Source organism: Hibiscus syriacus, unplaced genomic scaffold (assembly GCF_006381635.1).
Source record: "Hibiscus syriacus cultivar Baekdansim isolate YM2019G1 unplaced genomic scaffold, ASM638163v2 tig00014213_pilon, whole genome shotgun sequence".
Taxonomy (NCBI): Eukaryota; Viridiplantae; Streptophyta; class Magnoliopsida; order Malvales; family Malvaceae; genus Hibiscus; species Hibiscus syriacus.
In genome coordinates this window covers 394,847-539,025 of record NW_024062320.1, presented here as the reverse complement: position 1 = coordinate 539,025, position 144,179 = coordinate 394,847, and the positions used below count along the sequence as shown (strand labels likewise).

At 34.7% G+C, this 144,179-nt stretch overlaps 5 protein-coding genes, 2 long non-coding RNA genes and 1 pseudogene across 7 annotated transcripts in view; 5 read left to right on the top strand and 3 right to left on the bottom strand.

The window, feature by feature from the left end:
* LOC120206983 (vesicle-associated protein 2-2-like) overlaps positions 1-3,256 on the bottom strand; it is a 10,829-nt gene extending 7,573 nt beyond the window's left edge. Inside the window, exon 1 of the mRNA XM_039206523.1 lies at positions 3,246-3,256. The gene's annotated coding sequence lies outside the window, so the exon portion shown is untranslated. The remainder of the gene's footprint in view (positions 1-3,245) is intronic.
* Positions 3,257-55,126: 51,870 nt separating this feature from the next.
* On the top strand, positions 55,127-89,088 carry LOC120206982 (acyl carrier protein 1, chloroplastic-like). The gene is made up of 4 exons (XM_039206520.1): positions 55,127-55,260; positions 55,616-55,726; positions 58,895-59,017; positions 88,855-89,088. Exons 1-4 carry the CDS (start codon positions 55,210-55,212, stop codon positions 88,981-88,983), a joined length of 414 nt encoding a protein of 137 aa, XP_039062451.1. The 5' UTR covers positions 55,127-55,209; the 3' UTR covers positions 88,984-89,088.
* A 766-nt stretch (positions 89,089-89,854) lies between these two features.
* On the bottom strand, positions 89,855-92,810 carry LOC120206981 (protein CANDIDATE G-PROTEIN COUPLED RECEPTOR 2-like). Its single transcript, XM_039206519.1, is given in 7 exon segments — positions 89,855-90,193; positions 90,304-90,385; positions 90,475-90,577; positions 90,663-90,825; positions 91,214-91,405; positions 92,486-92,613; positions 92,616-92,810. Coding segments are annotated over 7 exon segments (891 nt in total). The 5' UTR covers positions 92,761-92,810; the 3' UTR covers positions 89,855-90,115.
* An 11,764-nt stretch (positions 92,811-104,574) lies between these two features.
* On the bottom strand, positions 104,575-106,806 carry LOC120206980 (beta-hexosaminidase 2-like). Its single transcript, XM_039206518.1, has 2 exons — positions 105,948-106,806; positions 104,575-105,589 (listed from the first exon to the last, which is right to left on the bottom strand). Exons 1-2 carry the CDS (start codon positions 106,768-106,770, stop codon positions 104,649-104,651), a joined length of 1,764 nt encoding a protein of 587 aa, XP_039062449.1. The 5' UTR covers positions 106,771-106,806; the 3' UTR covers positions 104,575-104,648.
* A 2,438-nt stretch (positions 106,807-109,244) lies between these two features.
* LOC120206977 lies at positions 109,245-112,780 on the top strand (annotated as a pseudogene).
* Positions 111,462-134,690, top strand: LOC120206948 (coiled-coil domain-containing protein SCD2-like). Its single transcript, XM_039206501.1, has 13 exons — positions 111,462-111,467; positions 130,460-130,609; positions 130,720-130,971; positions 131,247-131,288; positions 131,613-131,675; positions 131,778-131,846; positions 132,204-132,233; positions 132,340-132,450; positions 132,672-132,681; positions 132,817-132,957; positions 133,130-133,389; positions 134,019-134,145; positions 134,406-134,690. The coding sequence occupies exons 2-13, from the start codon at positions 130,469-130,471 to the stop codon at positions 134,522-134,524; spliced, it is 1,365 nt and encodes a 454-aa protein (XP_039062432.1). The 5' UTR covers positions 111,462-111,467; positions 130,460-130,468; the 3' UTR covers positions 134,525-134,690.
* LOC120206979 lies at positions 132,191-132,951 on the top strand. Its single transcript, XR_005524164.1, has 3 exons — positions 132,191-132,233; positions 132,340-132,450; positions 132,538-132,951. It is a non-coding gene; the product is annotated as an uncharacterized LOC120206979 (long non-coding RNA).
* A 3,624-nt stretch (positions 134,691-138,314) lies between the features above and the next one.
* LOC120206996 lies at positions 138,315-139,131 on the top strand. The gene is made up of 3 exons (XR_005524165.1): positions 138,315-138,339; positions 138,415-138,484; positions 139,102-139,131. It is a non-coding gene; the product is annotated as an uncharacterized LOC120206996 (long non-coding RNA).
* Positions 139,132-144,179: the final 5,048 nt, after the last annotated feature.

Here is a 144,179-nt window from a genome sequence, read left to right as displayed (position 1 = left end):
TTTATTTGTTAACCGACAATGAAGTTGTTGAACAATTCATTGCTTACATTAGTGTTTCGCAAGATGATGTTACATTGTATGTTGTTGAACCTAGAAGTAGGGAAGTTGGGTTAGTAGCAGGTAGTAATCAACTAAGTTTTTCAACCCCAGTTTATGGTGCTCAAAATTTAATGGTTCCACCACAATTTCATCACCAAGAAAATGTTGTTTCACCACATTTCCAATACCAAACACAATCTCAAAACCCACAACCTTTCCCTAATCCAAATCCCAATCAACTTTCAGCACCAAATTCCGGTTTTCGTATTGACCAGTTAAACGATGATGAGCCAACAGAAAAATTATGAGTACTAGTCAGTATTCAAAATTTGATCTTGGTCAATACCCGGACTTTAATCTTGGCCAATACTCGGATTTTGATGATGTTTCAGAAGAAGAAACAGACCCTGAGTGTAATGATTTTGATATTGGTCAATACCCGAATTTTGATGATGAAACAGCCGCTGCCGAGGAAGATATTGTTGATGATAATGAGGAGGAAGTTACGACTGTGAATGAACATGTTGAACATCCATTCTGTAATTCATATAACCTTGAAGAAGAAAAAGAAGAAGAAGAAATCCCCGAAGAAAAGTCCCCAAAGAAAATGCCACTGGAGTATAACTGGAATATGCCATAATTACTTCAGATACCGGAAGAAGAGTTGGTAAAGATAGCAGTTGATTGTTACACAAAAATTATTCGTATCAAGAAAGATGATTGTTTTGATACAAAGGAAGACTTGAAGATAGCTTTGTATACGAAATGTGTGGAAGATGGCTATCAACTAAAAGTTAACAAATCAAGCAAAGATCGTTTCGAAACAAGGTGTATGATTGACAAAAACTGTACGTGGCGTATGATTGCAAAGAGGATAAAAGATTTCGAAATGTTTCAAGTTAGGACTTTTATTGATAAACATACATGTTCAAGAACCCAAGTTTTTCCTCACCATAGACAAGCAAACAAAAAGGTGTTGGGTGGTTTTCTGGCTGAGTTAATGTTTTTGAATGGCAGGGTATATCGGGGACATGAAATTATGACTAACATGAATGCTCGATTCAAGATTAGTATCTTATATTCTCAAGCTTGGAGAGCCAAATGTTATGTCTTGGAATTGTTGAGGGGGTCGCCAAAAGCATCGTTTGCCCAACTGCCGGCTTATTGTCACAATTTAAAACTGAAAAATCATGGGTCAGTAACTCATATCAAAACAGATAGAGATTGACGCTTTGAGTTGATGTTTATCGCCATTGGTGTTGCGGTTAGTAAATCAATATAATTTTGTTGACTCATTTTTGTTAGTTACATGCATTTCACATTTAAATGATTATATTTCTTGTGTATATTATTTTGTAGATTCGTTCATTTATTACTTGCATGCGCCCAGTTATTATAGTTGACGGAGCACATTTGAAAGGTCGATACCTTGGAGTAAGCTTATTAGCAGTAGTCATGGATGCTAACAATGGGATATTGCCAATAGCTTACGGGGTTGGCAAATCTAAAACCTCTGATTCATGGACATGGTTTATGGGGCATCTTAGGGATTGCATAGGTCCTATTAGCAATCTGACAATCATATCCGATAGGGCAAACTCAATTGACAACGCTGTTACAAGGTGTTTCCCAGATGCTTTTCATGGACTTTGTGGTGTTCATTTGTATAGAAATCTAAAATCAAGGTCTGCTGGTATAAAAAATCACAAATGGACATACTTGAAGGCTGTAAAAGCTTATCGGGGAAGTGGATTTTAATAAGCATATAAATTGTTTAAGAGTACATCAACTTGGAGCAAGATATGGTTTCATGACGTCTAATAGTACAGAATCAATCAACGCTCTAAGTCGTTATTCCTAGAAATTACCCATTACTATGTTAATGGAGTTTTTTCGAGCCTCTATTCAACAGTGGTACTACAAGAAAAGAAACCATGCATGTATTATTTCTTTAAATTCGTAACTTATCATATATTTTACTAAGTATTATTTATTTAAATTTACAGGAACATTGGAACATCGTGTTACACCATGGACTGAAAAAAAGATAACGAAACGTGTTGTGAAGTCAACGTCATGGAGAGTTGAACCATGTTCAAACACTTTGTTTGAAGTACTGGATAATAACTTAAATGGGCTTGTCGATCTAAATACAAAGACATGTAGTTGTATGAAATGGAAAACATCTGGTTATTCGTGTGGCCATGTTATAAAAGTTGCTCTTCATCTAAACCAAGATGATTCAAGTGCATACGCTATGGATTTCTACACTACAGAAGTATATCTACAGACTTATGCCGAGATTATCTACCCTATTCCACATCTTTGTGAGTGGGACATACCAGATGACTTACAAACAGTTTTGCCACCAGCCATGGACAGAATGCTACCTGGCCGACCAAAAAGTCACGATCGTATACCGTCTAAGGGTGAAGAGAAAAAGAGATCGACATGTAGTCGGTGCAAGGAAAGTGGTCATACAAGATTGACATGTGGATCACCAGTGCCATCACAATCATCTTTTCCTATACCAAAATATAGATCCTCATCAAAATTCAAAGCTCATATGGTGTCAAGCAAAAGGCAATCAAAATCGTAATCAAAATCAAAATCCCAATCACAACCGGCTTCACCTTTTGGGACTATTAACTTAGGTGATTTTTAAATGCAAACGTTGTATTATGTGTATTTTATGTGTAAACTTTTAACATTTTCAGTTAGGCATGTATTAGTAACTTGAGTTTGAACATTTCTATGATTTGTTCAGTTGTTATCACTTATTACACATTCATTTGAATATCACAACGCGAATATGACTATCGCAACGCAAATATGACTATCGCAACGTGAATTTAACTATCGCAACGAAAAAATCCCAACGCGAATTTGACTATCGTAACGCGAATATGACTATCGCAACGCGAATTTAACTATCGCAACGTGAATTTGACTATCGCAAAGCAAAAATCGCAACGCGAATTTGATTATCGCAACGCGAATTTGATTATCGCCACGGGAATTTGACTATCGCAACGAGAAAATCGCAAAGTGTATTAGACTATCGCAACGCGAATATGATGCAGATTGAAATCAACAAATCAACTTTTACATTTCAATCAATAAAATAAGCACAAATAAGAATTATTTACACATCAATTAAACAAATCAACTTTTAATCAATTAAACAAGCCAAAAAATAATAATAATTCTTATTTTTCTCTTCAATTAAACAAGTCAGAATTTTAAGAATCAATTAATTACAATAAAAAAAGTGTACCCCATACAGTTGTTTATGCACCCATACATCAATTTCACGCAGCTCACTTCAGGATTAATCTGCAGAAACCAAACATTTGCTCAAACAACACTTTCTACACATCTAAAACCAACAAACAACAAATTATATTGAATTCTAGGTACTTAACAACACTTGCATTTGACTTACCAATTGTTTATGGACACTTTCATAATGCGGATGCAGGTAGGAAGCGTCTCGCATATATCGTTCTAGCCATAAAATGCCGAAACCACAAGCCTACTGCACCTCTATCTCTATTGGTGGGAGCTAGAAACTATGTACTTCCTGTCATCAAACGCTCCAAGCACATGCATACGAGAGGACCACAATCCCCTCTGGCTTCCTGCGTTTGTTGTGGCGCGGTCTCATCTCTGATAACTGTAATATTGAACTTCTTTGGCTTCTTGTTTTTAGAATAAGTCCAATAATTAATCGCATCCAAGAATTTAGCCAAATGAGAGCTCCATCCCTTAATAATATCTCTTAAATCAAACAATGATATGCAATTTATCATGCTGTCATATACTATTGTCTTCAGGGATGGGAGCTGAAGCTCGACGAGAAGCCAATGATTACGTTCCAAAATAGGGATAAACACCTACAATCATAAGTAATAATTCAATTGCGCACTTATTTGTAAACACCTTTAAAATATTTAAAAAACAAATACTAACCTTATCGACCTCCCACCATGCAGGATAAAGTTTAGCTTGTCCATTAGCCAACACATATGATTCATGTCGTTGATTCTTCAAGTGAACTACGTGAAAAGACGTCGGCATAATTGTATATCGCGTATTTTTTTTTATTTTTCCTGATTTTCCTTATTATTAGAAGATGTGATACCCATGCATCAATATACTGTTTACAAAAAAAGACATATATTAGTGAATTACATAAATTTTAAAAAAAAAATTAATCAAAATGAAATATAAGAAGAAAAATATAAGACTTACCCCCCATCGAAATAGCCTTTGTCTTCAACCCCTAATAATACACCCCACCAAGACCGTTCAATCAACAAATGCATATCATCGTTGAGTTTGTATATGTCAGCGTAACACCCCTGGCTCCGCTCAAGTAGATAAAAATCAACTGCGGTCTTAGCCTAAAGGGTATTATCCATAATTGTTTCCGGTAGTTTTTTCCTCTCCACTTCATCTGCCAGAATGGTACTGGCCGGTAATTTATACGAAAGCCAACAGTCATCCATCATGTCTGGCACGGGAGGGGATTTCTTAATAATTCGATATATTATGCCGTGTGAATCGGGCTCTAGAATGTTGGGAGGGACCTCTTCAACGATGACAGGGGCCTCTTGAACGGTGAGAGGGGACTCTTGAGGAATGATAGGGGCCTCTTGAACGATAAGAGAGGCCTCTTGAACGATGACAGGTGAGTCGGGATTCTTCTTACGGAGTCTTCGCACTATTGGGGTGAACAGAGACTTAATGGCACGTGCACGCCGTCTGATGCATTAACCCCGTCGTGCAAGAAAAACTCGACGTAAAGCATCCACCTTATCGGGCCGCTAAAAATAAATTAATACATAAAATCAGTAAATAAACAGACATGATATTAAACAGTGAAAACAAAGACAAATATGTTTCAAACTTGCACGGTATTCACCCAAGTCATTATTCTATCATAGTTCACAAAATGCATCAGATAACATTCCGGAAGTAAGCACTTATATAAACATTTAAAAGGACAACATATAGGTTTAGTGCATGTTCAAGGACAACATAAAGTGTATTAGTTTATTCTTCAAACTTAAGTTTGCAACACTGTGAAGTTAGTATTTGTCTTTGTCTTTTGGTTGAAGTAATGCAATCCATTCAAGTTTCAATTTGCAGAAGAAGAATAGTTTCTGAAACTTAAAATCGCAACACGAAAATGACTATCGCAACGCGAAAATGACTATCACAACGCGAAAATGACTATCGCAACGGGGTAATCACAATACGAAAATCAAATCGCAACGGGGTAATCACAATGCGAAAATCAAATCGCAACGCGAAACTAAATTCGCATTGCGATTTTCACGTTGCGATTTTTATTTTCGCATTGCGATTACCCAGTTGCAATAATCAAATTCGCGTTGCGATAGTCATTTTCGCGTTGCGATAGTCATTTTCACATTGCGATAGTCATTTTCGTGTTGCAACTATTTTTCTTCTGCAAATTGAAACTTGAATGGATTGCATTACTTCAACCAAAAGACAAAACAAAGACAAATACTAAGTTATTTTAGAACTGTTTAGCAGTATTGGCAGCAACCGAATGAATTTACTAAGCAATCCAAGTGAAATGGTTAATCTAAGTGAAATTACGAGTAAATCAAGTTAAATATGAAAAATCTTAAACTTACCTCGTTGGGTAGAGTATGAACCTCATTCTGCAACGATGCTACCATCTCACGTAGAGCCGCTACCTCACCACGTAAAGTAGATACCTCATCACATCATTCACCATTGTCATCGCGTAAAGTACTGACCTCCTCACGCAAGGCATTGACCTCATCACGTAACTCCCCTAACTCATCCTGTGGAGGTGGAGGTAGAGAATAGGGAGATAAATGTCGTGGCATCTTTTCCAGTCGCCTATCACGAGGTGATGGTGGAAAAGAGGCTCGATGATGTGACGGAATAGGTGATGGCTCTCGTTGTAGAGGTGTATAGTGTGGTCGATCAGGTGATGGCTCTGGGTGAGGTGATGGCTCTCGAAGTGGAGGCTGCTCATCATCCGTGCCATCAAAAAAACGCTTACTAGCTTGCCACCAATCAGTGGCAAGCTCAGCCTCCATGGGTGTCAGCCTCTGTAATGAAGTGTTGGTCTCCTAACAATATAAAAGCTCAAACAAAGTTAAACGTGTACTAATAATAACTTGTTTATATATGGTAGTATTTATGTTAACTTACATCATTTATTGTCGTATACCGTAGTAACTCTTCCCAAATCAACAGCCGCCATTTCCTCTTCCAGGAAATAGCCCTAGGAATATCATTTGAAGATTTGAATGCATATGTCTGCATGTCGAGAAAAGCCTCAAATATCTAAATCTACAAACAATATAATACACAAACATTAATAATTGTTAAAATAATTATTTATAATTTTGGAAACATTATATAGAAATTCTTACTTTAAAGGCCCAAATAAAACCTGACAAAGTGTATTTGGAACCATCGCCACGCAAACTTTTGCGGTCATCAAAGGCAGACGACAACTTATTACAGGTAGCTTTCCATAGATACGAACCCTACGGAAATAGGTTCCATGCATTTAGGTCCTCTACTAATAATATTAGGTCCTTAGGAATAGGTTGTCTGGCCTCTCTGCCTAAAAAGCCGGTATGCAAAAGTACTAAAAGGCATACTCGGACAACATCGACGTCATCCATCCAAGTAAAACCATCTTTCTTATTAAATAATATCGTCAAGTCGTCGACGTGTAAATTTGGCTTCTCCATTGACAGCTCAAGAAAAACCCAGGATAACCATGATGGGTGGGTAATATGACTAGTGTATCGACTTACATCATCGTGTCCGAAGCGTAGACTAGTGATTAAGCAAAACTCCTCCCGCCCAAAACACGTATACGCCGGTGGAAAATGAAACCATATCTCTTCATTACCACGTTCTATACTCTCAGGTAGATCGCGTGTCATGGTCTGAAGACACAAATGAGTCAACATAGCATCTCCACCCGGATGTTGTACTTTCAGTCATGGCCCGAAGCAAGTATCCTCAAATAATTGTCTTTGTACTGGTGAAAGCTTCGACATAATTGTAGTGACTAGGCTTATTTTATTCCTTAAGGTCAATTGAGCCGAAAAAAAGTTATACAAAAACAATAAACATACCAAGTTAGATATACCAAAAAATACACTGTGAAGATATACCAAAAACAATAATAAACATAAAGCGTAGTAGTTTATTCTTCAAACTTAATTTTGCAACACTGTGAATTTCGTATTTATCTTTGTTTTTTGGTTGAAGTAATGCAATTCATTCAAGTTTCAATTTGCAGAAGAAGAATAGTTTCTGAGACTTAAAATCGCAACAAAAAAATGAAAATCGCAACACGAAAATGATTATCGCAACGCGAATTTGACTAACGAAAATGATTATCCCAACGCGATTTTGTCGTTGCGATTTTCATTTCGCGTTGCGATTCTCGGTTTCAAATAGTCATTGTCTAAAATTGAAACTTGAATGAATTGCATTACTTCAACCAAAAGACAAAACAAAGACAGATACTAACTTCACAGGGTTAAAGACTAAAACAGTAGCAGTATTGGCAACAATCAAATGAATTTAATAAGCAATCTAAGTGAAATGGTTAATCTATTATTGAAATTACCAGTAAACTTATCATTAATTTCAATATGAAAAATCTAATAATAATGAAAATTTTCAAAATAAAAATAATTAAAAAAACTAACCCTCGGTGGTTGATTTGGTTGATTTTCCATTTCTGATCGTGAATGATTGTGAGGGTGGCTCTGAGAGATGGAGATAGACGGATTTCACTAGAGATGGGGACGGATTTCGCCAGAAATGGGGACGGATTTCGTCGGAGATGGGGACGGATGTCGCCATAGAGAGTGAGAGATGGAGATGAGACTGAGTTGTGATTTAGGGTTTTAGGTTAAGAGTTGCGATTACGGGTAATATTCGTGTTTGGAATTTGAAAATAAAATACGCGTTGCGATACTAATGGCGATTTGAAAATCGCATTGCGATTTTATATTATCGCGTTGCGATAGTCAGAATCGCGTTGCGATTTACATATTCGCATTTTCTAAAATCGCAATGCGAATTTCGAAAATCGCAATGCGATGGTCAAAATCGCGTTGCGAATCTGGAAACTGATTTGCGATAATGGAGATCGCGTTGCGATTTAGAGATCGCATTACGATTTTGTTGGTCATTTTGGCAAATCAAAAAAAAGTTGTTCAAAATCATATATTATAGGTTATTTTCTCAAAATTTAATCATGGCAGTGTTGAACCTTTTTTGTATGACAATATCTAATAAGTTAAAATTTATTGTTTTTTGTTAGGGTAATGACGAATAATTGATTGTGAAAATATAAGATGAAAATAAATAAATATAAATTTTTCGTTAAAAAATAAAAAATTTAGTATGTAGAAATAAAATAAAATATAAGAGAGATTACAAGAGGCGGATAACAAACTCTAAACATACCACAATACATACAAAACTTTATCTTAAATTTAGGGATGTACACAAGATTTGAACTCGATGGATTCCGATCTGACACGATCCGATTAGGTCTGATTTTTTTATAAAAAAAATTGGATCCGGGTCGAGTTAGACCGGGTTTTTAGAGATTATGTTCGGGTCAGGTTCAGATTTAGGATGAAAAATATCCGACTCAATACGAAAAAATATAATTTCACCTTATATATTTAGGGATAATTATAATAATACATCTCTATATATTATTTTTTCAATTAAATCTCTATTTTTATTAAATAAAAATATTTTTAATAAATAAAAATATTTTTAATAAATATATTATTTTAAATCGGATCTGATTTGATTTGAATTTTATCTCAAAATATCATGTCAAATTTAAGTCAAATGAATGGTATATAATTTTTGGATCAGATAACATTAACCGAAACCTAACCCATGTCTATCCCCACCTAAACCTAGAAACTTTAGATATATATTTATATTTGTACGAACATAAGAACATTAAAAATTTAAAATTTAATTTAAATATCTAAAAATTTTGAAGGAACCAAGTGAATTTAAAAAAATTAAAGATCAAAGTTACAATTTTTTAAATTTTGGGGGCCATGGCCCCCTTCTAACTTGTGTTCCGCGTCTATATCTATATATATATATATATATATATATATATATATATATATATATTAACTCTTATAATTTTGGCGAGCGTTGTAAATATTTTATTTATAATATTAAAATATATTGATTATATTTTATTTTTAAATATAAATTTAACGAGCGTCATTAGATGTATTGATTTTCTTATGTTAATAAATTTTAAGAAAAGTATTAAAATATATTCATCTATTACTATTAAAAAATAATTCAACAATTAGAATTTCACAACTAATTATATAAATTATCACAAATTTACTTTTAATGAAGTTAATGTTAGACATCGGTTTTATTTTTCTTTAGTTTATAGAATATTATTCTACTTACAAATCTTAGATACTTACTAGGGTAAATTAAACAGAATACCACTAAATTTTTCTCTCTGACTCGTTTATATCACTGAACTTTTAATTTTGTTAATTATAATACGAAATTTTAATTTTACATTCAATTATGTCAATCCATCGTTAAGTCAATAACGGGATAATGGCATGACAAATAGTAGCTGATGTGGCATGACCTGAAACGAAGTCATTTTGGAACGGTTGTTCTGATGCCTAAAACAATGTCGTTTTAGACGTTTACCTGTGTGAGGCTTACGTGTGTAGACGTCGTAGATATACCTCTTACTAGAGGCCAAGTGACTATTGTTGATGAAGAACTTAGTTGTTTGTATATTTCAATAAATCTATCTTTCTCATTTGAGATCCATTATGTATCTGATTGAATTATTTCTAAAGATGCCGGCATTGATATCGCACTTGTACGTATCACCTACCGCAAGCTCGAAGACGACATTAACAATTTTTTAAACATGTGACAAGTTGTGAATTACAGGGGATATTTGAGTAGGAAATGATAGATTTCATCTTAACTGATTCTTTTCTGTTGGGAGGTGTTCAATGCTCAACTTACCAATTGTTGATGAGAATAAATTGATCCCGTTAACTGTTAGCGGTTCACCTCTTTTTGTTTGGGTGGAGAGTCATGGCCGGTGAGAAGACAATTGTTAGTCGGTGTTTCTTTTTAATGTCAAAAATAAGTCTATTATGATTATTTGTAGGTCAACAAATTAGATAAGTCTGGTAGTAAGATATTGGATTTTGCTTTAATAGTCACGTGAATATGTCATAGACTCAGAGGTCTTGCATATGCGTAGTAAGCCCTATCCAGAAGTTAATGATAGTCTCATTCTCCATATGTACAATAAATTAAAAGTTTACTTAAATTTTATCGTTTAAGACCTTTACATATAGCTGGACAAACTCTAAACACATGCATACAACAAACTGAAGCTATTTACTTAAATAAGTAATTATTGTAGATGCATTTTGAACTGAAAAAATATATGTATCATTTGATATTATTTTTCTAGTATTTAATCTAATTTAAATAATTATATAATCTAATTCTTTTTAATTCTCATTTCATTATTTTGAATTTATTTTTAGTTTAAATTTTGAACATATTTTATGGCTACTTTTAAATTGTATGCTTTTTCTATTTTATTTAAAAAAATATAGAAAACCAAAGAGGGCATGGTTGAAAAGGAATATTAAAATTCTAATTTGATATGAAGAATTGTATTTGAATCAATTCTCAAAAGCTAAGAATGTTGAGAGATTCCAAAACTCCGTGTGAAATGAACAAAAAGTCGTCACTAATAGATACAAGTTGCCTATATATTTTTTAGGATAAGTTACATAAATTATTCGATGACTATAAAATATTGTTTTGTTGAGTCTCATGGCTATTAAAAGTTATAAAATGGTATTTCGACTACATGATGATGTTTGTCGAAACGATTTTTTTCAGCGTGGGGGGCGAAATTTGAAAAATCGCGTCAATTTTTAATTGTTCTCTTTACGATTGAATTTTTAATTAAAAACAATGCGATTTTAGAAAACCTCTCGTTTCGAAAAATTTGGGATTTCTAAAAAAATGTAGGTTCGAGGAGTCATCACCAATCTTTAATTAGGATGTGATTGGACACCCAAAAGCGTTGTCATTTTAAATAAAATTAATTTTAATTAAAGCAACAATTTGAGGTCTACGTTATCAAAATATGAGTCCGAGAGTCGGTTACGTATGAGGAAGGATTAGCACCCCCACAGCGCCCTAAATCAGTACCTAGTCGATTAATTAATGTCTTTGCAACGAATTTTACAAGTTCGAATTTAATTTAATTTTTGATCCCTTAAAACCACAAAAGTGCATTTTAACATTCAAAAGCAACGAAATAGGTTAAATTAAAATTACCAAGCCATTAGAAAGATAAAGAATATTCGATTATTTAAAAATTTTGAGACCAGATCTTTAGGTCAGTTCTAACGACATTTTCTCAACAGATTTAAATAGCTGAACATTTCTTTTTCTTTCACTCTCAAATTTTAAGGTGAAGAATCAATTTTTTAGCGACAATGACGGGATACACTTGTAATTTAAAATCGTCAAGAAAAACTTTCCTGTAAGTTGAGAAAAGTCATTCTGACAGTTTTAAATTAAAAGGGTATTATCCTTAATCCGATTATGTGACTTGGTGGAGTCGTACATATGAGGCTAACATTCAAATCATACAAAGTGATGTTAATGCAAAAATTAATTAAATATGCGATTAAAGTAAATGAATTCAACATGCTCATAAAAATAAATTACTCCTACATCTATGCGAATTACAGGCTCAAAATAATATGCATGCATACACTTAAAATAAATCTAAATTAACCTAAAATATTTAAACAATGGACTAAAATAAAAAAGTTAAACAACAGGTTCATTTTCATAAAAATTCCATTTTCATGTACTGCAATCATAATATAACCCAAAATATTGCATGGGACTAAATTGAAGGTTTTCCAAATTACATATCCAATGTATAAATAACATTAAAATAGCCCTAACAGGATTCTGGACCAAAATAAAACATGCCGAAAATTAAGTGACAATATCAGAAAATGGTAAAGCTCGGATTAGGGACCAAATCAGGATGAACAAAGTTAGAAAGGCCTCACCAGACATTAACCCTTTTCCTAAAACGCGCAGTTTTCCCCCCAGCTATCAAAACACTGCCGTTTTGGACCTAAACGAAACGACGCCGTTCTGGCGTTCGGTTATATAGGTTATTAGGGTAAAATCTAAAACCCTAAATCACTTCAACCTCTCATCCTCAAAACACACCCGCCGCTCTTCTCGGATTTCCTCTCAATCTCTCTTTCTTCAACCTTCAAACCCCAGATAAAACATAGACAACGCCGTGGCCACTGCCGTCTAAGGGCTCCGATAAGGAGCCAAGACGTCCTCTAAACCCACTCCGACGACAACCCCTTCAAATACCAACCTAAACCGATGACCTAAACCCAAACTAAACTTGAAAACCCAACCAGCTTCACCCTCCAGTAACCTCACAACACTACGGCCACCGTGACCTCTTACCTCCCTGGAGGACTCCGATGAACAACCTTGACCAGAAACCTACCTAGAACCTAAACCAAATGGTCGAACCCCGATCTACCCCTTCAGCTTCCAACTCCAGACCCAAAATGCACATGCACACCTAAAACCAACCAGAAACCAACGAAGGGTGAAGGGTTTACCTTCGATTCGACGAGGCACTGGCTCCTAATGAGGGCGACGAGGGTCTTTACAGACGAGAAAGGTACGAGTCATTCTAACTTTTGGGTTTTCTTCTTGGATGGTTGCTTGGTCTCTATTCGGGTTTTTCTTCGTTGTTGATGGCTGGTAGTTTTCTTTTTAGTTAGTTTTTTTTCTCTCGTTCTTGGTTCTGTTGATGGCCCCCCTGTTCTCTCTTCTAGTTATTTCTAGTAGATCTCCTCTTCTCTAGTTTTGTTTTCGTCTGTTTTTGCTCTCGTTTGGTGTGTTTGCTCTCGTTTGGTTTGTTTGCAGGGCTCTGGAGCGATCAGGTCACGGGCACGAGCTGGTCACGGGGCTTCAGCAACCTGGGTACGAGTGATGGGGAACAGCCCCGAGGGACTTCAAGTGGGTAACACCGGTTGGTTCGTGCTGTCCCGAGGAATGCATGGTGGGTGCTATGTGCACTGTCTCAGTATTCTGTGATCATTGAGAGTTGTTGGATCTCATCAGATCCAACAGTGCAGGCTTCGGCGGCGCTGGGCATAGGGCAAAAACCATAATGGTCCTTTAATCTGGACCATTGGATTAGAAGCAGATCCAACGATCTAGGGTGAGCGGTGGATGTAACCTTGGATAGAAGTTGGAAACCTTAATGGGTTTTAGGGTTTTCTTACATTTGGGCTGCTATGCGATTGGGCCTGCTTAGGTTCCACTGTTGTAATCATTTTGTAATTTGGGCCTGTAAAAATCAATTACTTAGTAAATCCATTTATCATAACATACTTATATGCATATATATATATATATATATATATATATAATTTCATATACCCATAAATACTTATATATATATATATATATATATATATACATGACTACAAGCCTAACAACTCATATAATTAAATGAACGGTCAATACGTAATTAAACATACATGCCAATAATAAACTAATAATAATAGATATGCAAGACTTGGCAATAATAACTAAATGGTAATATATATAAAATGGAGTAAAAATTCGAAAGAGAGCCCCGGACAAAACGAGCATCTACAGCTGCCCCTCTTTGCTCATTATCGTGCAACGAGAATAGGTCAAAGACCAAGAGATGATCAAGTTTGTCCGACCATAAGAACTTTGATAGACTCATCCGCTCCACTCTTCCTTTAGGGTGAGTGAGAGTTGAAAAAATCTTCTGAAAATGGGTTCGCTCCCTCTTTCTCCAGTAGAATAGAACTCGAGCATCTTCATAAACCGCGTCAGCTCCCTAGTCCTTAAGAGAGTATAAGACTCAAACAATCTTTAACAATCGTGTCTGCCCCCTATCTCTTTAGAGAGTATAAGACTCGAACAATCTTTAACAATCGTGTCTGCCCCCTATCTCTTCAGAGAGTATAAGACTCGAACAATCTTCAACAATCACACGTCTTCCCCCTATTTCTTTAGAGAGTATAAGACTCGAGCAATCTTCACCAGTCACGTCTGCCCCCTTTTTCTTCAGAGAGTATAAGACTCTAACAATCTTCAACAATCATGTCTTCTCTCTATTTCTTTAGAGAGTATGAGACCCGAACATCTTCTTCAAACGGGTTCTCTCCCTCTTTCTCTATGGAGTATAGAACTCGGACATCTTCTTCAAACGGGTTCGCTCCCTCTTTCTTCAGAAAGTATAGAACTCGAATAATCCTCTGCAAACGGGTTCGCTCCCTCTTTCTTTCAGGAAGTATAGAACTCGAATAATCTTCAACAATCATGTCTGCTCTCTATTTCTTCAGAGAGTATGAGACTCGAACAATCTTCAACAATCGTATCTGCTCCATATTTGTTCAGAGAGTATAAGACTCGAACAATATTCAACAATCGTGTCTGCTCCCTATTTCTTCAGAGAGTATGAGACCCGAACATCTTCTTCAAACGGGTTCGCTCCCTCTTTCTCTAGGGAGTATAGAACTCGGATATCTTCTTCAAACGGGTTTGCTCCCTCTTCCTCTAGGGAGTATAGAACTCAGACATCTTCTTTAAACGGGTTCGTTCCCTCTTTCTTCAGGAAGTATAGAACTCGAATAATCCTCTGCAAATGGTTTCGCTCCCTCTTTCTTTCAGGAAGTATAGAACTCGAATAATCTTTGACGATCGTGTCTGCTCCCTATTTCTTCAGAGAGTATAAGACTCGAACAATCTTCAATGATCGTTGGGGTACCTGTAGACATTTTAGATCATCATGTGATGTTATGATCCTATTCATGCCTACGATGTATGCAATTATGCAATTTAATGCACTTTCTTTTTTCAAGGGAACACCATCTCTCGATGGATCTCGGTTTTGTCTTGGGCACAGAACATTTGACCAGTTCACCCCAGTTGATAATCTCAACATCATAACTTTCGGCTTGACAGGACTTTAACTTCTTCTTTTCTTGAAACCCGCCAGTACACATGACCAACTTCTTGATAAATGACAATTTCTTTGGGTCATCTATTAATGGCTGAAATTGTCTATGAATTCCAAAGTTTTAGCTTTTCGCAACCATACAAGCTTTTGGGTAAAACCATTGTTAGCTTCAGAATACCTGCATTTCCAAAACCTTTTGCATAATAATACAAAATGATCTCATGCACCACAAGTTAAGCTATGCGTTTTAACTTTTTCAAAATTAGATGCTTGTAAAAGGGAAAATGAAAAGGGAAAATGTCTCTTTATTTATATAAATACATAGAATTTTTAGGCAACTACATGGCAAACTTTTAATTGGAAAAAGAACAAAAGGATAGGCGTCTTCAAATATCAATAACACAAATGCTTTTGAACTGGTACGCCGTCAGAATGACTCGAGTGTAGCTTCTGTCAAAAGGATCTCCAAAATCGTGATGACACCTAAGAGTGCGAAGCTCTTTCTGAACCCTAAAATCTCCCATTACTGGATGTCGTAAACCAGTATTGAATCTCATGTGCATTCAATTTCTCCTCTGGTTATCTCCATCGAGACTCAATAATATTTGGTCTCAACCCCAACTGCCATTGTCGTTACCCATGTCAGGAGCCCTTCCTACTTCCAAAAATAATTCAGATCCTCCACCATGCACGAACTCTGAATTTAAAACTCAAGTCGCCCTTTGCGGGTTTTCGACTCGACCTCCTTTGGTTTCAAGACGCCCTTTTCGAGTTTTTATCTTGAACCCTCCTTTTTGTTTATTTGTTTCTTTTTTTTCATTTTTTCATTCATTTTTTATTTTATTATCTTTCCATTTTTTTCATTCATTTTTTTCATTCATTTTTTCATTCATTTTTTTCTTCTTTTTTTTTTCTTCAAGAAAAATACCTCTTAATTGCGTCAGAATTCACTGGATAAGGTAATTCAGACCTATCCATCTTAGTTAAGACTAGAGCTCCCCCAGAGAAGGCTTTCTTGACAACATAGGGTCCTTCCCACTTGGGCATACATTTCCCTCGGAAATCTTTTTGAATGGTCAATATCCTCCTGAGCACCAGATCGCCTTCGTGGATTTCTCGAGGGCAAACTTTCTTATCGTGTGCTCGTATCATCCGCTTCTGGTACATCTGACCGTGACAAATAGTTTTCAATCTCTTTTCTTCAATCAGATTCAATTGGTCATATCTGGCCTGTACCCATTCTGCCTCATTTAGCTTCACATCCGATAAAATCCGGAGCGAGGGAATTTCCACTTCAACAGGGAGGACAACTTCCATCCCATACACTAGAGAAAATGGAGTTGCCCCAGTTGACGTCCGTACAGAAGTCCGATAGGCTAACAGAGAAAATGACAACTTCTCATGCCAATCTTTATAAGTTTCCGTCATCTTCTCTATAAGCCTCTTAATGTTCTTATTAGCCGCCTCCACTACCCCATTCATCTTTGGGCGATAAATAGTGTAATTATGGTGCTTTATTTTGAATTGCTCACATACAGATTTCATCACCTTGTTGTTTAAGTTCAATGCATTGTCAGAGATAATTCTCTCAGGTAAGCCATATCTGCAGATGATTTCCTTCTTCAAGAACCTACATATCGTTGACTGGGTAACACTTGCATAAGAAGCTGCTTCTACCCACTTGGTGAAGTAATCTATTGCTACCAGAATGAAGCGATGGCCATTTGACGCTTTCGACAAAATTTGCCCAATAACATCCATGCCCCACATAGAAAACGGCCACGGAGCTGTCACCACATGCAACGGATGAGGAGGGGTGTGCATTTTATCCCCACAAATCTGATACTTGTGACACTTTCGGGCATAATTGACGCAATCAGTTTCCATAGTTGACCAATAATACCCAAATCTCATAATCTGTCTGGCTATTACATGCCCATTAGCATGGGTGCCACATATTCCTTCATATACTTCTTCAAGAATCATTTTCACTTCTTTAGTGTCCACACACCTTAATAAGACATGATCCATGCTTTTCTTATATAAGGTCTCACCATTAAGCACATACCCTGCTGCCATTCTTCTAATGGTCCTTTTGTCATTCTCAGTTGCATGTTCGGGGTAACTTTGATATCTTATATATTGGAAGATATCGTAGTACCAAGGTCTTCCATCATCTGCTTCTTCAATGTTAAAGCAGTGGGCTGGATACTCATAAGCCTTAATCTCAATAGGCATCATATTTGAATGTTCGTTCATCTTAAAGGCCGCTGCCAAAGTAGCCAAGGCGTCCGCCATTTGATTTTCTTCTCTGGGGAGGTAATTGAAAGTCACTTCTTCAAATTCTTCAATAAGTCCCAGAACTAATTTACGATATTCCACAAGTTTGGGATCTTTCATTTCCCCTTCTCCCCTGAGCTGGTAAATTACCAAAGATGAATCCCCATATACCCTTTGCATTTTTGCTTTGAGTTCAATAGCTGCTCTAAGACCCATAACACAAGCCTCATATTCAACCATATTGTTTGTACAATCAAAATTGAGCCGACTGGTAAAAGGATAATGCTCTTCACTTGGTGAGACCAAGATTGCCTCAATCCCATGCCCCAAGGCGTTTGAAGCACCATCAAAGTTCATCTTCCAGTATTTACCGGCGAGTGCAACTGTTTCTTCCTCCGAGATAGCTATTAAATCCTCATCTGAAAAATCAAAGTTCAACGGCTCATATTCTTCTAAAGCCCTACTTGCAATGAATTCTGCTATGGCGCTCCCTTTAACTGTCTTCTGGCTTACATACTGGATATCAAATTTGGACAACAGGATTTGCCAACGAGCTAATCTTCCAGAAAATGCAGGTACACCCATTAGATACTTTAAAGAGTCCTGCTTGGATATGAGCCAGGTAGTATGATACAACATATACTGCCTAATCCTTCTGGTAGCCCACACTAAAACGCAACACAGTTTTTCAATTGGTGAGTATCTGGCCTCACACTCAGTGAACTTCTTACTGAGATAATAGATAGCCTTCTCCCTCTTCTCGGTTTGATCATGTTGCCCCAATACACATCCCATTGAATTGTCATAAACGGATAAGTAAAGAATTAAAGGCTTGCCTGGGATAGGTGGCGCTAGGATTGGAGTATTCAAAAGATATATCTTTACCACCCAAAAGCCTCTTGAAAATCCTCATTCCATTCTCCTGAATCATTCTTACAAAGAAGGCGGAATATGGGATCACATTTTTCGGTCAGCTGCGAGATAAACCGAGCGATGTAATTTAATCTCCCCAAAACTCCTCGAACCTCTTTCTGTGTTCTTGGGGCTGGCAAATCTTGAATGACTTTTACTTTATCGGGATCTATTTTAATTCCCTTTCGGCTCACTACGAACCCCAACAGCATTCCCGATATCACCCCAAAAGTACACTTATTTGGGTTAAGTTTTCGTTGACACTTCCTTAACCTTTGAAAGAGCCTCCTCAAATTCTCAATATATTCTTCCTCCGTCTTGGCCTTGGCAATCATATCATCAACATAGACTTCTATTTCTTTATGCATCATGTCATGAAATAACGTCACCATGGCCCTCTAATACGTTGCCCCTGCATTCTTCAGTCTAAACGGCATGACTTTATAACAGAACGCCCCCCACATAGTGACAAACGTCGTTTTCTCCATATCTTCCAGGTGCATTTTAATTTGATTATAGCCAGAGAAACCATCCATAAATGAGAATAAGGAATTTCTAGCAGTATTGTCCACCAACGTATCTATATGGGGTAAAGGGAAATTATCCTTTGAGCTAGCTCTATTCAAATCTCTATAGTCGACACACATTCGTACTTTCCCATCCTTCTTTGGTACCGGGACAATATTCGCTACCCACTCAGGATATTTAGCCACTGTGAGAAACCCGACATCAAGTTGTTTCCTCAATTCTTCTTTAAATTTGAGCAGTATCTCTGGTCTCATTCTTCTCAGCTTCTGTTGTACAGGCTTGCAATCAGGGTTTATTGGCAGTTTATGGACCACCAATTCCATATCCAGACCCGACATATCTTCGTACGACCAAGCGAATACATCCTCGAATTCTTGAAGTAGTTCTATCAAATTATGTATTCTCTCAACAGTCAGGGTAATACCAATCTTCACTTCTTTTCTATCTTCATCCGTACCCAAATTCAAGATCTCTGTAAGCTCTTCATGAGGCAGAATCTGCTTATCTTCTTGTTCCACCATCTTTAGTAATTCTGAAGGTAGTTCACATCCCTCATCATCATCACAACCTTCGACTTCCCCTTGACATATGGGCATCTCAAAATCAATCTCCGGGTCAGAGTCATTAGCATTCGTATCATTGATATCTGAGTTCATGAAAGGATAACGAAAAAGAAGATATATATACATATATACATATGGGAGAATCTTTTCCCATATAAACAAATAGAAAGAAATAATATATGCATATATTCAAACAAAAATGCATGATAAAATGTTTGCCATTTGGGAATTAACAGAACACATCTTTTATTGAAAGCAAGTAAAAACACACAGCTTAGCCCTTTACATCAAATCACCTATTGTCTCAGGGTATAAACAATAGGGAAAAGTTCTAGCGTATTACTCTGCAAAAGACTTGTAAACTACAGGCAGTTCCTCCGCAGTCCAATTGGTCAACACAAATCCCGGTGGCGAAGGGTAAATGCCCGTAGCTCTCACTTCTTTAAGTTCCTCATTGGTTATGACATTAACGCTCAAATCCCCCAAGGCATTCTCAACTATCACTTGACTACTTCCCAAAGTCACTTGAAATATATACCCTCATGACACAAAAGTGTTGCTTAATGGCGGGAATGTCATGGGCTCCCAGCTTAAGTCCTCACCAGTCAATCTTGCTTTTCTTAACTCTTGACTCTTCTTGATGCTTCTAATTTTCTCCTTTAAAGTTGGCTGATACCCTAAACCAAACTTGTCTCTTTTAGTTATAGGGTAGATTGGGGCCCCCAGTCCTTGCAATCGACGTCCAAGCCCTTTACCAGTTTTCGCTTCTCTTCCAAGAGTTAGTTTAAGCCCCATTTTGGTACAGTTTGACAATCTAGGCTTCGAGATCTTCTTTCCTTCTGCCACAAACGTAGAATTGACATACTCCAACGATCTGAAAGAACATTCAACAGATTGTTCTTCCACTTCAACGTATGGAGCCGTAGTAGAAACTGAAGCGATAATGTCTTCTTCAGCATGAATGCATATAAGCCTCCCATCAATTGCAAATTTTATCCTTTGGTGCAAAGTTGACGGAACTGCACCGGCCTGATGAATCCAGAGCCTTCCCAATAAATAGTTGTATGTAGGCATGATGTGCATCATAAGAAACTCCACTTCATATATCACTAGACCAATAGTCAGAGGAATATCAATCTTACCTAGAACTTCTCTTTTCGTTCCATCAAAAGCTCGAACCACACTTTGACAGTTTCTCATCAGGGTATTGTCAAGTGGCAGTTTTTTCAGGGTCACCAAGGGCATCATATTTAACGCCGAACAGTTATCTATCACTACTCTAGATAAAACATGACCTTTGCATCTAACTGTAATGTGCAGAGCCTTATGATTGCCAATCATCCCTGAAGGGATCTCATCCTTAGAAAAAGATAAAAAGTTATCGGCTTGTATGTTGGCAACTAGTCGGTCTAGTTTTTCTGCGGGTATCTCCTTCGGGACAAAGGTTTGGTTTAAAACTTTTAACAAATCGTTGCGATGAGCCTCTGAACTCAGAAGAAGTGATAGGACAGAAATACGGGCAGGCAGCTTGTGTAGCTATTCAATAATACTGTATTCACTATGCTTCAAAAATTTTAAAAATTCCACCACTTCATTCTCTGTCACCAGCTCATTGACGACGAGCTCATCTTCTTTTATCTGAACGTCAATACTTTTTCCTTTCTCGACAGCAACTTCTTCTCAGGCTCTTTGTGATAACATCTACCACTCCTGGTCATGTGTCCCACTTCGTCTATTTCTTCTTGTTGCTTTGCCACCTCTCCTATTTGACAATTATATCTCCAGGGCACCTGTTTATTATCTTTGTATGGGAACGGAGATGGAGGTGTAATAATCACCTTTGGAGCTACCTTCTCAGCCACTCAATTCTTGGGAGTAATGACGAGGGGACAACTAGTACTGTAGACCCCTTTGGATGACCCCTCAGAAGCGTAAACTTCTGCTTCTTCTTTCTCAGCCACTTCTTTGAAGAACTCAATTTCCCTACTATCCATCATCTCTTGCACCAGCCCTAAGAAATCAAGACACTGTTGTATACTATGTCCTGTGCAGTTATGGTAGTGGCACATCTCTTCATTGGTGAACTATTCACATGGTAGATTGGTCTTTAAGAGTCATACTTTGACCATTTGGCACCATACCCAAGACATGGGTGATATCACCCCACTAACATTCTTTATAGTCATCATTCCTTTCTCTTCAGCGACTGTGTTGATCCCGGCTCCTGCATGGTTTGGCAATGGATTTTGGGCTACGTTTGGCTGTTCACTGTCACCAAAATTGATGACGTTTCTTCTTCTCAGAGCTTGGATGACCTTTTTGAATGCGGAACAATTCTCAATGGAATGTCCAGAAACCCCTGCATGGTATTCACATTTAGCACTAGCATCATACTATTTGGGATAAGGGGGTTGTATAGGGTCCACATGATAAGGTGAGACTACATGTCGATCGTATAGCTCGTGGAATAATTCCTTATAGGTCATAGGAATTGGATCAAATTGAGGCCTCTCTCTCCTCGGATCCCTTGCCCTTTGTCTATTGTCAATTTGGGGTGGTGCTGTCGTTCCCTGAGGTCGGGACACCGTGATGTTATGGGAATCATACTGCCTTACGTTGCTGACTTCGTTTTCCTTTTTCTTCATCGGCGGTCTCTTACTGGGCTCTCCTCCTTCGATTTTTCCACTTTTAATAGCCATTTCAATCATTTCTCCTTCCGTAACTATATTGGAAAAACTTCGAGAAGGATTGCCAATGAAGTGCGAGAAAAAAAGGAGCCTTCAAGGTATTAACAAAAATTTGGTTCGTTTCCTCCTCTACCAACGGTGGGTGGACTTGTACTGCTACCTCCCTCCACCTCTGAGCATATTGTCTAAAACTTTCATTATGCTTCTTCTCCATCGCTTGCAGCAGCATTCTGTTAGGCCTGACGTCCTTCACATGTTTATACTGGTCAAGAAATAATTTGGCTAAATCTTTCCATGACTTAACATCAGCCCTTCTTAGTTGATTATACCATCGCAATGTTGAGCCTGTCAAACTTTCTTGGAAATAGTGGATCAATAGCTGGTCGTCCCCTATGTAACCAGTCATTTTCCTGCAGAACATTGTGATATGGGCAGAAGGGCATTGAGTGCCGTCGTATTTCTCGAAGTCAGGAGTTTTGAACTTGGGAGGTAGGACCAGATCAGGAACTAAACTCAGTTCCTTAGCGTCGAGACCATACAAGCTGGTGTCATCTTTCATAGCTTGTACTTCGTTTGCTAGCTGTTTATATTTCTCCTGCAACAACTTGCTTTCGTTCTTCTTTGATTCTTCATCAAGGTCCGGGACCTGGTGATATGGGCTTTCTTCGGGATGCGAACAAGATCCAGGTTGCGGATTAACAGCAATGCCAACAGGATCTGTGTGTACTTTAATAGGGACAGACGTTCCTTGGATATTCGGAGACTGCGTCGGGGTAAACCCCGGAGGGTAAAGTGGTTATTCACTTGTTTGCTCGTGGGCCTTTCCGTGCTCTGGATTTCTCTCTCCCAGCATTCTTGCCAACTTAGACAGTATATCTTCTTGCATTTTCCTTAGATCATCTTGCAACTGCAGTTGAGTTCTTTCAATTTGAGCAATCTTATCATCCATGGCTCTCTTCCTTGTGTTGTATGGATGCTTAGAAGGTCCCAGTATTCTGTAATGTATCCCTCATTGTTAATTTTAATGTTTCAAGGATGAATGTAAATTATGCGAGAAAAATGATGAAATGTAAATAAAATGCAGAACATAATACTTAAAATAAAATGAAAATGCATGCAGAAAGGCATTGATTCATAAGACGTGATCAGTCTTAGAACAACTTTCATTTAGGACAAAAGCATCACCCTTACAAAAAAAATCCATTACAGAAAAGGCCTAGCTCTAATTTTCAGCTCCACTATCTCATTAACAAGCCAATCGACCCTCTTTCCCATATCTGATGTTAGATTTGTGTAGCTCTGGATAACTTTTGCTTGGAGGTTCATCTCTCCCAACTGCCTCACAATGTCGCTTAACTGATTCATGGTTTCTCGAATCACATGATTCACGTTTGTCTTCCAGTCTCTAAAGTGATCGTTTGAGTTTTGCCATTGCAGCATGGTGCCTTGGATGGTGCGCTCGAGACCAGCGATTTGTGTCTGGTAGCTTCGTAAGGCAGCCTCTAAATCATGAATCTTCTTTTTCCGAGCAGCGCTCTCCTCGAGGCTAACACTTTGATCCATTGGGCAAAGCTGAATGCTTTCTTCAAATAAGGAACTTTCAAGCTGCATAACGTAGGCACTGTACTCTTCATTCTTTGCCTTGGCTCGAGCTAACTCTTCCTATGCCTTGATTTCATTTCATGCATCTCTTGATTGAGTACCTCTATCCGCTCGTTCTTTGCTCCGCACCTTTGTATCCAGATGAATACTTCATCTTGTTTGCCTTGGAGCACACTCTCCCGATGTTGTCTTTCAAATTTTAACTCATTTTGGCTTTGCCTCTTCACAGTTTCGAGCTCGTCGATTCTTTGCTTTCTAATCTCAAGTTCATGTTGCATGCTACTTGCCTTCATCCCGAGTTCTTCAATATTAGCTCGCAACTCTTCTTCTCGCTTCTTGCTCAAGGTGTACCTTTGTCTTAACTCTTTAGCCTCTGTCCTTTCGCTCTTCAGTGCCCTAACCCAGGACCTTCTCTCGGACTCAAGTTCTTGATTTCTTTTCTTATTCTCTGTTTCTATTTCTCTGACTCGACGCTCTCTTTCAGCTCAGACGTCTCTAACTCGACGATCCCTCTCAGCCCGGAGCTCGAACCGCCACTGGTCTGAAGTTCTCCCGAGGCCAGCAATACCCCTTGCTCGACTCATCTTTTGGTAATCGCTCTGTAAACTAGTGAGATTGGCCTTGAGTTCATCCTTTCTCTTGCGCATAAGCTCAAACTGTGTATTATAGAACCCCTTATCGATGTCCAACATAAAATTCTTTTGTCTAAGGGCCTCACACTCTGCTTCCTTCCTGGCGATTTCTGCTTCGAATTAACTCTTCAGTATCTACAACTTAGACGGTACGTATTTAAACTGTGCTTCCAAAGGAATTGCTTGATCACGGTCCACCAAAGGAAGGATATCAATCTTTCGCGCTGCTCTCCATGCCACGTAATCTGGTGTCAGCATGACCTCAGCTGCTACGAAATCAGTTCTAAAGGTTGACTTCCATGCCTCTGACATTACACGAGCAGTTTTTTTGTAGTGATCTCCATAGTACTCAAATTCAGATGTCTTCAGATCGGATGTAGCTGGGACGAATTGGCGTGCCCCAAATTGCCTTAGTACCATCAGTGGTGCATAGCCTACTCTACCCTATAACCCTAATAGGGTTACCCAATCAGAATCCCCGCATTTGTACAACACATCCACAAAAGCTAACCAGGGGACACGCCATACTATATCATGCTCCTGTAGATTTCTGAAGAGTGAAACCCAATCCTTCCTTGTGAGATGCTTTGGCCACTCTTTAGTGAGGAAATCTTTTAAGGGTGAATATGCCGTAGAAAACCGTCGACTATACTCTCGGTCAATCTTCCAGAAGTGACTGCGTATCCAAACAGTAAGCAACTGGACACACCCGGTGAAGCGGCTACTCTCAGCTCTTCTGCAAGTGCTAAGTGCTCTGAATGTCTCGGCCAAAACTGCAGGGACAGGATTCACCTTCCTTTCCGAACGCTCGAATAAATCGACCACTGCGGCTTCCACATGATAAAGAACTTTCGGGAAAATCATCAAACCATAAATTCCCAAGGCGAACATCTCCATGCTCTTCTCGATATCGCTATGCTTGACAATAAGCTCTTTGAGGCATGACCAAGGGAAGCAATCAGACTCTCCTTTCTTTTGGATTCGATCAGCAACCCACTTCTCTCCCATTCCAGTAATCCTTGCGAGTTTGCTCTTGAAGGATTGTGTCCTTGAGGCCTTTGAGTAGATTCGGTCCAAGTGTACTGTCACGAAATGAAACAAAGAGGTGTATTCTTCTAACGTGGGAGTCATATCTTCCTTGTTGAAAGTGAAGCAACTATATATGGGATTCCAAAATTGGATGAGAACTTTAATTAGGGTTTTATTTACTTTCACTTACAACAGAAGGGCGATGTCACCATACTTTTGCCAGAAAGAGTACTTCACATCAGAATTCCAACTTTCCCAAATTTCACGTAACTCTTGCAAATCGTTTTGCTTTAGACTGACCGGAGCAACCTCTGGTAGTATTGATATGTAATCTGTAGTCAAACTGTCGCCTTTCTTCCTCTGAGTTTCCTCGGACCACATCTGTACTTCTGCGTTATCCACTTCCTTGTTATGAAAGCTCGTCCATTTTATGATCGCTTTCTACTTTTATGACCACCTCGTGAACCAACACCTTTCTTCATGAATGATGATGCAATGCAACAATAATAAATAAAATACAAAAAAACAAAAACAAAACTGTGTTAGTATATACAATGAATAATCAAAGAATAAATAAACAACATGAAGATAGAAAATATATACATCCTAAACCTTATTCACATGGTATCTAACCAATCATGCTTTGGTAGATCCTACCCAACATGATATCTACCCACATGCTCTGTTATTCACAAAAAACCTAACCGCATTGTATCTAATTCACATGCTTATTCGAAAAATAAACCTAACCACATGATCTCTAGTTCGCATACTTTGTGCAAAAATAAATAAATTCGAAGGAGAGGTTAGAATGAGTTTCCCCTCCATATCTGCGGACAGAGATTCAGCATAAAATGGGCAAAGTTTTAGTATCACTAAAAAAAAGGGTCCTCGAATTATCCTTTGCTGGTGCCCCCTTGGGCTTGCCAGACCCTCGATTCTCACCCATTATAGGCTTAAAATGAATCAAGTTCAATTTGAGAGGATACATTTCCCTATATCCATGCTAGGAAACTCAATATTTTCTCGTAGACATAAGACATGTACCCCAGAGGTTACTAGCTAAAGCCCATGCGGAGAAAAATAATTTTTCTCACGTAAGTGTAGCTTTCACCCCTACCTAACGGGACAGAGCGCAGTTAGAAGGCTCCAAATATTGAAGGCTTATAGCAACAGTGAGGGGAAACTCATAATCCTTTGCTTCGATCCAAGAAAAACAATAGACTAAAGTGAAGGTCAGAAAACTGAAACATGTAGATCAAACAATAGTACAACTATTTATTCATTAACCCAAATTACAAATTAAGATGCAAACAAAACAATTCAAACAAACAAGGGATCAAAAAGAAAATCAAAGAGAACTTATAACTTTCGTTTGCAAAGACAATTAATTAATCGACTATAGGTCTGACTCTCTAAAAAGTCCCCAGTAGAGTCGCCAAGCTGTCGAAATGATTTTTTTCAGCGTGGGGGCGAGATTTGGAAAACCGCATCAATTTTTAATTGTTCTCTTTACGATTGAATTTTTAATTAAAAACAATGCGATTTTAGAAAACCTCTCATTTCGAAAAATTTGGGATTTCTAAAAAAATATAGGTTCAAGGAGTCGCCACTAATATTTGATTAGGATGTGATTGGACACCCAAAAGCGTTGTCATTTTAAATAAAATTAATTTTAATTAAAACAACAATTTGAGGTATGCGTTATCAAAATATGAGTCTGGGAGTCGGTTACGTGTGGGGAAGGATTAGCACCCCCACAGCGCCCTAAATCAGTACCTAGTCGATTAATTAATGTCTTTGCAACGAATTTTACAAGTTCGAATTTAATTTAATTTTTGATCCCTTAAAACCACAAAAGTGCATTTTAACATTCAAAAGCAACGAAATAGGTTAAATTAAAATTACCAAGCCATTAGAAAGATAAAGAATATTCGATTATTTAAAAATATTGAGACCAGATCTTTAGGTCAGTTCTAACGACCTTTTCTCAATAGATTTAAATAGCCAAATATTTCTTTTTCTTTCACTCTCAAAATTTAAGGTGAAGAATCAATTTTTTAGCGACAATGATGGGATACACTTGTAATTTAAAATTGTCAAGAACAACTTTCCTGTAAGTTGAGAAAAGCCATTCTGACAGTTTTAAATTAAAAGGGTATTATCCTTAATCCGATTATGTATCTTGGTGGAGTCGTACATATGAGGCTAACATGCAAATCATACAAAGTGATGTTAATGCAAAAATTAATTAAATATGCGATTAAAGTAAATGAATTCAACATGCTCATAAAAATAAATTACACCTACATCTATGCGAATTACAGGCTCAAAATAATATGCATGCATACACTTAAAATAAATCTAAATTAACCTAAAATATTTAAACAATAGACTAAAATAAAAAAGTTAAACAGCATGTTCATTTTCATAAAAATTCCATTTTCATGTACTGCAATCATAATATAACCCAAAATATTGCATAGGTCTAAATTGAAGGTTTTCCAAATTACATATCCAATGTATAAATAACATTAAAATAGCCCTAACAGGATTCTGGACCAAAATAAAACACGCCGAAAATTAAGTGACAATATCAAAAAATAGTAAAGCTCGGATTAGTGACAAAATCAGGATGAACAAATTTAGAAAGGCCTCACCAGACATTAACCCTTTTTCCTAAAATGTGCAGTTTTCCCCCAGCTATCAAAACGCTACCGTTTTGGACCTAAATGAAACGACGCCGTTCTGGCGTTCGGTTATATAGGTTATTAGGGTAAAATCTAAAACCCTAAATCACTTTAACCCCTCATCCTCAAAACACACCCGTCGCTCTTCTCTGATTTCCTCTCAATCTCTCCTTCTTCAACCTTCAAACCCCAGACGAAGCATAGCCAACGCCGTGGCCACCGCCGTCTAATGGCTCCGATGAGGAGCCAAGACGTCCTCTAAACCCACTCTGACAACAACCCCTTCAAATATCAACCTAAACCGGTGACCTAAACCCAAACTAAACTTGAAAACCCAACCGGCTTCTCCCTCCAGTAACCTCACAACACTACGGCCACCGTGACCTCTTACCTCCCCGGAGGACTCCGATGAGCAACCTTGACCAGAAACCTACCTAGAACCTAACCCAAAAATGATGACCTAACCCCAATCTACCTCTTCAGCTTCCAACTCCATACCCAAAACGCACATGCACACCTAAAACCAACCAGAAACCAACGAAGGGTGAAGGGTTTACCTTCGATTCGACGAGGCACTGGCTCCTAATGAGGGCGACGAGGGTCTTTACAAACGAGAAAGGTACGGGTTGTTCTAACTTTTGGGTTTTCTTCCTGGATGGTTGCTTGGTCTCTATTCGGGTTTTTTCTTCGTTGTTGATGGCTGGTAGTTTGCTTTTTAGTTAGTTTTTTTTCTCTCGTTCTTGGTTCTGTTGATGGCCCCCCCGTTCTCTCTTCTGGTTATTTCTAGTAGATCCCCTCTTCTCTAGTTTTGTTTTCGTCTATTTCTTCTCTCGTTTGGTGTGTTTGCAGGGCTTTGGAGCGAGTAGGTCACGGGCGCGAGCTGGTCACGGGGCTTCAGCAGCCTGGGCACGGGCGATGGGGAACAGCCCTGAGGGACTTCACGTGGGTAGCACCCGGTTGGTTCGTGTTATCCCGAGGAATGCATAGTGGGTGCTGTGTGCACTGTCTCAGTATTCTGTGATCATTGAGAGCCGTTGGATCCCATCAGATCCAACGGCGCAGGCTTCGACGACGTTGGGCATAGGGTAAAAACCCTAATGGTCCTTTAATCTGGACCGTTGGATTAGAAGCATATCCAACGGTCCAGGGTGAGCGGCGACTGTAACCTTGGATAGAAGATGAAAACCCTAATGGGTTTTAGGATTTTCTTACATTTGGGCTGCTATGCGACTGGGCCTGCTTAGGTTCCACTGTTGTAATCATTTTATAATTTGGGCCTGTAAAAATCAATTACTTAGTAAATCCATTTATCGTAACATACTTATATGCATATATATATATATATATATATATATATATATATATATATATATATAATTTCATATACCCATAAATACTTATATATATATATATATATACATGACTACAAGCCTAACAACTCATATAATTAAATGAACGGTCAATACGTAATTAAACACACATTCCAATAATAAACTAATAATAATAGATATGCAAGACTTGGCAATAATAACTAAATAGTAATATATATAAAATGGAGTAAAAATTTGAAAGAGAGCCCCGGACAAAATGAGCATCTACAATGTTTTTTAAGTTCCTCAATCATTAAAAGTTACAAAATGTTCAGTCGACTATTCATATATTTTAAATTTGTCATTTTTCTGTTAAAATTTGACGGTTGTCTGAGTTGGATGTTAATTTTCTAAATAAGAAATAATAAAATCATATCTTAATGATGTCTACTAGCACCGTCGTTACTTTCAAGCATTGACTCGATGACATATATTTTAAGCACTGGCTCGACATCATAATATAAACAAAGAGTTTATCCACAAACTACAACTCAAACGGTTATGAGATTATATTTTATTATATCTCAATTAACAAGTTAACATCTAACTGAGACGACCACTGATTATTTTAACAGAAATTGACGAGTTTGGAACATATGAATAGTCAAGTGATAATTTTGTGACTTTTAATAGTTGAGGGACTCAAAAAAGTAGCACCCTATAATTGGAGGACCATTTTGTAACTTTTAATAGTTAGGGAACTTAAAAAGCAGCACCTTATAGTCACAGGCTCATTCGTGTACTTTACCCATTTTTAATAATTAATAAAAATATACAATTTATTAGAAAAATGATTAAACAATATCTCATTGATTTCTTTTGCATGTTTCAATGAAGGCTTAATACCTAAATAAGTGCTCAAATTATACTATTTTTCTCGAATAGGTGCATAAAGTATTTTTTGGCCCAACCAGGTGCCGACCATTACAAACGTTACCATTGTAGGTGCCCAAGCCGTCAACAATGTTAATTTCCTCCATTAAGTGACACGTGACTTTATATGATATTTAAAATTTTTATATAAAATTAAAAAAATTATTATGCATTTAAAAAACATATAAATTTTGAAATAACCTCAAAACTTTGAAAACCTTCATTTCAACCCATAAACCCACGTCGAGGTAGGCCAAAAGCCTCCGGAGCACTTCGTTGCTACCCACGACAGTCGTAGTTCAAAAAAATAACCCTAAATCAAGCCTCTCTCATTCCTAAAGCCATATCTAAACCCCTTTTTACTTAAAAATGAGCAGATCGCTCTATATCTAGGGATGTACCTTCGATAAAACACCACCTCTCAGCAACGTTTGGTCTTTCCGATGATAAGAGAGACTTCGGCGAACGAGGGTATGGCTCCTCCTTTTCTTCTTTATGTTTATCTCGTCAAAAAATGGATCTTTCCTCTTCTCATTTTCTCCAAACCAAAAGCCCCTTTCTTCTATTTTTTTGTATTCTCTCCCTCTTCCCTTTTGTGTTGATGGTTCTCTTTCTTTATATTCCGAGAGCCTTCTCTCATCCGATTTTTCTTTTCATGTGAAGGGAAACAACCTCTATTGTTTTTTCTTGTCTTATTTCTATTTTTTGTTTCAGGAACAATGACCGAGGAGCGAACAACATAGAAGGATATGTGAAAATGTTGTGGTGACGTGGATAGAAAGATAAGGTAAAAATGTTTTACCCTGAGGCCCTTTCCGTCATTTTCTGTGGTGACCGACAGATTTCTCGGTAGTGGCTGCAATCTTTGGAAGTCACAGAATCACGGGTGAGCACTTTGGTCAGACGTGTGGTGGCGATTGGCACGTAGAGGCGGCAGGCTTGGCACTTGGTTGCAGATGGCCTTAGGTCAAAACCCTAATATTGGGTTAATCCAGACCATTGGATCAGATCTAATCCAACGGTTGAGATGGGGTGGCGGCTAGAAGCTATACTTGGAAACCCTAGTTTAGTTGGGTCTTGGGCTTTTGTGTTGTAATAGTTTGCGCCTGGTTTTGGGCTTCTAACAAAAATCTGTAATAATAAAAAATAATAATAATAATGGTAAATATTAATAATAACCCAGACAAAACGGGTATCTACAATAATATATTTATTAAAAATTGTTATTATTATTTAATAAAAAAAGGATTTAATTGAAAAAATAATATATAGAGGAGCATTATTGTAATTATCCCTAAATATAAAGGTAAAAATCTATGTTTTTCTCGGGTCGGGTCAGATATTTTTCACCCTAAATCTGAACCCGACTAGACTCGAACACAACCTCCTAAAAACTCAATCCAACCTGAACCCAATTTTTTAAAAAAAATCTGACCTGATCAAATCAGGTCGAATCGAGTCGAAATCCGTCTGATTCGGGTCTATACCCATCCCTAATCACGAAGTCATACTTTTCACACAAATTATTTAGTTGTGATATTTTGTCGGTGAAGCGAAACAAATAATAAATATAAAATTCTTTTTATTAGACTTATGAGGTGTGTTCAATTAATTTTAAGGTAAATTATAAATTTGGTAACTTAACTTTACTCTCTCTCCTATTTCACTTAATAAACTTTAAATGTTTTCAATTTACTCACTAAACTTAATACATTGAGTTTTTTTGTTACTTAACCATTTTTCACTAACAATTTATAAATGGGTTGTTATATAGATGTAAAACGACGTCGTTTTTGTGATTTTTTTTAAATGATATTGTTTCAACGTCGTTAATTATTTAACGATAGAGTGACAAAAAAACAATATATTAAGTTCAGTGAGGAAATTAAAAACTTTTAAAGTTCATTGAGAAAAATAGGAGAAAGAGCAAAGTTCAGTAGTGAAATTTATAATTTACCCTTAATTTTTTATTGAATGGTTTTAATAATTAAAAAAATATTGTTTTTTTAAAGAATTTGGATTTGAATAAAATATCTACAAGGCACGTATATTATTAATAAATTATATTATATTAAAAAAAATATTATCTTATAATCGTTTTAATTATTAAAAAGTTAAATAAATATAGACATTCCCAATTACCTCGTTTAGTTACACATGGCATACCGCATAGTCGAAATGTTTGCAAAATGGCCAAATTCCCTAAGCTTTGAATTTGCAAATAGTGGAGTACAATTAAGACAAAAGAAAATTTATGAGTGTTCAAAGTTTGGTTAAAATCGATTTAACAGATTGGATCAAAGTTTTCTTCGGTTAATTTTAGATTTGATGATTAACGGTTAATAATTTTTTTAAACTTCGGTTTTTGGTTAACCCGGTTTGAAATCGATCGGTTATCTGAATTAACCGAAATTATTAAAATTTTAATATATTATATATTATCAATACATTATAATGTTTAAACTTCATTTTTAACCGCAATAACTGGAAATATAAAATACTTAATATATAATATATATTATTTATAAATTTCGGTTAATTCGGTTAATCGTCTGATTAACCGAACTTTGTTCGATTTAATTAATTATTTTTAAAAGAAAACTAGGTTTGGTTAACGATTAAAAAAATGGGTCAATAAAATTTTGGAAGTTCGATACAATCAATAAACCGAACATACCGATTAAACACACCTAAACAATGTTACATAATGACAAACAAAATTCCTTTTCCATTTCTAAAAAAGAAGATACTTTTGAACTAATATGACATACAACAAATCAAACTTTGACCGAACAATATATTAATATCTTATGGTTATAACAAAGTGCATTGCATTGCCATATGGTGCATTCTTTTTATTAAAAAAATGAAAATGTTGCAATTTGACGAGGAAAAAATGATGCATTCTGATTGCGGATTGTTAATGATGATCTTGTTATTGTAATTTATTTCTTTTATTCTTGAAACTTTATTTTTTATTAAATTATTTTAGACATAACAAAATAATAATGGTTTGTTAGACAAATTTGTTGTAGTGTTAATTTAATTATAGAATATATATTAATATAAACATATTCTTAGAATTTGATCATAATATTAATAGTAAAATAAACCATAAGATAAAACAAAAATTTTTGATTAGTTAGATAATACATGTTAATTTTTTTAGTAATTTGTGGTGATTATAAAACAGATTAAATTTAAATTTGGAGTTAGAAGAATTTAAAATCAAACTGTAATTTAACCAATAAATAAATTACTTTAAAACACATCATAAAATTAATTTCGACCATCAATATATGAACATATTAGATGATAATTTTTCGAAATCTAGAACTGAAGAGTACATATTTTGGTGCTTAATATACACAAATTGAGAGTCATTGTGATAAGATTTTGCATGAAAAGAAGAAGTGTGAATCCATAAAAAAAAAGCAATGATGTAAAGGCGGGGAGGACAATAAGTGAATCGAGTTTGAGTATTGTTGAGCTTTACTCAACTTGAATCAAAACATTTTCAGACTTGTTTGTTGCTCAAACTCAAGTTTGATTTGAGCTCGAACTCGAGGTTAAATCTAAAACTTAAGTACGTGAAAGCCTTGTATTGTATTTAAAAACAAATAACATATACAAGTTAAAAGTATTAAAAGTTTAATATATTAATTTTTTAAATTGCTCACGAGTTTTTTGTCGGATATCAAGTAATTTGCTTCGACTCGTTAAAAACTCGAATCGAATTCAAGCTTAAGCCGAGTTTATTCAATTCGAGTATTAATTAAATTTTCACCAAATTAAATTTAAATAATTCACAATATATCCCGTCTTATTTACTGTACGTGTGAATGGGTAAAGTAAGGGTTAAAATTGATATGATGCCTAAATTGGGAAAGAATGAAAACTAGAGGGAAGCAACTAGTTAGTTGACATGAGAACCAGGAAGGGACAATTAAACAGCTAGGTGTACTTTTCAACCTTCCAAAGTTCAACTGTCATTTAATGCTTGGTTTTGAATCCTTCACAAATTCAACACCTATAACAATTGCTTTTTAGTCAAGACTTCTGGAATTTTTTTTTGTTGCTGTTTCGGTTTTAAAGTTTTAGTTTGATCAATTTAGATCGATTCGTGTCGTACATTTAATTTTGGTGGATGAGTTTTCAAACACAAATTTTCTGCATACATAATGACTCAAACTTGAGACCTTAATTAAGCGATATTATGCATACACTAAAATACTAAAATACTAAAATACTAAAATACAAATACTAAAATTTAGAAATATGAGGTTTTAATTATTACCGTTTCAGCTAAAAAAATACTAAAATTATATTTTAATGTCTTAGAAATTAATAGAATGGTAAACTATACAAATATTCATTAATATTTGAGTAATTTTTTGTTTTTTCCACTGAAGTTTTAAAAGTAAAAAATTAATCACTAATATTATCAATTTGTAACAAAACGGTCACCTCATCGTCATCTTCATTAAATTGATGACGTGACAATGTTAACAAAAGGTAAATATTTAGTTTTGTTTCTAAACTACTGTTAAAACATCAAATAAATCATTAAATAATGATTTTATATCTACCTTATCTCCCAAAACTTTCTGATATCTAGTTTTTCTTAGGTCCTTTAACATCAATTTACCCCCAAATTTTTTAAGGGTACTTTTGTTTCCATGCCACCACAACACAATCCACTTCTGCAACCCCGTTATAAACTTTGAACATGGTTCTATCTAGCAGCTCAAATTCCTGAACAATTCAAGTTTCTCTCAAGAACAAAATATGGCTTCATTTTCGATGAAAGTTTTTGGGGGTAAATTAGATATAAAATCATTGTTCAAGGGCATGTTTGATGTTCTAGTAGTAATTTGTAGGAAAAACTAAATATTAACTTTTTTGTTAATGTTGTCATGTCATCAATTTAACGGGTATAACGGTGGAGTGACCATTTTGTTACAAATTTATAATTTTAGTAACTAATTTGTTACTTTTGAAACTTCGATGGGAAAATAAAAATTTACTCAAAAGCATAACATTTTCGATTTGTCGTAGGGTTAAATGTCACTCCCCAAATTTTTTATATATTAATAAAAATAAAAGTGAAATAAAAATATAAAAATTAATTTGGTGGAATTAGGGGCTTAAGTTGCAAGTTTTCGAAACTTGCAGGTCGTTTTAGGAAGCTAAAGAAAGTTCAAGGACTTAACCACAAATTTTCCCATTTTGTGCTGGTAGAGAAAAAAATAAAAAGAAATGTACTAGGTGTTGTAGGGGTTTAAACCCCTGCTACCCCACATGAAGGTCGACCATGCCCTAACCATTTAGGCTAAAGTATTGTTTGGAATATTTTTATTAAATATATAATATTGGTTTAAAATCCCGATCATCCAAAAATCCCCAAATTAAAAATCCCCAATCATTAGCCCGATCGCTCCCCTCTCTTTTCACCCAGAATTCGTCACCATCGGGCCGCTCCAGCTCGCGCCACCACTGCCATTAGGAGCGCCACCGACCGACGACCAAAACCCCCCAAATCCCTCGTCCAAAATTGGCGTTGTTCGCTGTAAAATCCACCGTGACGAATCATACATTATGGCCAATCCGGAGACCGCTTCGCCTCACCGCATGCATCATTGGACTCACGATCGTCGTCCGTCCAAAACCTAACTGGCATGTTACCTTATCATCGTCGGTTTCATCCGTACGTCATTGGTGAGCTTTTCGAACCCACTTTTGTTTATTTAATTGAGTTATTGATTGATTGTTGGGTTTAATTTTGGTTCGAAAAGATGTGTTGATGCATCAGAGTAATCGGTCGATCGAACCATCCCTTGTCGCCGTCTCACGCACCGTCATGCGTTACCGCTTGCGCATGGGGCTTGTTCCCCTACCTTGGAAACCTTCCAACTAGATCGGCCTGAACCAGCCAACCCGATTTGAATCGGGTATGTTTGACCCGAATCAAGTCAACTCAACCCAACCCGACCCGTTGACCGTTGACTTTGACTCGAAAAGTTAAAATTTTAAAAACATCATATTTTATGTTTTTTGATGTCATGGGTCTGATTTCGAAGTCTGTTTTGCCAAATTCGCACTCGGTAAGTTGTTTTTTAGTGTTTTATCTTTAGATTCAATTTGGTTTTTTGATTAAGTTATGTTTCTTACGTAAATTCGTTTACTATGTATCCGAGACATTATGGGACGTGGAATTAAAGTTCGAGGGTGATCAAATGGAGTTTAATTGGTTAACTGATGTGGCTAAAAAATCTAGATAATACATTACAATCATATGCATGCTTAATGGAAAATGTTGGTATTGGTAAATGCATGGTTGACTATATATAGTTACTTGTGTGTAGTTAAAATTTCTAAACTCGATCTGAATTTGAAATGAAGTAAATTAAACTGAATAAGGCTCATACTACATGCATAGACGCAAGAAGACTGGTAAGAAATGATTTCAAGTTTGGTGATTATTCGGAAAAGGAAATAACCTCAAAATATCTAAATTCTATTTGTCACTGTTAAAAGCTTTAATATCGAAATTATATGGTTATTAAATTACAAAATTGCCCCTATGAGGTAAAAATGGTCTGGACTGACTCTTATAGTGAAAGTACCCTAAGAATTCGTAATTAATTCGATAAACTTTTGAATTACCTTTTAAATTCTTGATATGCTCGGATAGTCACTGATAATCAGATTCTAACATTCGAGAAGGTACACGACCTATAATTATTGATTTATCAGTAAACACTTAAAGACTAAAACATTAGAAGTACTATTCATGTTTGAATTATTCGAAAAAATTAAATTAAATGGAAAAACTGGACGAAATAAAATGATTGGAATACCCTTGAATTGTAAAATAACCAAAATGCCCCTAGAGTGTAAATGGCCTATAGAATGTAAATGGCCTAAGATACCCTCAAGTCATGGAATGACTAAATAACTATTTGTCTCGTCAAGGTTCGTTCGATGATAATTTTGAAAGTGCTTAAGTCAACTCAACTCAACTCTATGACACAATTAGTACTAAGAAGTGAATATTTGTGAGACTACTCTAGCCATAAACTTGGTAAGTATCGTATTATTGGGATCTGATCAGTTTGAGTGGAATTGGAAGCTAGATAAGGCACTTAAAATCTGAAATATTGTAAATCACTTATTGCCTTTATTAAATTGGATTGCAAAATTTCTCAGGAATTTAAATGACTATAATGCCCTTATGTGTGTATGATTTATGGAATCACCTCGAGAATATCTACATCTTAAATAATTCAGATGTAGCAGTTTTCGACACATCCTAGCGTTATATCTGAATATTATACGATATTAATGTATCATTTTCCTAATGATTGATCAGTCTGTTAGTAATCCAACTTTTTAAAAAGGGGTCTCATTCCTCAAGTTTGATCAGTTAAAGAAGTTTCATGTTTACCTCGCTAGGTAATTACCAAGTACTTTCGGAAAATAAATGGATCCTCTAGTGTATTCTCTATGTGTTATATGATTGTTTTATCGGTTTTGAAATGTGTTTTACTGAGATTTCTGAGTTACTGAAGTTTTAAGCCTGCATGTCTGATTCATGATCTCTAGATATTGTTTCTACTGAATTGATATGTCTGAACTCTGATTTCTCTGCTACCGTAATATATTGTCTGAAAACTAATTTCTTCGGGGTACTCTGGGATCTAGTATGAAGTCTCTGCAGGTTCATCTCTAATCAAGCTGGTAATTCTTTATACATGTTCAGCACCGATCGGTTGGTAATTCCTTATATAGTGTTGAGTTAATCGATCGACGAATATGGCCAAGAGGGGGTGAATTGGCAATTTAAAATTTCGATGGAAGCTTTTGCAGAAAATTGAAAGTAATTCCGCAGCGATTTAGAGTGGTTCGACTTTCTCAACCAAAGTCTACGTCCACCACCTTAGCTATCCACACTAAGGATTTTCCACAAATTCACTAATTTGTCTTTCTTTTGAGGAAAAAGAGTAACCTTACAAATCCCTCAAGAATTATACCCCAAATTCTTGAGAACACTCTCCCAAAGAGAACAATACAAATTTTGCAAACTTACAAGAAAATCCTCACAAGGCAAGATGTTTGCACAAATCTAGAACAAAGAAAAAACACTCAAGAATAATAAAATTGAGCACAATAAGTGTTCTTGAAAGCAAAAAGGAATATTGAATGAAATAGGCTTGAAATGCTCAAACTTGAGGTTTGATGTTTTCTCTTTAATTCTCTCTTGATTCTTGTTAATTATAGTTTCTTGTTATTGATCAATGGCTTCTAAGCTTGTTTAAATACTCCTTCAATTGATTCTGAACGTTGGGGATGATTAGTTGAGTCAATAGAGTCGTTTAAGTGTGAAAACAATTAATAAAACAGTTGAGAGCGTCTGGTGCATCGATGCATAAGACTAGTGCATCGATACACTATGTGTAAAATTCAAATATTTCGACCGTTAGACCCTTAGTGCATTTGATGTTTTAAACAAGCCAGAGTGCATCGATGCATGGTATGTACATCGATGCATAAAATGCATTCGATGTTTTAATAAAACCTTGAGTGCATCGATGCATGGTATGTGCATCGATGCATAAAATGCATTGGATGTTCAATTTATTCAATGGTGCATCGATGCATGGATTGGTGCATCGATACACTCCTTTGAAAAATTGATTTTAGGCTCATTTTTTGTTCGAAATACTTTGCGAAAAATTGTTTCAAAAATATTTTAAGATTAAAACACAATTTTTACACTTTAGTAAGGATTAAAATTGATCTTTGAAAGACTTGGAGTAATATTTTGATATTTGAGTAATTAAATCGAATATACTTAGAAAATCATTTGTAAAATCTTAAAATTCATTTATACTTAATTTGTTATATTGAAACATCAAAATATTTTCAACAATCTCTCCCTTTTTGATATAACAAAACATTTATGTAATTTTAAGATTTTCTTTGAAAATAAATTTTGAAATCAAGTTTGAAATTATTCCCCCTTACTTTAACAATTTCTTCCCCTTTTTTTTAAATCAAAAAGACTCTAAAAACGTTTTAAACAAGGTTTTAAAAAACATAGACAATTGATTTTAAATATATATATATAACTTAAGTTGCTAAGATAAAAGATCAAGAGAAAGGTTAGCCATTAGTTTTCATAAACAATATTCATAAACATGTAATGGATAATTGGTCATATATGTCTAATGATGCAAAAATAAATATCAAAAATAAAATTCAAACCAAACATATTAAGATTTAATATCCAAAGCAGCCAAAATATAAATCCAAAAAAAACTCAAACATCCAAAATTCAAAGTAAAACAATCCAAAAGCATTCAAAATGTTTTAACAATTAAAGTTCTAAGTTGATCCAAAACAAAGCAAGGTCTACTCGTCCATAGAAGAATCGAGATGAGGAGGAAAGTGTGCTTGCATCTCAAGAGAAAGAGCATCCATACGTGCAAGAATCTCCCTTTGAAACTCCATTTATTGAGCTTCCAAAGTGTCTAAGAGATGATTAACCGCTTCGTTGTTTGCAATTAAATGGGATTCGAAGGAAGCAAACTGTAGATCAAATATCTCCAAAAACGAACGGAAATATGGAGGCACTTGATCCTCTTGTGGTGCTGGTTCCGGTGCATTGTTGGGATCGTCAATATCTTGAAATAGCCCTTGAAGCTCAAGATCATTGTCTACAGCCGGTGCCGGAGGAGGAGCATGAGAAGAGCTAGGAGCAGCCCGTGAAGAACTAGCTCTCGGAGTTTGTTTATTGGGTCGAAAGACCCATAGACCAGTTTCCTCGTCATGTTTCCAATCATCTTTCTTTAACAAGGTGAGATTGATTTGGTTTTAGAGAGAGATGTGATTGTCGAGAGAGACGTTAAGACCGAGTTTGATAAAAAGGTTACTAATTAGACACCCATAAACTAAAGTTTCGACATTTTTAGAAGGGACAACATTTATGGTATCTACTAATTCACTAAAAATAATATGTGGCAAATTTTATTTTTCTATTTTGCTGGATACAATACATCTACCATAAATCTCCGGTACGAAGAGTGGAGTACCTTCCTCCGGATGGTCGAAACCACCAAGAGATCATTAAATGTAAAAAACGATCGTGATGAGTACGTAAGGTACTGACACTAGTATTATGAATATAAGAATATGCCATAGTTTCTTTCTCATTGTATAAACCATTTTCATCTAACCCAAATTGCTTACCTATAGTCTCGAGGTCAATATGAATATATTGTCCTAAAAGATAGGATCTAATTCCTATAGTCCCACATTGAGTCTGGTTTTGAATACATACCGCATTAGAGTAGAAAATGCGGACTAACTGATGATAGATAATAGGTTTAAGGTGAAATAGTTTATCAAACTTCCAGGACTTGAAAGTTTGTAGGTATTGAAAGTTGATATCTACCATGGCTTGAACGGAATACGTTCTTCGCAGATTTTGTAAGATTGAAAAGAATTCATATACCTATGGTAGAGTTCATCCATACGACGCTCATGCATATTAAAACAAGAACTTATAATGGTCATGTTTTGGTTATTCGGGTTTGGATTTTGAGGTTGAAGAGGAATAGGATTAGGAGGTCGGTTTGAATGACTCGATAAAGTCCTAGGGAATTTAGGGTTTGACATGGTTAAGGAATGGAATAAGGAAAATAACCTGCAATTTTGAAACACATGTATGCAAAATAATCAATCCCAAAACTCAATTGAGTCCGCCATAATTCAAGGTTCTCTAAACCAAATCCTAATGGGCAAAGTTTTTGAAAATTATTTGAAAAATAACATTTAGAGATATCATAATTCATATAGTTTTCATAAAACAATACAATTAAATCGAAAACAATAATTTTCGAAAATAGATTTTATTTTATTTCGAAAATTCAAAGACAATGTTGAAAAATTGCTTGTTTTTGACGAAATTGATTGTAAAATCTAGTTTAGAACCATAATATAATTAATGCTCGATATAATGTTCATCCTAGAACTAATCAAAACTAGTTCTAAGTTCAAAAATTAATAAAATAGAGGTTTTGAAATATTACCTTGAAAATTTTAGATTTGAGAGGAATGTGATGTTGTTTTGCAAGAATTAATGATATAAGCAGGATTTGGAGTTGAAGAATGATTGAAATCTGTCAAAAATATGTTTATTTGAGACAAAAGGAAAGTTGAGAGAGAGAGAGGTGGCAAATAAGTGTTTTGAGGGTTTTTAGACAAAGAAGAGAAACAGGGTTTTTAACCAAAAATCGACGGATGCATCGATGCATGGCCTTGTGCATCGATGCACATTCAATGAGTGAATCGGTGCACCTTCATGGTGTATCGATGCACATTCAAAGGGATGCATCGATGCACTGTTAAGTGTATCGATGCATTAAGCACAAAAATGTCAAAAATCTGTTTTAAACACTCAAAATGCTAAATTAATTAGCTCTAGTAGTATTGGCAACTCATATATTGAAAATTAATCATGTTCAATCAATCAATTTAATCCTTAAACTACATTTGAACATAAAATTAATTTTCACCAAAGAACATAAACCCCCCTAACTAATAGCAAAGAATGCAATCAAAAATTTTATTATTATAAGCATTTTTCATTTATTCTTAAAAGTGATAAAATTAATTTAAACACTAAGTGAGTAAAGGTCAGTTAAACCTAATTCTCTCCTAAGTATCCAAAATCTTTCTTTGTCTAAAGGTTTTGTAAAGATATCCGCTAATTGGTGCAAAGTATCAACAAATTCTAGAACTACATCTTCCTTAGCGACATGGTCTCTAATAAAGTGATGTCTTATTTCAATGTGCTTAGTTCTAGAGTGTTGGATAGGATTTTTAGTGAGACAAATAGCACTAGTATTGTCACACTTAATAGGAATGGTACCTACTTCAATTCCATAATCAAAAAATTGTTGTTTCATCCATAAAACTTGTGCACAACAACTACCAGCTGAAATGTATTCCGCTTCAGTGGTAGATAATGCAACACAATTTTGTTTCTTTGAAAACCAAGAAATCAGCATATTTTCAAGGAATTGGCAAGTACCGGAGGTGCTTTTCCTATCTAATTTGTATCCTCCATAATCCGCATCAGAGAAGGCATGCAAGCTAAAGCTAGAGTTTCTAGGATACCAAAGTCCTAAACTAGGAGTGTCCTTAATGTATCTAAAGATTCTCTTAACAGCTAGTAAATGTGATTCCTTAGGGCATGATTGAAATCTAGCACATAAGCAAACACTAAACATAATGTTCGGTCTACTTGCAGTTAGATAAAGCAAAGAGCCAATCATTGACCTATATAATTTAACATCCACACATTTACCTCCTTCATCTATGTCAAGCTTTGTTGATGAGCTCATTGGAGTGTCATGAGGTTTCCTATTTTCCAGTCCAAACTTCTTGAGCATATCTTTGACATACTTAGCTTGATTTATGAAGATGCCATCTTTTCTTTGCTTGATTTGGAGTCCCAAGAAAAATGAGAGCTCCCCCATCATGTTCATCTTGAATTCACTTTGCATTAGCTTAGAAAAATTCTTGGCAAAGAACATCATTAGTAGAACCAAATATTATATCATCAACATATATTTGAACTACTAATAAATCTTTACCTTTATGCTTTAAAAACAATGTAGTGTCAACCTTCCCTTTTGAAAAACCTTTTTCGATTAAAAAGTTTGACAATCTTTCATACCAAGCTTTAGGAGCTTGTTTTAAACCATAAAACGTTTTTGTCAATTTAAGAACATGATCTGGAAATTTTGAATCTTCAAAACCTGGAGGTTGTTCCACATACACTTCTTTTTTTTATAAAACCATTTAAAAATGCACTTTTAACATCTATTTGATATAATTTAAATTCATAAAAACATGCAAATGCTAATAACATTCTAATTGCTTCCATCCTAGCTACGGGAGCGTATGTTTCATCATAGTATATGCCCTCTTCTTGAGTATACCCTTGAGCAACAAGTCTAGCCTTGTTTCTCACTATATTTCCACTTTTACCAAGCTTATTCCTAAATACACATCTAGTACCTACAGTAGATTTATTACTAGGCCTTTCAACTAATGTCCAAACTTTACTCCTCTCAAATTGATTTAACTCTTCTTGTATAGCCATAATCCAATGTTCATTATTTAATGCTTCTTTAATATTCTTAGGCTCTATGCATGAGATAAATGCAACATAATTACAAATATTTCTAAGAGAATATCAAGTTGTTACCCCTTTGGATGGATCACCTATAATTTCACCATCCTTGACATAGTTGTACTCTCTTGGATAAGATACTTCCCTTTCTTCAATGGTTGGATTCTCGAGATGATCATGAGTTTCCTCATCTTTCGTTTTCTTCCTTTGATGATGGTTCTGCAACGTCGTGTCTAACGTCATTTGTATTTATAATACCTACATCATCATTCAAACAAGAATCCTTCCTCGGAAGGGGATTATCATCGAAAACAATATGTATAGACTCTTCTACAACTAAAGTTCTTTTATTAAATACTCGATAAGCTTTAGAATTTAAGGAATAACCTAGAAAAATTCCTTCATCACTTTTAACATCAAATTTGCCAAGATTGTCTTTACCGTTGTTTAAAATAAAACATTTACATCCAAACGGATGAAAATAGCTATTGTTAGGCTTTTTTTTAAAGAGATCATATGGAGTTTTCTTCAAAATAGGCCTAATCATTACTCGATTAATAACATAACAAGCGGTATTTGTGGCTTCCGCCCAAAAATATTTTGGCAAATTGTTTTCACAAAGCATGGTTCTAGCCATTTCTTCTAAAGTTCGATTTTTCCTCTCAACAACTCCATTTTGTTGAGGGGTTCTAGGTGCTGAAAAATTATGGCTAATACCATTAGAATTACAAAATTCAATAAATCCAAGATTTTTAAATTCAGTTCCATGATCACTCCTAACACTAGTTATAGAGTAACCTTTTTCGTTTTGGATTACTTTTGAAAACGTGATGAATTTTTCTAATGCTTCATTTTTAGTACTTAAGAATAGAACCCAATTATATCTAGAATAATCATCTACCAATACAAAAGCATATTGTTTTCCACCCAAGCTAGTAGTTTTAGATGGCCCAAAAAGATCTAAATGGATCAACTGTTATACTCTACTAGTGGATACGTCATTAATGGATTTAAAAGAAATTCACTTTTGTTTTCCTTTAGCACAAGCATCACAGATTTTTGTTATTATCAAATTTAAGCTTAGGTAACCCTCGAACTAAATCTCCTTGAATTAGCCGTTGCAAAACACTCATACTAGCATGTCCTGGTCTCCTATGCCATAACCAACTATCATGCTCATCCTTAGCAACTAGGCATAAATTAGTCATATCTATAGAATCTAAATGCACCATGTAAATGTTTCCTATTCTATGACCAACAAGCATAATCCGATTAGATGCAATGTCAATAACTTTACAACCATTAGTTTCAAACATGACATTGAATCCCTTATCACAAAATTGACTAATAATCAAAAGATTATGCTTTAATCCAATCACATATAAAACATTTTTAATTTGTATGGAAGAGGTATTACCTATTGTACCTATACCTTCAATGTGACCTTTTGAGTTATCACCAAAAGTTACTTCTCCTCCATTTTTGGCGTTGAGCTCTATGAACCGACTTTTGTCTCCGGTCATGTGTCTTGAGCATCCACTATTAAGGTACCATGAGTTTGAATTTGTTTCCCTTGCCTTGTAGCAATGCTTATTTTCCTACAAACATAGATTAATTTCTAATTTTTGGTACCTAAATTCTTTTGGGTCCATATTCATTAGTTTTCAAAATCCTAGTCCCCTTAGGTATCAATTTGTGTAGGATATCCTTATCTTTAGTAGTAATGAGTTCTTTAGCAACCCATATACTTCTAACGATTTTTCCATTAGAGGTTCTTCGGGGACCTCTATGATTGTAGTTTTTAAAACTTTTTCTAACAAAGTTGGATTTTGAATTTTCTCCTTTTTCAAAACGTTTTGTTCCAACTTTATCAAAAGAAGCTTTAAGATCGATAATTTTCTTTTTATGATCATTGTTGACCTTTGAAAGTAAATTATTCAAATCAGAATTTTTTTTTCAAACTCTTCTAGTTTGATTTGCAAATCATTGATTTTACTTTCAAGGTCATTGTTGGTCTTGGATATGAGATTCTTTTCATTTTTCAATTTCGAAATATCATTTTTATATTTTAAAAATATTTCTCATAATCCGAAGCCAACCCGGTATATTCCTCTAATAACTCATCATAAGATAAATCATCTAAATCAAATGAGTTAGATGTTACCTTATAATCTTCCCCGAATGCTATCAAGCACAAGTTTACTACTTCTTGTTCCTCTTCATCAGAACCTTCTTCATTGCTCCATGTAGCCACGTGAGCCTTGTGCTTAATCTTTGATTAACCATTCTTCTTTAATTGTGGGCAATCATATTTTACATGCTCCAGTTTTTTGCATTCATAGCAAATGATCGGGTCCTTTTCTTTTGGTTCATTTTTGAAGCCTTCATTTCATTTGAATTTTCTTCATCGGTTAGGCCTCATCATTTTTCTGAACCGTTTGGTAAACAATGCCATTTCCTCATCATCGTCATCTTCATCCGAATCACTCTCATATTTTGTTGATTTGAGAGAAACTCCCACGTTCTTCTTCTTCTCTATCTCCTTCTTAGGATCGTATCTTTTCTCAAGGTCTTCCTCTTCTTTAAGAATCATTTCATGTGTAAGGAGAGAGCCAATAAGTTCATCGAGGGTCAAGGATTTTAAGTTCTTAGCCTCGATGATCGTCGTATTCTTTGATTTTCAAGCTTTTGGAAGAGAGTAAACTAACTTCCTTACAAGCTTGTCATTTGGAATAATTTCTCCATATGATTTGAGACTATTGAGAATCGTGGAGAATCTATCCATCATAGCTTTGACATCTTCATCCGGTTTCAACCTGAAATTTTCATAGCTATGAGTTAGAAGACTAATTTTAGATTATTTTACCTCGTTTGTACCTTCATGAGTGACTTGTAGTTTGTCTCATATCTCCTTGGCGGTTGTGCAAGATGAAACTATCCCGTATTCATCCTGTCCAAGAGCACAAAAGATAATGTGGATAGCTTTGGAGTTGAGCTGGAACATTCTTGTTTATCCTTCACTCCACAATCTTGGGTGAGTGGAGGGTTTGATGTATCCGTCTTCTATAATATTCCATGCTCCCATGTCACTTGCTTGAATGAAATACATCATCATATTCTTCCAATAAGCATAATTAGCTCCATTGAAAAAATGAGGCTTGTTGACGGGCAATGAATCAAGACCGAATTTGGAGTTTGAAGTAGAGGCCATTGATGACTTGATTATTGATGTAACTCTTCCCAAATGCACTCAAGAGGCGATTAAAACTTCAAAAGAGTGAGGCTCTGATACCAATTGTTGAGTTAATCGATCGACGAATATGGCCAAGAGGGGGTGAATTGGCAATTTAAAATTTTGGTGGAGGCTTTTGTAGAAAATTAAAAGTAATTACGCAGCGATTTAGAGTGGTTTGACTTTCTCAACCAAAGTCTGCGTCCACTACCTTAGCTATCCACACTAAGGATTTTCCACAAATTCACTAATTTGTCTTTCTTTTGAGGACAAAGATTAACCTTACAAATCCTTCAAGAATTATACCCCAAATTTTTGAGAACACTCTCCCAAAGAGAACAATACAAATTTTGCAAACTTACAAGAAAATCCTCACAAGGCAAGATGTTTGCAAAATTCTAGAACAAAGAAAGAACACTCAAGAATAATAAAATTGAGCACAATAAGTGTTCTTAAAAGCAAAAAGGAATATTGAATGAAATAGGCTTGAAAATGCTCAAACTTGAGGTTTGACGCTTTCTCTTTGATTCTCTCTTGATTCTTGTTAATTGTAGTTTCTTGTTGTTGATCAATGGCTTCTAAGCTTGTTTAAATACTCATTCAATTGATTCTGAACGTTGGGGATGATTAGTGGAGTCAATAGAGCCGTTTAAGTGTGAAAACAATTAATAAAATATTTGGGAGTGTCTGGTGCATCGATGCGTAAGACTAGTGCATCGGTACACTATGTGTAAAATTCAAATATTTCGACTGTTGGACCCTTAGTGCATCGGTGCACTAGGAGTGCATCGATGCATGAAGTGCATTCGATGTTTCAAACAAGCTAGAGCGCATCGATGCATGGTTTGTGCTTTAATGCATAAAATGTATTCGATGTTTTCATAAAACCCTGAGTGCATCGATGTATGGTATGTGCATCGTTGCATAAAATGCATTCGATGTTCAATTTATTCAATGGTGCATCGATGCATGGATTGGTGCATCGGTATACTCCTTTGAAAAATTTATTTTAGGCTCGTTTTTGGTTCGAAATACTTTGTGAAAAATTGTTTCAAAAATATTTTAAGATTAAAACACAATTTTACGTTTTAGTAAGGATTGAAATTGATCTTTGAAAGACTTGGAGTAATATTTTGATATTCGAGTAATTAAATCGAATATACTTAGAAAATCATTTGTAAAATCTTAAAATTCATTTATACTTAATTTTTTATATCGAAACATCAAAATGTTTTCAACATGTAGGTTCAATGTCGATCAACTGGTAATTCCTTATGGATCTAAGATGACCCTTGTGTGGGCTCCTAGGTCCAATAAGCCTAGTGGTAATACCTTATGGACCCTAAGGTGGTGTTTGTTTTTGTAGAGGTAAAATATCTGCAGTCTGCGGACCACATCTGCAGGCATCTACAGCAGAAGAGGTGGACCAAAAGTCTGCAGTCTGCAAGAAGAAGATTGTTTGTTTTTTAACGTCTGCAGACTGCTAAAATGAACTAAAATATAAATAAACTGAAATATAAATAAACTGATTTTTTAAACTTAAAAGAGTTTTGCAATACTGAGATTTAAATAATTTTAGTTTTACAATACTGAAATTTAAATAATCCATACAACTACAATAATAAATTATTTAAAATAAATCAATCCATATTTTAAAATAAATCAATCCATACTAATAAATTATTTAAAATAAATCAATCCATACAACTACAATAATAAATCAATCCATATTTTAAAATAAATCAATTCATACTAATAAATTATTTAAAATAAATCAATCCATACAACTACAATAATAAATCAATCCATATTTTAAAATAAATCAATCCATACAAATAAATTATTTAAAAATAAATCAATATATATTAATAAATTATTTAAAATAAATCAATCCATATTTTAAAATAAATCAATTCATATTTTAAAATAAATCAATCCATACTAATAAATTATTTAAAATAAATCAATCCATATTTTAAAATAAATCAATCCATATTAATAAATTATTTAAAATAAATCAATCCATACAACTACAATAATAAATCAATCCATATTTTAAAATAAATCAATCCATACAAATAAATTATTTAAAATAAATCAATCCATACTAATAAATTATTTAAATAAATCAATCCATATTTTAAAATAAATCAATTCATATTTTAAAATAAATCAATCCATACTAATAAATTATTTAAAATAAATCAATCCATATTTTAAAATAAATAAATCCATACTAATAAATTATTTAAAATAAATCAATCCACACAACTACAATAATAAATCAATCCATATTTTAAAATAAATCAATCCATATTTTATAATAATTTATTTTAAAGTAAATTATTTTATAATAAATTATTTTATAATAAATTATTTTAAAATAAATTATTTTAAAATAAATTATTTTAAAATAAATAACCTTATTAAATTATTTAAAATTATTTTAATAAATAACTATATTTTATAATTGTTCTTGAAGAGGTTTGAAGACCTTTGAAGACATAAAACCAAGTCTGCACCAAGAAGAGCTCGCGCAGATGTTTGAAGAGCTTCTGTCTTCTAAAAAACAAACAGTCTGCGAAGCCTAATGTCTGCGCGTGGTCTGCGCGACGCAGACATAAGTGGTTTGAAGAGCTTGCACAATGAAAACAAACACCACCTAAGGTACTCCCTTAGGGTGACACCTCTGCTATGTGCTTTGGGTAAGTCCTTATGGACCTGCGGACACACCCCACAGGTGGGCACCTATAATTTGGCTAGGGTAAGACCTTATGGGACCCAAGGTGCTCCATTAGATTGACACCTATGACAATAGGCCTAGGATAAGTCCTTAAGGATGCAGTTTTGGGGAACTGCATATTGGTGTTCAGTTGGAGGTTTTTACTATGGTCTTAAAAATATGTTTTAAAATGTTATTGTTTTAAAAAGATATGTACCTTTTCACTGGTTTTGGTTGGAACACAATAAACATCCTATTCTGATCTCCTGAACCTGGTCCTCTAAACTTTACCTCTCAATTGTAAGTTTCCTGTCTTTTACTCCAAGAAATATCAGTGGAACATCAACTCATCCTGAAAACCTGTAGACGTCTGAATCAATAAGGAAAATTTTATGCTTTTCTATTTATCTGCATGTCCTTTAGCATCACTTGGTAGTTCTGTATTACTTAGCTTCCCAAAGATCACTCTTTTACTCATCATTTCAGGTTAAAAGAATTGATCCAATTCAGCTATCGACATCTGTAATGGGAGTTCCTTTGACTTGGGTTGAAGAATACGGTACAAGTGTAATTAGGGGGCATATAGGTCACATTTGATTTTTATACTGAGTATGAAATTTGTATAATTTTAATTATGTTTGTAATATATGAATGATTTTCTGAACTTGTATTTTAATTATAAATTGTTTTATGATTTTACGCGTTTTAACATAAATTTTAATTTTTCCCAGATTTTTATTGTAAGTCGCTTTGGTGGCCCTAATTTGACACCTCAAATTGGATCGTATCACCCGCATCGATATGAGATTGTTACATTAAATCTTATTTTATTTTATCTTATAAATTCTTATAATTTAATCATGACAAATAAAAATTTCCGGTTTGTCCTTGGGTTAAATCTACGTTAAAAAGCATAACATTTAGACAAATAGTTTGATAAATTAAACATAATTATAATTTATAAGTTTTTCAGTTTTTATGATTTCATTTTGTTATTTTGAAAATTCTATTTTTTTTAAATATTTATTACACGTGACTGCTTGTAATGGGATTACGTAGTATTTTTTTAATCGAAAACACACAAAACTAACTTGATAGGCGTAATTAAGACGATAAATGAGATGAGACAAATCATAAAGTATTTGAGTTTCATTCGGTCAAAACTTGTTTAACATTGGATTCAATGAATTTGGCTCGAACTGTAATACCCTTACCAGTATTTAATTCATAAATACGAGTCAGAATGTCACAAACTAATTTTATGACATTTAAATTTAAACCATGTATTGATTTATCAAATAACATCAATTTCTAGCTTTTAATTAACCAAACTAAATCCAATTTCAATAGCAACTTAGCATTACATAACTAATAGTTGCTTAAAAATTTTCCTATATTCAACCTTAATCAGTAGCTCCATGTTATTCTATTGTTTACCTGATTATTAAACTTGTAATTCATTTAATAATTACAAACACTAATATAAATTATCCATTGTTTATTTTGACCATTATCCATCATTACTAACATGACTAGGTTATAATTTATTATCAATTATATCTAAACTAGTAGAAACCAACTATTATTATTATACACATGCCAACTATATCACTGTCCCTCAACGACCTATTTGGGCATATAGTGTATATTTATTTCATTCATGTCATTATATATCATATATCAACATAATTAAACATTGGGCAGTTCATACCCGATATAACATTCATTATATAACATCATAAATAAACTAGTGATCAATGCATTTTATATTAACTTTTGACATATTTAAAATATGTCAAATAAATGATTAATGGCATACATATCATGCTAATATAAATAAGGTAGACTCATCGCAAGTCTTCCTAATGATGTATAAAACATTCATGTATCATGTTATGTATGCATTGCACTCACATTGACACTTTTTATACAAGTTAAAATATAAGTCTCACTAAGCTTTATGCTCGATCTTTTTCCTATCCTTTGTTGCTAGTTAGATCCCGATTTTGATTGATGTCCATAAATACATCAAACATATAACACAAATACATCAAAAGCACATGTTAGAATTCATCTAACCCATGCACATATAGTGTAGGAAAAATTCATAATATTCATTCTAATATAACATTGTAATTACAACGTTCCCTACACTTCATTTCCACCTTAACTTACTTGAATTCACCTTTAAAAATCACAATTTCACTTTAAGCCCTTAATTTTCTCTTTTAGGCTTTAAGTACTAATCACAAAAATTTCACATTTCAAGTCTAAATCCAATAACTTAATCATCAAACTAATCCTTAAAAGATAATAAATATCATAAATAAGTCACTTGAATTTTTCTATAATTTTTTCCTGAAGAAACCCATATGTCCTAATATAATCCATCACCTTCCAAGGTGTTTTCAAGATCCAAACAACAAATTTAAACGTTTTATTGTAATTTTATACCATAGACTTCATCAAATTCAAACTTTGAATATAATTTCCCAACTTTTCCTAAAGTGTTGTTTTGATCACTATTAGGATTTAACCATTCTTCCTCTTTCAAACTTGAATAAACACGCTAAGGTATAAAACATAATATTCTCACCATATCTAACATAAAAATCAATTCAAAACATCAACCCCTTAACTTTTCATCTTTTCCAAATAGATCCCTAAAGGAAAACTAATGGATTTTTCATTACTTGAAACGTGAAATCAACATCACAATACATATATCATCATTTTCAAGCCTTGAAACCTCAAATTTTATCATCCCCTTCATCTACCATTTTCATAAATTTAGGGTTATAAGCATGAACAACATAAACAAATAGTACCAAATGAAAGAGAATCCAATGGAGAACAAAATTGGATTTCTGTCTTAACTTTAAATCCAACTCAAAATGCTTAAAAATAAATTTTAAAACTTATCGATGCTTTTGTTTGTAACTCACGGCAACAACAAGGTTTTCAAGATCCTTCTTGAATTTTTATAGTTTTTTTTATTTTATAACCTAAATGAATTTAAAATTCATTTTATTCCAAAATGACTATTATGACCTTCAAATCTAATGATCCTAATCATGCCACATATAAATTTATCATCCAAGGGCTGAAATTAAACCATGAAGTTAGTAGTTTACAACTTTACCATTGTAAAGTTCCAAAATTACAATCTTGTCCTTTTTAATCTAATGTCTAAGATTTAAAATGAAAATCAACTTAAATCAAATGATCCACATTAAATCTTATCATTTTAAATCATGGAAAATACATTTCCCCTTGTTTTATCATCTAGAAAAATTTCTTGATTTTTTATTCGATCCGGTTATCCGAAATTTTTCTCAAACTTTCACACTTTATAGCTTTTAACATAAACTCCATAAGAAAAATCTAAAACCCACGAAAACTTCATTTTTGGGAGAAAATATTCATTTACAGGACCAGGTTATACAACTTTTTAAAATTATTCTTTAGTCCCTAAACTTTCCAAATTTTATACTTTAACCATCAAACTTTCAATTTATTCATTTTGGTCTCTAACCAAAATGTTGGGGTATTACACGAAATCAGCTTGAATTTTTAATAAGCCAAAGCAAGCTACTTGATACACGACTAAAAAAAAGTCACGAACAACTAAAAATAATATATTAAAATTTTATTTTTTAAATTAAATTATTAATAATTACATTTATATGTTATTTTTTAAAACAAAATATAAAATTTTTATTTACTTAGTTTAGATTCAAGTTTGTGTTCGAAATTCAATGGAGTTAAGTATGAAAATGTTTCTAGTTCAATTTTTTGTGCTTGAGTCGAGTTTTAATTTTGGATTTCGAGTTTGAGTCAAACTCGATAATTTAAAACTTTACTAGCTTTTGAGTTGAATCAAAATCAATTTTAAACATTTTGATTCGAATCAAACTCAACAATATTTGAACTAAACTCATCTCATTTACAGTCTTAGACGTAACAAAAAATAACCGAAAATAAAATAAAAACTTTCATGGGAAGTTTAGCTCACGAAATGTGAGATTACATTTTGAGAATAAGATTAATAGAATGTAATATTACATTTGAGAATAAGATTACTGGAATGTAAGAATGTTGCGTTACCTTGTGATATATGTTTTATTTTCAACAAATTAAACTTCAATACTAAATTATAAATATTTCACACTATCTAACTTTTGAGAAAAAAATACATTCAACATATAATTAATATAATTAGTATAGCAAATTTATATTTAAATTTTTCATAAGTATCATATTATTTATATAAAATATAATATAATATGAAAAAAATAGTATGGTCTTGAGTGGATAAAGATATTATTTTTTAAATATATAAGTAATAAGATCCATTTTTTAATAACTCAAAATTAAATATTATTTAAATAGTTATATTTTTTATTATAATATTTTTTCAACTCATAAAATTATAAATAATTAATATATTAAATATTAAAAATATAAAATAAAATTTAACTACTCAAATTTATTAATATTTTACTAAACTAAACTCTTTGTATTATTATGTTTATAATTTTGAGTAAAGCTTGAAGAATAAAAATTGAAAAGGATCCGTAAGAAAGAATTCATTATTTCAGAATATTCTTGTCTAAAGTGGTGAGAATTGTATAATACCTAAGAATTTAAAGATAATAACATTTTCACCATTTTAACAAAAAAATATTACAATTGATAAAAAGTTATTACCTAATAATATATATTTTTTGAATTAAACGTGAGAGTATAATTATGAAAAAAACTATTTTCCTCGATAATGTTATTTTTCATGAACCAAACGCCCATTCAATGTAATAAATGGGAAAAACAAGTATAAAGCGTGATAATAGATGAAGAATTTAAAAATTTCCGATACCTTTTTGGGCTAAAATTAGTGATTAAACTAATCCAACCCGTTTATTGATTATGTGTTTCAAATCCAGTCCGATCTTATCTAAGAATGGGCGCAGGTCTTGAACCCGATAGGTTTAAACTCTATTCGATTTGATCGAGTTGAATTTTTATAAAAAAAAAATTAGATTTGGGTTGGATCGGATTTTTTAGAGGTTATTTTTGGGTAGGATCGTGTTTGAGTTTTTGGTGAAAAATATTAGACCCGACATGATCTAAAAAATATAATTTTACCTTATATATTTAGCGATAATTACAGTAATATCTCCATATATATTATTTTTAAATTAAATATCTATATTTTTATTGAATAAAAATAATATTTTTTAATAAATATATTATTTTATGTGAGATAGAGTCGAATTTAAATTTTATCTCAAAAAATCAGATCAAATGTGAGTGTATATTTTTTAATCAAATCATATTAGATGAAAGATATAAATTTTAGGTCAGATTGACCGGAAACCCAATCCAACCCGGCCATGACTTAAATTCTTATAAACAATATGATCACTTCCTTTGGCGTGAGCACCACAGAATTCCGTCCGCTGACAACTAGCAACCACCAAGCCCCGTCAGCAGGCATCCCCACCACACTACTCGCCGTCTCCATCGAAGCCAAGCAACTCCATCTATATTTTCATATATATAAAAGAAGATAAACTCTACTACTAACACTTCAACTACCAATCTTCTTCACACTCTTCGTGCTCTCCGCCGTATCTTACTTACCCTCCAACCTCCTTTTGTTTGCCTCCATCAACGTCACTCTCTAATGGCTTCCGTTGCTGGTTCTTCAATCTCCATGCAACCTCGCCATGCCCTGGTATTTCCTCTCTTTTATCTGTCCAGAATGAGGATTTAGACTTGATTTCGTTAGTTCAACTCTTTCATGGCTGATATTAGTTTTGTTAATCTGAGGTTTGGAATTTATTTTCGGATTTCAAGAGCTAAATGCTAAAATCGTTATTGTTTGAAGAACAAAATGCACGAGTCGAGTTTTATATCCCACAATTATGTTGAAATTGGCGTGCATTGAAGTTCTTTTATTCATTTTTTATCAATTATGATTTTTCTTTTTAACAACTTTTTAGAGGTGAAGAACAAGTAGATAATGTTTAATATCCCTTTTCCCATTTGAATTTTTGACTGATATTCATCCTGTTGATCACATTTAACAGGCTACTAGCAGGGTTTCTGGGTTGAAATTGGTTCCATTTAAGAACCAGGGAAGAAACAGCCTCTCCTTTGGGTTGCATCAAATGCCTTCTCGCTTGCGGATTTTCTGTGCTGTATGTTTCTCATTGATTGAAATGATGTTTGTTTCTACAAAATTGGTTGTCATACTCATGTATCCATTACTATATATCAGTGTTTTCATTTCTTTTTTGTGTCTATCAACCAAACAATATGGAATAGTAAATTAAATAAAAATGTGCAAAGATGTGTGTCATAACCATTTTTAGGTGGAACAATATTTTTTGTTTTTAAAACAATTATGATTTTAATATGGAAAAATTGGTAATTTTGAATTAAATTGAATAGAGTCACCATCAACCTTTGAGTTAGGTAGGTCAAATACCTAAAAATGTCTTTTAAAAACAATTTTAAGAAAAATCATTTTTAAGATAAAAACTGGTCTGCGTTTACCAAAGATTCGTTTTTAAAAGTTCGGGAGTCTGTTACGCGTGAGGAAGAATTAACACCCCTACAACGCCCAAATTTTGATACCTAAACGATTATACGTTGTTTAAATATTAGGAAACACAAACTCGAAATATATTTAAATTAAGATCCTTTTATTTATTCAAAATTATTTTAAAAATAAACAATCTTCGAGAACGCATTTAGGAGACTTTCCCAAATTCTACAAAAATGTTATTTCACAAATTTTGCAAATATAAAATAAAATAGAAGACATAAAAGTAAAAAACGGTGGAAAATACTCAAAATAAACAAACTTAGAACAAATAAAATTATTGAATACAAAACTATGAGACAAATCCTTGAAAAGACATATTCCCTTGTATTTGGGAGACGTCTTCATAAATTTTTCTCACAATTAAATTTCTATTTTTTTTACATTAGTAAACAATGATGATTGGAAACATACTAAATAAAAATATTTACAATATAAAATTAATATTATCATTTAATGTTAGACATAAAAATAATATATACATATATAAAGGGGCTGAAATAAAAAAATTAAATATTACAAACCAAGATCTAAATGGGTAAAAATTAAGTATTTAATATTACAATGATCATAACGGGGAAACATAAAATTAAAGGACCGAAATATTACAAACAAGAGTTTAAAGGTCCAAAATAGTTATAACAGATATTTAGAGGATTACACTGGTATTAACAGAAAAGAAAAGGGCTAAACAGTAATTAAAATAAACCAGATTGCCAAAATCGAAAAAATAATAAATAATACAGAAAATAATCCCTAAACAATATTAAGGACTAAAATGACACAAACAGAACATTAAAGGGATAAAAGAGTAAAAACAGAAACTTATGGACTAAAATGAATTAACCAGAAACATTTAGGTCTAAACAATAATTAAACCAAAATGACAACCAGTGATTAAAATAAAATATTTACAAACAGCCTAGCCAAATTCGAATAATACCAAAAATATATTAAATTAGTGACTAAAAATTAAATAATAAAACATTGTGACCAAATTTGAATAATCAACAAAGATACACAACAATTGAACTTAGGGACCAAAATAAACTATTGCAAATCTTGTTATCAAAGTTGAACATGGATAATAATAACAAAATAAATAATAACAGGACTGAAATATAATATCGTAAACATCTAAGCTCAAAATAAAATAAGGTAAAATTCATTAAAGGTTTGAAAGATTACAAGAGAAGAGAGACCTAAAGTAGAGTTTACCCACTCCTTGAAAACACGCTGAAGACCCCTAAAACTCTGTTGTTTTGCTTTAGCATATATGCGTGTTTTAAACTAATTTCAAATAGCCATATAATTCATTTTCTTCCTTTCAAACTAATGAAGAGAGTGTGAGAAACAGAGAGCTCCAGAGCTCTAACAAACCGGCGAACCAACGCCGCATCGGCCGCCTCTGACGGTGGCAAACGCCGTCCGCCGGCGTTGGAAGGTAGAATCGATGGTATGAGCCGAAGCATGTAGTGGTCTAGAACAAGGATCTGGGGTCCTTTTTACCTAAAAGTGGCCCAATCGCCGCAAATCTAAGAAGAAACCTTTCGGTTTCTTCATCTCCGGTGACCTAAGCCTTCATCGTAGTTCATCGAGGTATGCTATCTCTCTCGTCTCTTATTTTTTTATTTTTGTTCAATGTTTTCTCTTTTCTTTCTCGTGGTTCTCACCGAATCTCCCTCTTTTTTTTCTCGGTATTTTTCCTTTCGAATGGGTTCCCCTTTTTCTCTTTTCCTTCTGTTCGAGAGCCCCCCGAATCCCTCTCTTATCTTATTTTGGGTCTCGGTTTCATCCTTGATTTATCCTTGATATCTTCACCAAATCTCCATGGCTGTATCTAAAATTTCTTTTTGTTTGGTATGATAATGAAAAGTTTAGGTAGGATTTAGGTGATTTGCTTTTGACTTTGCTGATATCTTTTATTTGTTTTGCTGTTCGGTGGCCGACATGAGTGATGATGATGTTGATCGGCGATGGTTCGGCTCGGCGGTGACTCGGCGCAGTGCAAGCGTGGCTGGAAGCTGGAACTTTCGGCGGCTGTTGGTGGCTGGCTCGATAATTAGGGTTAAACCCTAAATGGCCACTGATCTAGACCGTAGGATAGGTCCAGATCGTGTGGCTCAAGAAGCGGCGGCGTCTGGAAACCCTAACTGGTTTCTGAATCAAATGGTCCTGTTTGGGTCGGGTTACTGGATCCGACCCTGTGCTCGAACCGGATTGCAGGTGGGGTTGTAATCTGCTGGGCTTGTATTTGATTTGTAATTGGTCTTGGGGAGATATTTTGCTTGTAATTGGGCTCCAAAGCCTGCAACATGTAAAAATAATAATCAGTAATAATAATAATAATAATAATAATAATTAATAATAATTATTATTATTATTATTATTAATAATAATAGTAACTAATAATATTTTTTGACCCGGACAAAAAACGAGTGTCTAAAATGGGAATCCTCTGGACTCTCTTCCGACTGTGCTCGACTTTCTTCTCGATATTTCTCGTTTGGGATTGTTGGAAATATGGTACTGTTTATGCTCGTATTTCGTCGACTCTATGGCGTGTAATGGCTAGAAAGTAACTTGCCTCAAGTATAAGCATTAGCATATTCACTAATTTCCGCTTTTTTTTTATTTATAAAAATTCATTGTGGTGCATATGCAGGGGTTATTGTAAATATGTCTGTTATGGTCTGGTCATTTATGTAGAAATGTCAGTTGTGTTTTTTGTGTGTATAACATGATGAATATAATTGAGCAGGCCAAACCAGAGACAGTGGATAAGGTATGTGAAATTGTAAGGAAACAATTAGCTGTACCGAGTGACAAACCAGTCACAGGTGAATCAAAATTTGCTGAGCTTGGAGCCGATTCTCTTGATACGGTACTCTCTGAACCGTCTATAACCATCTGTAGTGTCTTTCTTTGAACGTTAGGTTTTTGTTCATTTTACTTCTTGTTTGGGAGGGAGATGGTGCAGGACCAAGGAGGGTTTGCTCCTCTTTCGCTTTGATGAAATTTTGCCTCTGCTTCATTTTCCCCTCTGATGCATATTTCTTTTTTTTTTTTTTTGATAGAATGTAGGTCTTATTAAAAACCCTCTTCATATCCTACATGTTATATAAGTAACATGAAGGACAAAGGAAAGATGAAAAGAACGTCTCTAAATTGTATTAATCTTGAACATAACATACAACCAATCCATAACCATGGTCTGTTTATAACATAAGACTTAACAACATAAACACAAACTGCAACACTAAAAACCAAGCTCCTTAAAAAAAAACACAATGAACACCCCAGTTTAATAACTATAACTCATAACCATTGATCATCCTATACCAGCTTTTGCTAACTCATCCGCTTCCCAGTTAGCAGCTCTAACAATATGTCTTGAGATGATACCCTTTCCTTCCACATAAGTTGCTACGCCTCTTACCAAGGACTGAAATAACGGGGTATATAAATCTGGATTTTTGATCCACTTGAGAGCCGTGGTCGAGTCTGATTCCAAGATAATCCTTTGAGTTGGAAAAGATCCCAACTCTTCAATGAGACTTAAACCTCTTTTGATCGCCAACAACTCTGCAAGAATAGGAGGATCTCCTCCAATTTTTTCAGAAAAAGTTCCTAGTTTCAAACCTCTATCATCCCTAATCAGACCGCCAATTCCTCCTTTGTCCCATCCCTTAACCATTGCCCCATCAACATTAAGTTTAATGAAACCTTTTGGCGGAGGTACCCACCGAGAAGTAAGAACGCTTCTATGGTTCTGTCTTCCAATCGAGTCTGCCAATTTTAAATCCCCAACTGGAGAATCAAAAGGAATATTAATATCCTTGAATCTCGCCCCAAACCAAGAAACAGTTCTGAATCTAGCAAGAAAGAACAGCAGTGCAGAATCCACTTTCCCTTTCTGGAAAATAATTGTCGTAACTGTTTTTCGGCGGGGACAATAGTTTAATTGTTTAAAAACAATAGTTACGACTTTTAATTTTGGAAAATGAAGTGATTTGAATTGATTTGGAATAATTTGGATAGAGTCGCCATCAACCTTTGGGTTAGGTAGGTCGAATACCTAACACATTCTTTTAAAAACAATTTTAAGAATAATCATTTTTTCAAGACAAAAGTTCGTCTGCGTTTACCAAAGATTTGATTAAAACGGGTTCGGGAGTCGGTTACGCGTGGGGAAGGATCAGCACCCCACAGCGCCCAAAATTGGTATTGTGTCGTTTACTTGTTGTCGTAATGGTGGAAATCCTGAATCAAATATCAAGTTAAAATATGATCCGTTTATTGAAATTTAATTAATTTACTTCAGATTAATGACTTAAAGAAAATAAATAAAATAAAATAAGTAGTTAAACTTAGAAGAACCAAAATAATTAGAACAAAAACTTAAAGGGTTAATAAACCAAAATAAAAAATTACAAACATTAAATAACACAATTAAACCAAATTAAAACAAGTACTAAAATGAAAATAATCCAAAAATGAAATTTAGAACTAAAGTGTAACAAATCAAAAACTTGAAGACTAAATCACAATTAAACCAAATTAAAACAAGGACTAAAACGATATATTTACAAACATCATAGTCAAATTTGAATAATATCAAAAATACACAAATATATTAAATCAATGACTAATATGTAATATTTATAAATATTATGTATAAAGTCAAATATTAACATAACATGTAATAATGTCGACTTATGCACATGAAGATAATATACAAAATACAACACTATGCGAATTAATAAAAATGATACAAACATGTCAAAGTAACTGTAAATACAGAAAAAATAACATTAAGAAGGTTAACACTAATAAAGTTTCGGGTTTAACGAAAAATTTATATTCTAATAATGTTCCTGATATTAATTTACTTAAAAAAATTAAATGAAAGCAAAACGTATAACTATATGTTCGTAACAAATTAATTAATACTAATTATGAAAAATATTCTTAGTATAAATATAATTTAATAATATTTATGTGAAACATATTTAATCGAAACACCAAACTCTGTACATTAATGATATTATTTATATATTATCATGAAAATGTATAAAAAAATGACATAATGACTAATATGAATAAACACATAACTCTAAGGCTACGATCATAAACTAAAAAAATAAGTTATAGAACACAAATAATCACATTTCATGTATTAAAGATTAAATAAATCTACAACTACTTATATGAGTAAATTGTAATTAAATAAAATTACAAATCAAATACTAAAACAAGTGGAAATTGGAAATAACATTCCTTGAGGATGGAAATATAAAATGCGGAAATAGGGAGGTAAAAATATCAATTCAAACATCCTAAAAGAGGACCAAAATGGAATAAGGCAGAAATAACAGTGGCCCTTACCGTTAATTAACCTAGCACATATGGTAACTCTAAATTTCCTACACGACATAGTTTTGGGATTTTAATTAACACCTTAAATTTAACCTAGGAATACATTAGACTAACCTAATGCTATTGGAAAAACTAAACCCATTGTTGCGCCATTTCTCTTCTTCCTCCTCCTATCTTCTTCTTCAACGCACGGTTGAAGCCTCGCTCAAGCTACTCTTCATCGTCGTTCGGGCAACCCACAGCTATATACCGCTGACCAATGCTCCTATGGTGGCTCTTAACCATTCGGCCAGTACTAAAACGAGCAGTGAACACAATCCAAAGATCTAAGAATCAAAATGTTTCTATCTTCTTCGATTAAGAGTCACGAACGCTCGACAACAACACAATCGACCCCTAATTTCTAATCGGATGATCTCGACTCCAACAAGAACCCCAACCTACTAAGGTAACCCGAAACCTCTCCTTATTTATTAATGAACTTATTTCTAATTAACACAACCCCTTTGTTTTGATAGCGTAAATTTGAACTATTATGGAGCAAAACAAGACAACTAAGGTAAGTGTTTATACTATCTCCATTATGCCTTTGATTTGGTTTCAATTCAACACATACACACACATAATAAAATTATGAAAACATAAGAGAATGGAAACTAAAAAAACAAAATAGATACCCTTTTGATTTTGTGTATTCCTTTTGAAAGATCGGGAAGACCCCGTTACACTCTGTTTATGTGGGTTTCAGAATACCCTTATTACAAGAACTGAATTTCCTTCCCCTCCTCTATTTTTCAATCTGTTATTTTTTTCAGTGCCCTCTTTCAAACCCCCGAATGCCTTCTCCTTTAAGCTATCTTCGTTTTGTCTTTACATGCGTGATTATTGGATGCTGAATAATTGATTCGGTAGGTAGAAATCTCAAAATTTTCAATGTTAGGTAATGTGGTGGGATCTAATTTTGACTTTGGTGAGGATTTTGCAGGTGAGTGGAGATGGAAATAGCACATGGGAGCTAGTAGAGGCATGGGACACGAGAATGGTGGGGTGGGTGGAATATAAAAAAAATGATGTTGACAGTTCACTTGAGGGATTGACATTTCCAATTGAGAGTTCATAATGAGAAGAACTCATTCGACAGAAGGAGAAAGTTCATAATGAGAAAGTTCATAATGAGAAGAACGTGTTCCTTTCGATTCCATCACAGAAAGAGGTGGATCAACATTTTCAATGGAGAGTTCATAATGAGAAGAACTCATCCGACAGAGGAAGAAGAAGTTCATAATGAGAAAAGCTTGTTTGACCTATCACTCGATTCACGACATTTCGAATCAGTGACGCCTCGCTTGAGGGATTGACATTTTTAATGGAGAGTTCATAATGAGAAGAATTTGTTCAACCTTGGCTCAACATTTCCTAGTGAAGAGTTCGCAGCATGATAAGAAGAGACCAAGATAAAAATGATGCTTTATTATCTTTGCTTCATTCTCGTTTCACAACAATAAGCAAAGAGGGGCAGCTGTCAGCATCATTTTTTTTATATTCCACCCACCCCACCATTCTTGTGTCCCATGCCTCTACTAGCTCCCATGTGCTATTGCCATCTCCACTCACCTGCAAAATCCTCACCAAAGTCAAAATTAGATCCCACCACATTACCTAACATTGAAAATTTTGAGATTTCTACCTACCGAATCAATTATTCAGCATCCAATAATCACGCATATAAAGATAAAACGAAGACATCTTAAAGGAGAAGGTATTCGGGGGTTTGAAAGGGGCACTAAAAAAAGCAGATTGAAAAATAGAGGAGGGGAAGGAAATTCGGTTCTTGTAATAAGGGTATTCTGAAACCAAAAGGGTATCTATTTTGTTTTTTGTTTTTTTTAGTTTTCATTCTCTTCTGTTTTCATAATTTTATTATGTGTATGTGTTGAATTGAAACCAAATCAAAGGCATAATGGAGATAGTATAAACACTTACATTAGTTGTCTTGTTTTACTCCATAATAGTTCAAATTTATGCTATCAAAACAAAGGGGTTGTGTTAATTAGAAATAAGTTCATTAATAAATAAGAAGAGGTTTCGGGTTACCTTAGTAGGTTAGGGTTCTTGTTGGAGTCGAGATCATCCGATTAGAAATTAGGGGTCGATTGTGTTGTTGTCGAGCGTTCGTGACTCTTAATCGAAGAAGATAGAAACATTTTGATTCTTAGATCTTTGGATTGTGTTCACTGCTCGTTTTAGTGCTGGTCGAATGGTTAAGAGCCACCATAGGAGCATTGGTCAGCGGTATATAGCTGTGGGTTACCCGAACGACGATGAAGATTAGCTTGAGCAAGGCTTCAACCGTGCGTTGAAGAAGAAGATAGGAGGAGGAAGAAGAGAAATGGCGCATCAATGGGTTTAGTTTTTCCAATAGCATTAGGTTAGTCTAATGTATTCTTAGTTTAAATTTAAGGTGTTAATTAAAATCCCAAAACTATGTCGTGTAGGAAATTTAGAGTTACCATATGTGCTAGGTCAATGAACGGTAAGGGCCACTGTTATTTCTGCCTTATTCCATTTTGGTCATCTTTTAGGATGTTTGAATTGATTTTTTACCTCCCTATTTCCACTTTCCACTTGTTTTAGTATTTGATTTGTAATTTTATTTAATTACAATTTACTCCTATAAGTAGTTGTAGATTTATTTAATCTTTAGTACATGAAATGTGATTATTTGTGTTCTATAACTTATTTTTTTAGTTTCTGATCTTAGCCTTAGAGTTATGTGTTTATTAATATTATTCATTATGTCATTTTTTATACATTTTCATGATAATATATAAATAATAGCATTAGTGTACAGAGTTTGGTGTTTCGATTAAATATGTTTCACATAAATATTATTAAATTATATTTATACTAAGAATATTTTTCATAATTAGTATTAATTAATTTGTTACGAACATATAGTTATAAGTTTTGCTTTCATTTAATTTTTTTAAGAAATTAATATCACGAACATTATTAGAATATAAGTTTCTCGTTAAACCCGAACTTTATTAGTATTAACCTTGTTAATGATATTTTTCTGTATTTACAGCTACTTTGACATGTTTGTATCATTTTTATTAATTCGCATAGTGTTGTATTTTGTATATTATCTTCATGTGCATAAGTCGACATTATTACATGTTATGTTAATATTTGACTTTGTGCGTAATATTTATAAATATTACATATTAGTCATTGATTTAATATATTTGTGTATTTTTGATATTATTCAAATTTGACTATGATGTTTGTAAATATATCGTTTTAGTCCTTGTTTTAATTTGGTTTAATTTTTGATTTAGTCTTCAAGTTTTTGATTTGTTGCACTTTAGTTCTAAATTTCATTTTTGGATTATTTTCATTTTAGTACTTCTGTTATTTAATGTTTGTAATTTTTTATTTTGGTTTATTAACCCTTTAAGTTTTTGTTCTAATTATTTTGGTTCTTCTAAGTTTAACTACTTATTTTATTTTATTTATTTTCTTTAAGTCATTAATATGAAGTAAATTAATTAAATTTCAATAAACGGATCATATTTTAACTTGATATTTGATTCAGGATTTCCACCATTACGACAACATGTAAACGACACAATACCAATTTTGGGCGTTGTGGGGGTGCTGATCCTTCCCCACGCGTAACCGACTCCCAAACCCGTTTTAATCAAATCTTTGGTAAACGCAGACCAACCTTTGTCTTAAAAAAATGATTATTCTTAAAATTGTTTTTAAAAGACGGTTTTAGGTATTCGACCTACCTAACCCAAAGGTTGATGGCGACTCTATCCAAATTATTCTAAATCAATTCAAATCACTTCATTTTCTAAAATTAAAAGTCGTAACTATTGTTTTTAAACAATTAAACTATTTTCCCCGCTGAAAAACGGTTACGACAGCTTGGCGACTCCGCTGGGGACTTTTTTTGGAGAGTCAAGTTGTAAGTCGTTTACATATTGTCGTTTGGTAGAAATTATGAGTTCGAGTCTTTAGTTAACTTATGATCCTTTTATTGAAGTTTTTAATTGCTTTATTTTATTTTATTTTATTTTTATCTTACTAACATTTTTATCTTTGTTTTCAGATTTGTCCAAAGTTTTGTCAAATGGTGTCATTTTCCTTTTGAGTCAAAGGGTTGAATGTTCCTCCTTACACACGTCACGAGCGTTTGCATAACATAAGCTCTATACCCGAGCTCTGAACCTTTCTAAGTAGGGGCGAAAGCGAAGCCTTCGTGAGAATTTATTCTCCGTGCAGGCCTAGCAAGTAACCTTCGGGATTCATATACCTTATGTTTTCGTGAGAATTTATTCTCCGTATAGACATAAGGAAATGTATCCTCTCGAATTGAACTCGATCCGTTTAAGCTTATAATTGGTGAGGATTGAGGGTTTGGCAGCCCAAGGGGGCACTAACATTAAGGACAATTCGAGTTATGCATTGCATTTTCAAGATTGAGGGTTTGGTATCCTCTTTAAATGACATTTTTATTTGTATCAATTTTCTTACTTGTACTAATTCATTTTCATTTTTTTTGTGTTTTTTGTAATCTGCATTGCATTATTCAAGATTAAGGGTGTTGATCTTCAGTTAATCGTCAAATTGGAAAGTTTTCAATAATGGACGAAAAGTATTTAAATCAAGTAGTTCAAAACTCTGAGGTACGACAGTGGGCTGAAGCATTGCAAAGATTGGAAGGGGACAGTTTTCCAGCTGATCACGTGTCAGATTTAGCGGGTTATGCTTCCGTTTCTCTTAAAAGAAATGACATCTAGGACTTACGAGACATTTGGGAAAAATGGGAGTCGAGTAAGAAGCGGCAGTTTTACCAGTGTTATGGGGATATTTCCTATCTGCTATATGTTGATATAGATGATGAGTTGATCCGAGCCTTGATTCAATTTTGGAATCTAGGGTACAACTATTTCACTTTCAATAAAGAAGACATAGTTCCTATCATCGAAGAATATATTGCCTTGTTGCGCATAGAGGATGCTCAAGAGAATCGAATTTATTCCAAGTCCACCAAAACTCAACCCTTCAGAATCAAATTAGCCAAAATCGCAGGAGTGCGTGAGGAATGGGTGGTTGCTCGTATCAAACAAAAAGGTGAAAGTGAATGCATTTCTTGGATTGCTATTAAAGGAATCATTCAAAGTCATCCTGACGAGAAGGTGCGATTTGACCTCTTTGCATTGGGTATTTATGGCTTAGTCATTTTCCCGAAGGCCTTGGTATTTATTGAGGCTGCAGTTGTGGATTTATTCTAGCAATTACAAAAAAGGGTCAACATTGCTCCTGTGATTTTAGCAGAGACTTTTCGATCCTTGAATGCTTGTCGAAGGCTTGGAGGTGGTCGATTTTCAGAATGCGCGCAATTACTATATGTCTGGATCTGTAGCCACTTCTGGAAAATTGAAAAAATTTCATATCATCGATTTAGTACCAATTACTCGCCTTTGAGAGAATTTCTAGAGAAAGATTGGCCAAAAGGAGTCACTAAAGACATATGGATAGATGCCTTTAAGAATATGCAAGACAAGGACATCGTTTGGCGCGCCCCTTGTCAAATACAAAGTGAGTTCCTCTATAAGTGCGGTGACTATAATTGGGTAATGTTGCTCGGTTTTTGGGGAGCAATTGGGTACGCACCACTTTTGGTTATGAGGCAATATGGTGGCCATCAATTTATCCCAGTCATTGCTGGACTGCACTCATCTGAGTTTGTATTCTACGGAAACAATTACAAGAAAAACATCTCGGATGCAGTTAGAGGATGGAAGAAGACTTTCTGTACTAGAGTCGATGCAGCCAAGGTAATGTTGACGCCAAATTATGAGGAATGTAGGTCTGTAAGAAAGAATGAAAATATTCCTCTACTTGACCAAATAAGGATATAACTATGGAGGAACGAATTCAGATAGTCTCATCGGAGATAGAGATCCTAAGAGCAGAATTCGAAGCTGAGAAAGAAGGTTGGTCGAAAGAGCTGGAAGAGATTCGACAAGACAAATTCATGTTGAGTATTGATGTTGACTTTCATGCCGCACAATTTGCAATGCTAAGAAAGAGAAAAGAAAAAGTAGATTTTGAAAAAATCTGAAGAAGGGTTACTACAAGCTGCAAAAATCTAGGATAACAGTTGGGTCAAGCAGAACATCAGCCCAGTTAACCAAAAAGTTAAACGCAGAGAAACATCGAAATAGAGATTTGAAGGAAAAAACGATCGTCTACTCAAGAGCTTTGGAGAAAGGGAAAGAAAAAATAGAAGAGCTTAAGCTTGATAAGAAGGAACGGATCATAAGATATAAGTCCGAGAGTCGCAAAGCTATGGAAGAACTAAAAAGGGAGAAAGATCGAGTCAAAGAGCTAGAAGCTGAGAAGACCATCACATTCAGGGGATTTGAAACTGAAATAAATAATATGCTTGTCGAACTTGATATTAAAGGACAAAAAATCGAAGAATTCGATATTAAAAGAAAGAGGTGGGAACTAGAAAAGAAACACTTTAATACTACGTTCGAAGCAAGACAAGAGACAATCAACAACTGGATGAAAAGGTGTGGAGACAAAAATGTACAAATACAGAGTCTTAATCGAAGGATACAGGAAACAAAAACGAGACTTGAAGAGGATTTGGCTCAATGTAGGGCTAAAATCACAGAATTCAGTGATTATATCCTGCAACTCGAAGAATCCTTATTCCGAGGAAGGGTTCTCCTGGGACCGAGTAACCTTCGGGAAAGTTATGAAGAGAATGCCTTATTGTGAAGTTGAATTCGAAGCCTGGAAAGTGCACTGCAGAGTTGTCAAGTACAAATCACTGAACTATAAGGAAATCTCCAAGGAACTATTGAACAGTGGCAAACATTGAATGATTTCTATGAAGAACAGAGTGCAGATAGAAGCAACATGGTAGTCGAGGCTATAATACATATGAGTGAAGTTGCCAGATACATTGGGGAAATTAGCTCTCGAAGCAAAGGTCATCAAGCATCACATCAATCCGGTTTCTGAGTTTGGGAAAAAGATGTCTTGGTTGATTAAAGAAGTTGTCGAACTTAATCGGAGGGCTAGGCCGTATCTATAGAAGTGAACTATTGTGTAATAAAAACTTTGTGTTCCAATGGAAGTTGTTCTATGATAATTAACTTTTTGAGATCAATACCTTTTGCATACATTCATTCTGTATTGCATTTATTTTAAATATTTTGCATTAAGACATGCATTCATTCATTAAAACACCAAAAATAATGTAAAATATAATTTTCAATCATTGTAGTTATTCTGGCATTCAACTCACACCCGTACGGTACTCAGAATACAACTAAGAAAATGGAAGCTAGAATGATTCAACTTGAGCAAGAACAAAAACAAGCTAAAGAAGAAATGAGAGAGAGATTAAATAAGATGGAAGTAGAGATAACAAATTCGCAAATCGGTCTACTACAAAGGATGGAAGAAATGTTTAAGAAACATGCTATAGGTAGAAGGATCACGGATGGCCAAATAACGTCATCCGAGCAAGATTTATCATATCCTCCAGGTTTTGAACCAGGGGCATCACATCCTGCGGGGTTTACTTTTGATCCCCATCACCCACCAGGGTTTACACCAGAATCTGGTCCTCCTCCTGGTTTCACACCTATACACATCTTTGCTCACCCTTCGGTACCTCAAGAAGCACGACCTCATGTATATGTCAGCAATGAGAATCAGCAGCACCACATGGGATCTGCATTCCCAAATAATTATCAGCCTGTTACTGAACACTTAACTCCAGATCTAAATGAGTTAGCCGAAAATGAAAAAGCCAATGAACAAATAACTCAACAGTTGAAGAAATTGGAAGAAAAGGTAAAAACAGTAGAAATGATTGAACTGTTCTATGGGTCTGATGCCAGAGAGCTGAGCTTGGTCCCAGACTTGATCATCCCTATGAAATTCAAGGTTCATGAATTCGAAAAATATAATGGAACCACTTGCCCTTCATCTCATATTACCATGTTTTGCCGGAGGATGGCTGGTCATGTGAATGATGAAAAGCTGTTGATTCACTGTTTTCAAGACAGTTTAACAGGTTCTTCCGCCAAGTGGTATAACCAATTAACTAGGGCTCACATCAAATCATGGAAAGACTCGGCAAAAGAATTCTTAGAATAGTACCGACATGTTACAGATATGGTTCCTGATCGGTGGACTCTTCAGAATATGGAAAAAAGAAGCAATGAGACTTTCCGACAATATGCCCAAAGGTAGCGTGATATTGCTGCACAGGTCCAACCCCCTTTACTCGAAAAGGAAGCTACTTTAATTTTTGTCAATACTTTGAAAGCTCCATATTTCGGGCATTTGCTTGGAAATGCCACAAAAAATTTTGCTGATTTGATCATCTCTGGTGAGCTCATCGAAAATGCTATAAAAAGTGGCAAGATTGAAGTAGCTGAAGGGTCTAGCTCCAAAAAACCTGTATACCGGAAAAAGGAGAATGAAGTTGCAAGTGTCTACCACAAGAATACTGCAAATAGTGTCACAATAACCCAATCAATGGCAGAGAGGAATGACATGAACACCGCCAGAAATGATTTCAGGGGACCTCACAAGGAGAGAGAAAAAGTATCCTTCACACTACTACCTGTACCCTATTCAGAGATATACACCTAATTATTAAAAGCAGATGTGGTACGCCCCTACCGTTTGACTCCTCTTCAACCACCGTACCCTCATTGGTATGACGCAAATGCACATTGTGATTTCCACGATGGAATTGTTGGCCATTCTATTGAGAATTGTTTTGCCTTCAAAAAGATAGTGCAAAATCTGATTAACACAGGAGGATTACAGTTTGACTCAACAGATGTATCAACACACCCACTACCGAATCATGGAGGTAAAGGGGTAAATGCAATCCAGGAGGAGAATAGGAGGAAGGCAAAGAAAGACGTTCATGAAATTAAATCTCCCTTCAGTTGGGTATTCCAACAACTCTGTCAGGCTAACATGATTCGACAAGATCCTAAGCCAAAGACCAATGAGTGTGGACACTATTGCGAATATCACAAAGAAGAAGGACATGAAATTCAGCTTTGCCCTGAATTCAGGGGGTTATTACAAAGATTGATGGATAATAAGGAGGTAAAGTTCTTTGAGGAAGATAAGGAAAAAAGAGAAGAAGATGTCTTCTCGACAGAAAATTCCGAGCCCGTTCACAGAACAAGTAAGCCAGTGGTCATTACTGTGAAACCATCAGCAATGAATTCTGGGTCGTCAACAATAAAAGTTGTAATCACAGCTCCTTCACCATTCCCATTTAAAGACACCCATAAGGTGCCTTGGAACTACACTGCCAATGTTTCATTGATAAGGGAATCTGGTTCGCTAGAGAAAATAAAGGTAGTTGAAGGTGAAGCACCAGGAGGCAACTTGATAACTGAAATAGTGAATGAAGTTGGTTACTTCACAAGAAATGGGAGGTGCTATTCTCCCGAGATATCGAAAGAAGTAGACAAAGTGAAAGCAAAAGGAAAAGTTGTAGTGTTACTGCAGAAGATATTCAACGATGAACCCCCACCAATGATCAATGAGCCGGTAACAGAAACACAAGCTCAAGAATTCTTGAAGTTTCTAAAACATAGTGAGTATAGTGTAGTTGAGCAGCTACACAAGCAACAAGCACGGATTTCGATTCTGGATTTGTTAATAAATTCAGAGGTACATCGGAATGCTTTACTGAGAGTGCTCAATCAAACGTTTGTGCCTGAGGATATACCAGTGAACAAGTTGGATCGAATTGTAGGGCACATAGCTGCTGACAACTACATAACTTTCACTGATGATGAAATTCCTGATGGTGGAATGGGATCGGTAAAAGCCATCAATATCACAACTCACTGTCATGGTCATGTCTTACCAGGTGTTTTGATTGACAATGGGTCTGCACTTAATGTTATGTCTATGGCCACATTACGAAGGTTACCAGTGGACAACTCACATATGAGGGCCTACCAAAACATTGTCAGAGCCTTTGATGGAACTCAGCGGGATGTGCTTGGAAAGATAGAGGTACCACTGTTGATTGGACCAACTGTCTACAATATTGATTTTGTGGTGATGAACATCAACCCTTCATATAGTTGCTTGCTTGAGAGGCCATGGATTCATTATGCAGGGGCAGTCCCTTCGTCCTTATACCAAAAATTAAAATTAGTGTCAGATGGTCAATTGATTAGTATTGGGGCAGAGGAAGAAATTATTGCTTCTGTGACGACTGACGCCCCATATATTGAGACGAATGAGAATGCTCTAGAGTGTTCCTTCAGAGCCTTAGAATTTGTCAATGCTACTTTTGTTGCTGAAGGAAACAAGATTCCTCGCTCGCGTTTATCTAATTGTACTAAGATGATTGTGCGAGAGACTCTAGGAAAACGAGCCAAGATAGGAAGGGGTCTTGGTAGATGTCTGCAAGGAAATTTATATCCCAAATTTGTCATGATGAAGAGCGATCGCTTCAGGCTGGGATTTAAGCCTGATTTTCAGCAAAAAAAAGAAAGAAACGAAAAAGAGAGGTAAAATAAGAAGAGCTAGACTGAAAGGAGAGGACATTCCATGGGAGCATATGTCTTTTCCTCCCCTGATGAGCTCTTTCAAGTTTGGAGGAGTGTTTGATTTAGAGCAACAATTAGCCAGAGCAATTGACGAAGAATAGAAGATGAAAGACAAAAACTTGTTCAATGAAGCTATGGAGGGTTTGGTCATTAACATGATAACTGGGGATGATAAAGCATGAAGATATTTGGCTGGAATCCGTCCTTGCTTCCCGGGGGAAACACTGAAAAATTGGACTGTAGAGGATCTCCCTGTAGTTTTTAAGATTAATTCAGAGTAATACCCAGTACTAATCCTTATACTTGTGTCCGCAAGTATTAAGGAATTTTCATAAGGGCAACTATGTTAACTCTACTTGCTTTCAATAAAAGACAGTCTTTTGTTTCTTAAATGACCATCATTATTTTATATTTTCATTCTTTATTCTTTATTCTTTACATTCATTTCATAAATTTTGGTCTCCTTCCAAATATATATTCGATTCAATTTTTCCCTTTGCAGGTGTCACCATATCAATAGCATGAATGTTTCTGAATTTAATACTGAGATAAACTTTGAGCAGCCCATATGTCTGAAAGAAATCAATGAGTGTCAGGATGAGGTAGAATGTGATGTTCCTAACGAACTATTAAGACTGGTAGAAAATGAGGACAAACAGATTTTACCTCACCAGGAAGAAACTGAGGTTATAAACTTGGGAACTAATGATGATAAGAGAGAGGTAAAAATCGACAACACACTTTCTGCTGAGATAAGGCAAGACTTGATAGATCTTCTTCGAGAATTCAAGGACATCTTTGCATGGTCTTACCAAGATATGCCAGGGCTGAGTACAGATATAGTAGTGCACAAGCTTCTGATAAAGCCTGAGTGTAAGCCAGTTCAACAAAAGCTCAGAAGAATGAATCCAGAAATGATGTTAAAAATTAAAGAGGAAATGATAAAACAGATTGATGCAGGGTTTCTTCAAGCGGCAAAGTATCCGGAATGGGTTGTCAACATAGTCCCTGTGCTAAAGAAAAATGGGAAAGTTCGCATGTGTGTGGATTACATAGATCTTAATAAAGCAAGCCCAAAAGACAATTTTACGTTGCCTCATATAGATACTTTAGTGGATAACACTGCTGGTCATTCATGGTTTTCATTTATGGATGGCTTCTCGGGGTATAACCAAATAAAAATGAACATTGAAGACATGGAAAAAACCACATTTGTGACTATGTAGGGCATATTTTGCTATAAAGTGATGCCATTTAGTTTGAAAAATGCTGGGGCGACTTATCAAAGAGCTATGGTGACCCTTTTCCACGACATGATGCACAAAGAGATTGAAGTGTATGTGGATGACTTGATTGCCAAATCCAGGACTGAAGGTGAACACATTCAAAACTTGAGGAAGCTTTTCCAAAGGTTGAGGAAATATCAATTGAAACTCAATCCAACTAAATACACTTTCGGGGTAAAGTCAGGGAAACTCTTGGGTTTCGTGGTTAGTCAAAGAGGAATTGAGATAGATCCAGATAAAGTAAAGGCCATTCAAGATCTTCCACCACATCGTACACAGAAAGAAGTTCAAGGTTTCCTAGGAAGATTAAATTATATATCTCGATTCATTTCACAATTAACTGAAAAATGTGACCCAGTTTTCAAATTGCTTCGAAAGAACAATCCCGAAGCTTGGAATGACGAATGCCAAAAGGCTTTGGAGATAATCAAGGGATATTTGTCTAATACTCCAATTTTGGTGTCACCAGTCCCTGGTAAACCATTGATCCTTTATCTAACGGTCTTTGAGAATTCAATGGGATGTGTGTTGGGGCAGTATGATGAATCTGGAAAAAAAAGAGAGCCATCTATTATCTAAGTAAAAAATTCACCGATTGCGAGATCCGATACTCGCCAATTCAAAAGTTATGTTGTGCTTTGGTATGGGTTACTCGAAGGCTCAGGCAATACATGTTATACCACACTACTTGGTTGATATCTAAGCTCGACCCTTTGAAATATTTAATGGAATCACCGGCTTTAACTGGTAGATTGGCTAGATGGCAGATGTTGTTATCAGAATTTGACATTGTATATGTGAACCAAAAAGCAATCAAAGGGAGTGCCATAGCAGATTTCCTTGCAAGTCGTGTCTTAGATGATTATGAGTCCTTGAACTTTAATTTTCCAGACGAGGATCTGATGTGCATAACAACCAGGGGGAAACAATTTCAGATGATAAATCCTGGAGGCTGTATTTTGATGGGGCATCTAATGCTTTAGGACAAGGAATTGGAGCAGTACTGATTTCCTCGGAAAATGTGTATTATCCTTTTACAAGCAGATTGGAGTTCTTTTGCACCAACAATATGGCAGAGTATGAGGCTTGTGTCATGGGGTTAAGAGCAGCTGTAGAAAGAAAAATCAAAGTGCTCCAAGTATATGGAGACTCCTCACTAGTGGTGTATCAATTGCGAGGAGAATGGGAGACAAAGGATCCAAAGCTAGTGGTGTAACATCCTAAATGACAGGTTAGTGACTAAATTGTAAACATTCAGAATCTGGTGATTAAAGTAGAATAATTATATAGTTTAAAAATAATTGTTAGTAAATATGAAATGAATTTAAGGATAAAATGGTCATTTGCAAGGAAAAATAATAATTAAAAATTTTTATTAGGCTATATTATAACCCACGTGGGGCTTGAGTAGGAAACAAATGTTTCCAGATTTCTCTCATATCTTCTTCCTTCTTTCTTATCTTCTTCACTCTTCTCTTCTTCCAAATGTGAAGACCCAAGCTTAAGGTAAGAATCTGAACCTTGGTCGTTTCTTTGATTTTTAGCTTGGAAATTGAAGTTTGGATGTTATATAAGCTAAAGGAAAGCTTATATGACATTAAGACAACAAGATAAGTGTTTTAGAGATAGATTTGGAAAATGAGTTTTTAGATGAAATTTTGATATGGATGAGTTTTTGAAGTTTGAATAAGATTTTTGACTTGTCAATAAGTTAATTAAGGAATATGGATTGTTAGAATTGATTAGTAACATGTTGAAAATTTGGGTATGATTTTTAGCTTTGAGAATTGGAATGAAGTATTGGAAATAATAAAGTGTTGAAATGGTAGAAGTTAGTTAAAATGGTTGTAACTAAGTTTGGTAGGATGGAAGGAATTGTGTATGAAGAAAATTAGCAAAAATGGAGGATTTTCGGATTGGAACAGTAAATTTCTGGGAAAATTTACAGATTATACGGAGGGAATCGATACCCCTGGGGGGGATCGATTCCTCCCTAAAAGAAAATGTTGAAGTTTGGTTTATTAAATTAGTTTAAGTTGTTAGTATCAAATTGCAAGGGTTAGTCTTCTAATAAATATCTTGAAAATTATGTTTATGTAGATCTAAAACGTAATTCTATTCTGGAACAATCGAAGAGTTAGGATTGAAACAACGAAAGCGAGGCCAAGGTGAGTGCCTATTTTAAGGGTAGTACAATGGAATAAGACTTGTGATAAGTCTAATCCTATGTTGATTTTTATAGAACAATAGTTATGAACATGCATACATGATAATTATTATGATACATGCATAAGGTATATATGCTCATATGATTTGATAAATGATATATGTGAATAAATTCAAATGTATATGTGATATGATAAGTGACATGAGCACAGGAACATATGAAATATAAGAATGATGCCCATAGTATACGATATGAGAACTATAGGTATAGTTGGCATGCCAAGAGTCGAGGGTTTCATAGGTCCTTCGGGACAACTCATAGGTCATTCGGGACAAATTCACAGGTCCTTCGGGACAAATTTCATATGCCACTCAGTGGGATTTATACGAGCTGTGGTGACAGCAATAGTGCACAACCTCAATTTACTCGAATACCTTGAATTCTCAGTAATGTACATGGGCTTATAGAAAATTATCAAAGGTAATTGCATTATTATTGCTAAATGTTATATCATTGAATGGATAGATTACATGTTCATATTTATAAGGAATACATCATCATTATATTCATATGCCTCACTAAGTCTATGACTTAGCGTGTAAGTGATTTACACGTAGGTACAGAAAAGTAAGAAGATCGATCTTAAGAGCAGCAACGCAGCATACCATCATTAGGGGATCAAATCAGAAGTGAACAACAAAGTATGTATTTTTGTTGTATAAAGTATGTTGGCATGTAATAAGTTGTTAGTTACGAACACTCTGATCGACTTTTATAATGTTTTGAATGTAATTATGTAAGTGTATAGTAATGAACGGTTGAATTTGTTTACGAATTTTAAGTACATTGTTTTGTTTGTTTCGGAAGTACTGTAGCAGGGGAATCGATTCCCTATTTGTAAACTGGAAAATTTAACATTTCGGGTACTGTAGCAGGTTACTGTTCACGGTACTGTAGCAGATTATTGTTTATACATATTTTATTGTTCGCAAATACATTTTTTTACCTCAAAATTTTATACTGAATATATTTTAATAATATGTTATCTTATTTTCCTAAAATAAGTTCAAATGTTTTGTTATTTTATAAGGAAAATTATTTTAAAAAGGTAATGTCACATCTCGGACTCGTACTCGGGTCGGGTACGGGTTAGGGGTGTTACATTTAATGGTATCAGAGCTACGGTTTAGTCGATTCTCGGTATAAACCGGAGTCTATAGTGTTTTATAATGTATACATGCTAACAAAATAGTGAAAACTTCTGATTTGGTATGATAATGAGTATGTTGTTTTGCTAATAGAATGATATGTTTATTTTCAATAGATGTCCAGACATGATAGTTCTCGAAGTTAAGCGGGAGATGATCAACCCGCTGAAAGTAGTAATTCACCTGCCCTGGCCAGGCAAGGTGAAGAACAGACACCTTCTAGAGTGCCTGTAGCTGATCAAGATATGTTCTTTAGAACGTTAGATGCAGTATTGATGCATTTCCAACCTCCTGTTACTTCAACTCCAAAAATGAATGTTGCAAATGAGTTGAAGGGTTTAGGAGCTCCAGAGTTTAAAGGTGAAGCCGATGAAGGTCCTGTTGCTGCGGACCTTTGGCTTATTGATGTGAAAATTATGTTAGAAGGACTTCATTGTTCTGATGTGGAGAAATTGGACGGGATGGTCTCTTTGCTGCGTGGGCAAGCGAGAATTTGGTGGACAAATGTCACTTTGAGGATAACCAGTGATCAAGTGACATGGTCTCTGTTCCTGGAAGAGTTTCGACATAAGTATATAGGAGACCAATTCATTAAACAAATGAAGCAAGAATTTTTAAATTTGAAACAAATGAATCGCACTGTATATGAGTATGAGTGCAAATTTAATAAGTTAAGTCGCTTTGCAGCAGAGTTGGTGCCTACAGTGAAAGATTCCTGTGAGTGGTTTGTTGAGGGCTTACGTCCAAGGCTAAAAGAAATGTTGATTGTATTGAATCTGTCCTCATTCCAAGAAGTAGTAAATCGTGCTAAAGCTCTAGAGAGAGCGCAGAATGAACGGTTTGGGGAGCAGAGAGCTCCACCATCCAAAAGAACTGGAGCTTCATCAAGCTCTACACTACCAAAGAGAGGCAGAGATTTTGGTTTTCGACATCAAACAAGATCTGAATCGGTGGCATCCTCTGCTAGAGGATCGAATCAGGAAAGAGCTAGACGAACTCAATCTGTGGGGACTGGTGATGGGCGAGCACAACAGAGTCAAGTTGGGCAGTGTCAGATCTGTGGAAGAAACCATAGTGGAATATGCAGAGTTAAAACATGAGCTTGTTTTCGATGCGGGGAAACATGACATTTTATGAGAGACTGTCCTCTGAGGGTAGAAGAGTCTGTTTCACAGGAGAGGTCAGCTTCAATGTCCCATAGGGGACGGGGTAGAGGAAGAGGTAGAACTCAACATGAATCCTCAACTCAGCAGGAAGTTCGCTCTACTGCTCGGGTGTATAATCTCAAAACCAATGAAGACCAGGATGATCCAGAGATAATAACAGGTACCTTTTTACTGTTGGATAAACATGTTATGGTATTGATTGATCCGGGGTCTACATACTCATACATTAGTAGCAAGTTAGTTAGAGAACTGAACATTCCGCTAGAAGCCACCGATAATGAAGTAATAGTGACAAATCTATTAGGGCATAGTGCTCGTGTGAATTTGGTATGTCGAGGATGTCCCCTACGGATTCAGGAAAATGAATTCCCTGCTAATTTGATGGAATTACCCTTCGATGAATTTGAAGTGATACTGGGAATGGATTGGTTGTTTCGTTATTATGGGAACGTGGATTGTAGATTGAAAAGAGTTACGTTGAAAAGTCCGGAAGGGGTAGAAGTCGTGGTGTTTAGTGAAGGGTGGAATCCATTGGCAAATGTAATCTCCGCGATAACGACAAAGAAGTTACTACTACAGGGATGTCAAGGGTTCATTGCTAATGTGTTGGATATTAGAACCAAGGAGAAAAGAATTGAAGAAATTTCCATAGTCACAGAGTTTCCCGATGTATTTCCTGCTGAATTACCAGGGTTGCCTCCAAGCAGAGAGGTAGAATTCCAGATTGAAATAATGCCTGGAACTGCGCCTATTACTATGGCTCCATACAGAATGGCTCCAAAAGAATTGCAAGAGTTAAAGATACAATTAAAGGAGTTGTTAGATAAAGGATTTATAAGACCAAGTGTCTCACCGTGGGGAGCTCCGGTGTTGTTCGTCAAAAAGAATGATGGATCAATGCGTCTTTGCATTGATTATAGACAGCTTAATAAGGTGACCATCAAGAACAAATATCCACTTCCCCGAATTGAGGATCTGTTTGATCAATTAAAAGGAGCTTCAGTGTTCTCGAAAATTGATTTACGTTCTGGTTATCATCAATTAAAGATTCAAGACAAAGATATCCCAAAGACGGCATTTAGAACGAGATATGGTCACTATGAGTTTATTGTGATGCCGTTTGGAGTTACTAATGCACCAGCTGCTTTCATGGATCTCATGAACAAAATATTCCAACCCTATTTGGATTAATTTGTGGTGGTATTTATTGACGATATTCTCGTGTATTCAAAGTCCAAAGAAGAACATAGTTCACACTTGAAGAGGGTGTTACAGATTTTGAGAGAAAAGAAGCTTTATGCGAAACTCTCCAAATGTGAATTCTGGTTGAAGGAAGTAACTTTCCTTGGGCATGTGATTTCTGCAGAAGGAATTCGAGTGGATCCCCAAAAGATTAAAGCTATTTTAGAATGGGAGATTCCAAAGAATGTGACAGAAGTCCGGAGTTTTCTGGGGTTAGCTGGTTATTACCGAAGATTCATTAAAAACTTTTCGATAATAGCATTACCCCTAACCAAGTTATTGAGGAAAGAGGTAAAATTTGCTTGGACTCCAGAATGTCAGGAAAGTTTTGAAAATTTAAAGAAGATTTTGACAGAAGCTCCCGTGTTGGTTCAACCTGAGTCTGACAAGAATTTTGTGGTTTATAGTGATGCGTCCCATAATGGCTTGGGATGTGTGTTGATGCAAGAGGGCAAAGTGGTGGCATATGCGTCAAGACAATTGAAGTCACATGAGAAAAACTATCCAACGCATGATTTGGAGATGGTTGCAGTAGTATTTGCTCTTAAGATTTGGCGTCACTACTTGTATGGTGATGCTACTTATATACAGATCATAAGAGTTTAAAGTACTTGATGACTCAGAAAGAGTTGAATTTGAGACAGAGAAGATGGGTGGAATTTCTCAAGGACTATGATGTTGTGATTGATTTCCATTCGGGAAAAACAAATGTGGTAGCAGATGCCTTAAGCCGAAAGACGTTTGCAGCCTTACGAGCTATGGATGCTAGACTATCCTTGAGTGAAGATGGTGCTATTTGTTCTGAATTGACTCTCAAGCCATCATGGCTAGATTGAATTAAAGAATTGCAAGCTAGGGATGAAAAGTGTTCAAAGAAGCTACAACAAACAAGGAATGGAGAGTGTACAGATTATGAGATGAAAGCTGATGGGAACCTATATTATCATGGGAGGCTAGTGATTCCAGATGATGATGAGTTAAAGAATGATGTATTAATGGAAGCTCACTGTAGTCCATTAACGATGCACCCAGGAGGAAACAAAATGTATATGGACCTCAAGAGTCGATATTGGTGGCCAGGAATGAAGAAAGACATTACAGAATTTGTGTCCAAATGTTTGACTTGTCAACAAGTCAAAGCTGAGCATCAGGTTCCTTCAGGATTATTGCAACCAATGACGATTCCTCAGTGGAAATGGGAAAACATAACGATGGATTTTGTAGCGGGGTTACCTTTAACTCCAAATAAAAGAGATTCAATCTGGGTGATTGTAGACAGATTGACTAAGTCAGCCCATTTTATTCCGGTACGAACTGATTTCTCTATGGACAAATATGTCGGGTTGTATATCAGAGAGATTATACGGTTGCATGGTATACCTGTTTCTATAATTTCTGATCGAGATCCTCGATTTACTTCAAGATTTTGGAAGTTTTTGCATGGAGCATTGGGAACTCGATTGAATTTTAGCACAGCATTTCATCCTCAGACTGATGGACAATCTGAGCGAATGATCCAAATCTTAGAAGATATGTTGAGAGCTTGTGTAATTGAATTTAAAGGATCGTGGGAAAAATATTTGCCACTTGCCAAGTTTGCCTACAACAATAGCTATCAGTCGAGTATTAAAATGGCTCCCTATGAAGCTCTTTATGGAAGGAAATGTCGTACGCCTTTGAACTGGTACGAGCTCAAAGATAAAGAAGTGCTTGGTCCTGAGTTGATTCAGGAAGTAGAAGAAAAGGTCCAAATAATTCAGAGTAATCTCAAAGCTGCAGCAGACAGACATAAATCATATGCATATCTAAAAAGGAAAGAAATTGAGTTTCAAGTTGGAGATAAAGTGTTTTTAAAAGTGTCTCCATGGAAGAAAGTGTTGAGGTTTGGTCGAAAAGGAAAATTGAGTCCTCGGTTTATTGGACCATATGAGATTGTAAAGAGAGTAGGACCTGTAGCATATCAGCTAGCTTTACCACCTGAGATGGAAAAGATACATTATGTCTTTCATGTTTCAATTCTTCGAAGATATAGATCTGATCCCTCTCATATCGTGATACCAGAAGAGATTGAGGTTCGACCTGACTTGACTTATGAGGAAGAACCTGTTCATATATTAGCTTACGAGGTGAAGCAACTAAGGAATAAAATTATTCCTTTGGTCAAAGTGTTATGGAGAAATCACAAAGTAGAAGAAGCAACATGGGAATGTGAAGAAGATATGCGACATCAATACCCCCATTTGTTCGTGTAATGAAAATTCGAGGACGAATTTTCTTAAGGGGGAGAGATTTGTAACATCCTAAATGACATGTTAGTGACTAAATTGTAAACATTCAGAATCTGGTGATTAAAGTAGAATAATTATATAGTTTAAAAATAATTGTTAGTAAATATGAAATGAATTTAAGGATAAAATGGTCATTTGCAAGGAAAAATAATAATTAAAATTTTTTATTAGGCTATATTATAACCCACGTGGGGCTTGAATAGGAAACAAATGTTTCCAGATTTCTCTCATATCTTCTTCCTTCTTTCTTATCTTCTTCACTCTTCTCTTCTTCCAAACGTGAAGACCCAAGCTTAAGGTAAGAATCTGAACCTTGGTCGTTTCTTTGATTTTTAGCTTGGAAATTGAAGTTTGGATGTTATATAAGCTAAAGGAAAGCTTATATGACATTAAGACAACAAGATAAGTGTTTTAGAGATAGATTTGGAAAATGAGTTTTTAGATGAAATTTTGATATGGATGAGTTTTTGAAGTTTGAATAAGATTTTTGACTTGTCAATAAGTTAATTAAGGAATATGGATTGTTAGAATTGATTAGTAACATGTTGAAAATTTGGGTATGATTTTTAGCTTTGAGAATTGGAATGAAGTATTGGAAATAATAAAGTGTTGAAATGGTAGAAGTTAGTTAAAATGGTTGTAACTAAGTTTGGTAGGATGGAAGGAATTGTGTATGCAGAAAATTAGCAAAAATGGAGGATTTTCGGATTGGAACAGTAAATTTCTGGGAAAATTTACAGATTATACGGAGGGAATCGATACCCCTGGGGGGGATCGATTCCTTCCTAAAAGAAAATGTTGAAGTTTGGTTTATTAAATTAGTTTAAGTTGTTAGTATCAAATTGCAAGGGTTAGTCTTCTAATAAATATCTTGAAAATTATGTTTATGTAGATCTAAAACGTAATTCTATTCTGGAACAATCGAAGAGTTAGGATTGAAACAACGAAAGCGAGGCCAAGGTGAGTGCATATTTTAAGGGTAGTACAATGGAATAAGACTTGTGATAAGTCTAATCCTATGTTGATTTTTATAGAACAATAGTTATGAACATGCATACATGATAATTATTATGATACATGCATAAGGTATATATGCTCATATGATTTGATAAATGATATATGTGAATAAATTCAAATGTATATGTGATATGATAAGTGACATGAGCACAGGAACATATGAAATATAAGAATGATGCCCATAGTATACGATATGAGAACTATAGGTATAGTTGGCATGCCAAGAGTCGAGGGTTTCATAGGTCCTTCGGGATAACTCATAGGTCCTTCGATGACAAATTCACAGGTCCTTCGGGACAAATTTCATATGCCACTCAGTGGGACTTATACGAGCTGTGGTGACAGTAATAGTTCACAACCTCAATTTACTCGAATACCTTGAGTTCTCAGTAATGTACATGGGCTTATAGAAAATTATCAAAGGTAATTGCATTATTATTGCTAAATGTTATATCATTGAATGGATAGATTACATGTTCATATTTATAAGGAATACATCATCATTATATTCATATGCCTCACTAAGTCTATGACTTAGCGTGTAAGTGATTTACACGTAGGTACAGAAAAGTAAGAAGATCGATCTTAAGAGCAGCAACGCAACATACCATCATTAGGGGATCAAATCAGAAGTGAACAACAAAGTATGTATTTTTGTTGTATAAAGTATGTTGGCATGTAATAAGTTGTTAGTTACGAACACTCTGATCGACTTTTATAATGTTTTGAATGTAATTATGTAAGTGTATAGTAATGAACGGTTGAATTTGTTTACGAATTTTAAGTACATTGTTTTGTTTGTTTCGGAAGTACTGTAGCAGGGGAATCGGTTCCCTGTAGCAGGGGAATCGATTCCCTATTTGTAAACTGGAAAATTTAACATTTCGGGTACTGTAGCAGGTTACTGTTCACGGTACTGTAGCAGATTATTGTTTATACATATTTTATTGTTCGCAAATACATTTTTTTTACCTCAAAATTTTATACTGAATATATTTTAATAATATGTTATCTTATTTTCCTAAAATAAGTTCAAATGTTTTGTTATTTTATAAGGAAAATTATTTTAAAAAGGTAATGTCACATCTCGGACTCGTACTCGGGTCGGGTACGGGTTAGGGGTGTTACATTTAATGGTATCAGAGCTACGGTTTAGTCGATTCTCGGTATAAACCGGAGTCTATAGTGTTTTATAATGTATACATGCCAACAAAATAGTGAAAACTTCTGATTTGGTATGATAATGAGTATGTTGTTTTGCTAATAGAATGATATGTTTATTTTTAATAGATGTCCAGACATGATAGTTCTCGAAGTTAAGCGGGAGATGATCAACCCGCTGAAAGTAGTAATTCACCTGCCCTGGCCAGGCAAGGTGAAGAACAGACACCTTCTAGAGTGCCTGTAGCTGATCAAGATATGTTCTTTAGAACGTTAGATGCAGTATTGATGCGTTTCCAACCTCCTGTTACTTCAACTCCAAAAATGAATGTTGCAAATGAGTTGAAGGGTTTAGGAGCTCCAGAGTTTAAAGGTGAAGCCGATGAAGGTCCTGTAGCAGGGGAATCGATTCCCTATTTGTAAACTGGAAAATTTAACATTTCGGGTACTGTAGCAGGTTATTGTTTATACATATTTTATTGTTCGCAAATACATTTTTTTACCTCAAAATTTTATACTGAATATATTTTAATGATATGTTATCTTATTTTCCTAAAATAAGTTCAAATGTTTTGTTATTTTATAAGGAAAATTATTTTAAAAAGGTAATGTCACATCTCGGACTCGGACTCGGGTCGGGTACGGGTTAGGGGTGTTACAAGTGGAATACCGAAGATTGATCCTTGAATTGGTAAAAGAATTTGAAGATGTTACTTTCAATTATATCCCTTGAGAAGATAATCAAATGGCAGATGCTTTGGCGACACTTGCTACAATGTTCCAAGTAAATAGAAGAGCTGACAGGATGCCAATTAAAATGCAAATGTATAAAACCCCGGCACACTGTTATAATATCGAAGAAGAGGAAGATGATCATCCATGGTATTATGATATTTTGCAATACATCAAGTATCAAACTTACCCACAAGGTGCGTCTGAGATCGATAAAAAGACAATAAGAAGAATGGTTGCCGGATATGTATTAGATGGGGAAGTTCTGTACAAAAAAGGTAGTGATCAAGTTTTGATGAGATGTGTGGATGCCCGAGAAGCAAAAAGTATACTTGAAGAAGTGCATGAAGGGATATATGGAACACATGCGAATGAGCTTTCTATGGCCAGGAAGATCATGAGATATGGATACTATTGGGCCACTATGCATTCAGATTGTGTTGATTATGCACGAAAATATCACAAATTTCAAATCTATGGAGATAAGATCCATACAACTCCGTCACCTTTGCACGTGATGACTGCACCATGGTCGTTTTCTATGTGGGGCATGGATGTCATTGGGGCAATTACACCAAAGGCTTCAAATGGACATCGTTTCATATTTGTGGCAATTGATTACTTTACTAAGTGGGTTGAGGCTGCCTCATATACAAATATCACAAGATCTACAGTTTGCAAATTCATAAAGAAAGAGATAATTTGTCGGTATGGATTGCCAGAAAGAATTGTCACAGATAATGCCACTAATTTGAATAACAAGATGATGGTAGAACTTTGTACTCAGTTCAAGATAAAACATTCTAATTCAGTGACCTACCGTCCAATGATGAATGGAGCAGTGGAAGCAGCAAATAAAAATATTAAAAGGATCATCACAAAGACCACTGATACTTACAGAGATTGGCATGATAAATTACCTTTTGCCTTGTATGCATATCGAACTACAATACGAACTTCGATAGGGGCAACACCTTTCTCTTTAGTATATGGGATGGAGGCAGTCTTGCCAGTGGAAGTAGAAATCCCATCACATCGAATTTTGAAAGATGTGAAGTTGGATGAAGCTGAATGGGTTCAGGCTCAGTTTGACCAATTGAATCTCATTGAAGAAAATAGATTAAAAGCTATTTGACATGGTCAGATGTATCAGAAACGGATGATGAGAGCTCATGATAAGAAAGTTCATCCAACAGAATTTCGAGAGGGTGATCTAGTGTTTAAAAAGATCCTGCCAATTCATAAAGATTTCCGAGGGAAATGGATGCCTAATTGGGAAGGTCCATATGTTGTCAATAAGGCCTTCTCTGGAGGAGCATTAATCTTGGCAGAGATGGATGGAGAAAAACTGAGAAATCCGGTAAACTCAGATTCTGTCAAGAAGTACTATGCTTGAAGGAAAAAAAGGAACAAATAAAAAAATGAAAAAAAATGAAAAAATGATGAAAAAAATGATGAAAAAATGAAAAAATGAAAAGAGAAAAAGGAGGGTTTGAGATGAAAATCCGCAAAAGGACATCTTGAAACCAAAGGAAGACTTTGAGTTGAAAACCTGAAAATGCGGCTCAAAAGCATTTTGAGATTAGGCATCAGACAACTAAATCTTCTTGAGGGCCTGATATTTTGAGAGAAGCTTCACATCTATAGACATTTTGGCAATTCTCGAAGTCCTCCGGACAGAAGCTCAAGTCATAGTTATATCAAGTGGATTGATTCAGGAACATTCATGCTAATGATCCATAAGGACATTTGACTTATGGTTTTAAATTTTCATTATTCATATGATTGCCATAACTTTGTAAATTCAATTTCTTGTCAGTAAATTCGAAGTTTGTTATTTCAAGTTCCAATTTTATTCATTCTTCTTATAAGTAGATTGACATGGCATTAAAAAATAAAAGATTTTTGGTATTGCTCTGAATTAATACTTCCATATTAAAGATTCTAGCCCTAATGATCGAAAAGATTAGGGTATGACATGGCCAAAGAAAATGCATGTGAGTTGAGAAAAGAAAGCACATTGAAAACACTGATATTTTGATACACTGACAAAGATGAGCAGTTCAAAAGGAAACAGAAAAGGATTTGCATGGGAACAAGAGAAATGAGAATTTGCATAAAATAGCCCAAGCAAAATGTGGAGTGCAAACGAAAGAACCAATGACGCATTTAAAATGAAAATTTGCAGGACCACAAAGATCATAATATTAAAATGCCATCATGCATACATCAGTAAGCATCTATAAATAGGAACATGCTCATTCATTCAAATTCATTGAAATGCTTTGAATATTTTGACAGAAATTCAGAGAGAGTCAATAACAATTAAGATTCACCGCAGAAGGAGGTGAACCAACATTTCCAATGGAGAGTTCATAATGAGAAAAACTCATTCAACAGAGGGAGAAGAAGTTCATAATGAGAAGAGCTTGTTCGACCTATCACTCGATTCACGACATTTCGAATCAGTGACACCTCGCTTGAGGGATTGACATTTTCAGGAGAGTTCATAATGAGAAGAACTCATCAAACGAGGAAGAAGTTCATAATGAGAAGAGCTTGTTTGACCTATCACTTGATTCACGACATTTCGAATCAGTGACGCCTCGCTTGAGGGATCAACATTTCTAATGAAGAGTTCATAATGAGAAGAACTTATCATAAAGGAGAGAGTTCATAATTAGAAGAACTCATCCAACAAGGGAGAAGTTTATAATGAGAAGAATTTGTTCAACCTTGGCTCAACATTTCCTAGTGAAGAGTTCGCATCGTGATAAGAAGAGACCAAGATAAAAATGATGCTTTATTATCTTTGCTTCATTCCCGTTTCACAACAATAAGCAAAGAGGGGCAGCTGTCAGCATCATTTTTTTTATATTCCACCCACCCCACCATTCTCGTGTCCCATGCCTCTACTAGCTCCCATGTGCTATTGTCATCTCCACTCACCTGCAAAATCCTCACCAAAGTCAAAATTAGATCCCACCACATTACCTAACATTGAAAATTTTGAGATTTCTACCTACCGAATCAATTATTCAGCATCCAATAATCATGCATGTAAAGACAAAACGAAGACAGCTTAAAGGAGAAGACATTCAGGGGTTTGAAAGGGGGCACTGAAAAAAAAGCAGATTGAAAAAAGCAGATTGAAAAAAGCAGACTGAAAAAGAAGCATCTGCGCCACTCTGCAGTCTACTCTTTGAGCAGTTTCCTCTTTGATCTTCACTAACTTGCCCCATCTGGATGCCAAATTAGTAAAGAAAGGAACCGACTAGCAATTTAGAGGAACTCCTAACATGGAGATTGCACAATAAGCTAGGGGAATGCTTCCCTCATCCAAAACAAGATCCAACCTTTCAAACCAAAAGGACAAAGCTTCCCATTTTTCTTCCATCGCCATCCTTCTCTCTTCCACAGATTGAAAAACTACAAAACAAGCATTTCTTGCACATCCCCACCTTACTACCTTTGCATTAATGTCGTCGTTCCTTAGAGCTTTTTGCAGAAACTCTACTTCAAAAATTGCTTTACAAATACCAGTAAGAGATGATCTCAACCAAACCCTTTCCTCCACAGAAATAAATACTTCCATAGGATTTCTCATCTCCTTCTTACTTTTCTGATTACCCTCTTGAACATCCTCTGGATCTTTATTCACCCCAACAACTGTATCCTTAAAGGTCCTTCCATCAAGAAACTTGTTTATCATCTCCATCTTCCTTACCCTCCCTACTGGAGAAGACAATCTACCAGCGTTTGTCCCTCCTTTTCCAAATCTATTTAACCCCTGAACCCTACCCGCAATTTGCCTCCTCGTCCCAGATAATTTCTCATATTTAGCTACTGTCACAGAAATTCGCCTTCCATCAATTGTGACGTTGTTCATCTTTTCCACTGCATTGCACAGATCCTCCTTGCTTACAAAATGGACAAACGCAAACGTACTAACCTTATACTTCGGTCTATTATTGACAAAAGGAATGAACACCCTAATGACTTTTCCAAAATAACTAAAACGATCCCATAAAGCATTACGCTGCACTCTCCTGTTGAGATTATCAACAAACGCTGACCAAGTCTCTCCTCCATGGACCTCTCTAACTTTACCAACAGACAACTTGCATTTCAAAGACTCTCTCTCTCTAACTAACGCTATTCTTGTGAATTGTTTTTCTCTACTCTGGATATTTGTTTCATACTGATGCATATTTCTATATATGTATCCTTGGGATCATCCCTTTTTCTCTAGGCAATCTTAATTTTCTCCGACAAGATTGGCATAGGCAGTTTTGTGTTGATGTCGTGTCGGCATTCTAACGAATATCCATTGTCCACCCCTTTCTTTGTTACACTTTGTGTCAATCAGTTGTGTTCTTATTTGAAGGTTATCGGTTGTAGCATGTGTTGTGATTCGATAGATTCCCCGTTTCAGGTGGAGATCGTGATGGGGCTTGAGGAAGAGTTCGGAATCACCGTGGAAGAGGACAATGCCCGAAACATATCGACTGTTTTGGACGCAGCTGAACTCATTGACAAGCTCTGCAGTGGAAAAAGTGACTGAAAAACGAACCAAGAACCTAAGTTGAGGGGATTCATTTTTCATTTGCCCATATTGATGTCACTTAGACCATTTGTCAATCATGTTGTGAACCCATATTTATTTATTCTCTAGTTGAGATTTTAAATTAGTTCCTGATATGAAAAGTATCTAATTGAAACTCTTTCAAAATTGCTTAAATTCTGGTGGTTTCCAAGCAACCAAACCCCAAGGTTGAAAGCATGGCAAAGGAACTTTGGAGTTAATTTTTTATAGTTTCTTTTTTTTCCTTTTACATTTTAAATATTGGTGAAGCACGAACTAACTTACCTCAGTAGTTAAAGAAATTGTTGTTATTCCTAGACCTAAAGATTATGGGTTCGAGCACCAGCAACCACAAAGGGTGATTAGGCCTTTATTGTCAAATGATTGAAATTTAAATGAACACAAACCAAACATGACCATCTTCAAAGGTAAATAAACGAACATGAACATAATTTTATTCATTCAAGCTCGATTTATTCACAATCCTAATGTCCAGTGCAAGAAATACATGTAGTTCAATTCTTATTCAAATGTTCTACGCATGCAATAAAATTTATCTGAGTATATAGTTAACATTCAAGCTGATGAATATCAATATTTTGAAAACTTAATTTCAATGTTTTGAAGTTCTGGTAAAAAAAATGTAGTTCATCAAAACCTCCTCTGATTTGACAAGGTGTTTCAGACTTGGAGGCAATGATTCTAGTTCATCACAACCAGAAAAATATGAAATTCGAAAATACGAGAGGTATTGCATCCCTTCAAACAAACATTTCACTGTTCTCACAGTCAGAAAAGTTTAAGAACCGGAGCGAACTTGAGATTCGAACGCATAGTATAAAATAATGTTGATATTCAAACTCCAGATCTACATGACAATACATTCCTAGCACATACAGAAGAAATATCAAGGACCAACTGATTACACCAGGTTTACAAAGAAGCTTAAGGTAAAGCAGGTTCTAGATTTATTGGATTTGATCAGAAAATACTATATCCAGGCGTTGATCAGTTATCCCTTTGATCATACATTTACAATCTGAATTGCACTTTGTTTTATTCACAGAGCTTAATGGAAAGAAAATCTACTAATTCAAAGTTCATACAATGCTTACTCCCAGTCGGCGTCAAAGAAACCAGCATCTTTCATCTCCGAGTAGTATACATTCTCTAAATGCATGTCTTCCTCCTGCATACATTAAAGATGTTTTAAATATATGCTTGCATGTTAAACAAGACCATGCTAAAAATCAATTAAAAAGATGAATTTTTTACTTGAATTATGAAATAAATGATTACCAGGAAAAAATCTGCCAGAAAAGTTCTGTACAGAAGAGGAAGGTACAAGCCATGGTAGCAAATGATTGTGGCGCTGTACAACCTGTAAATGTTTTTCATAGTCTTTTTAAAAGAGAAAATCCCATGGAACCGAACATAATATACTATATTAAAAAGGCATCATGTATTTACCAAAATCCAAAGCTAGCACCATTTCCAGTTAGTATGCAAGCGAACAGCGATAGGGCATTCAAGATGAACATGATGGCAACATATTTGTAGAATGCAGGTCTTGCTGCAAAAGGAGAGAGAAGGCTATAGGTGAAGCGATGGACAAACTATGTTTAGATAACTTGCAAGCACATAGGTAATGAACATACCAGGTAACCTTTCTCTCCACTTGGAATGGTACATAAACAGTATGGAGCCATAAATAGCAGTCAGCACAAGCCTGTGAACAACCCATAAGCCCCATTTCACCTGATGTGGATGTTCTGAGTTATCGATGAACAAGGGGACACCAAATCCAAATAGGTAAATAGCCTAAATGATGGAAAAATCCATTGAAATATTAATGTCATGAATAAAGCATCCACAGAGAAATATTAAAAGAATACACAAGAAAAATACAGAAAAGATGAAAAGAATACACTAGAAGGAAAAAAAAAGGAATAACATTGTGTGCCTTTCAATATTGGAAAATGAAAGCAACTTAAAAATTATACACAATCGTACTATATAGTCGAGATTGCTTAAGAATTTAAAGTAGGTCAATGATCAAACTATAGGCCACAAGGATGATGACTCTGCTATTAATAGTAAAGTCTGCAGTAAGGAAGAAATTTTAATATTCTTCCACCACCATCGAATTCACCAGCAACAGTTTTGCAACTTCCAAGAAGGCTGAAATACTTGAGAATAAAATAAATACCTTCAGAAGTAAGTCCAAACCAACAATAAGCCCAGAAATAATGAATGTCCGTGTCAAAGCTTGCAACCCACTAGCATGATTTCCTTGAAGTAAAAATGCCAACAAGCTAACTTCCAGGAATAGCATCCCAGAAGTTGTAAATAATGATAAGACATTCCATGCCATTTCCTTTCCAGGAATGCATTCCCAGACCTGCATCAACCAAGAAATATTTTAAACCTAGCCATCCATCTATGAAGTAGAAAAATTTGACTTACTAGCAAATAGATTAAGAATTCTCAAGGATTAATGCATTTCACTTTTCACTAATCTTAGTGAAGATGAGTTCTCTCAAAGCATATAATTTAGAACTCATTCAAGCTATCAAAACATAAGATGCCGAGCTACTTAACAAAATTCAGTTTCATATAAGCCATATCAAGCAGAAAACAACATTTGTTAAGGATCACCGATATGCAATTTATATGTGAAAACAAATAGTAAACAGAATTTGTGTTGTACTTAAGAAACAGAAACATACACTATGGAAAAGGGAAAATAAAAATATCATACACCATGAATGATAATAAATGAGATACATGCAAACTCATGTCATACCAAAAGAGACAGCTATCCAACACCTAAGCTTGAGAAAGAAGGCTTTTACTACATATTTCTTTTCCCCGAATCTATATGATTCATTATTGGCTTCTCTGCATCGTTCACAAATATGATATCAAAGAAGCCTCACCAAATAGCTGAAACTTGATAACTTCCCTGTCCAATAATCCTGTTCTTAAGTTCATAATGCAAAGTTATAATCGGACAATTTTCAAGCCGTTTCTAATGTGACCGAAAGTTGCATCCAATTAACTTAAGCAGCATTAGTTGTTGCTTTGTCACTGACTCAGAAAAGCAAAGAACAAAAGGAGTATTTTGGATATAAGCTAAACCAACTTATGAAGAATTAAAATAAGAAAGTACATTCATCTTTTGATGCAAAATGCCTGACTTTACTTGTAAGTAGACTAATTATTCTATAACCGATGTCAGATTTTAGCAATCCATTTATGTTCATCAATTATAATTTTGCTTTTCACATCCAGCTTGTCTTTTACATTAACTTCCACTGTGATTTGCTTTAGAATAACAATAAAAGCAAACCAGAAAATTAAGCAAATACCCCATCATTCATTTCCCGGAAACAACCAAAGTTCAATAGATTCAATAAGCTAATTCAAGAAAAACACCAACTCAACAAAATCGAATGAGAGAAAAAAAAACCCCACAAACCTGAACACAACACCAAGCAAGATTGAGCAAGCTAACGAGCCAAAGGCAACCGTAGTAAGAAATCATGATATATGACCTTCCATGAGAGAGCTTTTGAAAGTTCTTTTTAGCTTGAAACCCCAAAAGAGAACAAATAGAAGAGAAGGAATAATGAGTGCTAGGTTATGCAAAAATCCATGACATTCAAAGAGCCATCCGTACAATCCGATTGACGAAGAAGAATTGTTAGGGTTTTGAGGAAATGGGGGATCTGTGATACTTTCAAGAGACTGCATTTTTTGTGAGGTTCAATTTCATAAAGAGAATAGGGAATACAAGAAATCTAAAAGCTTGAAGATTTGAGGCTTTAGATTCTCAGGATTTTGTTTTATAACTTTGAAGGGTTTGATTAAATTTGTTTTGTTGATCCAAACACGGAATCAGATTGCAGTAAAATAAATTAAAAGTATATAAATAATTATTAAATTACATTTAATTGATTTTTCAGTTATTAAAGTATTGTAAATTATAAAATATTTACTTTTTTTTTTATTTTGGTTATTATAATTATATATTTATTAATTTAGTTGAAGTGGGAATTTGAATCAGGACAAAGGGCATCTCCAGCGCTGTGGTGGAGTGGAGATTTTCTCCACTTTTATTACTCCAGCGCTGCGCCACTTTCATACTTCACTTTGGCGTTGCTTTCAGTATCACGCTACATGTAGCGTGTTACTGTAGCAACGCTATAATAAAATATTATTATTATTTTTATAATTTTTTATTTTTGTTTTATTATTAAATTATAAAATAGATAAAAATATATTAAAATTAGATGAATAAACATATTAATTTTGTTCTACGAAATGCACTAATTAAGTATTTGTGGAATAAATATTCTAATTTGGAGAATTAAAATAAATAATTATGTAACTTATATTTTTCGCATTATTATTATTAATTGTAATTTTCTTAATTATTTTTATTTTCACAATGTTATTTATGAATGTTTTATTTATATTTTTTATCTTGATATTTTTAAAAATATATATGTTTTATTTTATATTTACAAAATCAATATTATAATAATTAAATATTATGAATAAAGTAGAGTTGGTAGTAATATAAAGATAGCGCTGGAGATGAATTATTGTTTCATCTTTAGAGTAGAGATAGAGATGATGTAGAGTAGAGATGAGGACTAGAGATGGCCTAAGACTTAAATGGTTTTTTTTTACAAAGTTGAGATTTTTTTATTAAATGAGGTAAATATAAATTAATATTTGTTTAAAGATTTTTAATTTTTTAGATAATGAACTCTCATATTTTTTATATATACGATAAGAGTATGCAAAGAAATTCGTTTCGATTAATCCAATTTGTTGATCCGATCCAAAAATTCATATGTGCAATCCGGTTTTTGATTTTTGGATAAATTGGAATGGATATCTGAGAGAAAAAATGAATAATTAGATCAGATACGAATCATTTATATTTTAATTTCAGATTATCAAAAAATCTAATAAAATTTGGACTTTTAAAATTTAAATAGACTCTAGCCCAATAATAATCCTGTTGAAACATTTTGATATTTCGATATAACAAATTAAGTTAAATGGATTTTAAGATTTTCCAAATGATTTTCTAAGTATATTCGATATAACTATTCGAATATCAAAACATTACTCCAAATATTTCAAAAAACATTTTTAATCCTTACTTAAGTGTAAAATTAAGTTTTAATCATAAAACAATTTCAAAATAATCTTACAAAGTATTTCGAACCAATTCAAAGCCAAAAATTACAGATTGCTCAGAGGGAACCGATTCCCCCCCATATGAGGAACCGATTCCCCCTAAATGGTTTTGGCCCCGAGATTTCCAGAATGCTCGGAGGGAACCGATTCCCCCCCATAGGAGGAACCGATTCCCCCCTAAACAGTTTTGCTCCGAGAATTCCAGTATGCTCGGAGGGAACCGATCCCCCCCAAGGGGGTACCGATTCCCCCCTTGTACAACGGTCGAAATATTTGAATTTTACACTTAGGAACCGATTCCCTTCAAGGGGGAACCGATTCCCCCCACGCTCCAAGCTGTTTTATTAAATGTTTTCACACTAAAACGGCTATAATATCTTCTCTAATCATCCCCAACGTTCAGAAGTGATCCAAGGTGTATTTAAGCAAGCTTAGAAGCCATTGATCAAATACAAGAAACATCAAGCAACTAGAATCAAGAGAGAATCAAAGAGAAAGCATCAAACCTCAAGTTTGAGCATTTCAAGCATATTTTCATTCAATATTCATTTTGCTTTCAAGAACACTTTTTGTGCTCAATTGTATTCATCTTTGAGTGTTCTTTTCTTTGTTCTAGAATTGTGCAAACATCTTACCTTGTGAGGTTTTCTTGTAAGTTTGCAAATTTGTAATCTTCTCTTTGGGAAAAAGAGTGTTCTCAAGAGTTGGGGTATACTCTTGAGGGAATTGTAAGGTTATCTCTTTGGCCTCAAAAGAAAGAACAAATTAGTGAATTTGTTGGAAAATCCTTAGTGTGGATAGCTAAGGTAGTGGACGTAGACTTTATTTGAGAAAGTCGAACCACTGTAAATCGCTGTGCAATTACTTTCAATTTTCTGCAAAAGCTTCCACAAAAATTTTAATTGCCAATTCACCCCCTCTTGGCCGATTCCGTCAATCGATTAACTCAACAATTGGCATCAGAGCCTAACTCATTTGAAGGTTTTATCGCCTCTTGAGTCGATTCGGGAAGAGTTATATCGATTATTAATGTCACCAATGGCCTCCGCTTCAAACTTCGACTCCGGTCTTGATTCGATGCCCGTCAACAAGCCTCCTTTCTTCAATGGAGCTAACTATGTCTATTTGAAGAATAGAATGATGTACTTCATTCAAGCAAGTGACATGGGAGCATGGAATGTTGTAGAAGAAGGATACATCAAACCTCTCACTCATCCAAGGTTGTGGAGTGAAGGAGAGACAAGAATGTTCCAGCTCAACTCCAAAGCCATCCATATTATTTTTTGTGCTCTTGGACCAGATGAATACGGAAGAGTTTCATCGTGTACAACTTCCAAAGAAATATGGGACAAACTTCAAGTCACACATGAAGGTACAGATGAGGTAAAGAAATCAAAAATTAGTATTCTAACGCATAGCTATAAAAATTTCAGGATGAAACCAAATGAAGACATCAAAGCTATGACGGATAGATTTTCAACGATTGTCAATGGTCTCAAATCATATGGAGAGATCATCTCAAATGAAAAGCTTGTGAGGAAGTTAGTCTACTCCCTCCCAAAATCATGGCAATCAAAGAAGACGGCAATCATAGAGTCTAAGGACCTATCGTCCTTAACTCTTGAAGAACTTATCGGTTCACTCCTCCCTCATGAGATGATGCTCGAAGATGAGGTGGACCTTGATAAAGTTGAAGAGACACCAAAGGAAAAGGAGAAGAAGAAAAATATTGGAGTTGCTCTCAAATCCACAAAAGATGAGAGTGATTCTAATAATGATGATGATGACGAGGAAATGGCATTGTTTGCCAAACGGTTCAGAAAAATGATGAGACCTTACCAAGGAAGAAAATTCAAACGAAACGAAGGCCTCAAAAATAAACCAAAAGAGAAGGACCCAATCATTTGCTATGAATGCAAAAAGTCGGGGCATGTCAAATATGATTGCCCACAATTGAAGAAAAAGGGTCAATCAAAGAATAAGCACAAGGCTCATGTGGCTACATGGAGCGATGAAGAAATTTCCGATGAAGAGGAACAAGAAGTAGCAAACTTGTGCTTGATGGCATTCGGGGAAGATTCTAAGGTAACCTCTAACTCATCCTATTTTGATGATTTATCTTATGATGAGTTATTTGAGGAGTACAATGGGTTGGCTTCAGATTATGAGAAATTGTTTTTAAAATATAAAAATGATGTTTCAAAATTGAAAAATGAAAACAAACTTATATCCAAAACCAACAACGATCTTGAAAGTAAAATCAAAGATTTGCAAATCAAACTAGAAGAGTTTGAAAAGAAAAATTTAGATTTTCAAAATTTACTTTCAAAGATCAATGATGATCATCAAAAGAAAATTGATGATCTTAAAACTTCTTTTGATAAAGTTGGAACAAAACATTTTGAAAGAGGTGGAAATTCAAAATCCAACTTTGTTAGAAAAAGTTTTAGAAACTACAATCATAGAGGTCCCCAAAGAACCTCTAATAGAAAAATCATTAGAAGTATGTGGGTTCCTAAAGAACTCATTACTACTAAAGATAAAAATATCCTACACAAATGGATACCTAAGGGGACTAGGATTTTGGAAACTAATGAATATGGACCCAAAAGAATTTGGGTACCAAAAATCAAAAATTAATCTATGTTTGTAGGGAAAGGAGCATTGCTACAAGGCACGGGAAACAAATTCAAACTCATGGTACCTTGATAGTGGATGCTCAAGACATATGACCGGAGACAAAAACCGGTTCATTGAGCTTAACGCCAAAAATGGAGGAGAAGTGACTTTTGGAGACAATTCAAAAGGTCACATTGAAGGTATTGGTACAATAGGTAATACCTCTTCCATACAAATTAAGAATATTTTATATGTGAATGGATTAAAGCATAATCTATTGAGTATTAGTCAATTATGCGATAAAGGATTCAATGTCTTATTTGAAATTAATGGTTGTAAAGTCATTGACATTGCATCTAATCGGATTATGCTTGTTGGTCATAGAATAGGAAACATTTACATGGTGCATTTAGATTCTATTGATATGACTAATTTATGCCTAGTTGCTAAGGATGAGCATGATAGTTGGTTATGGCATAGGAGACTAGGTCATGCTAGTATGAGTGTTTTGCAACGGTTAATTCAAGGAGACTTAGTAAGAAGGTTTCCTCAGCTTAAATTTGATAATGATAAAATCTGTGATGCTTGTGCTAAAGGAAAACAAAAACAAGTTTCTTTTAAATCTATTAATGATGTATCAACTAGTAGAGTATTACAATTGATCCATTTAGATCTTTTTGGGCCAACTAGAACTACTAGCTTGGGTGGAAAACAATATGCTTTTGTCTTGGTAGATGACTATTCTAGATACACTTGGGTTCTATTCTTAAGTACTAAAGATGAAGCATTAGAAAATTTCATCACATTTTCAAAAATAATCCAAAATGAAAAAGGTTACTCTATCACTAGTGTTAGAAGTGATCATGGAACTGAATTTGAAAATCTTGGATTCATTGAGTTTTGTAATTCTAATGGTATTAGCCATAATTTTTCAGCACCTAGAACCCCTCAACAAAATGGAGTTGTTGAGAGGAAAAATCGAACTTTAGAAGAAATGGCTAGAACCATGCTTTGTGAAAATAATTTGCCAAAATATTTTTGGGCGGAAGCCACAAATACCGCTTGTTATGTTGTAAATCGAGTAATGATTAGGCCAATTTTAAAGAAAACTCCATATGAAATTTTCAAAAATAAAAAGCCTAACATTAGCTATTTTCATCCTTTTGGATGTAAATGTTTTGTTTTAAACAACGGTAAAGAAAATCTTGGCAAATTTGATGCTAAAAGTGATGAAGGAATTTTTCTGGGTTATTCCTTAAATTCTAAAGCTTATCGTGTATTTAATAAAAGAACTTTAGTTGTAGAAGAGTCTATACATGTTGTTTTCGATGATAATCCCCTTCCAATGAAGGATTCTTCTGTTAATGATGATGTAGGTATTGTACAAGCAAATGACGTTAGACATGACGTTGGAGAATCATCATCAAAGGAAGAAACAAAAGATGAAGAAACTCATGATGCCCTCGAGAATCCAACCATTGAAGAAAGGGAAGTATCTTTTCCAAGAGAGTACAACTATGTCAAGGATGGTGAAATTATAGGTGATCCATCAAAAGGGGTAACTACTCGATCTTCTCTTAGAAATATCTGTAATTATGTTGCATTATTTCATGCATAGAGCCTAAGAACATCAAAGAAGCATTAAAAGATGAACATTGGATTATGGCTATGCAAGAAGAATTAAATCAATTTGAGAGAAGTAAAGTATGGACATTAGTTGAAAGGCCTAGTAATAAATCTACTGTAGGTACTAGATGGGTTTTTAGAAATAAACTTGATGAAAGTGGTAATATAGTGAGGAACAAGGCTAGACTTGTTGCTCAAGGCTATACTCAAGAAGAAGGCATAGACTATGATGAAACATACGCTCCCGTAGCTAGGATGGAAGCAATTAGAATGTTATTGGCATTTGAATGTTTCAATGAATTTAAATTATATCAAATGGATGTTAAAAGTGCATTTTAAATGGTTTTATAAAAGAAGAAGTGTACGTGGAACAACCTCCAGGTTTTGAAGATTCAAATTTTCCGGATCATGTTTTAAAATTGACAAAAGCTCTTTATGGTTTAAAACAAGCTCCTAGAGCTTGGTATGAAAGATTGTCAAATTTTTAATTGAAAAAGATTTTTTAAAAGGAAAGGTTGACACTACATTGTTTTTAAAGAGAAAAGGTAAAGATTTATTAGTAGTTCAAATTTATGTTGATGATATAATATTTGGTTCTACTAATGATGTTCTTTGCCAAGAATTTTCTAAGCTAATGCAAAGTGAGTTTGAGATGAGCATGATGGGGGAGCTCTCATTTTTCTTGGGACTCCAAATCAAGCAAAGAAAAGATGGCATCTTCATTAATCAAGCTAAGTACGTCAAAGATATGCTCAAGAAGTTTGGACTGGAAAATGGGAAACCTCATAACACTCCAATGAGCTATTCAACAAAGCTTGACTTAGATGAAGGAGGTAAATGTATAGATGTTAAATTATATAGGTCAATGATTGGCTCTTTGCTTTATCTAACTGCAAGTAGACCGGACATTATGTTTAGTGTTTGCTTATGTGCTAGATTTCAATCATGTCCTAAGGAATCACATTTACTAGCTGTTAAGAGAATCTTTAGATACCTTAAGGACACTCCTAGTTTAGGACTTTGGTATCCTAGAGACTCTAGCTTTAGCTTGTATGCCTTTTCTGATGCGGATTATGGAGGATGCAAATTAGATAGGAAAAGCACCTCCGGTACTTGTCAATTCCTTGGAAATATGTTGATTTCTTGGTTTTCAAAGAAACAAAATTGTGTTGCATTATCTACCACTGAAGCGGAATACATTTCAGCCGGTAGTTGCTGTGCACAAGTTTTATGGATGAAACAACAACTTTTTGATTATGGAATTGAAGTAGGTACCATTCCTATCAAGTGTGACAATACTAGTGCTATTTGTCTCACTAAAAATCCCATCCAACACTCTAGAACTAAGCACATTGAAATAAGACATCACTTCATTAGAGACCATGTCACTAAGGAAGATGTAGTTCTAGAATTTGTTGATACTTTGCACCAATTAGCGGATATCTTTACAAAACCCTTAGACAAGGAAAGATTTTGGACACTTAGGAGAGAATTAGGTTTGACCAACCTATCTTCACTTAGTGTTTAAAATAATTTTAGCACTTTTAATAAATCTTGAAAAATGCTTATAATAATAATTTTTGATTGCATTCTTGCTATTAGTTAGGGGGAGTTTGTGATTCTTAGTGAAAATTAATTTTATGTTCAAAAATTTGATTAAAGATTAATTTAATTGTTTGAACATAATTAATTTTTGATATATGAGTTGCCAATACCACTAGAAAAGATTAATTTAGCATTTTGTGCTTAAAAAATCGGATTTTAGCATTTTGGTGCAGAGGGAATCGATCCCCCCTGAGGGAACCGATTCCCCCCACAGGGGAATCGATATCCCCCCTGGGGTTCTGTTAAAATCGGGCAGAACACCCCAAAATTCCCAAAACCCTTATATTTTCTTCAAACCGTTTCTCACCCTCCTCAAACACTCAAATCTCCTTTCTTGCCTCAAATCATCGATATTAATCGGAATTCGCTTCAAATATTATCTTCTAAACCTGTTGGAATCATTAAAATCGTGCAAACAACATCTAAATCCCCTCAATCTTCATATTTCAAGGTAAATTTTTCTAAACTCTCTATTTCATTTATTTTTGAACATAGGATTAGTTTCAATTAGTTCTAGGTTGAAATAGTGATCGGGCATTGATTATTTAGGGATTAGAAACTAGATGTTACAACTAATTTCATCAAAAACACAAGAATTTTTCAAATTTTTTTTTAAATTTTCGAAAAAAAATGTTATTTTTCAAATTATTGTGTTTTGATTAAATTATGTTGTTGTTATGAAAAACTATACATATATTGTTTCTCAAAACCATATTTTTCAAAAGTTTTTCAAAAACTTTGCCTATTAGGATTGATTTAGAGAATCTTGAAATATTGAGGACTCATTTGAGTTTTGGGATTAATTGAATTGCATACATTTGTTTTAAAATTGCAGGTTATTCTATCTATTCCGATTTCCTTCACCATGTCAAATCCTAAACGTCCTAGGTCTTCATCTAGTCGTTCTAGTCGTCAACCAAATCCTCCTCCTATTCCTCAAAATCCTATTCCAAATCTTGATCCTAACTTGACTATCCAAAATTCTTGTTTCAATCAACCGGGTCCTAAAGATTATCGTTATTGGTTTTACCAATATTTTGACTCGTATAAGATTAGGCAAGAACGTATCCCATCTCTTCAAACTATGGTTGATATTAACTTTAAATATCTCCCTATCTTGCACGAATGGAAATTTGATAAACTTTTCGAACTTGAACCCATTGTCTATCATCAACTTGTTCGTATCTTCTACTGTAATGCCGTTTGTATCAAAAATCGTGACAAAACCAAAACCATAGGAGTGCGTTCCTACCTCCTAGGTCAATATTTCCATCTTGATCCGGATTACATAGCCAATGCCTTAGGCTTGGACAATGAAGGTTTATCAAACGAAAAACAAGTTTTAGGCTCACGATATAAACGGAATGATAGTGCAAGTGTTTTAGATCTCCATGAGCGTTTCCTTCATCTCATGATCACTTGGTGGTTTCGACCATCCGGGGGTCGATATTCAACTCTTAGAGCTTTAGATCTTTGGTGGTTGCACGTTTGAAAACAATATAAAAATAAACCTCTCCGAGATTATCTTTGCTGAAATTGTTGAAATCGTTAACCTAGTGCCAAATAAGAAACTCTGTTCTTCACTAGTTTACGGTTGTATTCTTAGTAATCTCTTTTTTAAAGATGAACTCCGAGTTGGTCTAGATGCCTCATTTCCTCTTAAGAAACAAATCAATCTTCTTTCTTTAACAAGAGCGGGATGGGTCAAAAATAAGGAAACTGGTGCATGGGTTCGATCTTCTACTCCGGGAGCTAGTTCTTCACAAGCTCCACCCGAAGCTGACGAAGATCCCGAGTTTGAACAATTAATGAGGGATATTGATGAAGCTGAAGAAGAACCTGAACAACCCGAGGAGCACGCACAACAATCGACTCAAATGCCTCCATATTTTCAATCCTTTATGGAGACATTTGATTTCCGTTATGCTACAATGGATTCGCGCTTTTCCTCTATAGAGTCTCATTTATCCACATTGGGAGCTCAACAATTAGAGATTCTTCAGAAGATGCGTGCAAACAATGAAGCAACCAATGCTCGTATTAATGAACTAACTCATGAAATGGCTGCTATGCGAGCCCGTTTTCCTCCTACCGATCCGGATGCTTGATTTTGTGTTTAGCTTTACAACTTTGAACAAAATGAATATTGTTTCAACATTTTGAATTGTTTGATTTTGTGGATTGTGGATTTTGGATTTATGAATAGTGTGAACTTATATGTTTTATTCATTTTTGCATCATCATTAGCAATATGACCAATTTTGCCATATCACATTATTTATGAATATTGATTTATGAAACTAATGGCTAACCTCTCTTTTGATTGTGATCTTAGCAGCTTAAGCTTATAATTAATAAATCAATTGGCTAAATGATTTCAAAACCTTGTTTTACAATGTCTTTTTGATTTAACAAAAAGGGGGAGAAGAATAGGTGTTAAATGTTTTACATAATAAATTGAAGAAGTGTTAAAGTAAGGGGGAGTAATTTCAAAACTTGATTTCAAAAATCTTAAAATTACTAAAATGTTTTGTTATATCAAAAGGGGGAGATTGTTGAAACATTTTGATATTTCGATATAACAAATTAAGTTAAATGGATTTTAAGATTTTCCAAATGATTTTCTAAGTATATTCGATATAACTATTCGAATATCAAAACATTACTCCAAATATTTCAAAAAACATTTTTAATCCTTACTTAAGTGTAAAATTAAGTTTTAATCATAAAACAATTTCAAAATAATCTTACAAAGTATTTCGAACCAATTCAAAGCCAAAATTACAGATTACTCAGAGGGAACCGATTCCCCCCATAGGAGGAACCGATTCCCCTAAATGGTTTTGGCCCCGAGATTTCCAGAATGCTCGGAGGGAACCGATTCCCCCATAGGAGGAACCGATTCCCCCCTAAACAGTTTTGCTCGAGAATTCCAGTATGCTCGGAGGGAACCGATCCCCCCCAAGGGGTACCGATTCTCCCCTTGTACAACGGTCGAAATATTTGAATTTTACACTTAGGAACCGATTCCCTTCAAGGGGGAACCGATTCCCCCACGCTCCAAGCTGTTTTATTAAATGTTTTCACACTAAAACGGCTATAATATCTTCTCTAATCATCCCCAACGTTCAGAAGTGATCCAAGGTGTATTTAAGCAAGCTTAGAAGCCATTGATCAAATACAAGAAACATCAAGCAACTAGAATCAAGAGAGAATCAAAGAGAAAGCATCAAACCTCAAGTTTGAGCATTTCAAGCCTATTTTCATTCAATATTCATTTTGCTTTCAAGAACACTTTTTGTGCTCAATTGTATTCATCTTTGAGTCTTCTTTTCTTTGTTCTAGAATTGTGCAAACATCTTACCTTGTGAGGTTTTCTTGTAAGTTTGCAAATTTGTAATCTTCTCTTTGGGAAAAAGAGTGTTCTCAAGAGTTGGGGTATACTCTTGAGGGAATTGTAAGGTTATCTCTTTGGCCTCAAAAGAAAGAACAAATTAGTGAATTTGTTGGAAAATCCTTAGTGTGGATAGCTAAGGTAGTGGACGTAGACTTTATTTGAGAAAGTCGAACCACTGTAAATCGCTGTGCAATTACTTTCAATTTTCTGCAAAAGCTTCCACAAAAATTTTAATTGCCAATTCACCCCCCTCTTGGCCGATTCCGTCAATCGATTAACTCAACAAATCCATTAAAACAAAATATATATTTAAATTAATACGTACTTGCATGAACCAAACGACTTCATTAGTTAAGAGATTTGTATATCTTAAGATTTCAAGTTCGAGCACTACATATATAATATGAGTGTTCGATCACCACATATGCATGTATGCTTATTTTAATATTCATTTATGATTTATTTTTTTGCGTTGATTGAAGTTATTACAAGACAATATATATCCAAGATAATTTAAATAAATATAAAAACGAGAATAAATGATTATGTCGTGGTAAATTATTGTCTTAAAAATGAATTCGTCCCGATAAGTGTAAGCGCTACAATGGACAAACACCCTTAAGGGAGATTAACATGATCTCTGCAAAATTCGTACATTTGAAAATTAGAGCGAACTTTAGGCATTACTACTCTTTTCAAAGAAACAAAACTTAGAAGAAACTACAAAGCTTTTGAGAGAGAAAACGCTTGAGAGAGAATTTATTTTTGGTAATACTCAAAAGTTGAAATGAGCTCTGTATATATAAGTTTAAATAATGAGTATAATGATAAAAGATCTGATAGTAGTTATAAAATAATTAATTTTCATAAATATTATTTTAATAACCATAAACTATATTAAATATTTTGTAACAACTAGAAATAATAAAATGTAAATCCTATTAATTAAAATTTTATCAGATTGTCTAAAAAACACACACGAATCGAATCTTTCCATGCCATACAGTTCTTGAATTTTTGTAATACTAAGATATATATATATATATATATATAAAGTGGATTACATAAACTATTAACATAAGACATTTCTTTTACTAATCAGTTGAAAACTAAAGAAACGTTCTCAGTGTAAAAATCCAGTGAATTACAGAATCATTTTCTTTTTCCACCTGCATGAAAATCAAACTGACTGGACTGCGTTACACATTCCTGGATTCCTAATGCACCACAGTGGTTGAATTGGTTCAGCCTTCACCCCTCTACTTACCATCCTATATCTCCACTCGTTCAACCTATCGGTTGCCTCGCCGGACCTCTTTCTCCCTGCCTCATCGCGGTTCCCCGACCACAATGTCTCCGCCATTGCCGAAGTCCTTGGCCATAACCTTCCATCCAAAACCGTAGGGTCAGCTTGTTCCGACCACAATGCCACCTCTCCACCGAGCACCAATTTGGCTTCATCTTCACTCAAACCAAGAGTAATGTCATAGTTATAAATAGTTTGCCAAGCTTTAAATGGATCACACCAGGAAGCCCCTTCTTGTCCTGTTGTTTGCTGATCATATCGACTGTCATTCCCTAGAAAATCTCCGTGGCCACAGTCTAAATAATAGAACTCCGAAGACGATACGATTGTCCGGTATCCGGCTTCAACGATCTTTTTGGTGTTGTTTGGGCCGTTGTTCCATGTTTGTAAAATGGTGTGCTCCCTTGGAAGAAATGAGGAGTCTACTTTCACAACATCATCTAATAGAACATCCTCCCAATAGACCACGGTACGATTGAGGGATATTATGTAAGGCAACGTTGAGTTGATAAATTTTTCGAGAACCTGACTCAGAGTTCCACCATTTGAAAGGAAAGATTGAATGGTAGGATCAGCTTTCCAGCATCCAGGAATTATCTCATCAGCACCACCATGGTAGAATGTTTCGGGGAACATATTGGATACATCACGGATTACATTCTCGAGAACTTTGTAGGTTTTCTGGTTCAAGGGATTTAGATGGCCGGTTCCTGGCTCGGCCGCAAGCCGGTCAGCCCAGTCACTTCCCGGCAACCAGAACATGTTTGCACAGGCAACTATTTCCGGATACGCTTCTGCCCATGATCCTGTATGCCCTGCAATTTCGAGGTAAAATGAAACTCATCATCTAGTTTCATTAGGCAAGCATCGTGTGCACTTGAAGTTGGTGTTGGAAAAAAAAACTGACTACTCTGTTTCATAACATTAGACTGCATTCAATCTTAAACTTGTTGGAAAAAATCGATATTTTTGGAAAATATTCTATTTTTATTTTCTTTTCGTCTCGGATTGTTATATTTCTAACAAAACTAAGGTTTAAATAATGCTTTTCCGTATTCGGTTCGTCTCTTAGTGACATGCCTAGAGAATGTTGGCCCACGTCCATGTGCATGTTCTATAATAGAGATTAAGTTGATGCCAAAGGGTGAAAAATTGCTGTAATAAAAAGCTTGCCTGGTGAATCAATTTCTGGTAGGACCCTGACCCCATGTTCCAAGCCAAACTGAACAATCTTACCTACATCCGAGGGAGAATATATCATGTCAGGACCATATGATCCCTTGGAGGCGAGTTCCGGCTCCGAAGGCACCATTAGAGGAAAAGAATGTGAATCAGTAATATGCCAATGGAATACATTAAGCTTGTTAGCACTCATTGCCTCAATAGTCCTTAATATGTCTTCCACCCCATAATAATTCCTGGATGTATCCAACATGACTCCCCTGTGTGCAAACAAGGGAGCATCCCAGATATACAACCCGGCGGGGATAGCCGGAGGATTGCCCCATACCAACTGCGAAAACGTCTCTAAACCCCATATTGCACCCCATACCGTTTCGGCTTTCAAATAGGCTGTTCCACCAACTTCAGAAATGGAGAGGGAGTAGGTCTCGTTGACTCCGTGTTGGAGGGGTGCAGCGAGATCGGTTATACTGATGGAAAGAGTTTGCAAAGAAGGGGCTGAGGCCGAAGCGTTGACAGAAGGGTTGATGAGGGGATGGTAGTGCTCGGTCAGGACGAGGCTTCGGTAGCGGTTGACGGCCGGTGTGAGGTGCTGATGGTAAGGTGAATCGACGGCAAAGTTCGCAGAAAGGAACCTGGCAAGTGGTTTTGGCCATGAAACCAGCCTTGGTTTGGGCCAAACATTGACTGCCGATTTCAGGGATAAGGTTGGAGGTGGAAAAATCAACGCTAGGCAGATTATGACAGCAAATTTCGACATGGGAGGAGGAACAAAGACTTGGAACATTGACTTCTTTCCTTCACAAATCCTCATTTTAATTGCTTATCTCTTTAAAGCTTGGTGGTTGTGACTGTTGAGGGCCTTCAATGCACTAGCTTGCTGTGCAAATCACTCTACTTTATAGCACTACTATTCTGTCTTCTTCCCATTTGGAGTTTTGCATTTAACTTGTCTAAAACCCAGGACTTTACTCTTCTGTTGTCTTTCTGTCACTAACCACGGAATAAAAAACAGTAAAGACATATTTGTAAGCCAAGCTGCAGTCATTATCAAGCAAACTCATCTTCCAAGGTAAGTTCTTCAGCCACCTTACTAATTTTGAAATCAAAGAAAAACCAGTTGTAATACTTCAATTTTGTTGTTTTCAGTGAAAATCTAAGGCCCTTGATTGTCTTTGTTTAATTGCATGAACAGAACCATCAAATATTAATGACTTGAGTTGCTTAGCTCTCCAAATAGTTCAAATTTACCATAAAAATACATGCCGGCTTTGCCAATTGTCAATGATGATGGGAATCCAATGGCCGGCTCTGCCAATTTTCTTTTATAAACTAAAGTAAGTATGATCAACAAACATGAGCAGAAAACAACAATACAAAACTCTATATATTCTACCTGCAACCAAAACTTATTATATACAATTTGTTTCCAGCTTTGCCAATTGTCTGCATTCTGCAATTACATTTATGGTATAACTTAAGTCAGACATTGTTCCGTGAATTCTGACGAACAAGGTTGTTTGTTCGTTCAGGATTCACCAAACAACAAGAATCTAAAGCTACAGACAAGAATTTAAACTGCCTTTCCAATGTTACACAGCAGAACTATGGATTCGTCTGATGCAAAAGTTGGGTGCTGAATCTTTGTGCATTAGTGTTTTCCTACGTCTTCCTGTCTTGTTTTGACTGAATAACACATTCCTAAATTGTTTCATTAAGCTTAGGTTATGTCGCCTTGGCTTTTCTCCTCCATACTTCCAACGCTCGAGTACATATAAGGATGGATCGAGAGGTGTTACGGTACAATCATCCCTTAAAATTTTTAAAAAGAGGTTAAAAGTGTAATTTTACATTTAGTTAAAGGGTTAAATTTTTTTTTATTAATATGATTACACGATATTATATGTTTAGAATTTTCTTAATTAATTGACAATAAACATACACATACCTTGCAGACATAATTACTTAAGACATTCAGAAAGAATAATACTTTCATTTATCATTGAAATCGTTTAATGAATTCTAAAGATTACAACTTACAAAGGCTTAAATTGAATGTTTAATATTAAATAACTAGTCATTTCCGGCACTGGATTGAAGCAGTAAAACTAGAAATAAGACGGAAGCAAAAGCTGCAAAACAAAAATGGAACTTACCTGGTGGACAGTGGAAACAGACGCTGCTGCAAAGAATCAAAACCCAATCCATCTTTTTGTTTGATGTATTTATACAACAAACAAACTAATTGCCGAACCTAACGGGACTTTGATTTCTCTGTTCCAAAAAGTTTTTTTTCTTCAGAAATTGGGCCATTGCACGTACCGTATCTGATTACTGTAATTGATTTATTTGATTCAAAATTCGATATAGACTCGAACAGGATGATCCAAAATTATCTGAAATCCGAAATAACCTGAATTTTAGTAGAACCGAAAGCAATCCCAACTAAAATTAACCTGAACTAAAAGTAATCAAAACCGATAACAACCCGAATTTAATTTATCCAAATCCTATTCAAATCGTATTTCAACCCGATTTTAACCTAATAATATTTTTTTTTGAAATGAACCAGCCGAGTGAATGAATGAATGAATTATTTATTATTATTGTTATCTATTTTCAGCATTGATAAATAGTAGGATGATGTATGTTTTATTTTCATTTTTTATTATACTATTAATTAACTATAACTTCTAGTAATAGTTTAATAGTTCAATATAATTTTTTTTAGTTAAAAGACAATTTCTATATTTTATGAAATAACTTTAAATGATTAAAGATTTATTGATTTAAATGATTAAAACTAAAATTTTTAGTTATGAATTTAAAATGTGAAAATATATATTTACGTAAATTTTTTTGAATTACAAGTAATAAAGAGCGACGCCGGAAGTTATAACGACAAAGAATAACAACGGTTGATTTGGAAATCTAATGGTTGACCCAAAAATCTAAATTAAAATCAATTCAAATTGACTCGAAAATCTAATGGTTGCCTAAACCGAAACCAACCAATCTGATACTGACCTGATCTGAAAACTAATCGATCTGATTTTGATTCGACTGAATTTTCACATATCTAAACTAAGCTGAACCAAATATAATCTGATCTGAATCATATTTAAACCAAATAATCTAAACTTTAAATGATCCGACACAAAATAACTCAAACTTGAACCCTATCCAAATAATTCGATTGACACCTCTAATTGCACAATGAAAGTCAGTGTCTTGATCTGTTAAAAATATTGGGTCCGGCCCTTTTTTTAATTTTAAACCCTAAAAACCTGTAAAATTCGAACAAATGAGGATCGAGCCATTGTTTATATGTAACTGAAGTTGAGATTCAACGCAGTCTCCCTCGTTTCACTTTATCATCCATCATCTCCATTCAGTTCCTCTGTTTTCCGCCGCCAGCCAGCGAAGATTATTCGATCTACAGAGCCTGCTCGTAGGCTCAACGCCGTATTCCTCAGTAACCTCAGGTACTTTCCTTTTTCAAATTTTCTTTTTCATTTCCTTGCGTGTTTAGTTTCCTATGAATTGAATTATGTCTTGGGTTTTTTGATAGATTCCATCAGTTTCACGATATGGCAACAGAGGGAGGCAAGAGCTTTGCAAGGAGAGACAAACTGCTTGAAATCGAATCCAAGGTTAGAGTTTGGTGGGATGAGAAAGATGTTTTCAAGGCAGAGCCCGGCGAGAAACAACCTCAACCAGGTGAAAAATTCTTCGGGAACTTTCCTTTTCCCTACATGAATGGATTTTTGCATTTGGGTCATGCCTTTTCTCTTTCGAAACTCGAGTTTGCTGCTGCTTACCAAAGATAAGAGGTGCGAATGTGTGTTGCCATTCGCGTTTCACTGTACTGGTATGCCGATCAAGGCTTCCGCCGATAAAACTTGCTAGAGAAATCCAAAAATTTGGTGATCCACCCGTTTTCCTCACGAGGTTGTCGAAGAGGAACCTATTTCGAAAGAAGAATCTGACCCAAATGAAGGTGCCAATGTGGTGCCTGATAAGTTTAAAGGGAAAAAGTCGAAAGCAGCGTCTAAGTCGAGTGGACAGATGTTTCAGTGGGAGATTATGAGGAGTTTTGGACTTTCAGATAGTGAGATATCGAAGTTTCAGAACCCATATGAATGGCTTAAATTCTTTCCGCCATTGGCTGTTGAAGATCTTAAGGCATTTGGCCTAGGTTGTGATTGGAGAAGGTCGTTTGTGACTACGGATATGAATCCGTTTTTTGATTCCTTTGTTAAGTGGCAGATGAGGAAGTTGAAATCGATGGGTAAGATTGTTAAAGATATGAGGTATACTATATATTCTCCCTTGGACGGTCAGCCTTGTGCCGACCATGATAGGGCAACTGGTGAAGGAGTTCAGCCGCAAGAGTATACCATTATTAAAATGGAAGTGGTGCCACCTTTTCCGGCTAAAATAGGTGTTTTGGAAGGGAAGAAAGTGTTTTTGGCTGCTGCAACATTGAGGCCTGAGACCATGTATGGGCAAACAAACTGCTGGGTGTTGCCTGATGGGAAATATGGAGCCTTTGAAATCAATGACAACGAGGTGTTTATTCTGACTGAGAGAGCAGCACTCAACCTTGCTTATCAGAAGCTCTCCCGTGTTCCCGACAAGCCTACTTGCTTGGTTGAGCTGACTGGATATGATCTGATTGGTCTTCCTGTGAGGTCTCCACTCTCATTTAACGAGATCATATATGCCCTTCCTATGCTTACTATTCTAACAGACAAAGGTACTGGAATAGTCACTAGTGTTCCTAGTGATGCTCCTGATGATTATATGGCCTTACATGATCTGAAAGCAAAACCTGCTTTTCGGGCAAAATTTGGGGTGAAAGACGAGTGGGTGTTGCCCTTTGAGATTGTACCCATTATTGACATTCCTGAATTTGGAGACAGAGCTGCTGAAAAAGTTTGTCTGGATCTTAAAATTAAAAGTCAGAACGAGAAAGACAAGCTTGCTGAGGCAAAGAGGCTGGTGTACTTGAGAGGTTTTACCGAGGGAATCATGACTGTTGGAGAGTATGCTGGAAGAAAGGTGCAGGAAGCTAAGCCACTGATAAGGACCAAACTGATTGAGACGGGCCAAGCAATAATTTTTAGTGAGCCTGAGAAGAAGGTCATGTCAAGGTCTGGCGATGAGTGTGTTGTGGCTCTAACCGATCAGTGGTATATCACATATGGGGAACCAGAATGGAAAAAATTGTCCGAGGAGTGCTTATCCAACATGAATCTGTACTCTGATGAGACACGGCATGGCTTTGAACATACTTTAGGATGGCTGAACCAATGGGCTTGCTCACGATCCTTTGGCCTCGGGACTCGCATTCCTTGGGATGAAGAATTCCTTGTTGAGTCATTATCTGACTCAACCATTTACATGGCTTATTACACAGTTGCTCATCTCTTACAAAATGGAGACATGTATGGAAAAATGCTGATCTTGTTAAAGATGACTGACGAGGTTGGGAATTTCTCTTCTGTGGTGGTCCTTATCCAAATCTTCAGATATCCTGTCCTCTGTCTTAATAAGATGAAGCAGGAATTGAATACTGGTACCCATTCGATCTTAGAGTGTCTGGAAAAGACCTTATCCAGAACCATTTGACATTTTGCAACCACACAGCAATCATCCAAGGATCACTGGCCTCGTGGATTCAGGTGCAATGGACATATTATGCTCAATTCGGAGAAGATGTCCAAGTCTACGGGAAATTTCAGGACATTGCGCCAGGCAATTGAGGAATTCTCTGCTGATGCAACAAGATTCTCTCTAGCTGACGCAGGGGATGGCGTAGATGATGCAAACTTTGTATTTGAGACGGCCAATACTGCAATCTTACGGCTTACTAAAGAGATTGCATGGATGGAAGAGATTCTGGCTGCAGAATCATCGTTAAGGACAGGTCTGCCATCTACATATGCTGACGGGTGTTTGAAAACGAGATAAACATCGCTGTCAAAATGACTGAGAAGAATTATCGAGATTACATGTTTCGAGAGGCTCTCAAAACTGGCTTTTACGATCTTCAAACCGCGAGGACGAGTATAGGTTCTCTTGTGGAAGTGGGGGCATGAACCGTGACCTCGTATGGCGTTTTATGGATGTGCAGACCAGGCTCATCACTCCATTCTGCCCTCACTATGCTGAGTTTGTTTGGAGAGAGCTTCTGAAGAAGGACGGGTTCGTAGTAAAAGGTTGGCCCACAGCAGATTCTCCAGATCTAAAACTCAAGAGTGCCAATAAGTATTTTACAGGATTCCATTGTCTTGATGAGAAAGCTGCTCAATAAGCAGATTTTGGGCTCAAAGAAACCAAATAAGAAGGGGCTCCAGTTACACAACTAACCGAGGACAAGTTAAAGGGCCTAATCTTTGTGAACGAGCAATTTGATGGATGGCAAGCAGAGTGTCTGCAGATTCTTCAAAGCAAATTCGACAGTCACCAAAACTTTTGCATCAGAGGGGGAAATAATGAAAGCGTTACAGGAGAGCACCGTGGGCCAGGCGGCGGACTTTAGAAGAACCCAGAAACTATGTATGCCATTCTTGAGGTTTAAGAAGGACGAGGCTATTAAAATTGGTTCCCAGGCCCTGGATTTGAAGCTTCCCTTTGGAGAGATCGAGGTCCTGAGAGAAAACTTGGACTTGATCAAAAGACAACTTGGCCTTGAAGAGGTAGAAGTACTATTGTTCGCTGACCCTGACGCCGACGTTAAAGCCGGTTCTCTTGCATCCCTGCTAAGGCAGAATCCTCCATCTCCTGGAAATCCAACTGCGATCTTCTTGCCAAGGTGAATGAACTTCATTATTTTCGTAACTCGTTCGTGTTGTTGGATTCTTAATTGCTTGAATGAAAATGGAGTTTATTGCCGTATGCACAGGTAAAACAAATGTTTTCCAGAAATGTGGAATCATAGGGCTCCGAAGCAGCACTTTCGTCGTTGAATTGAAACGTTTTCGTGCTATCTGGATCAGATAGGTTGTAATTCCAGTTTTTGCATATCTGCCTTTTACTGAACTATGTATTTGTCCATTTTTATTTCTTGTTTTGAGTATTTTGGTTCAGTTTTGTGCTTAAACCTAAAAATTTAAAGAATAATACGTATTCCTTTAATTATTATAGTCATTTAATTCGTGCACAAAATTGATGATCTTGAATAGTACTTTTGTCGAAAAATATTATTCTCTTTATATTTTAATATATGCAATTGAGCAATAGGTTTGAATAACGATACTTTACTCAAACATATACGTGATAGATTTTAATTATTTTATATATAAAATATTCGATTAAATTGATATTGTAAGAATTTATATTAATTTAATTAAAAATTATTACATATTCATATTTAAAAAATAGTTAATATTATTATAAAAATAATATATTTATATATTCTTTAAATAAAAGAATAATAAAAAATGTTTCAAAAATTGAACAAGAGACGTTAACTATTTGATAAAAGAATTTCTATAACTATGATTTTTCTAATAGAAGAAATTTTGTTTCATGTAACCAAAACTAATATAATATTTTACCATAGTATTTCATTCAACTTTTCTTTATAAAAAAGGTAAAGTATACAAGTGGTCCCTATACTATAGGATGATGCTTTGTTGAGTCCGTCGACTATTTAAAGTTACAAAATGGTCCTTCGACTATAGGGTGTTGCTTTGTTGAGTCATCCGACTATTAAAAGTTACAAAATGATCCTTCGACTATAGGGTGTTGCATTGTTGAGTCCTCCGACTATCAAAAGTTACAAAATGGTCACCGCCTATTTAGTATGTTCCAAACTCGTCATTTTTCGTTAAAAATTTGACGGCGGTCTGAGTTGGATATTAACCTGATAATTGAGATATGATGAAATTTGATCCCATGATCTAAAAAAGCTATCATCTCTCAGTTAACAGGTTAACATTCAACTCAGATTGTTGTCAATTTTGTTGAACTATGTTTTGATATAATAATTTATGGCAAAATATTTTTGGACTAGAATTGAATTTATTCAAAGTTTTCAAAAATAATTCAAAGTCCATTTTACTTGGAATTGAGCACAAAATATGTTTCTGAACAAGAAGTACCGATATTGTTCTTACAGTATCGATACCTCATGAACAGTACTGACACTGTTCATATGGTACCGATACCTTAGGTAAGACAAGTATCGATACTCACTAGGTAGTATCGATACTACTAACATTGCTCAAATTCCAGAATGCAAAAATGGTATTGATACCCAATGGGGTACCGATACTACTTTATATAGTAATATCGATACCATAGCTTAGTATCGACACCGTCAGGCCCAATGGTTAGTAACAACTAGTTTTATTTAAAAATAACAAAGGTAATACCGATACTCAATATAGGAGTATCGATACCCTCTGTACTGGACAATTTTATTTTGAAGAGAAAACATTCCCAACGGCTAGAAACGACCACAAACTCATTCCAACATATAAATACAAGTTCAAGATACTTGAAGAAGGGTTAGAACACCTATCCAAGCAATCAAACACAAGAGAAGAGTTTTTTATTCCTATTTTACTTTCTCTTGTAAATATTTTGTTCTTGTGAGTTAAATTTTGTAAACACCTTCCTTCTTAGAGGTTTTCTTTGTTTATGTTTCTTTTCCATGTAAAGGAGTTTTGGTTCTAGCTAAGCCTTTGAAAAACTAGGGAGTTGTGTAAAGGTTATCTCTTTATCCTTGAAAAAGAAAGAACAAATTAGTGAATTTGTTAGAAAATCCTTAGTGAGGAGCTAAGGTAGTGGAGGTAGACTTAGTTGAGAAGTCAAACTATTATAAATCGTTGTGCCAATTTTTCTATCTTTTACTCTCCTTACTCCCTAAACAAATTTTTGCCAATTCACCCCTTTGTGCAAATTTCGGTTGTTCAAATCGAGCTTCGAAAATCCTAACAATTGATATCAGAGCTTGACTCATTAGAATGTTTAACAACCTTGAGACGATCTTAGAAGAAACTTTACCAATTTCTGATGCAATTGACAAGAATATGACTTCGACCTTTGACTCTTACTACCTTGAAGATTCTCAACCGGTCAATAAGCCATCCTACTTTAATGGAACAAATTATGCCTATTGGAAGAACATGATGGTGCTCTTCATTCAAGCAAATGATCTAGGAGCTTGAAACTCTATCATGAAAGGATACACCATTCCAACCGGCGAGATGGACGATTGGAATGATTGAGAGAAAAAGAAGTTCCAACTTAATGCTAAGGCTATACACATTCTCTTTTGTGCATTGGGCTTGGATGAATATGGAAGAGTCTCATCTTGTTCCAATGCCAATGAGATATGGGATAAGCTCCAAGTTACTCATGAACTGAAGGAAACCAAGATAAGCTTTCTCAATCATAGCTATGAAAATTTTAATATGAAATTGAAGAAGATATCAAAGCTATGACGGATAGATTTTCCGTGATTGTCAACGGTCTAAAGAGATTTGGAGATGTAATCCCTAATGAGAAGCTTGTGAGGAAGATGATCTACTCTCTTCCAAAGTCTTGGTAATCGAAGAAGACATCGATCATTGAGGATAAGAATCTAAAGTCTCTCACTCTCGATGAGCTGATTGGTTATCTTCTCACTTATGATTTGATGGTGAAGGAAGAGGAAGAAGATTAAGAGAAGCAAAACAACAAGAAGAAAGAGGTAGGCATTGCCTTCAAATACACTAATGAGAGCTATCAAGATTAAAATGAAGAGGTGGATGGAGACGATGATGAGGAAGAAGAGATAACCAAGCTCTTTAAAAGATTCAAAAGATTCATGACTTCCAAGGAAGTGAAGCATGAATCAAGCAAGAAGAAGAGTTCCTCGGTGTGCTTCAATTGTCAAAGAACGAGGCATGCCAAGTATGAATGAACCCTCCTAAAGAAGAAGGGATCAAGCAACAAAAAAACATTTCTGATAGCTTGAAGTGATGAAGATGACTCCAATGATAAAGATGAAGTAGTCAACCTAAACCTCATGGCCATCCAAGAAGATTCAATGGAGACTTCTAACTCAAATGAATTAGATTCTTATTCTTTTGATGAGTTACAAGTTGCTTATGATGAGTTATAAGTTGCTTATAATGAGTTGTATTTGGAATTTGAGACCATGAATTCCAAATATAAGAAATTGTTGAGTTAATCGATTGACTGAATCGGCCAAGAGGGGGTGAATTGGCTATAAAAATTTAGGTGGAAGCTTTTGCATAAAATTGAAAGAAATTGCACATCGATTTAGAGTGGTTCGACTTTATCAACCAAAGTCTACGTCCACTACCTTAGCTATCCACACTAAGGATTTTCCAACAAATTCACTAATTTGTTCTTTCTTTTGAGGCCAAAGAGATAACCTTACAACTCCCTCAAGAATATACCCCAATTCTTGAGAACACTCTTTTCTCAAAGAGAAATACAAATTTGCAAACTTACAAGAAAAACCTCACAAGGCAAATATGTTTGCACAATTCTAGAACACTCAAGAATAAATACAATTGAGCACAATAAGTATTATTGAAAGAAAAATGGATATTGAATGAAAAATAGGCTTGAAATGCTCAAACTTGAGGTTTGATGCTTTCTCTTTGATTCTCTCTTGATTCTAATTGCTTGATGTTTCTTGTTGTTGATCAATGGCTTCTAAGCTTGCTTAAATACACCTTGAATCACTTCTGAACGTTGGGGATGATTAGATAAAATAATATAGCCGTTTTAGTGTGGAAACAATTAATAAAACAGTTTGGAGCGTGGGGGGAATCGGTACCCCATATGGGGAATCAGTTCCCTAAGTGTAAAATTCAAATATTTTGACCGTTATACAAGGGGGGAATTGGTACCCCCTGGGGATGAATCGGTTCCCTCCGAGCATACTGGAATTCTCAGAGCCAAACCATTCAAGGGGGAATCGGTACCCCCTTGGGGGGGAATCAATTCCCTCTGAGCAATCTGGAATTTTTGGCTTTGAAATAATTCAAAATACTTTGTAAAATTATTTTGAAATTGTTTTAAGATTTAAAACTTAATTTTACACTTGAGTAAAGATTAAAAATGATCTTTAAAAGATTTGGAGTAATGTTTTGATATTCGAATAGTTATATCGAATATACTTAGAAAATCATTTGGAAAATCTTAAAATTCATTTAACTTAATTTGTTATATCGAAATATCAAAATGTTTTCAACAATCTTCCCCTTTTTGATATAACAAAACATTTTAGTAATTTTAAGATTTTGAGATTTTGAAATCAAGTTTTGAAATTACTCCCCCTTACTTTAACACTAACACTTCTCCCATTTATCATTTAAAAAACACATTTAACACTTCTCCCCCTTTTTGTTAAATCAAAAAAACATTTTAAAGAATTAAACAAGGTTTTGAAATCATTTAGTCAATTGATTATATTTTAAGCTGCTAAGATCACAAGCAAGAGAAACGTTAGCCATTAGTTTCATAATCAATATTCATAGTTAATGTGAAATGGCAAAATTGGTCATATATCTAATCATGAAGTAAATGATGCAACAATGAATAAATTTAATCACACCAAATAGATAATTTCTAACCATTCATAAATCCAAACAAATTCAAAGTCAATCAATCCACAAATTCAAACATTCCAAAATATTCAAAAAGTTAAAACAATAAGTTTGGAGTTCAAAGCAAAACATAGAATCATATATCAGGATCAGGAGGAGGAAAACGAGCTCGCATAGCGGCTATTTCGTGAGTGAGGTCATTAATACGCGCGTTGGTTGCTTCGTTGTTTGCACGCATCTCCCGAAGAATTTCTAATTGTTGAGCTCCCATTGTGGATAAGTGGGACTCTATAGAATTAAAGCGCGAATCCATGGTAGCATATCGAAAATCGAATGTCTTCATAAAGGATTAAAAATATGGAGGCATTTGATGCGTTTGTTGTGCTTGCTCCTCGAGCTTCTCCTCGGGCTGCTCAGGCTCATTTTCGGCTTCATCGATGTCTCGCATTAATTGCTCAAGCTCGAGATCTTCGTCAGCTTCGGGTGGAGCTTGTGAAGAACTAGCTCCCGGAGTATTTACAGAAGATCGAACCCGTTCACCGGTTTCCTTATCCTTAATCCATCCCACTCTCGTTAAGGAAAGAAGGTTAATTTGTTTCTTAAGGGGAAACCGGCATCTAGACCGACTCTAAGCCCAGCTTTGGAAAACAGATTACTCAAAATGCAACCGTAAACTAGGGATGAACATAGTTTCTTGTTAGGAACAAGATTTATGGTTTCAACAATTTCAGCAAAAATAATCTGATGTAGGTTAATTTTAATATTGTTTTCGAAACAATGTAACCACCAAAGATCTAAGGCTCTAAGAGTAGAATAACGACCTCCGGATGGTCGAAACCACTAAGAAATCATTAGATGAAGAAAACGTTCATGAAGGTCTAAGACACTTGCACTATCCCTTCTTTTATAACGAGATCCTAAAACCTGTTTTTCATTTGAAATACCATCATTATCTAATCCGAATGTATTGGCTATGTAAGCCGAGTCAATATATAAGAATTGTCCTAGGAGGTAGGAACGAATTCCTATGGTTTTGGTTTCAGTTTGGTTTTTAACACAAACGACATTAGAATAGAAAATACGAACAAGTTGATGGTAAACGATGGGTTCAAGGTCAAAGAGTTTATCAAATTTCCACACTTGTAAAAGAGGAAGATATTTAAAATTAATAGCTATCATAGCTTGACGAGAAGAAATACGTTCTTCCCGGATTTTGTAAGAGTCGAAATATTGATAATACCAAAAACGATGATTTCTAGGACCAGGATGATTGAAACAGGAATTTTGGATAGTCAAGTTAGGATCAATGGGATTAGGATTAGAAATTCGAATAGGAGGAGGATTTGGAGGTGGATTTGGTTGACGGTGTGAGCGACTAGATGATGACCTAGCACGTTTAGGATTAGACATGGTTTAGGAAATCAGAATAGAATTGATAACCTGCAATTTAGAAAACACATGTATGCAACCCAAAACTCAATTGAGTCCTCAATATTTCAAGGTTCTCTAAATCAATCCTAATGGGCAAAGTTTTTGAAAAACTTTTGAAAAATATGGTTTTGAGAAACAATATAGGTATAGTTTTCATAACAACAACATAATTTAATCAAAACACAATAATTTGAAATTAACATTTTTTTAATTTCGAAAATTTAAAAATTTTTTTGGAAAATTCTTGTGTTTTTGATGAAATTGGTTGTAATATCTAGTTTCTAATCACTAAACAATCAATGCCCGATCTAAAGTTCATCCTATAACTAATTAAAACTAGTCTTATGTTCAAAATCAATAAAATAGTGAGTTTAGAAAAATTTACCTTGAAGGATGAGATTGAGTGGATTTTGATGTTGTTTGCACGATTTTAATGATGATTGCAAGTTTAGGAGATGATATTTGAAGTGAATTCCGATTAAAATCGATGATTTGAGGCAAGAATGGAGATAGGGAGAGAGTTGAGAGGGAACAGCGGAAGAGAAAGGATAGAATTTATGAGTATTTTGAAGGGTTCTGCCGTGTATAACCAGAACCCCAGGGGGGTATCGATTCCCCTGTGGGGGGAATCGGTTCCCCTTCAAAGGGGGAATCGGTTCCCTAAAGGGGGAATCGATTCCCTCTGCACCAAAATGCTAAAATCCGATTTTAAACACCCAAAATGCTAAATTAATTTCCTCTAGTGGTATTGGCAACTCATATATTGAAAATTAATCATGTTCAAACAATTAAATTAATTTTTAAACGATATTTGAACATAAAATTAATTTTTCATCAAGAATCATAAACTCCCCCTAACTAATAGCAAGAATGCAATCAAAGATTATTATTATAAGCAATTTTTCAATATTTATTAAAAGTGCTAAAATTATTTTAAACACTAAGTGAAGATAGGTCAGTTAAACCTAATTCTCTCCTAAGTGTCCAAAATCTTTCCTTATTTAAGGGTTTTGTAAAAATATCCTCTAATTGGTGCAAAGTATCAACAAATTCTAGAGCTACATCTTCCTTAGCGACATGGTCTCTAATGAAGTGATGTCTAATTTCAATATGTTTAGTTTTAGAGTGTTGGATTAGATTTTTAGTGAGACAAATAGCACTAGTATTGTCACACTTGATAGGAATAGTACTTACTTCAATTCCATAATCTAAAAGTTATTGTTTCATCCATAAAACTTGTGCACAACAACTACCAGCTGAAATGTATTCTGCTTCAGTGGTAGATAATGCAACACAATTTTGTTTATTTGAAAACCAAGAAATTAGCATATTTCCAAGGAATTGGCAAGTATCGGAGGTGCTTTTCCTATCTAATTTGCATCCTCCATAATCCGCATCTGAGAAGGCATGCAAGCTAAAGCTAGAGTCTCTAGGATACCAAAGTCCTATACTAGGAGTGTCCTTAAGGTATCTAAAGATCCTCTTAACAGCTAGTAAATGTAATTCTTTAGGACATGATTGAAACCTAGCACACAAGCAAACACTAAACATAATATCCGGTCTACTTGCAGTTAGATAAAGAAATGAACCAATCATGGATCTATATATTTTAACATCCACACATTTACCTCATTCATCCAAGTCAAGCTTTATAGAAGAACTCATTAGAGTGGCATAGGGTTTTCCATTTTCCAATCCAAATTTCTTGAGCATATCCTTGACGTACTTAGCTTGATTAATGAAGATGCCATCTTTTCTTTGCTTGATTTTGAGTCCCAAGAAATATGAGAGCTCCCCCATCATGCTCATCTCGAACTCACTTTGCATTAGCTTAGAAAATTCTTGGCAAAGAACATCATTAGTAGAACCAAATATTATATCATCAACATAAATTTGAACTACTAATAAATCTTTACCTTTTCTCTTTAAAAACAATGTAGTGTCAACCTTTTCTTTTGAAAAACCTTTTTCAATTAAAAAATTTGACAATCTTTCATACCAAGCTCTAGGAGCTTGTTTTAAACCATAAAGAGCTTTTGTCAATTTTAAAACATGATCCGAAAAATTTGAATCTTCAAAACCTGGAGGTTGTTCCACATACACTTATTCTTTTTTAAACCATTTAAAAATGCACTTTTAACATCCATTTGATATAATTTAAATTCATTGAAACATGCAAATGCTAATAATATTCTAATTGCTTCCATCCTAGCTACGGGAGCGTATGTTTCATCATAGTCTATGCCTTCTTCTTGAGTATAGCCTTGAGCAACAAGTCTAGCCTTGTTCCTCACTATATTACCACTTTCATCAAGATTATTTCTAAATACCCATCTAGTACCTACAATAGTTTTATTACTAGGCCTTTCAACTAATGTTCATACTTTACTTCTCTCAAATTGATTTAATTCTTCTTGCATAGCCATAATCCAATGTTCATCTTTTAATGCTTATTTGATGTTCTTAGGCTCTATGCATGAAATAAATACAACATAATTACAAATATTTCTAAGAGAAGATCGAGTAGTTACCCCTTTGGATGGATCACCTATAATTTCACCATCCTTGACATAGTTGTACTCTCTTGGATAAGATACTTCCCTTTCTTCAATGGTTGGATTCTCAAGAGGATCATGAGTTTCCTCATTTTTCGTTTCTTCCTTTGATGATGGTTCTCCAACGTCATGTCTAACGTCATTTGTATTTATAACACCTACATCATCATTCACACAAGAATCCTTCCTCGGAAGGGGATTATCATCGAAAACAACATGTATAGACTCTTCTACACCTAAAGTTCTTTTATTAAATAGACGATAAGCTTTATAATTTAAGGAATAACCCAGAAAAATTCCTTCATCACTTTTAGCATCAAATTTGCCAAGGTTTTCTTTACCGTTGTTTAAAACAAAACATTTACATCCAAAAGGATGAAAATAACTAATGTTAGGCTTTTTATTTTTGAAAATTTCATATGGAGTTTTCTTTAAAATTGGCCTAATCATTACTCGATTTACAACATAACAAGCGGTATTTGTGGCTTCCTCCCAAAAATATTTTGGCAAATTATTTTTACAAAGCATGGTTCTAGCCATTTCTTCTAAAGTTCGATTTTTCCTCTCAACAACTCCATTTTGTTGAGGGGTTCTAGGTGCTGAAAAATTATGGCTAATACTGTTAGAGTTACAAAATTCAGTAAATCCAAGATTTTCAAATTCAGTTCCATGATCACTCCTAACACTAGTTATAGAGTAACCTTTTTCATTTTGGATTACTTTTGAAAACGTGATGAATTGTTCTAATGCGTCATCTTTAGTACTTAAAAATAGAACCCAAGTATATCTAGAATAGTCATCTACCAAGACAAATGCATATTGTTTTCCACCCAAGCTAGTAGTTCTAGTTGGCCCAAAAAGATCTAAATGGATCAATTGTAAAACTCTACTAGTTGATACATCATTAATGGATTTAAAAGAAACTCGCTTTTGTTTTCCTTTAGCACAAGCATCACAGATTTTATCATTATCAAATTTAAGCTTAGGCAACCCTCTTACTAGGTCTCCTTTAATTAATCGTTGCAAAACACTCATACTAGCATGTCCTAGTCTCCTATGCCATAACCAACTATCATGCTCATCCTTAGCAACTAGGAATAAATTAGTCATATCAAAAGAATCTAAATGCACCATGTATATGTTTCCTATTCTATGACCAACAAGCATAATCCGATTAGATGCAATGTCAATGACTTTACAACCATTAATTTCAAATAAGTCATTGAATCCTTTATCGCATAATTGACTAATACTTAATATATTATGCTTTAATCCATTCACATATAAAACATTTTTAATTTGTATGGAAGAGGTATTACCTATTGTACCAATACCTTCAATGTGACCTTTTGAATTGTCTCCAAAAGTCACTTCTCCTCCATTTTTGGCGTTAAGCACAATGAACCGTCTTTTGTCTCCGGTCATATGTCTTGAGCATCCACTATCAAGGTACCATGAATTTGAATTTGTTTCTCGTGCCTTGTAGCAATGCTCCTTTCCCTACAAACATAGATTAATTTTTGTTTTTTGGTACCCAAATTCTTTTGGGTCCATATTCATTAGTTTCCAAAACCCTAGTCCCCTTAGGTATCCATTTGTGTAGGATATTTTTATCTTTAGTAGTAATGAGTTCTTTAGGAACCCACATACTTTTAACGATTTTTCCATTAGAGTTTCTTTGGGGACCTCTATGATTGTAGTTTCTAAAACTTTTTCTAACAAAGTTGGATTTTGAATTTCCACCTTTTTCAAAATGTTTTGTTCCAACTTTATCAAAAGAAGTTTTAAGATCATCAATTTTCTTTTGATGATCATCATTGATCTTTGAAAGTAAATTTTGCAAATCTAAATTTTTCTTTTCAAACTCTTCTAGTTTGATTTGCAAATCTTTGATTTTACTTTCAAGATCGTTGTTGGTTTTGGATATGAGTTTGTTGTCATTTTTCAATTTTGAAACATCATTTTTATATATTTTAAAAATAATTTATCATAATCCGAAGACAACCCATTATATTCTTCTAATAACTCATCATAGGATAAATCATCAAAATCGGATAAGTTAGAGGTTACCTTAGAATCTTCCCCGAATGCCATCAAGCACAAGTTAGCTACTTCTTGTTCCTCTTCATCGGAACTTTCTTCATCGCTCCATGTAGCCACATGAGCCCTGTGCTTATTCTTTGATTGACCCTTTTTCTTCAATTGTGGGCAATCATATTTGACATGCCCTGGCTTTTTGCATTCATAGCAAATGATTGGGTCCTTCTCTTTCGGTTCATTTTTGAGGCCTTCATTTCGTTTGAATTTTCTTCCTCGATAAGGTCTCATCATTTTTCTGAACCGTTTTGGCAAACAATGCCATTTCCTCGTCATCGTCATCATCATCGTCATTCGAATCACTCTCATCTTTTGTGGATTTGAGAGCAACTCCAATGTTTTTCTTCTTCTCCTTCTCCTTTGGTGTCTCGTCAATCTTGTCGAGGTCCACCTCATCTTCGAGCATCATTTCATGAGTGAGGAGTGACCCAATTAGCTCTTCAAGAGTTAAGGACGTTAAGTTCTTAGACTCGATGATTGTCTTCTTCTTTGATTGCCACGATTTTGGGAGGAAGTAGACTAACTTCCTCACAAGCTTTTCATTTGAAATGATCTCTTCATATGATTTGAGACCATTAACAATCGTTGAAAATCTATCCGTCATAGCTTTGATATCTTCATTTGGTTTCATCCTGAAATTTTCATAGCTATGCGTTAGAATACTAATTTTAGATTTCTTTACCTCATCGGTACCTTCATGAGTGACTTGAAGTTTGTCCCATATTTCTTTGGCAGTTGTACAAGATGAAACTCTTCCGTATTCATCTGGTCCAAGAGCACAAAAATGATATGGATGGCTTTGGAGTTGAGCTGGAACATTCTTGTCTCTCCTTCACTCCACAACCTTGGATGAGTGAGAGGTTTGATGTATCATTCTTCTACGGCATTCCATGCTCCCATGTCACTTGCTTGAATGCAATACATCATTCTATTCTTCCAATAGGCATAGTTAGCTCCATTGAAGAAAGGAGGCTTGTTGACGGGCATCGAATCGAGACCGGAGTCGAAGTTTGAAGCGGAGGCCATTGATGACTTTGATTATCGATATAACTCTTCCCGAATCGACTCAAGAGGCGATTAAACATTCAAATGAGTTAGGCTCTGATGACAATTGTTGAGTTAATCGATTGACTGAATCGACCAAGAGGGGGGTGAATTGGCAATAAAAATTTAGGTGGAAGCTTTTGCAAAAAATTGAAAGAAATTGCACAGCGATTTAGAGTGGTTCGACTTTATCAACCAAAGTCTACGTCCACTACCTTAGCTATCCACACTAAGGATTTTCCAACAAATTCACTAATTTGTTCTTTCTTTTGAGACCAAAGAGATAACCTTACAACTCCTTCAAGAATATACCCCAATTCTTGAGAACACTCTTTTCTCAAAGAGAAATACAAATTTGCAAACTTACAAGAAAAACCTCACAAGGAAAATATGTTTGCACAATTCTAGAACACTCAAGAATAAATACAATTGAGCAAAATAAGTGTTCTTGAAAGCAAAATGAATATTGAATGAAAAATAGGCTTGAAATGCTCAAACTTGAGGTTTGATGCTTTCTCTTTGATTCTCTCTTGATTCTAATTGCTTGATGTTTCTTGTTGTTGATCAATGGCTTCTAAGCTTTCTTAAATACACCTTGAATCACTTCTGAACGTTGGGGATGATTAGAGAAAATAATATAGCCGTTTTAGCGTGAAAACAATTAATAAAACAGTTTGGAGCGTGGGGGGAATCGGTACCCCCTATGGGGAATCGGTTCCCTAAGTGTAAAATTCAAATATTTTGACCGTTATACAAGGGGGGAATCGGTACCCCCTGGGGGGGAATCGGTTCCCTCCGAGCATACTGGAATTCTCGGAGCCAAACCATTCAGGGGGAATCGGTTCCCTCTGAGCAATTTGGAATTTTTGGCTTTGAAATGATTCGAAATACTTTGTAAAATTATTTTGAAATTGTTTTAAGATTTAAAACTTAATTTTACACTTGAGTAAGGATTAAAAATGATCTTTAAAAGATTTGGAGTAATGTTTTGATATTCGAATAGTTATATCGAACATACTTAGAAAATCATTTGAAAAATCTTAAAATTCATTTAACTTAATTTGTTATATCGAAATATCAAAATGTTTTCAATAGAAATTAATTTCAAAACTTAAAGTTGAAAATGATTTGGTTTTGAAAGTAAAATTTGACTCTGAAAAACAAAATGAAATTTTGAAAAATGATTTAGAGCTTTCAAAAGTCAAAATCAATGACTTAGAAAAATGATTTGAAAGTTAAGCTTGAAAGCTTAACAAAAGAAAAATAATTAATTTATAAAAACAACTCATTATGTTTAAAAATGACAAAATGCTCACATTGCCATTTTCATGGTTACATGAAACATATTTGTTCTTTGAAGAAAGTAAAACGTTTTAAAATTAGACAAATATGAGTTCCTAAGGGAACAAGGGGCATTGAAACTAACGTTCAAAGATCCAAAGCAATTTGGATACCAAAATCTACTTAAATGTCTCTTGTAGGTGTGTGAGAGCAATGATGGTGAAATTAGAGATAATCAAATGCTCTGGCCACACTTGAAAAGGAATGGGTAACCTCTAAGCTTAATGCTTTTGATTTTGATTATTTGGTTACTCATTTAGTTTAAGCATGCATGAGATTTGATTTTAAATGATTTTATGTTTCTATCTCATGTATGTTAAAAATGTGTTATTATGAACACTTTAAAGATTTAATAATTGTTTTTGTTCATTATAATGAATTTTGGTCAAAAATTGGGTTTAAATGCAAATGATATCTCTCTAACAATTGATATCAATTTTCAAATGATTTGATTTTAAAAATTTTAAGTTTTGGACCTAAATTTAAATTTTTATGCATGCAATTTAAAAATACAAATAATATCTCTCTAACAATTGATATCAAAATTTTCAAATGCATAATAATTTTGGAAGACTTTATGCATATGCACTTAATTTCAACAATTGGTACTGCATAAAGTATTTTCGACTTGGATATATTGAATTTCATGTGCAATTAACATGTTTGTTATTCTTTGTTGAAATTTAATTTTGCTTAAGTGCCAAGCCTTTAAAGTCAAATTTTTGTTTGAAATGCACTTTTTTAAGGGGCTTTGATTTTTCAAATGTTTTTAATATCAACTTTTTCACTTAAAGGAGCTGAACATTTTCATACATTTTCCAACATCTGATATATTTTTCATTAAATATTTTATTAAGGGGGAGTTTTGCCAAAAACAATTTTTCAAATGTTTTGTTATATAAAAAAGGGGAGATTGTTGAACTATGTTTTGATATAACAATTTATGGAAAAATGTTTTTGGACTTGAATTGAATTTATTCAAAATTTTCAAAAATAATTCAAAGTCCATTTTACTTGGAATTGAGCACAAAATACTTTTCTGAACAAGAGGTATCGATACTGTTCTTACAGTATCGATACCTCATGAACAATATCAATATTGTTCTTATGGTATCAATACCTTAGGTAAGACAAGTATCAATACTCACTAGGTAGTATCGATGCTACCAACATTGCTCATATTACAGAATGCAAAAATGATACCGATACCCAATGGGGTACCAATACTACTTTACATAGTAGTATCGATACTATATGCTTAGTATTAATACATTCAGGCCCAACGACTAGTAATAACTAGTTATTTAAAAACAACAAAGGTAGTACTGATACTCCCTATAGGAGTATCGATACCCTATGTATTGAACAATTTTATTTTGCAGAGAAAACATCCCTAACGGCTCCAAATTACTTCCAACGGCTAGAAATGACCACAAACTCATTCCAACATATAAATACAAGTTCAAGACACTTGAAGAAGGGTTAGAACACCTATCCAAGCAATTAAACACAAAAGAAGAATTTTTCATTCATATTTTACTTTATATTGTAAATATTTTGTTGTGAGCTAAATTTTGTAAACATCTTCCTTCTTAGAGGATTCATTTGTTTACATTTCTTTTCCTTATAAAGGAGTTTTGGTTCTAGCTAATCCTTTAAAAAGCTAGGGAGTTGTGTAAAGGTTATCTCTTTATCCTTGAAAAAGAAAGAAAAAATTAGTGAATTTGTTAGAAAATCCTTAGTGAGCAAGTGAGGTAGTGGAGGTAGACTTAGCTGAGAAATCAAACCACTATAAATCATTGTGCCATTTTTTTTTCTTTTACTCTCCTTACTCCCTAAACAAATTTTTGCCAATTCACCCCCTTGTGCAATTTTCGATTGTTCAAATCGAGCTTAAAAAATTCTAACAAATTTTTTAATGAAAAAGGATGAGTTTGAAACATACTAAATAGTCGAGTGATCATTTTGTAACTTTTAATAGTTGTGGACTTAACAAAGCAACAACCTATAGTCGAAGGATCATTTTGTAATATTTAATAGTCGTATACTTAACAAGCATCAAACTATAGTTGATGGATCATTTTGTAATTTTTAATGGTCGAAGAACTCAACAAAATATCATCCCAAAGTCAAGGGACTATTTGTGTACTTTACCCCGTAAAAAATACATCAAATATAAGGTAGGAAAATAAAACAAGACATTAACTATTTGATCCGTAGAAGAAAATATTTAAATTCCAAAAGGAAAATAAGTACAATCGGAATTTGACCGTTAAAACCTCCCGTTTTGCCGCCTTAACCATCGGATCCTTTGGTTTACCAATTTTCACTTAAATGTTTCCCCGTAAACTGTTCTATACCAATCACAATCTCTCATTATTTTCAGTTTTGTGTCACACAAAAATGATCCTTTTTTCTTACCATTTGCTGGAATCCAGATTCTTTTTCATCACCTCGTAAGATTTAAGTTCAACCATACTTTTTGTCACTTTTGAAATTGATTGATTTTCTTTCTTTTTCCCCATTTTTTGTTGCAGTGACTATGGATAGGAGGAGGTTACAATCTGAGAGAAGACAGAGCAGCTCAGCTATTCCCGGGACGCCATCATCACCATTGAGATCGGCCTCCCCGCTTCAGCGCCACACACAGTCGGGATCAAGCTATGGAGGTGCGGGGAACCCGAGGAAAGCGCAAACAAAAGAGGCGGCGCAGAGGCTGGCCACCGTTATGTCGAATCAGCAGAACGATGATGAAGGTGATGGTGATGATTATGAGCAGCTTGATCAAAGTAGTGTTAGCAGCACGGGAAACCTTGGATTCGGTGGTGCTAGAGCTACGCGTTCTCCCTCTCCTATGGTAATGTATTGTTACATGGATATCAGTATGAATGATGAAGTGTTCAAGAAGTATTCAATAACTACTATTAGACTATGCTAAGGCTTATTACTTGGAATGCACATTCAGTTAGCCTATTTCTCTAGAGCATTTGGATGAGTTTAGAGCATTGGATCAACATCTTACTAGTATATTTTGTCTCGACACGACTCTTAGCATATCCGGATAACTGACAATTGTCTTTACAAATAACTCGGGTGTCCTAGTTGTTTCTTTATCAAACAAAGACACTAACCTTATAGAATCTTTTCTCATAATGTTCTTATACTTATCACACATGCATCGTTATTCATTCTAATATTAGTCCACATAATTCCCTTGGTATCGATACCATACTTTAAATATCGATACTGACCTATATAGTACTTCTTACCAGCTGGGTTTAATTCACTTGTAATATCCAGACTAGAAGGCGAGTTCCACAGACAACACAACAAGGTGATGACGACAACGATGAGGATGATGTTATACTGAGTGGCAGGCCAAGTATAGGGCTTGCTGGTGGAAGACAATTGCGGTTGCGGTCACCTATGGCTATGGTAATCCCAGTGAAATTATTTAGTTCTGAATCTCTTTTGTTGCTCTAAACTAAATTTGTTCATGGTTGCATATGCTAGAGTTATGGCATTGCAAGTATATATGTTCTTACCTGGACTTGCATTTTAAAATCTAGACCAAAAATATGCCTCAAAGGCGACCATCACCGGTAACGAAACGACAACCATCGGATGATGACAATGATGAGGTTGCCCCAGTTAACACAACAAGCATAGGTCCCGCTTCAAGGTTAAGGATGTCAAACTCTCCTGCGGTAATCATCTGACATGAATTTGATTTTATCTAAGACCTGCTACATGCGTTTGTCAAGTGAGATGCACAAACCTCTTGTTGTAGTTCAACACATTCCATTTTACAGTTAAAACAACACTTTTTATCAATTTATCACGCATCTTAATGTTTTTCGAACATGTAGCTGGTCCGAAATTTGTTCATGTAGCTGGTTTCACATTGCAGTTAAGTATGTTCATTCCTCGAATAATCTTGTACTATCCAGAAAAAAAAGCTTAGCTAAAACTCGAGCACCAATACCAGTATCTGATGATGAGGATGATGAAGATGACCTTTTAGTGAGTGGCATGACAAGAATAGGGCTCGGTGGGAGGGCAGCGCGGCCTTTCTCTCCTGCGGTAACTATGTGATTACCTGATTTAGATAGAATGTCTTAAGCATAAGCTACAGTGGGTAGAGAGTTTCAATGGAATGGGCGTATAACCTGTACCAATAAATATGTTCTCAGTTGACTTACAGTGTATAATTTGCAGGCTAAAAACTTATCTCAGAAGCGGATGCCACTAGCTACTGCACAGCAAACTTCTGTGGTAATTTTTCGATTTCCTGTTATGAATCTGCTTTTGCTAATTTCTTGTTTGTCACGCTAATGTGAGACAAGAACAACTACTTACAGTGTGAGAGTAATGAAACTATCTTACAGTTTTGAATGCTAGAGTTTTATGGTACTAAGAAATTAATTCTTATATAGGCTTCCATTTGAAAACTCAGGTCAGACCTATGGCTCAAAGGCCTGTGCAACATGTAGGAGCACAACCAAGTTACGAGGACAATGATGAGGATGACCTTGACAACAGTTCAGTGAGTGGCAAACCAACCATTGGGCTTGGCGGAAGAGCTCGGCCCTCATCTTCTCCCTTGGTAATTTGTCTATTAACTAAGTTTCCTCAGTTGTTTGAATTGTTTGTTTGTTTAATGCTTATATTACTGATTAATGTAATTCTTACTTTTAACTTCAAATTTTCTTTTAGTCAGTTCGTGTCAATCAAGATCAAACACAACCTACAAGTGGTCAAAACATCGTGGAGCAATCCATGTCACCTCCGGCAGGACAATCATCCCTTCAAAGTTCTGCAGCTTTAAGTGTTGGTCGGCCATCTGCATTTGACAGTCCTTCAGAACAACCTGTATCTCCTGGTTCCACAGGTCCAGGTCGCCAACAGTCTGGAGTCGGGATGCTTCATACAGTACCTAAAACAACCGCTTCTGTTCTACAAGATGAGGTACAATACTTTGCTAAGCTATATATGTGTTCCCTTCTTGCATACATTAGCTTTTTTACTTTTTTTTTCATTTATAACAAATTATTCGAAACCGGTGTATACATCACCATATCTTATTTTTCAAAAATCAGTATAAGTTCTATTCCGAACACTTCAAATTTCAGTCTGTGTTCTATCCCCAAAAAGAAAAATAGTCGATATCAAACAATGAAGACCTTTAGGAAAAGGTTTACATTCTTTCTTGTTTAAATAACGTGTTGTGAATTTCATGGCAGCTTGATATGCTACAGGATAAAAATGAATGTTTACTTCAAAAGGTGATTCCAGTAACTCTCTTTCTTCTTAATCATGTAACTTCTTCTATTTTTGAATCTAATGAGATCTTATGATAAGTTTGTTAGGATTATTGTACTAATGCAAATCAATTTGGCTCTCCATCATCTTCAAGCACTGAGCCAATATTCTAAAGTTGGAACAGTAATCTTCAAAAAACTGGCATAATCTTAGTTAGTACTGCCATTTGGATGTTGCTGTTGCAGCACCATTTTCTCCCAAAAACAAGCACTTTGGCCTATGTAAAACTCTAATAATAGTAGTACACTGTTTGTTTTGGTTCTCCATCATGATATTTGCCTTCCCAGCTTCACCTTGCAGAGGAGAGGTGTGAAGAAGCAGAAGCAAGAGCTCGATTGCTGGAGAAACAGGTGAGCTTTTCACAGTTTTCAAGGCAACTAGGCAACCAATATGTAAATGAACTTTGCAAAGGCATGTATTGGTTAATTGATTCATAACATGTTCCGATATAGATTGCTGATCTCGGAGAAGGTGCAACTCTAGAAGCAAGCCTTTCGAGCAGGCAAGCTTCAGGATTACATGTATTCAGTTTCATATTGTAGTTTATTTTTCCTTTTCCTTACTATTTCTCTTTCTCCTCAGTAAAGAAGCAGCCCAGCTGAAGAAAGAGGTTTGTTGTTCTAATGACTGCTACTATTTCCTTAGCTCCAACTACTCTGCATGTGCTATCAGCCTCATTATGCATGGAAAATTACGTGATAATCAATAGCTATGAGCCTTAGAAGACATTATTTTAAGTATATTTATGCTCATTTCTGCATCTTTCTTTGTGAAACCGCACTTATTTCATGCCTAAAATCAGATATGAAAAAAATGAATGCCATGGAAAAATTTACCGAAGTCATGCTTTATTCATTCTTAAACATTTACCTAAACAGATGATTGCTGCTCTTCAGACAGAAGCTGAGGTATCATGAGATGTTATATTTGGTTTTTCTCTTTCGAATTTTACCATTTTTACAATGGGAATGTACCCATGCTAAACATGATTCTGTCTCTTAAATTGTGGCCTAGATTGAAAGAAGTGAAACAAATTGTGTCTTAGAGAAGCTCAGTAAAGCAGAGTTCGAAATCAAAGCACTGCAAACAGTAACTAAACAGATGATGCTGACTGAGGAAGAGATGGTCGGCTTTTTTCTTAATCTTGTAGACATCATCCTGACAATTTACTCCTTTATATCATTGTTACATAATCTGTAGTTTTCATCTTAGGAAGAGGTTGTTTTAAAGAGATGCTGGCTTGCTCGTTATTAGAGTTTATGTGTGGAACATGGTAAAGTGTTGATCTTTCAATACACAAAGTTCCTGATTGTTTTTGAGTTGATGCTGCTGTATTGGATAAACAGCTGCTTATATGTAATCACTATAAACGATAGAATGCTGCAATCTGTTATAACGGTTGAGTAATCCTGGTAGTAGTTGAAGTTGACACAGTTTCTATAATGTGCAAATCTGTAACTGTGTTTTTACATTTTGCATGGAGTTGCTTAGATTCCTTGAGAACATCACGTTTTGCAGGTATTCAGGCCGATATAGCCTGCGTGAAATACGACTATTGGTCATCATTTGCTCCTCTTCCTTTTGAAATAGTATTGGCTGCTGGACAAAGAGCCAGAGAGGAGGATATTTCATGTAAGATTTCCTTTGATATCCATGCTTAGTTCATCCACTTCCCAAAATATTCCATCTGACTTTTGATGGGAAATGAATCTCTAAATGATGTTTTCCTTCTACAATTTTGCTTCTTCTCAGTGGAGAGAAAAGTAAATGTCTCCATGTTTCTTTCCTTATCTGTACCGAACAGCCAACGATTTAGAAGAACGGCAGAAGGTCCTCAAACACACTAACGAGCTATCTGAAGAGAGAATTGTTGAATGCATGCTTTTAGTTGAGAAAGTTCTAAGGGAACTTGAATTATTGAAGGTGGAGGATGCAGTTGCATTCGCAATGGCTAAACAGCGACGCACGAATATGCATAAAACCGAGGTGAAAATGCCCACGGATGGTCAATTTGAGGCATTTGAATTGAGCCAAGAGGAGTCTGAAGATGTGAGTTTTAAGCAGGTACCATGTTACCTTTATACTATGTTTCACTACTAAGAAAATATTTTGCATCTTAAGGCTCCAATATAATCTAAGAAAGATGATTATGTCATTATGGATCCAAGCTAATCCTTGTTTTCTCTTGGGTCTTATGTTTATTGTATGTAATTTGAAAGTGATTAGTTGCAAGAATCTTCAGCTACTCATCCCCTTAGTAGTTAAAGGAAGGTTTCATTTTCTACTTCAAAATTGTAAATCAACTTTGATGTTGATGAATCTTATACAAATAACAAGAGGAAACTGTACTGAGATCGAGGAGTTTTAAAGGCTCATGTAAGCAGGGGTCAAAATTCTGCCATTAGTCCTGTTCGATCGAGTTATTTGTTCTGCAACTACTCTTCTGCTTTTGAAAACAGCATTGATTAAGGATCAGAACAGATAAGGCATCTTGCATGTGTTGCTGTCTGTACGTCGAATTGTTTCGATTTTGCGGTTCACAAAGGAAAACATGTGTCGTATAAGCTATATACATACTGTGAAATGATTGGCAATGTGAGAACATTATTGAATGTGATATATTTTCCCTGGAAAGCATCATTTCAAGAATCTTCATGGAGCTGTTTCTTATTGCTTATAGAATTGTTGTGCAGGCTTGGCTTACATATTTCTGGAGGAGGGCATTGAGCCATGGTGTGGAACCTGATATAGCAGATGAACGTTTGCAGTCGTGGATCAACCGCAGTTCACAATCCTCCACTTCGCAGGACGCAGTCGAAGGTACATGCTCTCTGTTCCTCTCACTATCTTCATATACCTACCGTGTTGACAAATCAGAACATGTATCCGCTTCACCTCTATATATATCTTCGCATGAGTATGAAGTATGATCGAACATATATCTATTTCCGACATCTCCGAGATCAGGGTAACATGGACTACTTAAGCAGTTAACCTATACATATAAGCATATGGTATGGTGAATTTTGAAGTAATGCCATGTCTGGTTAATGTATGTTGATTGTTTGTACTTTATGCAGTTGAGCGTGGGCTTATGGAGATGAGGAGGTTAGGGATGGAGTCCCAGTTATGGAAGACATCACGGCAGGGACTGGAGCTCGGCGCCACCGCCAGGTTGCATACTAAGACAGATTTCTGATAAAAAAAAAGTTGGGAAAATCTTCATTTATTTATAGGAACCATACATGGCCTGAGCCGAACCTTTTAGCCGGTGAGAGTCCATTGCCTAGAGTTTATATGCTACAAAAATTTTGTAATATTTAGCAATTTTTTTCCAATGATAATGTACTCAAAAGATTTTCTTTACTCTATATACCATTTGACAATAAACGTCCAATCCCTCTTGCAGTCGTTGATACTCAAACACATGACCTCTAAGAATAAAAATGATTCTTTTAACCACTTTAGGTAAATTAGTTCATGCCAATAAGACAAAATCAGCACCTAATATTATTATTTTTCTAAAATTAGTCTTTACCATTATTAATATCGTTATAAAAATTAGATACGTGATGCCTACTAAAACATAGTACATGACACCCTCATATTCCCTTTTGTCATAGATTATGATTAGATTTAGAATTTATATATATATATATATGATCTTAGGATCTAATTATGCATTAAGTCTTAAATATATATAAAAGTTTTAGATACTTAAATATAAGAGTCATATATGAGATGATAAACAAAAAAGAGTGTTTCCTTCTTTGCAGAATCCACTGAAATCAAAACAATTACTAAATTGTTTAATGGTTATTAAAAGTAAAGAAAATACTTGAAAGTTGACAGTGCATTTTTGTCACTATTTGTAAAAAGTAATCCCATAGTTGTTGGTAAAAGCATATACTAAACGCTATATATCTCTCATACTCAACTACGTACAGATTAAAGAAAAATGGGAAGAGCTGCTGCAAATTTCTTCTTGCTATCCCTGCTGGTTATTGCATCATGTGAGTCTTTAAACCTCTTCAACTTCATATCATTCTTGATAATGTAGCAGTTCATTTTGGATTACAAACTAATGGGAATAAATGATTTAGGTTTGAATGAAGAAACTGAAGCTCAAGTTGAATGCTCAAAGCTGTTAGATTGCGTCGAAAACAAATGTGATGCCGGTCGTTGTGGGTGTAGTTGCGCAGCCGCATTTGGGGCAGAAGACGTGATGCAACCGGAGCAAGTTGAATGCCGAAAGCCCTCTGATTGTGTCGGAAAATGCCATGGATGCCTTGGAAACAAGTGCGATGCTGGTCGTTGTGAATGTGGCTGCTAAGTGCTAGACTTATGAGTTTACCGATATGGTATTTTGTGTGTTCTGGCTACTCGTAGCATTTTCGTCTCACGTCCATCAATAAAACAAAGGGTAAACTATGCATTTAGTATCTAAACTATCAATTTTGATATGTTTTAGTACCTAAACTTTCAATTTTTTCAAAATTATGCCTGAAGATTAGTTTTTGTTTCATATTTAGTACCAATACTTAAGTGTTGAAAAAATTGAAAATTTAGGTACCAAAACACTTTTAGTACCTAAATCATACTTAAGTTTTGATTTTTTTTTGAAAGTTTAGGTAATAAAAAAGAAAACTGATAGTTTTGGTACTAAACTTGTTAAGTTTTTAACGACGGGTATTAAAATTAAACAAAAACTAAACATTAAGTATGATTTTGAAAAAATTGAATGTTTAGGTACTAAAATGGATTAAAACGGATAGATTAGGTACTAAACATGTAATTTACCCTAAAACAAATCATTTTATTTAATCTTCATTTCCCCTTGGTATTCCTTTGAATTATCTTAATTTTCATTATTTCCATAGTTTGAGTCTGGAATTCAACTCTAATGGTGGTTTTACAACATGGGTCGAAGCTCTTTTTTAGTAAATAAGAAAATGGGCATATTACAATCTTTTTAAAATAAAAAATTCATAATTTTAAATTGATTTTAGATTTTCAATTTTAATTTGAAGATATTTTTAAAATAAAATAAAATAAAATTAGATGATGCAATTTAAATAACTCTATTAATGAAGTCAAAAAGACTTTGATTTTGAATCAAATCAAATCCGTAATAGTTCCGCCTACTATAAGCTCACAATTTTAATCTAAAATTCTATATGCAATCATTCTAATCATGTAAGTAGATTTTAATAAATTATACATTATAATTTTATCAAAATTAAAATATCAAAATCAAAATATAAAATTATATAAACTAACAAATAAAGATTATAATATACAATTTATCAAAATTGATATGAATTAAATTATTATCATTGTGATACAAATATATATGATATAGACTTAGATTTTTTGTCTCCTTATTTCTAAAAGAATATAATGATACATTTATTGTTATGATTTATTTCTAAAGGATTTCGAAGGATTCTAGACTAGGCTTATCAAGTTTGGTGCATTTTCCGGTGAAACAACATACACTAAATTCGTGTTTAGGAGGTTAAAATGGAGTGAATTAAAAATTTTAGAGTTCAACGATCATTGAAGATGATGGTTGGTGTGATCATTGATAAAAATGTAACAACCCAAAAAATTTGAAGAAAAATTATTAATTAAATAAATTGGCGAAATTTGCGAATTCAATTGGAAATTTTTAAAAATTATAGCCTATTTTAGAGTTAAAAGAAATTCAGGGACCAAGCCCTGAATTTACCCTAAAAATATTGGCAGCTTTGGTGATTTAAGTGTGTTTTCTGGTTTCAAATTAGAAAACACAAATGTTAAAATTTCTTAAACTTTACTCTCCCGTACCCATCCTTTCAAGTCCGATCCCAACGTCGTCCGACCTCCGATCGTCAAATTGAAACCACCATCGTGTTCATCTTCGACCCGTGAACAAAACCCAGTAAACCAATTATAGCGAAACGCTGCCAAACGATGTGAATTTCGAGTTAAAGTCTCGACGTTTTATTAGCACCACCGGCGAGAAAATCTTAAATTCATCTCCGATCGTTGATCGGTTTTCGACACCTTCCGCACCATCGTGTTCCTTGTGTCGTTCCGAGGTTGACGGTGTCCTCCTTGTCTCCGTAGGCAGCGGCGCGTGTGGCAGGTGGAGCAGTCAAAGATTCGGCCGAGTTGAAATCGAGCTCTCCACTGTTCAAAAATTTGAACCGAGGTTGGTAAGTGACTCAAAATCGCTTAAAAGAATTTTTAGAATTTTTGGAGATCAGATGAGGCTTCACGCGCCCCCACGTGCCGCCCCTGTGCGTGGGGGAGTTGCGAACTGATGGGTGATATTGTTGACCGGCTTGACCGGTCTGAACCGGTCTGAACCGGGTTGACCCGTTGACCCGACCCGGTGATATTTTTGTAAATATTTTTAAAAAGGTGCTATTTCCGTAATTATTTTTAAAAAGATGTTATTTTCGTAATTATTTTTAAAAAGTGCTATTTTCGTAATTATTTTTAAAAAGATGCTATTTTCGTAAATATTTAAAAAAAAAGCTGTTAGTTTCGTAAAAGTTGACTGTGAACAATTGAGCACCGTTGACCATAATTTTGACTGGCTTTAACCGGCCATTAAACGACCTTTGATTTTGTTCGAGTATACCTATTCTGACTTTTTCGACGTCCCGAATCCGTTTCCGAAGTCTGTTTCGCCAAATTCGAACTCCAAGGTCTCCAAATCACCAGTCAAACCGTTGACTTTGACTTTGACCAAGAATTCAAATTTTTGAAAGGTCATATTTTATGTTTTTCGACGTCCTGATTCCGATTTCGCAATTCGTTTGGTCAAATTCAGACTTGAAAGCCTCCAAATTGATAGTCAAACCCGAAAAATGCTTATATATTTAAGAGTTTTAGCTTTGAATAATTAAGTAAGACTTGGGATTGATAAATTATTATTGTTTGAAGGTACAAGAGACTCTATTGATCGTTCAACAGCTCGACCCAGCTCCTCTAGATCATTAAACCACGTGCCAGTATTCACCCGTATGACCCGTAAATTTTATGATTTCAGAAATTAATTATATTACCCATTAGTAATATAGTTTTATTATGAATTAGGTTCAAAAACTATGGTAGAGCGTGGCGAGGCCAACAATCACTAGATCTACTATTTGAACCTATTATCGAGGTGTGTTCCCTATGTACTACTTGATTGCTTTATATGTTTTGAAATATGGTACAATGAAAGTTATGGTTTAATGTTTTATTGACTCGCCTATTTACTAATGATGGTTTATGGAATATGACTGATATATGGTTATTGGTTTTCATTGTTATATGATAACATTGATTATGGATTTATGGAAATTATGCTTACTGCATAAATTGTATTTTTGAAATGCTGATTTTGGGTTGGATTGCTTTACGAAGGTACAACTTTGATCAAGCTGGTAAACTTTATGGACCTAATGTGACATTTGGGTAGGCTCTTGGGCTCCAAGACGTTCCATTAGGTTGGCTTCCTTTGTTGTGTGCTTAGGGTAAGCCGTACGGATCTAAGGATACATGCCCCAAAGCCTATCCTTAGGTTGGCTTCCTTTTTGTTGTGTGCTTAAGGTAGCCCTACAGACACAGTTATGGGGAATTGCGGATGGTGTACAGGAAAAGGGTTTTAAACTACAAGTTACAAAAGTTAAACTTCATGATGATATTATGAAATCGTGTACTGTACCTACTATGATTTTATTGTACTGTTGGAACAGACTGAGCCTAGCTCACTTTTCAAAAATGTTTTTCCCCTTTTAGATACTGTTGGTTAGATACCCCATATCAAGCACTTGGAGGATCAACATATCTCTTGAAGTACATCTGAATGTAATGATTTTATCATGCAAGTTGACTTTACTATCGAAACATGGGCCTTATTTTAAGGTATTGAATTTTATAAGGAGTACTCTTTTACTATTTATATTCGATTTATCTTAATTTGGATTTTAAGACATGTTTTAAATTAAATTGTTACTTTTTAAGTTTATATTTATGAGTTGGTTTTTTATAGTATAATCTAATATAATTTCATAAATATCATTTATAATGTGATTTTACTTTGATTGAATAACGGTTTCGGAAATGTCTATAAGAATCATGAATGTGATCCACTAGACTTAGTCAAAATGCATAGGTCGGGTTTAGGGGGTTACAAAAAACTAATGGTGAGTGATGATAGTGATGAGTAACGACTCACGACGGGAGAATTGACTGAATTCAGAGGTCAAATTTATATTTTATATAAAGTTTAGGGGTTAAATTAATATTTTATCAAAATTTTATGATTAAATTAGTTTTCTATCTAAAATTAGGGGGGAAGTTAAAATTTAAACATTTTTAATAACATATCACGTCATCATACTAACAGGAGTTAACAACTCAATGACCAAAGTAAGATAGATTAGAAATAAAAGTGACCAAAGGATAAGTTTTTCAAAACCGATGATTAAAATAAGACAAATCAAACATAAATAGAACCATCACAATAGTTTATCTTAATAGTTTCCGGTGATAATAACAAATTTCAAAGTAATCTTTTTTAAATACTCTATAAACCATTTGACAATGAATTTCTATTATCTTTGTAATTGCTGATGTTCGAACCCATGACCTTTAGGAATTGTTATCATTTGACAATGAACGCCTAATTACTCTTGCAGTTTCTGGTGCTCAATCTATGACTTTAAGAATAATACGATTCTTTTAACTATTGAGGTAAGTTGTTTGTGCCCATCTAAAGCCCATTTGACATCGAACCATCTAATACCATTTGACTATTGTCAATTACATAAATTAATATTCTTTTATTAAATGATATGCAGGGTGACTTGTTTCCAACCTATATATATAAAGTTAATCAATTATAATCAATAAAGTGATAATAACAATTAGCTAAACTATACAATCAGTACCCAACTATTACCTTTATTCTGTTTTGATCACTCAATATTTCTTTAAATTATACCTAACATTACGTTTTGGTTTCATATTCGTCATCCGTCGTTAAAAATGAACACAAGTGTTGACGTTAAATTTTTAAGTTTTTTCAAATTTATTTTATTTTTAATACATTCTCATTGAGTGTAGAACAAATTTGTACATAAACTTGTTCAATATTAAGCTGTCCGATTAAATAAAATCAATAATTAATTAGTTCATGTGATAGCTAAACACATACCAATTGTATTTGGATTTCCTTTGCTTCATTCTCATTGAGTGTAGAACAAATTTGTACATAAACTTGTTCAATATTAAGCTGTCAGATTAAATAAAATCAATAATTAATTTAGTTCATGTGATAGCTAAACACAATACCAATTGTATTTGGATTTCCTTTGCTTCAATTATAAGGTGTGACCATGTAGGTTCGTGTATTAGTTAGTAATATAAGATATTAGTAAGTATGAAATTAAACTTATAATACTTCATATTGAAAAAAATGAAATTTCTATATACGACTATTAAAAATAAAATTAAGGAGGATCACAACAATTGCAAAATTCAGATTTACATAATACATCTCCATCTATGGAAATAATTTTCCAATTTGTTTCTGGTTGTATACCTTTCCTTATTCATGTGACTTTCCATAAATAATTTTTAAAAAAATAGTATATATATTGAATAGAGTGGTAAAAATATCATATAATCATACTAATTGAAGCAAAAATGGAAAGAGCTGCTAACCTCAAGATGCCTTGTTGCTAGCTCTTCTAGTTATTGGATTATGTAAGTCTCTCAATCTCTTTTACTTCCCATTGTTTGTATACAAAGTGTTACTTTATCATGGAGACTAGATTAATTGTTTTTGCATTATATAAACTAATGACAACAATAATGATGTAGATTGAATGGAAAAGCTGAAGCTCAATGCAAATGCATTTCGGACTGTTTGGTAACATGTGGGAAATGCACCGCAGTAATTGCATTAAATGTCTGTGTGAGTGTGAATGTGGTGCTTCTTCCACTTCTGTGTTTGGGATATTATTAAGCAACAAAACCTGTTCAGTGCGTAAAACCCTCAGATTGTGTGAAAGATGCCATGGCTGCACTGATAACAAATGCACCGCCGGCCTTTGTGTCTGCGGCTGCTAACGGCTATGTTGGGGGCTCGTCCTTTTGATTAATAAGTTGCTTTGTTACGAGTTAGGGTTATGATACGTGAGCTCTCGCTCTTCGTAGCATTTTCATTTCACATCCTGAATAAATAATAATTTTATATTATAACTCAAAAAGAAAAAGATTTGATTTTGACCAATAGAGGTTGATTTAAGTGGCATGCAGCTTGATATCGCTTAAGCAAGGTCTCAAGTTCAGTCCTTGTATATACAGAAAATTCCTGCTGGGAGACACTCATCAAAACCATATGGTGACGGGTCAGTCCGGATTAGTCAAGATGAAGCCTTAAACCGGGAGAGTAACAAAAAAAATCTGATTTTATTTGATGTTTCAGTTTTTTTATTTTATATCGTATAAATTTTGGTATGAGCAAATTATGATTTATCAAATCATATTTCCTGTCGAAATTACATGATTTTTATTTGTATTAGGACAAGGTAGATATTATATGGGATTAATACATCGTCAGTATATGAGTCATATGAACTATAGATTAACCATAATTTATCATATCATTAAGGAATAAAATAAATAATTAGAGAGGTTTATGTTCAATCTGACAATTTTAGTCACTCCAAAGGTATATGTTATCAAGAATTGATGATTTGTTTAATTAATTGAAGAGTTATTCGAAATTTTAAGATTTATCTTCGATCTGGTTATCATCAGTGAATTAAAAGAGTTAAACATCTTGAAACTACATATAAGATTCACTATGTGTATTATGAGTTCTTAGTTATGTCGTTTATTCAATTGTCTTTATGAATTGATGAATTAATAATCATGTTCTAACTTTATTTTGATCAATTCTTGTTGATTTCATTGATGATATCCTCTTGCAGTGCAAAATCGAGGGTGGTTGTGATAAGCATCTCTTAATAGTTCTCACGACTCTTCGTGATAAGTAATTGTTCGCTAAACTTAGTAAATATGAATTCTAGTTATTCAAACTTTTGTTTTTGAGACATGTATCCTAAAAGGATCCAAGAAGATCCTAAGAAGAAGGTTTCTTAACGATGCCCTTACGGTTGTATTTTTGTATGTGTTCTCCAATAAATACAGACAACGTTTTCTTAAGAAAAAAAAAGAAGATCCTAAGAATTCATACAATCCTTGATTAGAAACCTTGAGAATGTTGGTGAAGTTCAAAGTTTCTTTAAATTAGTTGGTTATAGAAGATTTGTTTAAAGGATTTTCTATGATAGATGTTTTACACCCCTAACTCGGTCTAGTCAAAAATCGAGCCGAAGATGTCATATTGACTAATCAAAACTTAATCATAATCGAATTAGAACTAAATCAGATTCTCAATTGACTAAAAAACCATTAAACACTTACTTAAGGACTAAATTAATAATCATATTGACTAATCAAATTCATAGTTTAAATTTGAACATTTACCTTTTGCTCAATTTAGTCTCTACCTTCACTAGTATTTAAAATGTAAAAAAAAGAAAAAAAAAGAAAAGGAGAACCAAGTAACGAGTTTATTCATGAACATAAATGAACGAGTTGATAAACGAGCTCAATGCTTGTTCGTGAACATAAGCGAACTAAACATGCCTATGTTTGTGTTCGTTCGTTTATTAAATAAAATTAAATTTTTTTGTCATACTCGTTTATTTAGCTTAACAAACGAACATAAACGAACGGTTCACGAATAGTTCACCGAACGCTCTGTTCATTTACACCCCTAGATATCGATACCACTTATACCAAATTTTTTTTAAAAATCATTTAAAGGTGCATGAAAACCCTTTCTAAAGGCCTATAACTTTTTCTAAACCCCTAACATGAAATATCACATAAAACTCCTATTAACATATCAATAGCACCAAACATGCATTTTTCTCCGCAACACTAAATACTCATACAAAGGCATACAAGTTAAAATTCATTTTGAACGAACCAAACAACCTTAGTAGTTAAAAAAATAGTTGTTATCCTTAGAGATCCTAAATTCGATTACTTCCAACAACAAAGATTGTCCTTTTACTTTTAAAAAATAAACGAAGATCACTATTCAATTGTTTAGAATACTATTTTGTTAATTTTCATATTAAAATAACGTCACTTTAAATTTTAATATAACCTAAAAATGCTCGACTAATAAATGCTACGAATGCAAGAATAAATGGAATTTATGCAATGAGTGAAATAAATATACAATATAAAAAATTAAGTTATATTGTAATCACTTTACATTAATCAAAAAGAAAATTAAGTGATATATATGTGTATGTATGTTATGTTCAAAGTAATATTTTATGCTTCAGTTCAAAAGTTAACGAGAATGTTTTTCATTCATTAGTCTTACGGAATTACACTCCAACTATTTATGAGGTTATTTCCTGGACCACCCTTGTTCAGAATACATGATTTAATATTTAATATATATAAAAAATAAAAAAATAAAAAAATAAAAAATTATTAAAATTTATTTGAGTACAATGAAGGATATCCGTTAGTGCGAACAACCTTTAGAATCACACTTCAATTATTTCGAAGGCGATTCCATATGTTCTCTTCAAAAAAAAAAAAATATTGCCTCATTTTACAAAGTATATACATAAAATAATAAAAGTATATCTAAATATTTAATATATAAAATATTTATAATATATAATATCAAGATTCTATACAAAAAAGAACTCATAATAAATACATATTCATAATATATAATATCAAGATTTTATACAAAAGAACTCATTATAAAT

Bases quoted from the DNA above. Each gene is read 5' to 3' on its own strand.
- LOC120206982 (XM_039206520.1), top strand. From the start codon at position 55,210: ATGGCTTCCGTTGCTGGTTCTTCAATCTCCATGCAACCTCGCCATGCC. The intron at 55,727-58,894 runs GTATGTTTCTCA...ATAATTGAGCAG, and splicing joins GCTTGCGGATTTTCTGTGCT to GCCAAACCAGAGACAGTGGA. The intron at 59,018-88,854 runs GTACTCTCTGAA...TCCCCGTTTCAG, and splicing joins GAGCCGATTCTCTTGATACG to GTGGAGATCGTGATGGGGCT.
- LOC120206980 (XM_039206518.1), bottom strand. From the start codon at position 106,770: ATGAGGATTTGTGAAGGAAAGAAGTCAATGTTCCAAGTCTTTGTTCCT. The intron at 105,590-105,947 runs GCAAGCTTTTTA...TCGAAATTGCAG, and splicing joins ACCAGAAATTGATTCACCAG to GGCATACAGGATCATGGGCA.
- LOC120206948 (XM_039206501.1), top strand. From the start codon at position 130,469: ATGGCTCAAAGGCCTGTGCAACATGTAGGAGCACAACCAAGTTACGAG. The intron at 131,676-131,777 runs GTGAGCTTTTCA...GTTCCGATATAG, and splicing joins CTCGATTGCTGGAGAAACAG to ATTGCTGATCTCGGAGAAGG. The intron at 131,847-132,203 runs GTATTCAGTTTC...TTACCTAAACAG, and splicing joins GGCAAGCTTCAGGATTACAT to ATGATTGCTGCTCTTCAGAC.